This window comes from Heterodontus francisci, chromosome 36 (assembly GCF_036365525.1).
Source record: "Heterodontus francisci isolate sHetFra1 chromosome 36, sHetFra1.hap1, whole genome shotgun sequence".
Classification (NCBI taxonomy): domain Eukaryota; kingdom Metazoa; phylum Chordata; class Chondrichthyes; order Heterodontiformes; family Heterodontidae; genus Heterodontus; species Heterodontus francisci.
This window is the reverse complement of record NC_090406.1, coordinates 47,631,619-47,759,815: the sequence shown is the minus strand read 5'-3', so window position 1 is coordinate 47,759,815 and position 128,197 is coordinate 47,631,619. Positions and strand designations below refer to the sequence as shown.

Below are 128,197 nucleotides of genomic sequence, written 5' to 3'. Positions count from 1 at the left end.
GTGAAGAAGTTTCTCCTCATCTTAGTCCTAAACGATCAACCCCTTATCTTGAGCTGTGTCCCCGTGTTCTAGTTTCCCCAACAGAGAAACAACCTTTGTGTCTACCCTGTCAAGCCCCTTCAGAATCTTGTTTCAATGAGATCACATTTCATTCTTCTAAACTCCAGAGAGTATAGGCCCAAATTACTCAGCGTCTCATCATAAGACAGCTCTCTCATCCCAGGAACCTATCTAGTGAACCTTTGCTGTATCGCTTCCAATGCATGGATATCTTTCCTTAGATATGGAGGCCAAAACTGCACATATTTGGCAATGTCATGTCCGTATTAGCTCTCTGCAAGAGCAACTCAGCTAATCCCATGCCCAAGCCCTTCCCTGTAGCCCTGCAAATTTTCTCTCTTGAATTCCCTTTTGAAAGCCACAATTGAATCTGCCTCCACCACACAGTCAGGTAGTGCATTCCAGATACTGACCACTTGCTGCGTTAAAATGTTTTCTCTCATGTCACTGTTGGGTCTTTTGCCAATCACCTTAAATCAGTGTACTCTGGTTCTTGACCCTTTCACCAATGGGAACAGTTTCTCTCTAACTACTCTGTCTACAGATCTCATGATTTTGAACACTTCTATCAAATCTCCTCTCATAAGATCATAAGAACTAGGAGCAGGAGTAGGCCGTCCGGCCCCTCGAGCCTGCTCCGCCATTCAATAAGATCATGGCTGATCTTTTCGTGGACTCAGATCCACTTACCCACGCTCTCACCGTATCCCTTAATTCCTTTATTGTTCAAAAAGATATCTACCTTAGCTTTAAAAACGTTTACTGAAGAAGCGTCAACGACTTCACAGGGCAAGGAATTCCACAGATTAACAACCTTCTGCGTGAAGAAGTTCCTTCTTAATTCAGTCCTAAATCTGCTCCCTCTAATCTTGAGGCTATGCCCTCTTGTCCTAGCTTCACCTGCCAGTGGAAACATCCTCTCTACTTGTATCTTATCTATTCCCTTCATCATTTTATATGTTTCTATAAGATCCCCCCTCATTCTTCTGAATTCCAATGAATATAATCCCAATCTACTCAGTCTCTCCTCATAAGCCAACCCCCTCAACTCCGGAATCAACCTAGTGAAACTCCTCTGCACCCTCTCCAGTGCCAGTACATCCTTTCTCAAGTAAGGAGACCAAAACTGCACACAGTACCCCAGGTGCGGCCTCACCAGTACCTTATACAGCTGCAACATAACCTCTCTGCTTTTAAACTCAATCCCTTTAGTAATGAAGGACAAAATTCCATTTGCCTTCCTAATTACTTGCTGTACCTGCAGACCAACCTTCTGCGATTCATGCACAAGGACACCCAGGTCCCTCTGCATAGCAGCATGCTGCAACTTTTTACCATTCAAGTAATAATCCTTTTTACTGTTACTCCTACCGAAATGAATGACTTCACATTTATTAACATTGTATTCCATCTGCCAGATCTTTGCCCACTCAATGTATCTATGTTCCTCTGCAAAGTTTCACAGTCATCTGCACACTTTGCTCTGCCACTCATCTTAGTGTCATCTGCAAACTTTGACACCCTACACGTGGTCCCCAACTCCAAATCATCTATATAAATTGTAAATAATTGCGGTCCCAACACTGAACCCTGAGGCACACCACTAGTGACTGATTGCCAACCAGAATAGCACTCATTTATCCCCACTCTCTGCTTCCTGTTAGTCAACCAATCCTCTATCCATGCTAATACTTTACCCCTAACGCCATGCATCCTTATCTTATGCAGCAGCCTCTTGTGCGGCACCTTGTCAAAGGCCTTTTGGAAATCTAGGTACACCACATCCACTGGGTCCCCAGTGTCCACCTTGCTCGTAATGTCATCATAGAATTCCAAAAGATTTGTCAAGCATGACCTACCCTTCATGAACCCATGCTGCGTCTGCCCAACGGGACAATTTCTATCGAGATGCCCTGCTATTTCTTCCTTGATAATAGACTCAAGCATCTTCCCCACTACAGAGGTTAAGCTAACCGGTCTATAATTCCCCATCTTTTGTCTACCTCCCTTTTTAAACAGTGGCGTCACATCTGCTGTTTTCCAATCTGCTGGGACTACCCCAGAGTCCAGCGGATTTTGGAAAATTACCGTCAGTGCACCTGCTATTTCTCCCGCCATCTCTTTTAGTACCCTGGGATGCATTCCATCAGGGCCAGGAGACTTATCAATCCTTAGCTCCATTAGCTTGCCCAACACTACCTCTTCCGTAATAATGATTGTTTCCAGGTCCTCACCTACGTTCGTCTCTTTGTCAATTACTGGCATGTTATTAATGTCCTCCACTGTGAAGACCGATACAAAATACCTGTTCAATGCCTCGGCCATTTCATCATATCCCATAACTAAATTCCCCTTCCCATCCTCTAAAGGACCAACGTTTACTTTAGCCACTCTTTTCCGTTTTATATATTTATAGAAACTTTTGCTATCAGTCTTTATATTCTGTGCTAGTTTTTTCTCATGTTCTATCTTACTTTTCTTTATAGCTCTTTTTGTGGCTTTCTGTTGACCTTTAAAGTTTTCCCAATCTTCTAGTTTCATGCTGTTTTTGGCCACTTTGTATGCCTTCTCTTTCAATTTGTAGCCTCCCTTATTTCCTTAGACACCCATGGCAGATTACCCCTTTTCTTCCAGTCCTTCCTTTTCACTGGAATATACTTTTGCTGAGCACTTTGAAAAATTGCTTTGAAAGTCCTCCACTGCTCGTCAACTGTCCCACCATAAAATCTTTGTTTCCAGTCTGCTTTAGCCAAGTCTTCCCTCATTCTATTGTAGTCCCCCTTGTTCTAGCGCAGGACCCTGGTATTGGATTTTATCTTCACACTTTCCATCTGTATTTTAAATTCAACCATACTGTGATCACTCCTTCCAAGAGGATCCCTAACTATGAAGTCATTAATTATTCCTGTCTCATTACACAGGACTAGATCTAGGATAGCTTGCTCCCTCGTCGGTTCCATTACATACTGTTCAAGAAAACTATCACGGATACACTCAACGAACTCCTCCTCAAGGCTACCCTGACTGAGCTGGTTCGACCAATCTACATGTGGATTAAAATCCCCCATGATAATTGCAGTACCATTTTTACAGGCATTAGTTATTTCTTTGTTTATTGCCCGCCCCAATGTGATGTTATTATTTGGTGGCCTATAGACTACGCCTATCAATGACTTTTTCTTCTTAGAGTTTCTAATTTCCACGCAAATGGATTCAACCTCATTCTCCATCGAACCTATATCATCTCTCAGCACCGCCCTGATGTCGTCCTTGAATATCAGAGCTACACCACCTCCCTTACCTTCCTGTCTGTCCTTCCGAATAGTCTGGTACCCCTGGATATTTAACTCCCAGTTGTGACCAACCTGTAACCATGTCTCCGTAATGGCTACCAAATCATATTAATTCGCGATGATTTGTGCCGTTAACTCATCAACCTTGTTACGAATGCTACGAGCATTCAGGTAAAGTGCCTTTATGCTAGCTTTCTTACCCTCATGATTTCCAACATCTCTAATAATAACTCCTGAGTTATCCTTCCTTTCTGCTTCTTTCATAGTCTGCCTTGAACTTAAACCCTCCTGCACACATGTTAACCTGCTGCTTGCCTTTTTATTTACCATCATACTCCCTGTCGTTTTCCCTTTCCCTTCCCCCCCGAGTCACTAGTTTAAAGTCCTAGAGACCACCCTATTTATCCGTTTCGCTAGAACACTGGTTCCAGATCGGTTCAGGTGGAGACCGTCCCATCGGTACAGATCCCCCCGGTTCCAAAACTGATGCCAATGCCCCATGAAATGGAACCCCTCTTTCCCACTCCACTCCCTTAGCCACGTGTTTACTTCCCTAATATTCTTATCCCTAAGCCAATTTGCACGTGGCTCGGGCAGTAATCCGGAGATTATGACCCTCGAGGACCTGTTCCTTAATTTCGTTCCTAGTGCCTTATAATCCCCAAACAGGTCCTCCATCCTAGCCTTGCCTATGTTGTTAGTCTCAACGTGGACCACAACAACTGGATCCTCCCCCTCCCGCTCCAATATCCTTTCAAGCCGGTCAGAGATGTCCTGCACCCTGGCACCGGGCAGGCAACACACCATGCGGGACTCCCGATCCGGCTTGCAAAGGATACTATCTATCCCCCTAATTATAGAATCCCCTATAACTACCACTTGTCTTTTTGCTCCCCCGTCTTGAATGGCCTTCTGCACCATGGTGCCATGGTCAGTTGGCTCATCCACACAGGGAGCAAGTATCTCGTACCTGTTGGAGAAGGTCAAAGGCTGAGGCTCCTCCACTCCTGAACTCAGGATCCCCCTACCTGCCTCACTTGCAATCACACCCTGTTGTCCCAAATATATAGGTTTTTACTTGCCCAGCAGTCCCCTGGTCCGCCGAAACAAAAGGTAATTCACGGGTTTTGGCGCGTTTTTTTTTCAACCTCCGGTCCTGCTGCTCCTCGGGCTGCTCTGGCTCCTCTCTCTCTCTCTCTCTCTCACGGGTTTTGGTGCGCTTTTTATTTATTTATTTTTAATTTAGAGATACAGCACTGAAACAGGCCCTTCGGCCCACCGAGTCTGTGCCGACCAACAACCACCCATTTATACTAACCCTACAGTAATCCCATATTCCCTATCACCTACCTACACTAGGGGCAATTTACAATGGCCAATTTACCTACCACCTGCAAGTCTTTGGCTGTGGGAGGAAACCGGAGCACCCGGCGAAAACCCACGCAGACACAGGAAGAACTTGCAAACTCCGCACAGAATCGAACCTGGGTCCCTGGAGCTGTGAGGCTGCTTTGCTAACCACTGCGCCACTCATTTCTCTTTATGAAACCTCCGGTCCTGTTGCTCCTCGGGCTGCTCTGGCTCCTCTCTCTCTCTCTCACGGGTTTTGGCGCTTCTCGAAGGAGGACAATCCCAGCTTCTCCAGTCTATCCACGTAACAGAAGTCCCTCATCTCTGCAACCATTCTCGTAAATCTTTTTTGCACCCTTTCTAAAACCTTCACATCTTTCCTAAAGTGTGGTGCCCAGAATTGGGTACAATACTCCAGTTGAAGCTGAACCAGTGTTTTATAAAGGTTCATCATAGCTTCCTTGCTATTGAACTCTATGCCTTTATGTATAAAGCCCAGGATCCCATATGACTTTTTAACCACTTTCTCAGCCTGCCCTGCCACCTTCAACAATTTGTGCACCTGTACCACATGTCTCTGTTCCTGCACCCCATTTATAACTGTACCCTTTATTTTATATTGCCTCTCCTTGTTCTTCCTACCAAAATGACTCACTTCACATTTCTCTGCATTAAATTTCAACTACCGCATATGCGCCCATTCTACCAGCCTCTTGAAGGCTATCACTATCCCCCTTACAGTTCACAATACTTCCAAGTTTTGTGTCATCTGCAAATTTTGAAATTGTGGCCTGTACACCCAAGTCTAGGTCATCAAGAAATGCAGTGGTCCTAGTACATCTCCTGGAGAACCCCACTGTATAACTTTCTCCAGTCCAAAGAACAATTGTTCACCATTACTCCCTGTTTCCTGTCCCCCAGCTAGCTTCCTATACATGCTGCCACTGTCCCTTTTATTCCATGAGCTTTAACTTTGCTAGCAAGTCTATTATGTGACATTTTATCAAATGCCTTTTGAAAGTCCATATGCACCACATTACCCTCATCAACTCTCACTATTACCTCACCCTAAAACACGATCAAGTTAGTTAAACATAATTTTCCCTTAACAAATCCATGCTGGCTTCCTTAATTAATCTGACTGACCTATAGTTACTGGGTTTATTCTTACACCCTTGTTTAAAACAAGGGTGCAACATTTAAGAATCAATTGGATGCTGCAATGAGCACACTGTAGGATCTTTTTAGATGCACGAATTAAAAATGGTCTAATGGCCCCCTGACCATTGTGAGAATGCTACTAGCTCCCTAGCTAGATACCAATGGGCAGAGGAGATCCTGGGGAAACCAGCTGCTTGGGCGCAATGACGTTCGACGACCTCATGGTCAGATTACGTCATCTGTGCGGGTGACGTCACGCCAGGCGCCTCGGTTAAGCCGGCGGTGAACATACAGAGAGAAAAAAGGCTGTGTGTTTGTGTGTGTGGAGTTCGGTTTAGGTCTATTGCCTGTGACGGAAGGTGGTGCCGGTGCTGATTCCCTCAACTCCTTGAGCGACAGTTTAAAAACTCCACTTTTAATTCACGCGCTCGCCGAGCCACAAACATTCTCCGTCGGCAGCGTGGCGGTCACGTGCTTCATCCAGGCTGCGGAGAGGCGGCTCAGTCGGTTGAAGCTGCGCCGCCAAAGGGGCGGAGACTCCCGCACCAAACAGTTCAGCGTGACAGCTGCTTTCGCGTCCGCGCCGTGAGAAACGGCGTGCGTGCCCCACCCCCCCCCCCCCCTGAGCTCAGTCTTCATCTTGGCCAGGTGGTGACGCAACGGCGTTGGGCGGATGGCTCCCGGCGTGATGACGCAGTATTTTCGGCGCGAGGACGTGTGGACGCTGCGGGGGCGCGCACGCTGACATTCTGAGTGACTGGAAGGGGTTAGACCGATCGAGAGCGGGAGACGATGCAGATCACGCTGAAGACCCTCCAGCAGCAAACCTTCCGCATAGACATTGACTCTGAGCAGACGGTGAGTCTGTGCGGTCTGCACTCGGCCCAAGCCGTCCGGACCCGAGATACTATGGAGTAGTGGGGTCGCGGAGGCTAGGCGAAAAGAGACCGCGGCGCATTCAGAGCAGGCCGCGGGAGCAGACAGGAGAGCGGCGCTGTAGGCCCAGGCCCTAGAACAGGAGGTGAACCTAGTCTCTTCATGCAGGAGTGAAGGGGAAGCCTGGTCGCACTGGGCTGAAAGTGGGCCTTCCCTTTTCTACGGACTCCGGTTGGCATCGGTTGTACTGTGGCCCTAGGAAAGCCCGGGGATCCTGGCGGCATTAGGCCGCTGATAGGCAGTCAGTTAGGGCCGTCTTTGCCCTCTCTTTCCCACCCCCCCTCCTCCCCCCCCCCCCCCCCAAAAAAACCCTCTGAGGTTAGTGGCTTCGCGGGATCTTCCCACTCGGCCCTCGACGCCTTTGGAACGGATTGTTTACGCGCCGCCCTTACAACAAAATACCCGTTTGGCTCACCGCCTGGGCCACCCAGCTCCCGCCGGTGATAGTTACACCGGGCTTTAATCGGGGGAGAGAACTTTCTATGTTTGGCCGGTTTAGTAAACCCGTTTCTGTGTGGCGAGTCCTCGGCAGGGAAGGCAGAAGGACTAGGCATGATGTATCAAATTAGAAAGAGTAACGTTAAACCTACACTGGGAGCAGACCCAAAACAACCATGACACAGCAACTCAGTACAGTTGTCAGTGCGAAGTGTGCAGGGGAGTTAAGTCTGTAACCTGCTTGGAGCTGCGATACTAAAATGTGTGAGAAGTACTCTCCATTAAGTAACAGTTGTTACACCAGCAACCCCAACCCTACAGCAACCCAGTTTTCAGAAAAATAACGTTAGCTTATGCTTAAATCATCACTTTAAAAAGTCATGCACGCTTACTCTTGTGAAAACCTTCACGGCTGGCATTTCCCCCTATCGACAACATTTAAGTCCGTTGTCCCTTTATAAAATACTGTGTTTAGTGTTTTTTTTTTGCTTGGGTCGGGAGGGCGGGGGGATGTCTGAACGTAAAATGTTGCCCTTCAGGGAAAGTACTCCTGAGAGGCTGCTTTTTGTAATTTACTATGAAACTAATTGTAGTAATAAAGCTACTCAAATGTTTTACAACTGTAGTGGAGTAAGATTGTGATATTAAAGTGAGAAGCATTTGATAAGTAGAAAGAAATTAAGTAGAGGAAGTGTGATTCTGGGTGAGTAAATCAGTTTGTGGCATACCAAAGGTTCAGACTAGTCAGATGTCTCCCTGGGGCGAAGTCAGGTTGGTATTAGCTTTAAAACTTCTGGATTATTTTCATTGAAGTCTTTTTTTGGGGAAAAAAAAGGTAAAAGACTTGAAATACTGAAGATATGAATCAGTCAGAAAATAGTGGAAGCACTCAGGTTTTTCAGCATCTGTAAAGAGCAAACATTTGAGCCTGAAAGAGTGAGAATGGACTAGGGGAGTACAGGGGTTAAACTAATTTAAAAGAAGTTTGTATTTGAAGCCTGGCGAAACAAACCAAGTTTTAAAGCACCGAATCCTTATTTTCTGATAGTTGATCTATACTCAATGGGTTAGCAACAGCTTCCATTTATATAGCACCTTTAATGTAGTAACACATACTAAGATGCTTCACAGGTGTGTTATCAAACAAAGTTTGGCACAAGCCAAATAAGATATTAGTTCAGATGACCAAAAAAGCTTGGTCAGAGATAGGTTTTAAGGAGTATCTTAAAGGACGAAAGAGGAGAGAACTTCTTGCTTGTAGCAAACACTATGTTAATACTGAATTTTCTGAATGTTGTGAAAATGGGCTATTGCATTACGCAATCATGGTTGTGCATTGTCTGTAAATGGATCAATGGTGGAAGGTAATGGCTACTGATCTCCTATGTTTAATGGAAAAGTGGCAGTTACCAGTTGTTTGAAAAGTGCTGTTTGTAGCTTTCCCAAAGCTTAGTTCATAAGCAGACCATGGACCATTTTGAACTGTTCAGAGCAAACGGCCTTCTGTGGTTTACTCCTTGGCCGGTACTTTAGCTAATTTGACGCAGGGTTCTACAATTGATCTCAGCCGCTGGGCTGGGGAGAGGAAAACTTGAACCAGGGTTCCTCTTTATTGCTGTCCAGTAACCCCTGCTAGAAAGTGTGCATTGGCGAACAGGATTGAGCTCGGCTTTAATGTAGGCTTGACTCACTGTTGGCTTGTAAACTGAAGAATGACCATTTCAGTAAGGTACTTGTGCCCGTGGATTCATATCTTAACAAGGATTGCTGCCTGGCACCTGTGAAACGGAGTCCTGACAAACACTTGGAGAAAAAATGGGACCCGTTTTAATTTCTAATGCTGCCTCACTCTGTAGTGCTCTCTGTTCATTGACCCTGTGCATCTTTTTTCTAGATAGCATTTAAATGGTGAATGCACACATGATGAAAGTCAAAGATGGAGAATTTTAAAATTCTCCATCTTTGACCTGCTTGTGCACTGCAGACTGCAGTCTGGGCTGGAGGCTTCTCCAGCAAAATAAATTTTCCAGACATTTAAAAGTTTAAAAAAATTTATTTTTGCTGTGACTTGAATTTTTCCTCTTTTAATATCTGGCAGTCATCCTGAATTTCTTTATTCTTGAGTGAGCAGGGTAGAGAGGTGTGTTTTTTTTCCTAATTTAGTATTTGCTTTGTACTTCACACTTTCCCCTAAGAGGATACACAGGTAACTTATTCCCAGGTTAACAATGACTTAATACGGGCTAGTATATGAGGGGGATGCCTGAATGACTTAATCCTGTCCTTCCCTTGGAAAGCGTCTCGCTAATATGTGCACAGAGTAACTAGGTTTTTGTTAAAATGCACTGTTTAACTTCTAGGTAGCTAGCAAGTTTGCATAGAGGAATCAAAAAAAAACAGAACAGAACAGGACAGGAACAGGCCATTCGGCCCTCCAAGCCTGCGCCAGTCTTGATGCCTGTCTATGCTAAAACCTTATGCACTTCCGGGGACTGTATCCCTCTATTCCCATCCTATTCATGTATTTGTCAAGATGCCTCTTAAACGTCGCTATCGTACCTGCTTCCACCACCTCCCCTGGCAGCAAATTCCAGGCACTCATCACCCTCTGTGTAAAGAACTTGCTTCGCACATCCCCTCTAAACATGTTTCCTTTCTTCACTGTCCAGAGCAGTTGAAGTAGTGTATCTTCATTCAGACTTAAAGCTGGCTTCCAGCTGCTTGTGCAATCGGCTTGTCAGCATGTATATACTCTTTCAGGTTACCCCAGAGGAGCGCTAATTTCTGGTGCAATCTAATGAATGCAGAGGCCAGATGTGCTCCAGCCTTCAGAAAGGGAGCATCCTATTGGGGACTTGCCTCGCTTGTGTGAGAAGTAGTCCACCGTTTATTTTAGAAAGCTAGTGGAGACAACCTGCTTTTCTTTCTGAAAAAGATGAAAATGTTCACCTTCAGCTTTGGTCATTTACTGGAGCAAATGCCTTTGAAATTGAAAGAGTTTTTCAGATTGATTGTGCAGATGTAGCAGCAATAGTATTGGATAGTTCGGGATGAGTTACAGGTAGTAACTAATCTGAGGGGGGTCAAATGGTGTATATATAGAAAGAAAGACTTTCACTTATATAGTGCCTTACACAACTTCAAGGTGTTCCAAAGTGCTTTACAGCCAATGAAGTACATCTCCCCCTCCTTCAAATCTGCCATCACCACCCCCCTCCTTAAAAAGCCAACTCGTTTTGACACCTCCATCCTTGCAAACCACAGCTCCACCTCCAAACTCACTTTTTCCTCTTCAAAATCATCTGCCAAGTTTGTGCCCCTCTTTCCTGGTATTCCTTGTTGAATCCCAACAATCAGGTTTCTGCTTCTGTCACAGTACCAAAGTGGCTCTTATCAAAGTCACAAATGTGATTGCAACAAAGGTAAACTCTCCTCCTCCTCGACCAGTCTGCAGTCTTTGACGTTGTTGATCACACCATTCTCCAACACCTCTGTCATTCAGCGGGGTTGGGACTGCACTCACCATGTTCCATCATCTCAAATGACTTCCCTTCCTGCTCCCGTTACCTCTGGTGTCCCCCAAGGATCTATCCTTGGTCCCCTCAGTGACATCATCTAACAACATTGTCAGTTTCCACTTGTATGCTGACAATACCCAGCTCTACCTCACCACCACTTTTCCTGCCCCTCCACTATCTCTGAATTGTCAGACTGCTTGACCATCATCCTGAATGAGCAGAATCTTCCTCTAATTAAGTATTGGGAAGATCAAAGCCATTGACTTCGGTCCCCGCCACAAACTCTGTTCCTTAGTCACCAACTCCATCTGTCTCCCTGGAAAATGTCAGAGGCTCAGCTAGACTCTTCCATCCTTGGTATCACGTTGGACCCCTGTGATGAGTTTCCAAGCAAAATCTGTACCATCGCTAAGACTGCCTATTTCCACCTCTGACATCACCTGAATCTACCCGTGCATCAGCTCAACTGCTGCTAAACTTGATTATTGTCACATTCTACCCTCCATAAACTTAAGGTCGTCCAAAACTCTGCTTACCATGTCCTTACTCGCACCAAGTCCCTTTCACCCATTACCCCTGTGCTCGCTGACCAAAATTGTCTCCACGTTAAGCAATGCCTTTATTTTAATTCTCATCCTTATTTTCAAATCGCTCCATGGCCTAGCCCTTCCCTATCTCTGTAATCTCCTCCAGTCTACAATCCTCTGAGATATCTGCGCTCCTCTCTCTAATTCTGGCTTTCTGAGCATCCAGTTTTAATTGTTCCACCATTGGTATCCACCTTCAGTTGCTTAGGCCCTAAGCTCTGGAGTTCCCTTCCTAAACCTCTCCACCTCACTCTCCTCCTTTAAGACACTCCCTTAAAACCTTCCTCTTGATGCAAATTTTTGGTCACCTGCCCTAATATCTCCTGGTGTGATTTGGTGTCATTTTTTATTTTATGTTGCTCCTGTGAAGTGCTTTGAGACGTTGTTACATTATAGGTGCTTTATGAATGCAAGTTGTTGTCGTCACTGTTGTAATGTAGGAAATGTGGCAGTCAGTTTGCGCACAGCAAAGTCCCACTAACTGCTATGAGATAATGGCTAGATAATGTGTTCTTTGTATTTATCCCTCAACCAACATTAATGACAATAATGGACAGCCAAGAGTGTGTTACAGGCTGGAGCCTAGTCAAGGGATTTCGATATTGTATAAATAGAATAATGGACACCAGGTATGAGTTGCAAGCAGAAATATGGGTTTCCAATGTTGTAAATGCATTCTGTAGTTTTCAACTGAGGGCTAAACCTTCAGTTGGGTATACAGTCTTGTGGTTACTCCTTGACTTTTTAACATGCTATTTGTGTTAATAGAGGCTACTGTAACTGCTGCCACTCTGCTTAATTTTGCACAAAAGGATCTACAGTTCCTACATTATTGTAGATTTGTCAGTAAATTAGAGTATTGATGGAAAGTATAAATATAGCCTGTGTTGCAAATTTCTGCACTACATAGTTTCGCAGGTTTATCAGCACGTTATTACAGCTAAGGGATTTTTCACTTTAATAGATGTTGTTCCAGTCAACTGTAAAAGTGTTGCCCAAAAGTTCCATAATCAGTTGGAATGCCGCAGGACATTTGTCATGTTCATAAAATCAAACGTGTTTTGATTCACAGCCATTTTGTTAGTGATATTGAGCTATTAGAATAATTACATTTAAGTACTTCAGTGGTACCATGTGGTGGTTTGATGCTATGGAATGGTTAGTGCTGTCAGTTCCTAATCCCAGCTGTGGACAGACTCCAGTTGTATGGAAGGCACCTTTTTACTTTTTGAGTGTTTGGAGGAGATTCGGGAGCAGGTTGCTCAAGATCTCTGATGAAAATGGTGCATGGAGTGGAGAAACAGTGAAGCGAGAGTCCTGCAACGTCCAGTCGTGAATGGTGGTGGACAATTAAACAACTAACCAGAGGAGGAGGTTCCACAAATATCCCCATCCTCAATGATGGCAGAGCCCAGCATCTCAGTGCAAAAGACAAGGCTGAAGCATTTGCAACTATCTTCAGTCAGAAGTGCTGAGTGGATAATCCTATGCGGCCTCCACCTCAGGTCCCCAACATCACAGATGCCAGTCTTCATTCAATTCAATCCATGTGAAATCAAGAAATGGCTGAAGGCACTGGATACAGCAAAGGCTATGGACCCTGACAACATTCCAGCTGTAGTACTGAACACGTGCTCCAGAGCTAGACATGCCCTTAGCCAAGCTGTTGTAGTACAGCTGTAATACTGACATCTACCCAACAATGTGGAACATTGCCCAGGTCTTGTCCACAAAACGCAGACCAATTACTGCCCCATCAGTCTACTCTTAATCCTCAGCAAAGCGATGGAAGGTGTTGTCGACAGTGCTATCTAGCTGCACTTGCACAGCAATAACTTGCTCACTAGTGCTCAGTTTGGCTTCCGTCAGGGCTACTCTGCTCCAGACCTTATCACAATTTTTGTCTAAGCATGGAGAAAAAAAGCTGAATTCCAGAGGTGAAGTGAGAGTGACTGCCCTTGACATGAAGGCAGCATTTGACCAACTGTGACATCAAGCAGCCCTAACAAATTGAAAGTCAATGGGATCAAGGTGAAAAATGGTTGGAATCATACTTAGCACAAAGAAAGATGGTTGTAGTTGTTGGAGGCCAATCATCTCAGCACCTGGACATCACTGCAGGAGTTCTTCAGGGTAGTGTCCTCGGCCCAACCATCTTCAGCTACTTCATCAATATCCTTCCCTCCACCATAAGGTCAGAAGTGAGGATGTTTGATTATACCATGTTCAGTACTGTTTGTGACTCCTCAGATACTGAAGCAGTCTGTACCCCCGGGCATCAAGACCTGGACAACATTCAGGCTTGGGCTGATCAGTGGTAAGTAACATTCATGCCACTCAATTGGCAGGCAATGCCCATCTCCGACGAGAGAATCTAACCACCTCTCCATGACATTCAAGGGCATTACCATAGCTGAATCCTCACCACCAACATTCTGGGGGTTGCCATTGATCAACCATATAAATAATGTGGCTACAAGAGCAGGTCAGAGGCTGGAAATTGTGTGGCGAGTAACTCGCCACCTGACTCCCCAAAGTCTGTCCACCTGCAAGGCACAAGTCAGGAGTGTGATGGAATAATCTCTCCTTGCCTGGAGGGTGCAGCTCCAGCAACACTCAAGAAGCTTGACACCATCCAGGGCAAAGCAGCCCAATTGATCGGCATTCCCTCTATCACCGATGCACAGTGGCAGCAGTGTGTCCCATCTACAAGATGCACTGCAGCAACTTGCCAAGGCTCCTTCAACAGCACCTTCCAAACCTGCAACCTCTACCACCTAGAAGGATAAGGGCAACATGCGTAGGAACACCACCATCTGCAAGTTCCCCTCCAAGCCACACAACATCCTGACCTAGAACTATATCACCATTCCTTCACTGGATTTAAAAAGCTGGAACTCCCTTTCTAACAGCACTGTGGGTGTACCTACACCACATGGACTGCAGTGATTGAAGAAAGTGGCTCACCACCACCATTCAAGGGCAATTTGGGATGGGTAACAAATGCTAGCCTTGCCAGAGATGCTCTCAACCAATGAAAGAAAAAAAAATGACTCTTGGGAGCAGTCCCTGCTCTTTTTAGAGATTTAAAATTCATTTTGTTACCATAGCGGAGGGGACAGTTGGCAGCTGGGTGGGAAAATGTAGAGTAGTGGCACTAGGTCTATGCATGTTGTTTTGTTCCCTCCTTTTCCATGGAGCTGCCAGCCCTGTACTGTAAGCAAGATAATTGCTGAGGCTCATGTGGAGAGTAATTTTGACATGGACCTGTTCAAATGGCCTGTTTCTGAGCTGTAAATACTATATAATACTGTGATGTAGTTCAATGAGTGAAATTACCCAAGAACAGAAAAAGGAAGAAAATAGGGGGGTGGGAGCGTGGTGGGAAAGGAAAGATCTTTTAAATGGAGCAGCTTCACAGGAAACAGTCTATTTAACCAGCACATGCCTTAGATTTATGTATAATAAAAACAAAGTGCTGGAAATACTCAACTGGTTTGGGAGCATCTGTGAAGAGAGAAGCAGAGTTGACGTTTCAGGTCTGTGACCTTTCATCAGAGCTCTGATGAAAGGTCTCAGACCTGAAACATTAATACTACTGAAAGCCAAGAGGAGTATTGAAAGTGGAGGGGTGAAATCAAAAAGGAAATTAGGAAAGCAAAGAGAGGGCATGAAAAAAATATTGGCAAGCAAAATCAAGGTAAACCCAAAGATGTTTTATCAGTACATGAAGAGTAAGAGGGTAAATAAGGAGAGAGGAAGTATGAACATTGATAAATCACGGCCAGATGAAATGTACCCTAGGCTGTTAAAAGAAGCAAGGGAGGAAATAGCAGAAGGTTTGACAATCATTTTCCAGTCCTCACTGGATACAGGTGTGGTGCTGGAGGATTGGAGAACTGCTAATGTACCTCCTTTTAAAAAGGGATCGAGGGATAGACTGAATAATTACAGACCAGTCAGTCTAACCTCAGTAGTGGGCAAATTATTGTAATCTATTCTGAGACAGGATAAACTGTCACTTAGAAAGACACAAGGATAGTCAGCATGGATTTAAAGAAAATTTTTTTTTAATTTCAGAGACACGGCACTGCAACAGGCCCTTCGGCCCACCGAGTCTGTGCCGACCATCAACCACCCATTTATACTAATCCTCCATTAATCCCATATTCCCTACCACATCCCCACAATTCTTCCACCACCTACCTACACTAGGGGCAATTTACAATGGCCAATTTACCTATCAACCTGCAAGTCTTTGGCTGTGGGAGGAAACTGGAGCACCCGGCGGAAACCCACACGGTCACAGGGAGAACTTGCAAACTCCAGACAGGCAGTACCCAGAATCGAACCCGGGTCGCTGGAGCTGTGAGGCTGCAGTGCTAGCCACTGTGCCGCCCCTAAGGAATTTGTTAAGGAAAGATCTTGTTTGACCAACTTTATCGAATTTTTTGAAGTAACAAGGAAGATAGATGAGTGTAGTGCAGTTGAGGTGGTCTACATGGATTTTAGCAGGGCTTTTGGCAAGGTCCCACATGACAGACTGGTTTAAAAAAAAAAAAAATCCCATGGGAATACAGAAATGCAGCAAGGTGGATACAAAATTGGCTCAGTGGAAGGGACAAAGGGTTTTGACTGTTTTTGCAACTGGAGGACTGTTTCCAGTGGCATTCTGCAGGGCTCACTACTGGGTCCCGTGCTATTTGTGGTATATATTAACGATATGGAGATAAATATAGGGGGCATGATCAAGAAGTTTGCAGACGACACAAAGATTAGCCGTGTGGTAATAGTGAGGAGGATAGCTGTAGGCTGCAAGAAGATATTGATGGTCTGGGCAGAAAAGTGGCAAATGGAATTCAACCTGGAGAAGTGTGAGGTGGTGCATTTGTGGAGGTCAAACAAGGCAAAGGAATACTCGATAATTGGGAAAATACTGAAGTGTAGAGGAAATGAGGGAACATCCACAGATCCCTGAAGTTGGCAGGACAGGTGGATAAGGTGGTTAAGAAGGCATGTGGAATCCTTTCCTTTATTAGCCGGGAGGTTATGCTGGAACTGTATACTCAAGTTGTGGCCTAACCAATGAGTTACTGTGTGCAGTTCTGGTCACCTCATTACAGAAAGGATGCAGTTGCACTAGAGAGAGTACAGAGGAGATTTATGAGGATGTTGCCAGGACTGGAAAAATGCAGCTATGAGTAAAGGTTGGATAGGCTGGAGTTGTTCTCCTTGGGACAGAGAAGGCTGAGGGGAGATCTGATTGAAATGTACCAAAGGTTGAGGGGTCTGGATCGAGTGGAGGTGAAAGGCCTATTCTCAGCAGAGAGGTCAGTACGAAGGGGCATTGATTTAAAGTGATTGGTAGAAAAATTAGAGGGAAGATGAGGAAAAACCTTTTCACCCAGAGGGTGATGGGGTTCTGGAACTCACTGCCTGAAAGGGTAGTTGAGGCAGAAACCTTCAACTCATTCATAAAGTGTCTGGATATGCACCTCAAGTGCCTTAATCTGCAGGGCTATGGACCAAATGCTGGAAGGTGGGATAGTTTTTCGGCTGGCACAGACATACATGGTGGGCCAAGTAGCCTCTTCGCTTTAATGCGCTTCCATGTTAACTCTGCTTCCCTCTCACCAGACCTGCAGAGTATTTCCAGCATTTTGTTTTTATTTCAGATTTCCAGCATCCGCAGTATTTTGCTTTTATTATACTGGATAATGCATTTATGGCACATGATGCAGTGATGGTTTAATTTTCTGAGGGCATCTTCCTGCTGAGGAGGAAAAAGGGTTTTTACCTTTTAAAAATAATGGGAATGTTGTAGAGCACCACGTCACTTTTTGTAAACAGTAAATATGCTGTTAGTTCAAATCATTGGCTTCGTTCTGTGCTGTAAAATTCCATTCAGCCCATTGTACCCTGTGCAGCTGTTTGAAAAAGCTATCCCCTGTATTTACTCAAACTCAGGATAATTATTTCAAGAAGTAAAATTTCTTTTTAAAGCTTTATGGAATCTGTTTCTATTACTGTTTCTGGTGGGGAATTCCATCTTCTAACTACTGTCTGTTTAATAAAAATTCTCCTAACCCCTTCCTTAGTTAATATTTTAATTAAGGAGTATATTTTATGCATTTGTCCTTCTGCAGAGATCTTTTCAATTTTAGAAATTTTGAAGAGATGCTTCAACATACCTCCATTTCTTCTCCCAAGATCAACCAGAGTATAAAAAGGACTGAGACCGTTTTATCTATTGCTGTCTTAATGAACAGAGCCGGTCTGCAAGTGGATGGTTGTGCACATTTGCAACATGCCCATGTTAATACAGGATTCAGGGTAACAAACACTTAAGGTTAGCTGATTTTGGTTGGGGCAGTAGCTGTGTGGTACATTTGACCTCAGCCTGCTTGGGTTATGAGTGGAGAAAATTGGATACTGTTCTGTTTCTGCTCATGATAGTTGTCCAGTTACTCCTGCTAAAAGTGCATGTGTGGAAATCATGTGAGGGCAAGCTCCAGCTGATCTGATTCTTCTGCGTTCAGTTGGTCTGCCAACGTCGGCTGGGTGCTCAAAATGTGTGGCTTTGGTGAAATTGCTGCAGAGAAGAGTCAGTAACTTCAGGGGAGCTGAGAGAAATAATTTTGGGGTTTGTTAGCTTACAAACTCTTGCTGAGTGTAAGGAATCTGTTGATGGGAATTTTAATAGTATTGTGAAGTCTGGGAGTGTTTTTTTGATAAGGTAATATCCATTCATCATCATTGCAGTAAATTTGCGATCTGATGTTTTTCAGGGAGCAGACGCTGAAGTGGGCATGATTCCAAGAGCTCTTCTATTTGACCTGAGCTTTAAGTTCATTCTGTATAGTCCAGTTTTAGTCCTACCCCAACATTGTCACCAACAATGTCCTCTGACTCTGATAGTGATGCACTGTCTCTTTGTCCTCATCAACATCTCTAGCATTCAGCATGGACAATCTCAGCATCATAGAACAATTACGGCACAGAAGGAGGCCATTCAGCCCATCGTGTCCGTGCCGGCCGGAAAAACTAGCCACCCAATCTAATCCCACCTTTCAGCACCTGGTCCATAGCCTTGCAGGCTACAGCACTTCAGGTACATGTTCAGGCACCTTTTTAAAAGAATTGAGGGTTTCTGCCTCCATCACCGTTCCTGGCAGTGAATTCCAGACACCCACCACCCTCTGGGTGAAAAAGTTTTTCCTCATGTCCCGTCTAATTCTTCTACCAATCACCCCAAATCCGTGTCCCCTGGCAACCGACCTCCCCACCAAGGGAAACTGGCCCCCCCCTGTCCACTGTATCCAGGCCCCCCATAATCTTGCACACCCCAATCAAGTTACCCCTCAGCCTCCTGAGCTCCATGGAAAACAACCCTAGCCTATCCAATCTTTCCTCATAGCTGCAACTTTCAAGCCCTGGCAACATTCCTGCAAATCTCCTCCATGCTTTCTCCAGCGCAACCATGTCCTTTCTGTAATGTGATGACCAGAACTGTACGCAACACTTTAGTTGTGGCCTGACCAGTGTTGTATATGGTTCCAGCATCACATCCATGCCCCTGCACTCTATACCTCAGCCAACAAAGGAAAGCAATCCATTTGCCTCTTAGCCACTCTATCCACCTGTCCCACCACCCCCGGGGACCTGTGGACATGCGCTCCAAGGCCTCCCACCTTTACCACCCCTCTCAATATCCTCCCGCCCATTGTGTATTCCCTCACTTCATCCGCCCTCCCCAAATGCATCACACCCCCCCATCTCTCTGGATTGAATTCCTCCTGCCACCTTCCCGCCCACTCAACCAAACCACCGACACCATTTCTGGAGTCCACAGCCACCCTCCCCTCCCTTGCCACCAACCACACGGCCAACTCCTGTGTCGTCAGCAAATTTCCCATCATGCCTCCCACATTCAAGTCCAAACCATCAATATACACCACAAACAACAAGGGACCCAACACTGAGCCCTGTGGAACGCCACTGAAAACAGCCCTCCGCTAACAAAAACATCTGTCGACTACTGCCTCCCACACCCGAGCCAATTCTGGACCCAACCTGTCACGTTTCCCTGCATCCCATGGGCTCCCACTCCACTGACCAGTCTGCCATGCGGGACCCTGCCAAGTGCCCCACCAAAATCCATGCAGACCACATCCACCTCATCACCCCCTACCAATCTCTCTTTCCACCCCCCCCCCCCCCCCCCCCCCCAAAAACTCAATCACGTTAGTAAGACATGACCTTCCCCCAACAATTCCATCCTGTCCCACAGAATTGACCAACAATTTACCCACCACAGAGGTCAGACTGACCGGTCCATCCCTCGCACCTTTCCCAAACAGTGGAGGTCTGCAAACATGGTACCAATCATCTGGCGGCTCGCCTGCATCCAGTGAGGATTCGCAGATGATCCTTAGCGCATCTGCCACTTCCTCCGTCCCTCCCTTTACCACTTCAATGGGCTGGTTCCGCTCCTAATGAAGCCTGTGTATCTGTTATCAACCGCCTCTCCTCAAACATTGGCATTGGTTACCTCAGGACTATTTCATGTATCCATCCATGGCCCTCTTATCTTCCTTATCAAATGTGGTCATGTCATCCACAGACATTGGATTAGTTTCCACGTACATACTCGTCACAGCCAGCTCTACCTCCATATCTCTTGGCCCCATACCTACTCTGCTGTTAAAGGAGGGAGAGAGAGGTGGCTGCCTGTCTGACCTTGTCTTGGATAAGCCAGAATTTCCTTCAGCTGAACAATAGAAAGGCTGAAACCATTGTTTTTGGACCCTGCCAAACCCAAAAACGTTGCACGTTTACCATCGATTGCATTCATCTCCCTTACTATTCATTCAAGGCAAAAACAGACAGTATGTCACCCTCCCATTCTGTTTGACCTATCCACTCCCAAGCTTGCTTCCAGTATCACCCATCATCACTGCCTCAACATCTCTCAAGCTCATCTTATTGTCCTTCTGTGTTCAACCTGCATAAACGTCAAACTCTGCCACTCATACCTTACCCATTGTAAGCCCTGCTTACACATCACCCTCACCCTCGCTGGTCTTCGTTGGTTCTTCCTGTGTCCGAGTGCTTTTGCTGTAGTTTGGTTTATTCTGCTCCTCTTGCGCCCCCCCCACCCCCGCATCCATCTCGTCTTTATTGTCAGACCCTTCACTCACCCACCTTTGTTCAACTCTTGCGAATTCTGTCTCCCGATCCCTTCACCTTTTTATCTTCGTTCCCTCTTTTTAAAAGCCATGTCACAGCTTTCAAACCAAGCGTTTAAGCACCTCGCCTAATACTGCTGCAAAAATTTGTTGTTTGTGGCATTTCTCCTCTGTGAAGCTCTTTGCGGTGTTTTTCTATGTTAAAGGTGCTCTGTAAATGCAAGTTGTTGATTTCTCATTAGTTTGGTTATTGGTTCAGCCATTGTACTTGCTGCATGTTGAATGGTAAAGTCTTGTGCATTATTGGTGAGCATTGGATGTCACTCCATTGACACACAGTTCTCAAATGTGGGGGCTCAGCTAGGAATAAATGAGCTTCCCCATAGGTATGTACCTTTGTGTGCCTTGTTGAAGTGCAAGACAGCCTGAACCAAGTAACTCTTCTCCCCTGCCTTCTTGGGCAAGGAATGCTGTGTAATAATAGAATTTTTGATCAGCTGTTGACATGGTGATCTCACTGCAGCTGTTTCCCTACTGCACCACAAGTGACAACCTTTTTTTGTGTGTGTCAAATTACCTATAATCTCTCTCAGTGGTCATGCTTTCAGCTGCCTTGGCCCTAAGCTGTGGAATTACTGCCCTAAACCCCTCCGCCTAGCCGCCTCTCTCTCTCTCTCTCCCTCCTTTTAAGATGCTCCTTAAAACCTACCTGTTTGACTAAGCTTTTGATCATCTGTCCTGATATCTCCTCCTGTGACTTGGTAATGCTTTTAAGTGCCCTGGGATACTTTGCTTGGTTAAAAATGCTATTAAAATGTAAGTTTGTGCCAGGACTTCTGCAATAGGAGTTGTGGGAAAGAAAAGGAACACAGCAAATGTAGTGTTTCTTGTTGCTTTTCTGGTGAAAGAAGCTAACACAATACTAATGCCCAGCAGATCTTTTTGGCTTTGTCACGAGTTATCATGACCATTTCCCATCAATCAGTCCAAACCTAGAGGTGAAAGTGAGGTGATGTACTTCACTACTATCCAGAAGAAAAATCTTTTTGAAAAAGAAATCTCCAACTCTCAGACTAGCAACTTCCTTATTTCAGATGTCATCTAAAGCCCTGTGTTTATGATTAGTGAATTTTTTTTCGTCGCAAAAGTAGATTGCATGCACTCTTGGGATGGACACACATGGGTGTCTATTCATTTGAAAACTAAGATCTATCGTATAAGTCTTTAGTGAGTATACGGTTAAAGATTGAACGTGCTTTTATCTTTGTGGGTACCTGATTTCTTGGAAGCGGGGCAAATCTAATGCAAGGCACCAATGCAGCCAAATATACAGCAATGTGATGTTGCTCAGAGTTGATAAGTTTTGGATAATCTCATGAAACAACTAATTATAAGGCCTGATTTGGGTTTGAACCTGGGCTGGAAGAAACATTGAAAGATCATCACTGGGTGAGATAGCTTTTGGTGAGTGAAAAATCTAACAAGAAAGGGAAAATGACAAGAAGTTAAATACACTGACATGGGCAAGGATGTGTTCAACAGATCAGCTGGAGCAGGCCATGTAAGATCAGCAACAACAAAGCAGGGAAACTGTATGAAAGGTTAGGTTCAGTGAAGAAAGAATAAATTATTGGTTCATACGATATTTGTGTGGTAGCCTATTGGTTATGGTACAGGATGAGCAACCCGGGGAGGTTGAGAGTTCAAATCCCACCATAGCAAGTAAAATTGAATCCAATAACTCTGGCGATTAGTGAACCAGCACCAGAAAAATGACCATGAAAGCTGCAGGGTTGTTGTAAAAAGCCAACTGGTTCAATGATGCCTTCTGGAAAGGGCATCTGGTCTTGTCTGCACGTGACACCAGTCCCACCCTGTGTGGCTGATGTTTGAAACCCTTAGGCAGTGTTGCCACATCCTGAAAATAAATTTTGAAATAAAAAGATATTTGTAATTATAGACCAGTTTATAGTGCACCACATGTTGCTGTAATGATCTGACCTCTCCCTAAATTGCTTTGCTTTTTCCGCTTATGTTTATGTTGGAGAATCATTAATGAATTAAAAAAAGATTGATGACCGGATAGATGTTGCTGGTACTTTGACGAGTTGCTTTGTGTGTTTAATATTTAAAAAAAAAAAAATCAAAATACTACAGGCAGTGGAAACTTAAAAAGCTGGAAACACATAGCAGGTCTGTCTGCATTTGTGGAGAAAACATGCATTTGATACTTTGGGTGGGTAACATTTACCAGCAATGACCTGAGTTCTGATGAAGCGAATGCACCTGAAATACTGACTGTTCTGTCTACAGCTGTTGATTGACATCTATAAATTCCTTTGCTCTTCAGAATCAGAAAGTAAGTTGTGCCAGGCTAGTTGACAAGTGTGATTTTTAGGCCTGTCTATAAAATGCTGTTAAATACATTGCAGGAAAGGCTTATTTTGTATTGCTCATGGTTCATTTTGAAGACTATTGTGGGACATGGAATTAAAGGCACCGTACTTTCGTGACTGGAAAATTGCTGTGTTTAGATCTATGGTGTATGGCATAATGGTTTTGAAATAGTGGGGGAAAAGCTCTTTGTGAATAAAATAAACAGATTCAAGGTTCTAAACCTAGTTTTAAAGTGGTGAGCAGCATTTAGAAAAAACTTGAAATAAAAATGCTGTTGTCAAAGACTTCTGAATGAGACAATGCTGAGCTGCACACTGTATAGTTGTGGTATTGGGGTATTGTGAGGGGTACATCTGTTCCTACAAAGAAACATGGGAGCTACTGTAGCTTTTTCTACTGTTCCTGGTCCAATTGTCATACCACCCCAAGCAGCCTAAATGTTGTATAGTTGTTGGTAGATCAATTAAGTCTACAGTGGTGAGTAGACTGGCTGGACTTGATAGTCACTGTGGGTCAGATTTCCCAATTGATTCTGAGGCTGTTCTGAATGTGTAGCTATTGAGTACTGGGTTGAAATACCAGTAGGACTGGCAGAGATGTATCACATACCATAGTGCTGTCTGATGAAAACCTGTGATTGTCTCATGGGAGAGTGGGAAGAGAGGTTAATCTGCAAATGATTTAAGATGGTATTTGCACCATTAACGTATTAATTCAGATCACCTTTCTGAAAAGTATCAAACAATAAGTACCTGAATCTTGACAAAGTAACATTTTGCAGCGAATCTTATCATTGAATCTATTGTTAGTTTTGGTTTATTGCAGTAGTCATAGTTTCTGGCCTTGTCATGCCTTTGGCATTGGTTTGCATAGTACTACTGGTTGAGCATACTGGGTCTGATTTTTCCCCTTGTTCACAGAAAGGCATTTTTATGGGTAATGTGATTATATTGTTAAAAAGGTATTTCTGTATAATACAATAGCCACAGTGTCTTCTCTCTCTTATCCAGTGAACACCAGTAATGAGATTAGCTTCCGTACAAAGGACACAAATATGATATAAAAGAATGTATCACTTGTGGCGTTGGGTACTTGACAAAAGGCTGAGAGCAGTATGTACAGTGACTGAATCTCCTCCCTGGCTTTTAACACATGGGCCTTTATTATTGGTTTAATATATCAAAACCATATTTCTGAGATTGCTGAAATTAAAATGAACAAATCCATTATTGGACTGTACAGTTATCGTAGAAGTTAGGAGCAGCAAAGAAACTCACATGCTGACCTCTTCCTGTTTATCCTTTAGGTAAAGGCACTGAAGGAAAAGATTGAAGCAGAGAAAGGAAGTGATGCTTTTCCAGCTGCTGGGCAAAAGCTAATATATGCAGGTAAGGTGCAACTTGTCTAGTTCGTCAACACATAGTGTGCATTGATCTTTGAAGGTGGCAGGACATATTGAGAGAGTGGTTAGTAAAGCATATGGGATCTTGGGCTTCATAAATAGAGGCATTGACTACAAAAGCAGGGAAGTTATTCTGAAATAATACCAAAAAATGCTGGAACTACTCAGCAGGTCTGGCAGCATCTGCAGAGAGAGCAGCAAAGTTAACTCGGGTCAGTGACCTTTCATCAGAACTGGCAAAGGTTAGAAATGTAATAGATTTTTAGCAAATAAAGTGGGGGTGGGGCAAAAGAGAACTAATGGGAAGGTGTTGATAGGACAGAGGGTCACAGAGAATAACTGACGAGGTCATGGGGCAAAGACAAAGTGTGTTAATAGTGTGGTGAAAGACAGTGTTAGTGCAAAGAGGATGTTAAATGATAGAATAATGAAAGCTCTAGCCAAAAGCATAACATGAAAAAAAAAGTGGGCAGGCACATGGTTTTTAAAAAAAAGTGTAATGATGAAACAAACTAAAATAAAATGAAATAAAAATAAAAAATACAAAGTAAAACAAAAAAGAAAGGGGTGGGGGCGGTGTGGGGCCGTCATGCTCTGAAATGATTGAACTCGATGTTCAGTCCGACAGGCTGTAGCGTGCCTAATTGGTAAATGAGATGCTGTTCCTCGAGCTTGCATTGATGTTCACTGGAACACGGCAGATATCCCAGGACAGAGATGTGGGCATGAGAGCAGGGGGGTGTGTTGAAATGGCAAGCGACAGGAAGCTCGGGGTTATGTTTTCGGACTGAGCGGAGGCGTTTCTCAAAGCGGTCACCCAATCTGCGTTTGTGGTCTCCTCTACATTGGGGAGACCATTGTGAGCAGCGAATACAGTATACTAAATTGAAAGAAGTACAAGTAAATCGCTGCTTCACCTAAAAGGAGTGTTTGGGGCCTTGGATAGTGAGGAGAGAGGAGGTAAAAGGGCAGGTATTACACCTCCTGCGATTGCATGGGAAGGGGACGAGGTGTTGGGGGTAGTGGAGTAGTGGACCAGGGTGTCGTGGAGGGAACAATCCCTGTGGAAGGGGAAGGGAAGATGCATTTGGTAGTGGTATCACGCTGGAAATGGCAGAGGATGATCCTCTGGATGTGGAGGCTGGTGGGTTGGAAAGTGAGGACAAGGGGGAACTCTGTCATGGTTCTGGGAGGGAGGGGAAGGGGTGAGAGCAGAGGTGCGCGAAATGGGCCAGACGCGGTTGAGGGCCCTGTCAACCACAGTGGGTGGGAATCCTTGGTTAAGGAAAAGAAGTTATTCTGAACCTTTTGTAAGGCTATGGTTGGGCCCAAAATGGGGTTTTGCATCCAGTTTTGGTCACCAGACTTTAGGAAGGACGTGAGGGTCCTTGAGAACGTGCAGAGAAGATTTCCCCTGATGGTTCCAGGCATGGACGATTTTAGTTATAAGGTTAAGTTGGGAAAGCTGGATTTGTTCTCCTTTGAGCAAAGGAGATTGAGGGGAGATTTAATAGAAGTGTCAAGATTAGTCTCGCAGGGAGATTTGCTAGTGCTGTTGGGGAGGATTTAAACTAGCTTGTTGGGGGATGGGAACCTGAGGGGTAGCTCAAATTGGAAATAAAGCTGGTAACGGGAGGTAGAAAAGTAGCAAGCGACATTAGAAGGCAGGCGAAACAAAAGCGAACATCAACTAGGCTTAGAATGCAGAATAATGTCAAGAAAACAAGGTTAAGGGCACTCTACCTGAATGCACGCAACATTCACAACAAGGTAGATGATTTAAAGGCACAAACAAAGGTAAATGGGTATGATCCAATTGCCATAACAGAAACGTGGCTACAGGGTGACCAAGACTGGGAACTGTATATTCAAGGATATTCAACATTTAGGAAGGACAGACGAAAAGGAGGTGGTGTTGCACTGATAAGGGATGGGATCAGTACATTAGTAAAGGAGGATCTCCGATCGGAAAAACAAAATGTGGAATCATTTTGTTTGGGTGGAGCTAAGAAACAGCAAGGGGCAGCAATCATTTGGTAGGATTTGTTTATAGGTCACCAAATAGTAGTGGTAGTGTAGGGCATGGTATTGGTCAGGAGATTGGAGAAGTATGTAGCATGGATAATACAGTAATCACGAGTGACTTAAATCTGCATATAGACTGGGTGAACCTAATGAGCACTAATGCTGTGGAGGAAAAGTTTCTGGAGTGCGTTAGGGATGGTTGTTGTATGTTGAGGAACTGATTACAAAGTGAGGTAGATCAATCTGAAGCCAGGGTGTTAAATTTGAACAAAGGAAATGATGAAGGTATAAGGGGCAAATTGGCTGAGGTGGATTGGGGAAATACATTAAGAATATGACAGTACATGGGCAATGGATAGTCTTCACAGAATTATTACATAGTTTACAGCAACTATACATTCCTTCAAGGCACAAAAAAATCAAAAGAAAAGGCAGTCAACCATGGACGACAAAGGAAGTTAACGATTGTATAAGATTAAAAGAAAAGGCCTATAAAATTGCCAGAAATAGTAGTAAACCCAAGGCTTGGGAGGATTTTAGAATACAGCAAAGGAGGACGAAGAAACTGATAAAGAAGTGGAGAATAGAATATGAATGTAAACTAGAAAAAACATAAAAACAGACTGTAAAAACGTTTTATAGCAACATAAAAAGGAAACCGGTGAGGATGTGGTAGGGAATATGGGATTAATGTAGGATTAGTATAAATGGGTGGTTGTTGGTTGACAGACTCTGTGGGCCGAAGGGCCTGTTTCAGTGCTGTATCTCTCTATGACATTGTGTGAATAATGGCTCAAGCTATTTAGGTGTTCACAGGATACATTCGCACTGAGGAACTGACATGCAGGTGGAGTTAGGAACATGGGGATGGGAGGCCATTTGAAACTGTTTTTCCTCCCCCCCCCCCCCCCCCCCCCACCACCCATTCAAGGCGATCATAGCTTTTCTGCGGCTTAACTCCGTTTGCCCATATTTTCCCCATGTCTTTTGATACCTTTGGTTAAGAAAAATCTGTCAATCTCACTTTTAAAATTGACAACTGATGTGGCATCAATTGTTGCTTGTGGAAGAGTATTCAAACTTCTACCAACCTTTATGTCTAGAAGTGTTCCCAAATTTCACTCCTGAAAATCTGTTTCTAATTTTTAGACTGCCTCGACTCCCCAACCAGTGGAAATAGTTTTGCTTTCTCGTGCTACTCTATCTGCTCCCCTTCATATGTTGACAACTTCGATCAAATCACCTCTTAACTTTCTAAATTGCAGGGAATCCAACCCTAGTTTTTATAGTCCGAAAGCATGACCCCGAGCTTCCTGTTGCTGGCCATTTCAACACACCCCCCTGCTCTCACGCCCACATATCTGTCCTGGGCTTGCTGCAGTGTTTCAGTGAACATCAACGCAAGCTTGAGGAACAGCATCTCATTTACCGATTAGGCAAGCTACAGCCTGCTAGACTGGACATTGAGTTCAATAATTTCAGAGCATGACTGGCCCCTTTTTAATTTTTTAAATTTAGTTTGGTTCATTTTTTTTTTAACCATGTGCCTGCCCACTTTTTTTTTCATGTTTTGCTTTGGGGCAGGGCTGTTCATTTTTCTGTCAGTTAACACCCTCTCTGCACTAATGCTTTGTCTTTCAGCACACTATTAACATACCGTTTGGCTTTGCTACATGACTTTCTGGTCAGTTATTGTCTGTGGCCTGGTCCTATCAACATCTTACCTTCGTCATCTCTTGCCCTACCCCTGCTTTATTTGCTTAAAACCTATTACATTTCTAACCTTTGCCAGTTCTGATGAAAGGTCACTGACCTGAAATGTTAACTCTGCTTCTCTCTCCACAGATGCTGCCAGGCCTGCTGAGTAGTTCCAGCATTTCTTGTTTTTATTCCTAGTTTTTATAAACCCGCCTTATAATTTAACCTGTGGAGTCCTGGTGTAATTCTGGTAAATCTGCACTGTGCTGCCTCCCAGATCAATATATCCTTCCTAAGGTCTGGTGCCCAGGACTGATTGCAATACTCCAGGAGTGGTCTAACCAGAGCTTTGCATAGATGAAGCATGACTTCTACCCCTTTGCATTACATTCCTGTAGATATGAAGGCCAGCATTCTATTAACCTTTTTCATTATTTTCTGTACCTGTTCATGCCTTTTAATTGTGTGTACCAGACCCCCAAGTCTCCTTGGGTCTGCACTGTATCTAGCTTTTCACCATGTTCTTTCTAAATTCAAAGTGAATGACCTCATGTTTGCCTATATTGCAATCCATTTGCCACAGATTTGCCTATTCACTTAACCTATCAATATCTTTGTAATGTTATGAATCCATCTGGACAGTTTACAATGTCACTTATCTTGGTGTCATAGGTTACACAGCCACATATCCAAATTACCAATCATCTAAATCATTAAACACAGTGAATAGTTGAGGCCCCAACACTGATTTTTGTGGGACACCACTAGTCACATTCTGCCAATTGGCTTACCTATCATTATCCTTACCTTGTCTCTGGCCACTCAACTGACTTCCTATCCAGGTTAATAATTTGTCCTCCCTTCCATGGGCTTCAACTTTAGTGAACAGTCTCTTAGGGCCTTTAGAAAATGCCTTCTGGAAGTCTTGATAAATAAAGGGCATAGATATTCCACTGTCGACTACTTTAGCCACCTTTTCAAAAAAAAATTCAATCGGGTTCATCAGGTATGACCTACCCTTTACAAATCTCTGCTGGCTCTTTCTGAGAAGTTGAAAAACTTCAAGATGTTCAGTCACCTTATCTTTAATGATAGACTCTGGTAATTTTCCTGACAACAGATGTTAGGCTAACTGGTCTATAATTCCCTAGTATCGTTCCTCCTTTTTTTAAAACCTTGAGTTGTCCTAGATCTAGGAATCATGTAGATGTTTACACATCTATACCCTACTGTTATTTGTGTGCATGTCACCACAAAGACCTTATGCTATAAACCACAAGAATTCCTCTTACTGTTAGTTTCTTTTGCTTCCCTTCTCCCCCGCCCCTTCCACCCCAAATAGGGTTCCCTATTGTAATTGTATTGGAACAAAAGCGTCTTGCCTCAGTGTCAAATGTTTGAATTACAGGTTGTCAATTGGAAACAAGTGTTCGCATCACCATTAATATGCAGTTCATTAAACTTCATGCATTTCATACCTTGTAGAAATCACCTGTTGATGTGAAATGCATGTAGGTTATGTAACTTCATTGATAGCTGCATAGTTACTTGGTTTTGTAGAAATTCAAGTTCAGTTTTGCAAATATGTAAGGTGTGAAACATATGAGTATTAATGAGCTGCAACTCAACAGGGATTCAAAGATTGAGGTCAGTTGTCGGACTGTAAGCCAGTTGTTTTCACTTGTGAAAAGTCAGGTGAGACCATTTGGTACAAGTGACAATATCAGTCAACCATGTTAATTTGTTTTTAAAGAATTTAAAATATACAAATAAAGCCATCACTTTCAAGCAGTTTTTTAAACAAAAATTTAAAAGCTGATTATAGAGATGTCCCCAAGCACTTCAGGCTTGTCTGAGAATCTATCTCGTCTTGCCACGTAATTATTCATGAGGTGTCCACGTATTCTAGGGGCCCCAGCCATAATTACTTCTGATTGTAGCTTGGCCGTAGTTTACCTCTTGAGGCCTCCTGAAGTCTGACGCAGACCTCAAATAATGAACTGAGGCTATGATTTATGATTGTGTATAATGCATGTGATATTTGGAACTTTGTTTCTGCTTTCTAGACTGAGGGCAGGTTGTTTGTTCTCTCAGTTTATCATGATGTGACTACTTTACTCTCCTGAGGAAATATCTAGTTTCCTTTGTGCCTTTCCCCTGTCTGGATGACAAAACAGACATTATGAGCTCAGTGTACAGGAATAATTATCACAGACCTATGTCCTATCACTCCTGTATTTTGAAAAGGTTTGTTTAATTGTAAGATAATCGAGGCGAGAATGTTTTCTGCTCCTCTGGGTATGTTCTGGGTCCTATCACTCCCTGGAGGAGTTGCATGCCATTGATTCTGTTGTCCATCTGCTGAATGAAATGATTGCTACGGCAAAGCACATTATTTCAAGGAGAGATCATTTCAGCCTTTGCGCTTCGCAACATTTTTGTGCCTATTTATGTGGAGATGGTTCTAATATACAAATAGATTCCCAATATTGATGCAAGAAGAAGGAGCAGTAAAGCCTGGCCACCCGACCCGAACCTGACTAGACCCAACTGCATGGGTCAGGTCGGTGCTATGTTCTGAGTCCAGCATGCGGGGTCGGGTCGGGCTGGACAGTGCTGCCTCCAGGAACTCACGGGATCAGGCTCACCCATGATTCCCCACAACTCAATCTGCAAGAATAGCCTGCTGCCGGAACAGATGAACCGGATCACAAGTATTACCATTTGGGCAAGGTAGAGCATGATGACATGTTTGATATCATTAAATTTATTGCAATATTCGTGTCGGGTTGGACGCAGAAAAAAATTAAAGGACTCTGGCCTGGGTCGGGATCAGGTTGGCTGTGGTCGGGTTGGGCCCGGCTTGTGTTTCAATTTTACACCCGAGCAGGCCTTTAAAGAGCAGATAACATGAACCTGACTGACACTGGCCGAGTGAAGAAAATAAAGCATAACCCTTGCCCTGTGTTGGTGTCTTGGGATTTAGCCTTCTCTCAGCAATTTCTGCTTGAACTGTGTAGTTTGTCTTACCATTAATAGCTGAGAGAAGTTGTGTTTCCACCACTTCCCTGGCTAACTCCACACATAGCTTACTCTTTGGAGCCTTTCTGATCTCTACATTAAAAAAAAATCTGTATATGCCCTCCATGAAGGCCATCACTGAATCAGCTTTCGTGATCACTTTCTGGTGGCATCCCACAAGTTACCGGATTAATTTGTTTCAGTTTAATTTGCTGTGGCAAGATTTGAATTCTGCCCTCTGCATTGCATATCCACTACTGCAATCACTAGGCTACTGTAGTCTATATATGTTCCCCAGTATAATTATGCACTTATGGCTCCCCTTTATAACTTGAACAGGTCTGCACTGTGATAAGTTTGTTTTGAGTGTAACCCTTTGTAGGTGGTCATTTGAAAACTGTTTGTATCCTGCAGATACACTTCAGAAAAGGAGAATTTGTAAGCCTTGGTTCTAAAATGTGTATCCATTAAGGTCCAAGTTAACTGCTGACCGTTTGTTACAGGTAAAATCCTCAACGATGACACACAACTTAAAGATTACAAAATTGACGAGAAGAACTTCGTAGTGGTTATGGTAACAAAGGTAAGAGATTTGACTTGAATAGGATCTGAGTGGTGAAGTACATCACATAAAAGGTCTTCCTTCACCACCTTACAGCATGACTCAGATTAGTAACTTGGATGTATGATGGACCACAAGTGAAAACCCAATTTGCAACAATCAGAGGTATTGCAATATGCTGGTTCAATGTTCATGTAAATTACTTTCTATTTAAGGAAAGTGAATACCGAGGTAGACTAACACCTTTATTTCTATAGATTTCCTCATATATAGAGAGCTATATCAATATTCAGTTGGGTGGTGATACAAGCAAGAAAAGCTGATGAGGCTCTTAGCGGTCTTTTGAAAGGAGGGATTGAGGTGATGAGGCAGAGGAGAGAGTTCGAGTTAATGGGAGAAAAGTGGGTGAAGGAATTCTTTTCACTAGAGAGAAAGCAGCAAGGAATGATGTCAGAAAAAGAGGGTGCATGTAGGAGCTTCAAAATACGCTAGAAGTAGGGGGAGGCATAGCCATGGATGGGTTTTTAAATTGATCCTCTGGGGCACATGGAACCAGATAGGAATGAGTGTGGATGAGAATGTGGGCCATGGAATTCCAAATGAATTGTTTAAGGATGATGGAAGCAGTAAAGTTTGCAAGTATTGCAATGGAGGTTTCAAGCCTCAAGGTGATGAGGCATGGACTAGAGTTTTGGCAGCTGAGTTGGAGAGATGCGACGGAGGTGAACCATGGTTTGAAGGATCAAGAAAAGCATTCTGGTAAGGGAAACTGGCTCTGGGTTGGGCATTATGCCATGGTTCTGCCTCACAAGGTTTGGCTTGAGGTGACAGCCAAGGAGGTTATTAGAGTTTAGATTGGAGTTGTGCATGCATTGACAATGACTGACCAGACTTAACTTTTTTTCCTACTTTTAGCAGTAGGAAGTTTTGGCTAATCCAGGTTTTAATCCATAGTTAAGTATCATAATTTAGTAAGGATTTAATAAGCATTTATTTATTTTAAATTAATTTATTAATTAGTGATAGAAATGTCAGTCAGAGGGGTGAAGTGCTTCACCTGAGAGATGTGGGAGGTCCGTGACGCTTCCAGAGTTCCGGACGACTACATCTGCAGGAAGTGTACCCAGTTGCAGCTCCTCGCAGACTGCATGGATCGGTTGGAGTGGCAAGTGGATGTACTTAGGAGCATGCAGGTGGCAGAGAGTGTGATAGATAGGAGTTTTAGAGAAGTGGTTACACCCAAGGTGCAGGCAGATAGATGGGTGACCGCTAGAAGGGGCAGGCAGTCAGTGCAGGAATCCCCTGTGGCTGTCCCCCTCTCTAACAAGTATACCGTTTTGGATACTGTTGGGGGGGATGGCCTATCGGGAAAACAGCAGCAGCCAGAGCAGTGGCACCACGGCTGGCACTGTTCAGGGAGGGACAAAGCGCAGAAGAGCAATAGTTATAGGGACTCTATAGTCAGGGGCACAGATAGGAGCTTCTGTGGACGTGAAAGAGACTCCAGGATGGTATGTTACTTCCCTGGTGCCAGGGTCAAGGATGTCTCTGAACGGATAGGGGGCATTCTGAAGGAGGAGGGTGAACAGCCAGAGGTTGTGGTACACATCGGTACCAATGACATAGGCAGGAAGAGTGATGAGGTCCTGCAGGGGGTGTTTAGGGAGTTAGGTAGTAAGTTAAATAAACAGGACCTCTAGGGTTGTAATCTCTGGATTGCTCCCTGTGCCACGTGCCAGTGAGGCTAGAAATAGGAAGATCGTGCAGCTAAACACGTGGCTGAGCAGCTCGTGTAGAAGGGAGGGTTTCAGATATCTGGACCATTGGGCTCTCTTCAGGGACAGATGGGACCTGTACAAGAAGGACGGGTTGCATCTAAACTGGAGGGGCACTAATATCCTGGCTGCAAGGTTTGCTAGCGTCACTCGGGAGGGTTTAAACTAGTGTGGCAGTGGGGTGGGAACCAGAGCAGTAGGACAGCTAATGAAGTAAATGAGGAGGACATAGTAAATAAGGCCAGTAGGACTAAGAGGAAGAGCAGGCAGGGCGATGTTGCGGAGCACAGTGGGACTGGTGGTCTGAAGTGCATTTGTTTCAATGTGAGAAGTATAACAGGTAAGGCAGATGAACTTCGAGCTTGGATTAGTACTTGGAAATATGATGTTGCTATTACAGAGACTTGGTTGAGGGAAGGGCAGGATTGGCAGCTAAATGTTCCAGGCTTTAGAAGCTTCAGGCGGGATAGAGGGGGATGTAAAAGGGGTGGGGGAGTTGAATTACTGGTTAAGGAGGATATCACAGCTGTACTGCGGGAGGACACCTCAGAGGGGTCATGCAGCGAGACAATATGGGTGGAACTCAGGAATAGGAAGGGTGCAGTCACGATATTGGGGGTTTACTACAGTCCTCCCAACAGCCAGTGGGAGGTAGAGGAGCAGATATGTAGACAGATTTTGGAAAGATGTAAAGGTAACAGGGTTGTGGTGGTGGGTGATTTTAACTTCCCCTCTATTGACTGGGACTCACTTAGTGCTAGGGGCTTGGATGGGGCAGAATTTGTGAGGAGCATCCAGGAAGGCTTCTTGAAACAGTATGTAGATAGTCCAACTAGGGATGGGGCCATTCTGGACCTGGTATTGGGGAATGAGCCCGGCCAAGTGGTCGAAGTCTCAGTGGGGGTGCATTTTGGGAGCAGTGACCATAATTCCATAAATTTTAAGGTACTTGTGGATAAGGATAAGAGTAGTCCTTGGGTGAAGGTGCTAAATTGGGGGAAGGCTAATTATAACAATATTGGGCAGGAACTGAAGAATTTAGATTGGGGGCAGCTGTTTGAGGGTAAATCAATATCTGACATGTGAGAGTCTTTCAAACGTCAGCTGATTAGAATCCAGGGCCAGCATGTTCCTGTGAGGAAGAAAGACAAGTTTGGCAAGTTTCGGGAAGCTTGGATAACGTGGGATATTGTGAGCCTAGTCAAAAAGAAAAAGGAAGCATTTGTAAGGGCTGGAAGGCTAGGAACAGAGGAATACACTTGAGGAATATAAAGACAGTAGGAAGGAACTTAAGCAAGGAGTTAGGAGGGCTAAAAGGGGTCATGAAAAGTCATTGGCAAACAGGATTAAGGAAAATCCCAAGGCTTTTTATACGTATATAAAGAGCAAGAGGGTAACCAGGGAAAGGGTTGGCCCACTCAAGGACAGAGATGGGGATCTATGTGTGGAGCCAGAGGAAATGGGCAAGGTGCTAAATGAGTACTTTGCATCAGTATTCACCAAGGAGAAGGACTTGGTGGATGATGAGCCTAGGGAAGGGAGTGCAGATAGTCTCCATCATCTCATTATCAAAAAGGAGGAGGTGTTGGGTGTCTTGCAAAGCATTAAGGTAGGTAAGTCCCCAGGGCCTGATGGGATCTACCCTAGAATACTGAGGGAGGCAAGGGAGGAAATTGCTGGGGCCTTGACAGAAATCTTTGCATCCTCATTGGCTACAGGTGAGGTCCTAGAGGACTGGAGAATAGCCAATGTTCCTTTGTTTAAGAAGGGTGGCAAGGATAATCCAGGAAATTATAGGCCGGTGAGCCTTACGTCAGTGGTAGGGAAATTATTAGAGAGGATTATTTGGGACAGGATTTACTCCCATTTGGAAACAAGCAAACTTATTAGCGAGAGACAGCATGGTTTTGTGAAGGGGAGGTCGTGTCTTACTAATTTGATTGAGTTTTTTGAGGAAGTGACGAAGGTGATTGATGAAGGAAGGGCAGTGGCTGTTATCTATATGGACTTTAGTAAAGCCTTTGACAAGGTCCCTCATGGCAGACTGGTACAAAAGGTGAAGTCACACGGGATCAGAGGTGAACTGGCAAGATGGATACAGAAGTGGCTCTGTCATAGAAGACAGAGGGTATCAGTGGATGGGTGTTTTTCTGAATGGAGGGATGTGACTAGTGGTGTTGTGCTGGGACCTTTGCTGTTTGTAGTATATATAAATGATTTGGAGGAAAATGTAGCTGGTCTGATTCGTAAGTTTGCGGACGACACAAAGGTTGGTGGAGTTGCGGATAATGATGAGGATTGTCAAAGGATACAGCAGGATATAGATCAGTTGGAGACTTGGGCGGAGAAATGGCAGATGGAGTTTAATCCGGACAAATGTGAGGTAATGCATTTTGGAAGGTCTAATGCAGGTGGGAGGTAAATGGCAGAACCTTTAGGAGTATTGACGAGCAGAGAGATCTGGGCGTACAGGTCCACAGGTCACTGAAAGTGGCAACGCAGGTGGATAAGGTAGTCAAGAAGGCATACAGCATGCTTGCCTTCATCGGTCGGGGCATAGAGTATAAAAATTGGCAAGTCATGTTGCAGCTGTACAGAACCTTAGTTAGGCCGCACTTAGAATATTGCTTGCAATTCTGGTCGCCACACTACCAGAAGGACGTGGAGGCTTTGGAGAGGGTACAGAGGAGGTACCAGGATGTTGCCTGGTCTGGAGGGCATTAGCTATGAGGAGAGGTTGGATAAACTCGGATTGTTTTCACTGGAACTACTGAGGTGGAGGGGCGACATGATAGAGGCTTGCAAAGTTATGAGCGGCATGGACAGAGTGGATAGTCAGAAGCTTTTTCCCGGGGTGGAAGAGTCAGTTACTAGGGGACATAGATTTAAGGTGCGAGGGGCAAAGTTTAGAGGGGATGTGCGACGCAAGTTTTTTTACACAGAGGGTGGTGAGTGCCAGGGGAGGTGGTGGAAGCAGATACGATAGCGACGTTTAAGAGACATCTTGACAAATACATGAATAGGAAGGGAATAGAGGGATATGGGCCCTGGCAGTGCAGAAGGTGTTAATTTAGGCAGGCATCAAGATCGGCGCAGGCTTGGAGGGTCGAATGGCCTGTTCCTGTGCTGTACTATTCTTTGTTCTTAATGTCAAATAGGTAGTTGGAGAAAGTGGCATATTCCTTGTGTTAGTTGGTCATTGGAAGTATTACATAAATGAAGAAATGGGGCCAGGGATGGTGCCCTGGGATTACCAGAAGTGACCATATGGGCAAGCTATGGAGGCGAAGTGTCTTCGGATGCACCAGGTAGAGAGTATTGTGACAAAAGTGCGTAGCCAAGGAAAGAGACTCAAGGAAGCTGGGAGTGGTTCATTGTGTTGAAGCCTACTAAGTGGTTGAGGAGGGACTGCAAGCCATAGTCAGCCATACAGGATGATCCCAGGGAAGATCCCAGGCGCAGTGGTTAGCACCGCAGCCTCACAGCTCCAGCGACCCGGGTTCAATTCTGGGTACTGCCTGTGTGGAGTTTGCAAGTTCTCCCTGTGTCTGCTTGGGTTTCCTCCGGCTGCTCCGGTTTCCTCCCACATGCCAAAGACTTGCAGGTTGATAGGTAAATTGGCCATTAGCAATTGCTCCTAGTATAGGTAGGTGGTAGGGAAATATAGGGACAACTGGGGATGTGGTAGGAATATGGAATTAGTGTAGGAGTAGTATAAATGGGTGGTTGATGGTCAGCACAGACTCGGCGGGCCGAAGGGCCTGTTTCAGTGCTGTATCTCTAAACTAAACTAAATTAGGCCGAAGCCTGGATGGAGGGCTTTCAAAGGGGAGCATCGCAATTGTCATGTGTTATAGGGCTTTAGGAAGAAAAGGTGGAAAGGGTTGGCCGTCTGAGTGAATAGTGTGGCTAGAAGTAGGTTTTCTGAGGAGTGTTGTGATTTTGAAGGATGTAGCTATGGGGACCGATGTATGTCTAAGCATGGAGCTAAATTTGGGAGTTGAGGGAGCAGATGCTAGACTTTATGGACAAAAGTTTAGTGATGGTTAAGTATAGAATAAACTATGGAATAAGGAGTGGGGATTTGGATGCGAGAAGGCCAAGGCTGGGGAGGGAATCAGAAGAGGCACAGATAGGAGGAAAGCTGACTGCTTTTGGATCCTCAAGTCCATGAGCTCATATTTGATGTCATTAACTGAGGATGGAGTGCAGTTGGATGTAGAAGAGTTGGTAGCAAAGAGCTGAAGTTTGAAAGTTCCTGCTCTCTCCAGGGTGATCATGGGGTAGTGGGAGGACGAGTTCTGGGGTTTCTTTGTAGCTGCACACTGACTTCTGTTCTGCAGACGAGCTTGCATGTCATGGGCATGCAAATGGAGAATGCAGGTATTGCTGATATTTCCTCTGAAACATATGTTTGAGAAGTGCTCCACAGCTGTCATTTGACATTCCTGATTGCTTCCAGTGTACTGAAGTATGGGATGTTCACTGTTTCGCTTTATGTTCATGAAGTCTGACTTTTAAATGTCTGAAATGTTATTTCTTCATCAGTCTTGGATTTTTTTTTGTTGGGGAAGGAGACAAATCAGAACCATCCACATGTCAGCAAGAAGTGGTTATTTCAATAAATTTTTAAAAAATGGTTCTTAATTATGCACATATTTAAAATTTATCAAAGGATGTTATTCTGGTGTTGTGGGTCTGGTTGGTGGGGCAAAAGTAAATTGAATATATTGGGAAAGCTGTCAGATGTTGAAAAGGAGCCTGCACAAAAGTGCACCACAAAGAAACTCCGCGCAATGTGTTTAAGTCATGACTTCCATTCAGTGGGGAAGGAAATTGGGCACAACGTCACCTAGTGCACTCTTCCTGTCACCCAGCTAAAGAACAGTATTAGCCTTAACTTGACAGCAGGTCTTCAGTCTTCCCAAAGTTGACGCTTGATGTGATGAGACTAAGGGAAGAAGTAAAGTACGTGGAAGAGTGGTTAGCTGTATTTGGATAATCAACAAACACGAGTGGGCAAGTTCATGGGAAGGAGATGAGACAGGCTGCATTAACCATGGGTGATTCCAATCTACATATAGATTGGATGAATCAGATTGGCAAAGATAGCCTGGAAGATGACTTTGTAGAGAGTATTTGGGACAGCTTTTTAGAGCAGTATGTTCTAGTACCAACCAGGGAGCAGGCCATTCTAGACTTGGTAATGTGCAATGAGACAGGATTAAATAATGACCTCCGTAAAGGAGCCTCGAGGTAACAGTAATGATAACGTGATAGAATTTTGCAATCAATTTGAGGGTGAGAAGTGTGGGCTTAAGACTAGTGTTTTAAACTTTAAAGGCAATTGCAAGGGTATGAAGACAGAGTTGGCTAAAGTGAACTGGGAAATGAGGTTAAAAGATAGGACAGTAGAGAAGCAGTGGCAGACATTTCGGGAGCTATTTCATAACTCTCAGCCAAGATATTACAGTGGGAAAGAAAGACTCTAGTAGAAGGATGCAGCATAGAGTCATGGAGTTATACAGCACAGAATCAGGCCCTTCGGCCCATGTCTGTGCCGGCCATCCAGCCCAACTATTCTAATCCCATATTCTTGCACTTGGTCCGTAGCCTTGTATGCTATGGCGTTTCAAGTGCTCATCTAAATACTACTTAAATGTTGAGGGTTCCTGCCTCCACCACCTCTTCAGGCAGTGCGTTCCAGATTCCAACCACCCGCTGGGTGAAAATTGTTTTCCTCCAATCCGCCCTAAACCTCCTGCACCTTACCTTAAATCTATGCCCCCTGGTTCTTGACCCCTCCACTAAGGGAAAAAGTTTCTTCCTATCTAACCTATCAATGCCCCTCATAATCTTGTACACCTCAATCATGTCCCCGCTCAGCCTTCTCCGCTGTAAGGAAAACAACCCTAGCCTTTTCAGTCTCTCTTCATAGCTGAAATGCTCCAGCCCAGGCAACATCCTGGTGAATCTCCTCTGCACCCTCTCCAGTGCAATCACATCCTTCCTATAGTGTGGTGCCCAGAACTGTACACAGTACTCCAGCTGTGGCCTAACTAGTGTTTTATACAGCTCCACCACAACCTCCCTGCTCTTATATTCTATGCCTCGGCTAATCAAGGCAAGTATCCCGTATGCCTTCCTAACCACCTTATCTACCTGTGCTGCTGCCTTCAGTAATCTATGGACAAGTACACCAAGTCCTTCTGACCTTCTGTACTTCCTAGGGTCCTACCATCCATTGTATATTCCCTTACCTTGTTAGTCCTCCCAAAATGCATTATCTCTCATTTTTCAGGATTAAATTCCATTTGCCACTGCTCCGCCCATCTTACCAGCCCATCTATATCTCCCTGTAATGTAAGGATTTCCTCCTCACTATTTACAGCACCACCAATTTTTGTGTCATCAGCAAACTTACTGATCATACCTCCTATGCTCACGTCTAAATCATTAACGTACTCTACAAACAGCAAGGGTCCCAGCACCGATCCCTGTGGGACACCAGTGGTCACAGGCTTCCAATTGCAAAAATAGCCCTCAACCATTACCCTCTGCCTCTTGCCACTAAGCCAATTTTGGATCCAATTTGCCAAATTACCCTGGATCCCATGTGCTCTTACCTTCTTAACCAACCTCCCACGCAGGACCTTATCAAAAGCCTTACTGAAATCCATGTATACTACATCTACTGCTTTACCCTGATTGACACATCTTGTCACCTCCTTGAAAAATTCAATCAAGTTAGTTGGACACAATCTCCCGCTGACAAAGCCATGCTGACTATCTCTGCCTCATCAAGTGGGGATTAATCCTGTCTCTCAGAATTTTTTCCAATATTTTCCCAACCACTGATGTTAGACTCACCGGCCTGTAATTACCTGGTTTATCCCTGCTACCTTTCTTGAATAATGGTACCACATTTGCTGTCCTCCAGTCGTCCGGCCACAGGAGAGGATTTGAAAATTTGTGTCAAAGCCCCTGCTATCTCCTCCTTTGCCTCACATAAACAGCCTGGGATACATCTCATCTGGGCCTGAGGATTTATCCACTTTTAAACCCGCTAAAACAGTTAGGCATTTCTGTAACTCTTACTGTGAGTTAAAGGCCTGCCACCCGACGGGACCCGACGACGTGTCGGATTTGGGTCTGGTCGCTCTTCTGGGTCCGGCTGTCAGGCTCCGCTCCGGGTCGGGGACACACAGTATTAATTGGACTTGAAAGGTTGTTTAAAAAGATGAAGATTGGAGCCTCGAAGTCAGTGACTGGTCACTAGTTAAACAAAAACCCATGGAGTTGTGCACAGACAGGTTGTCCCACACTGTACCAGTATCTGTATTGCTTAAAATAAACACAGCAATTGCCCAAAGGCTCAGAAAATATCATTATACATTACCTAGACTCTTGCTTTACAAGTTGAAATACTTGCTGCAAGTTTATCCAGTGAGCAGCTGAGATGCAGAGACCAGGAAGGTCCTGAGTGATTAATTATTATAAAATATATAGCATTTACATAAATATAAAATGATCAGTGTCAGGATTCTAGTCTACACACAGTACTGTATGTGTGTAGACTCGTGTCCTGACAATTTTATATTTTTTATATAAATATTGTATGTTTTATAATAATCACTCAGGACCTTCCTGGTCTCTGCATCTCGGCTGCTCACTGGCTAAACTTGCAGCAAGTATTTCAAGCAGAAAAAAATATTGGTAATCGGAAGGTACGTAAAGTGAATATTTCGGTGGTTGGGTTGGGCGTGGAGAAAAATTGGAAGGGCTCGGGTCCGATGTGGTTCTGTCGGGTTTTTTTCCAGACCCAAGCAGGCCTTTACCATGAGTCCTGCATGGTGTGTTGCCTCCCTGGTGCCAGGTAAAGAACATCACTGAGAGGATGCAGGATAATCTGCAGGGGAAAGTGAGTGAGCCAGAAGTTGTGGTACATGCTGGTACCAACGACGTAGCAAGGGCAGATATTGAGGTCCTACAGTCAGATTTTCAGGAGCTAGGGAGGGTGTTAAAGACCATGAAGGTAGTAATCTCTGGATTACTCCCTGTGCCACACGCTAGTGAGAGTTGAAGTAGGAAGATAGGGTGGATTAATGCGTGGCTTGAAACATGGTGCAGGAGGGAGGGCTTCAGATTCTTGGGGCATTGTGATCTGTTCTGGGGCAGGAGGCACCTATTCAATAGATGGGTTGCACCTCAACAGGGCTGGGACCATTGTTCTCACGGAGACATTCACGAATGTGGTTGAGGAGGGTTAAAACTAAATTGTCAGGGAGATGGGCGCCAGCATGTACAAGTAGAAAAGAGGAATAAGGTGCATAATGTGAGAGTGTTAGACAGCACTAGAGAAGGGAGTAGTTCCTTATTGGATGGGAGTGGACTGAGAAGGACTATGAGGAATGCAAAGACAAGATTACAATGCATCTATGTAAATGCACAAGTGTGGTGACTAAGGTTGGTGAGCTACAAGCACAGTTAGCAGTCTGGGAATATGATGTAGTGGCAATAATAGAAATGTGGCTTAAATGTGGTGAGGACTGGGTGCTTAATAAACACTGATATGAAGTGTTCAGGAAAGAAGGAAAAAAGGGAAGTAGAGTGGCAATACTGATTAGGAAAGACGTTGCAGTGTTGGAAAGGGAGGGTGTCCTTGAAGGAGTAGGACAGAATTCATTCGGTTAGAGTTGAGGAGCACTAAAGGTATGATCATGTTATTAGGGATATTCTCCAAACCTCCAAATAGTGAGGGAGCGATAGAGGAGCAAATTTGTAGGGAAATCAGATGTGCAAGAATTATAGAGTGGTGATATTAGGGGACTTTATCCAAATATCGATTGGGGTAATTTGAGTAAAGAGTAATGAGGGGGAAGAATTTCTGAAATGTGTTCAGGAGAACTTCTTTGATCAGTAAGTTCTCAGCCCAATTAGAAAGGAGCCATTGCTGGATCTGGTGCTGGGAAATGAGGTGGGTCAAGTGGATCAAGTCTCTGTTGGGGAGCACTTGGGTAAGAGTGATCATGTATCATAAGAGTTAGATGAGTAATGCAGAAAAGCGAGGAACCAAATAAGATAGAATGTCTAGATTGGAAGAGGGCTAATTTCAACGAGATGAGAAGGGATCTAGCTGGGGTAGAATGGAACCAAAGACTGAGAAGAGCAGTTGTATTGGAACAATGGGTTATCTTTAAGGAAGAGATGCTTCAGGTGCAGGCTAGGAACATTGCAACAAGGGTGAACAGTAGGGGAACCAAGAACAGGGCTCCTTGGATGACCGAGGGAGGTGGAGACCAGGATGAAAGAAAAAGAGGGTGTCTGATGGTTAGGTGAACTCAAGTGATGTGATGTGACCAGTGGTGTACTGTAGGGATCGGTGCTGGGACGCTTGCTGTTTGTAGTGTACATTAATGATTTAGACGTGAATATAGGAGGTCTAATCAGTAAGTTCGCAGATGACATGAAAATTGGTGGTGTTGTAAATAGTGAGGAGGAAAGCCTTAGATTACAAGACGATATAGATGGGCAGAGCAGTTGCAAATGGAATTTAATCCTGACAAGGTTGAAGTGATGCATTTTGGGAGGACTAACAAGGCAAGGGAATATACAATGGATGGTCGGACCTTAGGAAGTACAGAGGGTCAAAGGGATCTTGATGTACTTGTCCATAGATCACTGAAGGCAGCCGCATAGGTAGATAAGGTGGTTAGGAAGGCATATGGGATACTTGCCTTTATTATCTGAGGCATAGAATATAAGAGCAGGGAGGTTATGATGGAGCTGTATAAAATGCTAGTTAGGCCACATCTGGAGTAGTGTGTACAGTTCTGGTCGCCACACTGTAGGAAGGATGTGATTGTACTGGAGAGGGTGCAGAGGAGATTCACTAGGGTATTGCCTGGGCTGGAGCATTCAGCTACGAAGAGAGACTGGATAGGTTAGGGTTGTTTTCCTTACAGCAGAGGAGGCTGAGGGGGGACCTGTATAGAGATATACAGAATTATGAGGGGTGTAGATAGGAAGAAACTTTTTCCCTTAGCGGAGGTGTCGATAACCAGGGGGCATGGATTTAAGGGAAGGGGCAGGAGGTTTAGAGGGGATTTCAGGAAAAATTTGTTCACCCAGAGGGTGGTTGGAATCTGGAACACACTGCCTGAATGCTTGGTGGAGGCAGAAACCCTCACATTTAAGAAGTATTTAGATGAGCACTTGAAACGCCATAGCATACAAGGCTACAGGCCAAGTGCTGGTAAATGGGATTAGAATAGATAGGTGCTTGATGGCCGGTAGGGACACCATGGGTGGAAGGGCCTGTTGATGTGTTGTATAACTCTATAACTCTAAGTGAGAACCTGGACATATACAATAAGTTGAGGGGAGGTGAAAAGGAAAATATGAGAATAGAATGGCAGTCAACATGAAAAGGAACCCAAAGATCTTCCACCGGCATGTAATAGTGAGTAGTAAGAGTTGGAGTGGAACCTAGTAGGGACAAAGAGGGTAATATATGCTTGGAAGCGCAGAGCAAGGCTAATGTACTTCATGAGTACTTTGTATCAGTGTTCACTAAGAAAATGGAATCAGACAAAATATCAGTCTAAGTGGAGAGAGTGGAGGAAATGGATAGGATAAAAATTGAGGGGTGAGGGCATTACTAAAAAGGCTGGCTGTGCTTAGGGTAGATACGTCATTTGGTCTGAATGACTTGCATCCCAACGTCAGTGTGTCTGAAGATGGCCCTGGATGAGGCCCGCCATGGACCTCGATGCTGGCAGGGCCCAGCCCGATATTACCAGCAGCGATGAGGCCTCGTGGTGACCTCCGCTGTCCCACCCCCCAACCCCACCACGTGGTTAAATTAAAATGCCTGAATTAATTCATTTCCCGTCGCCGCCTGATGTCCCGCAGCGATCTTCACCCCGGTGGCCAGCACTGCCGCACCTTCGACCCCGTCTGGCGAAACAAGATGGAACACTGCCGGGGTTGGGGGAAGGGTGGTGGTGGGGGAATGTAGTCAATTTGGTGTCATGGGTGTAGGGGATGGTGTGAAAGGTTGTAGGTGAATGTTTGTGCAGTTTGGGGGTGGGGGGGAAGTCAGATGTTAGAGATAAGTGTTGTGGTGGGGGAGCAAATTAATTTAATCTTCCCTGGATATGGGCGGGAGGTGGTGGGAAAGGGGCAAAAGAGATGTATTTTTTTCGCCTGTGCCCAGGTAGCTGACGCCATTGCTGGGGATGGACAGCCTGCCCCCTCCGTGTGATTGGGGAGAGGTGGGGGCTCAGCCCTCCCCAGCTAGTTAAGTGAGCTGCGGCACTTTGACGTGCAGCCTGTATGGGCGGGCTGCCATTTTTTCCACCCGCCACCGATTTCGGTGGCGGGCTTATAAAATTCAGCCCCAGGTTGCTAAAGAAAGTGGGGATGGAGATGGTGATTGGGTTTGCCATAATCTTCCAATCTTCCCTGGCTGTGGGGGAGGTGCCAGAGTATTGGAGAGTGATGAATGTGATATTCTTCACCTAGCAACTACAGGTCGGTTAGTTTAACATCAGTGGTGGGCAAGGTTTTGGAAACAATCGGGGGGGAAAAAATCAATGGACACTTAGAGGTTAGACTTAATTAAGGATAGCCAGCATGGATTTGTAAAAGGTGGATCATGCTTGACTAATTTGAGTTTTTTGATGAAGTAATGGAGAAGATGGTTGAAAAGAATGCAGTGGATGTTGTTTATCTGGATTTTAAAACACATAAGGTACCGCATAAAAGACTGGTTAAGAAAATTGAGGCTCGTGGAATAGGAGGGTCAGCGTCCAATTGAATTTTAAAAATTGGCTTAAGGACAGAAAACAGCGAGGCATAGGAAATGGTTGTTTTCATACTGGAGGATGGTAGACAGTGGTGTTCTCCAAGGGTCAGTGCTGGGGCTATTGCTTTTTTTTTTTGCTATATATAAATGACTTGGATCTTGGAGTACAGAGAAGAATCTCAAATTTCGCTGATGACACCAAGTTTGGAGGTGCAGCAAACAATGAGATGAACCGCCTGCAACGGAACATAGGCTCGCAAATGTGGGCAGACTGGTGGCAGATGGAATTTAATACTGACAAGCGTGATGTCCTGCATTTTGGCAGAAGGAATAGGGAGAGGCAATATAGACTTAACATCACAGTTCTCTAAAGAGTGTGCAGGCACAGAGGGACCTCGGGGTGCATGTGCATAGATCTTTGAAGGTGGCAGGACATATCGAGAGATTAATAAAGCATGTGGGATCTTGAGCTTCATAAATAGAGGCATTGGGTACAAAAGTAGGGAAGTTATGCTGAACATTTATAAAGCTCTGGTAAGGCCCCAAATGGAGTATTGCATCCAGTTCTAGTCACTGCATTTTAGGAAGAATGTGAGGGTGCGGAGGAGATTTACCAGAATGATTCCAGGGTTGGAGGATTTTAGTTAACAAAGTTTGGTTGGAAAAGCTATGTTTGTTCTCCTTGGAACAAAGGCAATTGCGAGGAGATTTAATAGAAGTGCACAAGGTTATGACCGGCTTAAATATGTTAGGCAAGGAGAAACTGTTCCAATTAACTAATTGAAAGTTTTGGTCGAAAAATGCGGGGGGAATATGAGGTTGCACTTTTTTTATGCAGTGGGTGGCAATGACCTGGAACTCGCTGCCCACAAGGGTGGTGGAAGCAGAGACAATCAATGACTTCAGGAGGAAGTTGGATGCCACTTGAGAGAAATAGAGCTACAGGGATTGAGCGGGGGTGTGCGACTGACAGGATAGCTCCGTGGAGAGCCAGCATGGACCCGATGGGCCGAATGGCATCCTTCAGTGCCAGAAATGACTCTCTTACTGTATCAACTGCATTCACGCCTCAATAAGGATTTAGTACAAATTAAATTGATAACCCAACGTAAAAGCATCTGGATTCAGTTGTAACATGAATTAAGTGTCATGCTAATGTCACTAGTTGCCAATGTGTGGGTCCAGGATCACTTTTTAGCCACCTCTTTATGCGAGCTGCATGTTGGGAGCCTTCATTAGCACAGATCTCTCATAATGTGCACACATCTTTCAAAGAAACAGCACGTATGTGGGCGGCGCAGTGGTTAGCACCGCAGCCTCACAGCTCCAGGGACCCAGGTTCGATGCCGGGTACTGCCTGTGTGGAGTTTGCAAGTTCTCCCTGTGTCTGCGTGGTTGACTTGCAGGTTGATAGGTAAATTGGCCATTATAAATTGTCACTAGTATAGGTAGGTGGTAGGGAAATATAGGGACAGGTGGGGATGTTTGGTAGGAATATGGGATTAGTCTCGGGAGAGACCAAGGCTAAGGGAGTAAACCCTAACAGAAAATCCGGAGCGGAACCCCGTAGGCGGTCATGTGTCACCTTTGGCATGTTTCCGGCAGTTCCTGCAGCCATACTGGTGCCAAACGTCGCCGAGAGGGGGGTTTTGACGACTGGGCAACTCTCAACCTCCATAAATTTGCCCAGGCATGCGCCATGGAGAGGTCACTCCACTGACCACCTCCAGGCGCGTATCCATTGTCTCTCGAGATAAGGAGGCCCAAAAGAAGAAAAAGAAAGAAGTATAAATGGGTGGTTGATGTTCGGCACAGACTCGGTGGGCTGAAGGGCCTGTTTCAGTGCTGTATCTCTAATCTAATGTGTGCACGCACATGCAAGTTGGGATCTCCAGTTTATATCTGATAATGATTGCCAAATGTAGATTTGTTCTGATCTTTTTTTTAATAAAAATGCTTTTGAATCCAGGGCTAAAATAAGACAAACTTCATGGCCCCACAAGGTAGCAATGTACATTTTGTCCTGATGCTGAACTTGTAAAAACGTTTTATTTGTTTGTGTATTGGGGCATTGACTTTGTATTATGCTCAATCTTGGGTTTAGACAATACTTCTAATTGACGTTGCAGTTTTTTTTCCTGAGTGCCCTGTTTGTATCTGGTTTTGATTATGAAGCGGCACCTTTCAATAATTTCTACCATCTCAACCAGCACAATTGTAAAAATGCGACTGGTTACTTGTTGCCTCAGTTGAGCTTTTGTAAGTTTTCAAAATACCTGCTTGTTTTTCCGTTACCTCAACAATGATTTCTGAGGAAAAAGTAACTACAACACTACAGAGCATTCCTTGATCCATATTCTTGTCATCTTAACTATTTCTGAAATATAGCAATCAATCCTAAAAGCTGCATTGTGTGTTTTTTTTTCCCTTCCTCACCATTTTTGTTTTTTAGGACTATGTTGCCCTTGATTTTTGGTTGTTTTTCTTGTCAGCTTGGGCTCTTTCCTTTTATTACCAAGAAGGTAGATGTGATGCTGCCAACCCCCTCTGATGCTACTTTGGAGTCCATATTTCAATTTTTGGACAGACTACTCTGTCTAAACATTAAAAATCAAACTGCTGCAAGAGCAGCTAATCATGTAGCTGTCATCATGTATGCAAGGATGTTCACTCTGGCAGCAGAATAGAAGTTTTAGTCAGGCAATTATGAACCAAGTGCTATTTGACTGAAACCAACCCTAGTCCTGTAGCCCTGCTGGATAGACAGTCCCATCCTTTCACACTCTGTAGGAATGAAGCAATCAATTTTGCCTTTTCCCCCATCCTCCCCCATGTAGGCACCCTGCTGATTGGGATGGACTAGGCCATAATCTTCTGTAGGATCTACTGGAAGGTATCTTTGAACAGTACAAGAAAAGAAACTGTCAAAATATGGACATTCGAGGAAGCCTATGATTATCATTTGAGGCTGGCATTAAATTGGTGTCTCGATTGGCTGTGTTGTGGTGCTCAAGTACTCTTTTTGTTTCAGTATTATTCATAAATTAACTTTTTCTTCTTTAAAAACAGCCTAAGGCAGCTCCTGCGCCTGCACAACCAACAACACAGCCTGCTCCAGTGCCTGCTTCAGCGAGTACCACAGCAGCTGCGTCCACCTCAACTGCAACTTCAACTTCAACTGCGACTCCAGCTTCAACTGCAGTTCCAACCTTAATTTCAGATTCAGTTTCACCTTTAAGTCAAACTTCCACCTCTAACCCTACTCCAACCTCAGGTGCCACTTCTCTTGCCCCTGCCTCACCACCGGCTACAGTTCCGACATCAGATTCTTCTAGCACAGTCACAGAAGAAAAGCCAAAGGAGGAAGAAACAAAAGAAGAAACCAGTGCCGTTTCTGAAGCACTTAATCCAAGGTACAATAAAGTTGGGTAGGGAAGGTGCAGGACGTTAATACCTACGCTATGTGCTGAAGTTAGGGAGGAAAGCAGCAGTACTCTTGGGAAAAGACCTTTTGGGACATTTCACTGAATTTTCAGGAGGTTTTTTTTAAATTAAGTTTGAAGAGCTTCAATTTTTTCCCTCTGGAACTTAGTGTCTAGCTGTACGCACTAAGTGAATGGAAGAAAGAAGAACAAATCACTTCAATTTCTCCCCTGATGCGCCTGATTTTTTTCAAAAGATCCAATTAGGCTTATGAAGAACTTTGGTCTGGAGCTGCTGTGAATTTTTGACTCCTGGAAACTGGAACTGCATGTGGTTTGCATTAAAATTTCAAGATATACACATGCAGTGCAGTTTTATTATTTGAATTGATTATTTGTGTTCCAAAATGTGAATTTTCCAGGTTTTGTTTGCAGATTTGTTGATTCAGGTTTTCCTTTTTGTTGAGCATGTAGCACCTCAGAACAGTCTCATTTTATTAGTGGGACTTGTCATTTTGCTCTTCCTCCTGTTTTGTTTCTTTCCCCTTGTCTTAAGCCATCCCCGGGTAATAGCTAGCCCACTCTGCCTCTGCTTACCGTAGGCTGAAATTGGGATTTAGTATGCACAGTGTTATGAGCATGAGTCCATATCTCTGCCTTCCATGGCAGAGTACATTGGGATTCCCAACACATCGTCCCATCCTCATCGTAAAGTTTTAAGCACTGACATCATTAATTTCCAGGTGACGTTATATTGTTTATCATGGAGCTAACAATGCAGTTCTATTGTGTGTGCTGCTGTCAAGAGATTTGGGTGTGTTTAGATTGCTTGTGGTTAATCAAACTGAGTTTTGCAGCAATTGTTTTTTTTTTTAAAATTGGTAAAGCAGCACAGCTCTGCAGTCCCCATTTAATATGCCCACAATCCCAGCCCTGCTGTCAGAAGTATTTAACTGAAGTTGCAAGCTTATTTGTAGGGATGGAAAATTCAGGCAGCTTGCTCCTATGCACCTCCTGGATGTCAGATCCAAGAACAAGACTTGACAGAAGATGAGAATAAGCCTGTCCTGCCATGATTGGTGCATGATATAAGGAGAAAGTAAAATCAGTCCTAAGTGTTTGTGAAAATAATGTGATTGTTTCAAGTAGATTTGCATTTTATTGCTCTCAGGTTGTGCTGTACTTGATGGCAATGACTGTTTAAGAAGTAATTTCCAGTGCTATGTACATTGTATGGAAATTTGGTGCCGCCTCTTAACTCGCAAACAATCAATAATAAACTTTCATTGTTTGATACCAAGAATATAACTTGCTGCTGTGTTACGTTGAGTGAGTCCTTGGTCAGGGTTAAGTTGCAAGTTTTGTGTTCTTAAAAAAAAAAATACAGGCCTGCAGCCCAATACATTCTGTATAGTTCATTGAACTGATGCAGCATGTTCATAGAAAATCACTACATTGTGGGTACTTGCATTGTAAATATTGGAACCAGCCTCTGAATTGCTTTCTATGTTGAGGTATATGATGAGTTAAACGTCACTGTTGAATTGTGATCTTTTGTTTTAGATCTGTGGCTGAAGAAATAGACTTGAATCTGGTGGAAACAGCCTCCTCTACATTAGGTACGTTTGATCGAGTTTAATAGGAAGGATTTGTATTACTGCTCAAATATTAGGCACTGGCACACAGTAAGGATTAATTTCACACTTTTGCTGTATTAATATGTATGTTAGCCACTAGATGATAGTGTACGTGATACTAGAAAGAAAAGATGATGCTTACACACGTTGGCATTATGTTGGCTAAAGCAAGTAAGTGTGGTCGGAGTTGTTTATAGGCCACCAAACAGCAATGGTAATGTAATTCACGTTATAAGTCAGGAAATTAGAGGTGTATATAACAAGGGTAATACAGTAATCATGGGGGATTTCAATCTACATATAGGCTGGGTAAACTTTATTAGTACTAATGTGGGGAAGGAATTCTTGGAATGTATGCAAGATGGTTTTCTAGAGTCGTATGTTGAGGAAGCAACTAGGGAATGGGCTATTTTCGATCTAGTATTATGTAACGCAAAAGGACCAATTAATCTTGTTGTAAAGGAGTCTTTAGGAAAGAGTGACCATAATATGATAGAATTTGACATTCAGTTTGAAAGTAATGTAGTTCAATTAGAAACTAGGGTCTTTAATCTAAACAGAGAAGCTGTGAAGGTATGAGGGGCAAATTGGCTATGGGATTGGGAAACTATGTTAAAAGGTGTGAGGTAGACGGGCAATGGCTAGCATTTAAAGAACTAATACATAGTTTACAACAAAAATACATTCCTTTAACGTGCAAAAACCCAGCAAGGAAAGTGTTCCAACCATGGCTAACAAAAGAAATCAAGGATGTATTAGAGCAAAGGGAGAGGTGTATAAAGTTGTCAAAAAAATGGTAAACCTGAGGGTTGGGAGCATTTCAAAATTCTGCAAAGGAGGGCCAAGAAAAAGATTAAGAAATGGAAAATAGAATGAGAGTAAACTAGCGAGAAACATAGAAACAGGCTGTAAAAGCATCTATAGGTATGTAAAAAGTAAAAGATTAGCAAACATAAATATGGGTCCATTACAAGTGGAGTCAGGAGAATTTATAATGGGGAATAAGGAAATGGCAGAGAAACTAAACAAATACTTTGTGTCTGTCTTTATGGAGGAAAATACTAAAAACCTCCCAGAAATAATGGAGAATCAAGGGACTAGTGTAAATGAGGAACTGCAAGATATTAATATTAGTAAATAGAAAAAGTATTAGAGAAATGAATGGGACTTGAAAGTAGGTAAATCCCCTGGACCTGATGATCTACATCCCAGAATGTTGAAAGTGGTGGCTGTAGAGATAGAAGATGTATTGGTGGTCATCTTTCAAAATTGGAGGTAGCACTGAGGGTGGCAAGGGCGCAGAATGTACTCTGGGTGGGGGACTTCAATGTCCATCACCAAGAGTGGCTCGGTAGCACCACTACTGACCGAACTGGAGTTCTAAAGGACATAGCAGGTGGTGAAGGCACCAACAAGAGGGAAAAGCCTACTTGACCTCTTCCTCCCCAATCTGCCTGCTGCAGATGCATCTGTCCATGACCGTATTGATAGGAGTGACCACCGCACAGTGCTTGAGACCAAGTCTCGTCTTCACATTGAGGATACCCTCCATCGTGTTGTGTGACACTACCACTGTGCTAAATGGGATAGATTTTGAACAGATCTAGCAATGCAAAACTGGGCATGCATGAGGCCCTGTGGGCCATCAGCAGCATCAGAATTGTACTCGAGCACAATCAGTAACCTCATGGCCTGGCATATCCCCCACTCTACCATTACCATCAAGCCAGGAGACCAACCCTGGTTCAATGAAGAGTACAGGAGGGCATGCCAGGAGCAGCACCAGGCATACCTCAAAATGAGGTGTCAGCCTGATAAAGCTACAACCCAGGACTACCTGTGTGCCAAACTGCGTAAGCAGTGTGCGATAGACAGCTAAGCGATCCCATAACCACTGGATCAGATCTAAGCTCTGCAGTCCTGCCACATGCAGCTGTGAATGGTGGTGGACAACTAAATAACTAACTGGAGGAGGTGGCTCCACAAATATCCCCATCCTCAATGATGGGGGAGCCCAGCACATCAGCGCAAAAAATAAGACTGAAGCATTGGGCGGCGCATTGGTTAGCACCGCAGCCTCACAGCTCCAGCGACCCGGGTTCAATTCTGGGTACTGCCTGTGTGGAGTTTGCAAGTTCTCCCTGTGTCTGCGTGGGTTTCCTCCGGGTGCCCCGGTTTCCTCCCACATGCCAAAGACTTGCAGGTTGATAGGTAAATTGGCCATTATAAATTGCCCCTAGTGTAGGTAGGTGGTAGGGACAGGTGGGGATGTGGTAGGGAATATGGGATTAATGTAGGATTAGTATAAATGGGTGGTTGATGGTCGGCACAGACTCGGTGGGCCGAAGGGCCTGTTTCAGTGCTGTATCTCTAAATAAATAAAAAATAACATCTTCAGCCAGAAGTGTCGAGTGGATGATCCCCCTCGGCCTCCTCCTGGAGTCCCCAGCATCACAGATGCCAGTCTTCAGCCAATTCGATTCACTCTAAGCGATATCAAGGAACGCCTGAAGGCAATGGGCCTTGACAACATTCCGGCGATAGTACTGAAGACCTGTGCTCCAGAGCTTGCCGCACCCCTAGCCAAGCTGTTCCAGTACAGCTACAACACTGGTGTCTATCCGGCAATGTGGAAAATTGCCCAGGTACATCCTGTGCACAAAAAGCAGGACAAACCCAACCCGACCAGTTACCGTCCCATCAGTCTACTCTCAATCATGAGTAAAGTGATGGAAGGTGTCGTCGACAGTGCTATCAAGCGGCAGTTGCTTAGCAATAACCTGCTCAGTGACGCTCAGTTTGTGTTCTGCCATGGCCACACGGCTGCTGACCTCATTACAGCCTTGGTTCGACATGGACAAAAGAGATGAGGACTACTCAAGATGAGGTGAGAGTGACTGCCCTGGACGTCAAGGCAGCATTTGACCTAGTATGGCATCATGGAGCCCTAGCAAAACTGAAGTCAATGGTAATTGGGAAAAACTCTCTGCTGGTTGGAGTCATGCCTAGCGCAAAGGAAGATTGTTGTGGTTGTTGGTCAATCATCTGAGCTCCAGGACATCACTGCAGGGGTTCCTCAGGGTAGTGTCCTAGGCCCAACCATCTTCAGCTGCTTAATCGATGACCTTCCTTCAATCATAAGGTCAGAAGTGGGGATGTTCACTGATTGCACAATGTTCACCATTCGCGACTCCTCATACTGAAGCAGTCCGTGTAGAAATGCTGCAAGACCTGGACAATATCCAGACTTGAGCTGATAAGTGGCAAGTAACATTCGCACCACACAAGTGCCAGGCAATTACCATCTCCAATAAGAGAGAATCTAACCATCTCCCCTTGACCTTCAGTGGCATTACCATCATTGAATTCCTCCACTATCAACATCCTGGGGGTTCCCATTGAGCAGAAACTGAACTGGAGTAGTCATATAAATAGTGTGGCTACAAGAGCAGGTCAGAGGCTCTGAGTCCTGTGGCGAGTAACTCACCACCTGTCTCCCCAAAGCCTGTCCACCATCTACAGGGCACAAGTCAGTAGTGTGTTGGATGCAGTTCCAACAACTCTCAAGAAGCTCGACACCATCCAGGACAAAGCAGGCTGCTTGATTGGCACCCCATCCACAAACACTCACTCCCTCCACCACCGACACACAGTAGCAGCAGTCTGTACCATCTACAAGATGCACTGCAGCAACGCACCAAGGCTCATTCGACAGCACCTTCCAAACCCACGACCTCTACCACCTAGAAGGACAAGGGCACCAAATGGTTGGAAACACCACAATCTGCAAGTTCACACACCATCCTGACTTGAAACTATATTGCTGTTCCTTCACTGTTGCTGGGTCAAAATCCCAGAACTGTCTGCCTAACAGCACTATGGGTGTCCCTACCCCACATGGACTGCAGTGGTTCAAAAATGCAGCTCACCACCACCTTCTCAAGGGCAATTAGGATGGGCAATAAAGTGACACCCACATCCCATTAACGAATTTAAAAAAAACAAACCTGTTTATTGAGGATGTAACTAGCAGCACAGTGGCGCGGTGGTTCGCACCACAGCCTCACAGCTCCAGCGACCCGGGTTCAGTTCTGGGTACTGCCTGTGCGGAGTTTGCAAGTTCTCCCTGTGTCTGCGTGGGTTTTCACCGGGTGCTCCGGTTTCCTCCCACAGCCGAAGACTTGCAGGTTGATCGGTAAATTGGCCATTATAAATTGCCCCTAGTATAGGTAGGTGGTAGGGGAATATAGGGAAGGTGGGGATGTGGTAGGAATATGGGATTAGTGTAGGATTAGTATAAATGGGTGGTTGATGGTCGGCACAGACTCGGTGGGCTGAAGGGCCTGTTTCAGTGCTGTATCTAAATAAAAATAAAATAAATTAAATAAAATAAAAATAAATAGATGAGGGGGAACCAATGAATTGGTCTATTTAGATTTTCAAAAAGCTTTTGATAAGGTCCCACACAAGAGGCTGGTAAACAAAGTTGGAGCACATGGGATTGGGGGGGGGGGGGGGGGAAATATGCTGGCATGGATTGAGAAACTGGTTAACGGACAGAAAACAGCGTAGGAATAAATGGGTCATTTTTAGATGGGCAGGCTGTTACTAGTGGGATACCGCAAGGATCAGTGTTTGGGCCACAGCTATTCACGATCTAAATCAATGATTTGGATGTGGGGATTAAATGTAATATTTCCAAGTTTGCAGATGTCACAAAACTAGGTGGAAGTGTGAGTAGTGAGGAAGATGCAAAGACACTTCAAGGGGATTTGGAGAGGCTAAGCGAGTGGGCAAAAATTTGGCAAGTGGAATACAATGTGAAGAAATGAGGTTATCCACTTTGGTAGGAAAAACAGAAATACTTTGTATTTCCTAAATGCTGAGAGGCTGGGAAGTGTTGAATTTCAAAGAGACTTGGGTGTGCATGTCCATGAGCCACTTGAAAGCTGACCTGCAGGTACAGCAAGCAATTAAGGCAAATGGTATGTTGACCTTCATTACAAGAAGATTTGTGTATAGGAGTAAATATGTATTCCTGCAATTATATAGAGCCTCGGTGAGACCACACCTGGAGTATTGAGTACAGTTTTGGTCTCGTTACCTAAGGAAAGATATATTTGCCATAGTGGGAGTGCAATGAAGGTTCACCCAACTAACTCCTGGGATGGAGGAATTGTCCTATGAGGAAAGTTTAAATAGACTGGGCCTTTATTCTCTGGAGTTTAGAAGAATGAGAGGTGATCTCACTCAAACATACAAAGTTCTTACAGGGCATGACAGGGTAGATGCAGGAAGGATATTTTCCCTGGCTGGGGAGTCTAGAACCAGGAGACACAGTCTCAAAATAAAGGGCAGGCCATTTAGGACTGAAATGAGGATGAATTTCTTCACTCAGGGTGGTGAATGTTTGGAATTCTTTGACCCAGAGGGCTGTGGCAGTTCAGTCGTTGAGTATGTTCAAGACTGAGGTAGATTTCTACATATTAAAAACATCAAAGGTTATGGGGATAGTGCAGGAAAATGGCGTTGAAGTAGAAGATCAACCATGATCTCATTGAATGGCAGAGTGGGCTCGAAGGGCTGAATGGCTTTCTCCTGTTCCTATTTCATATGTTCTTACCTTCTATAGTTAAGTAGCAGTTTCTGATCTCTTCCTTGTACACCTTTCCTTTTCAGGCTTTTCCACATTAATCTGTTCCGCAGCCAATGAATCAGCAGCTGACCTATTCTTAGGCTGCTGCCAGTGCCTATGACTGGTCAAAAAGCAGTGTATTCAATTGGATTGTAATTTAAATAAGATCATCATCTCCTTGCTATAAGTTAGGGTTTTGGTGGAACCCAGCAGTTTGCACTGCTGATTAATTGTCTTGTTGGGTGTTTGGGATAATCTAAGGGTTCTGAATGTTGTGCCAGTTGCTCCATTGACGCAATCCTGTCAAACTATATTGGATTTTCTAATTGGCATCTTTGGAGTCAATATTTAGGGAAAACCAAGAATGCCAAACAGCTAACAAGTTATTTCATCCAAATTTTCACATTGAAACTTAAATTCATGTGGTAGTGTAAAGTAAAACTGGTTAATACATTTCACGAGCTAACACAGGCAGTCACTTGCACCTCCTATTAACCAGTCATAGAGGCAGTGGCGGCAGCTGAGGAGAAGGTCAGCTACAAAACAATATTGAGATACCATGAAAATGCAAATAGTGAGCACAGGAGATTCTCAGACTGCTGAAATAATGTATGTCTCTGAACTCGACTTGATGCTAGGTTACATATTGGGCTGGCATTAAATCACCTTTCCTTTCTAGTATCACATCTGCAATATTTGCAACCCTGTGATTGATGTACAGCAAAACAGTAAATATAAAAGAACAAGGGGTGAGGTAAAGATTGGCAGAGTAAATGTAAAAAAAATATATATTTAAGGTTAATAATTGAATCAAGTTGGCTGTTAAAATCTTAAAAAAAAAAAAAAGACCTGGCTGTCACATTTGTAACTCAGCTGGTGACTGTCAGTTTTCATTTATCTATGTTTTGATATCAATTAGTATTCCATAGGAAAATTGCTCATTTTTAGATACAGGAATAAAATAAAGCAGATAAACTGTAGGAAAGTTGCATTGAGACAGCTAGTGTCATCAGTAACCAGCAGTGAACCAAATAAACTCCCTATGGAGCATGTAATGAATTAAGCAGGAAATATGCATCATGTGTGGGGCTGTTATCAGGCATTGTGTAAGTAGCAGTTCTGTCCATTTTTCCAGTTTACTCCCCTCAAATTCTTGACCTGCTGGGATATATATAGTTCCATGTCCTGTAGGCGCCATAGTTGGTATTACTATCACAGAAGGAAATCCTAGCTCTGTGGAACAGATATAATTGAAGGGCCACCCTGCTCTGGTTTTACTTTATTCCATCGCATGTACTCTGCACAGACTGCATGACGTGGAGATTTACTGTAAATGGAAATATTAAAAAGAAACAAATATGTTTGCTAAGGTGGAATTCTGATATTTGCCCAGAGAGTTGTTATCTCTCAATAACAGACTGACTGACTGGTACCCAGGTTGCAAAATCCATTTGTCAAAGACCTCCTGGAATTGGCAATATGTTCGGTTTAAAAAGGTTCAGGAAATATCCCAGTTTAGTCTGTTAGCCTTCATCTGTCAGTGGATTGGTTTCCTGTTTGGAGCAGAATAGGTTCAGTTATGAGCATTTACTCTAGTTACAGGACAGGCTTATGAAAATCTGGTGGCAGAGATCATGTCAATGGGCTATGAACGGGAGCAGGTTCTTGCAGCGCTACGGGCAAGCTTCAACAACCCAGACAGAGCTGTGGAGTATCTTCTGACGGTGAGTCGTAACTGGACTCTGGGATGTTTAAAGTATTGAAGTATTCATTCTTGCCATTAGAGGGAGGCACTGGTTTAGTGCGAATCCAAGAGAGAGTTGAAAATGACCTGAAAGATTATATGTATGATTGGGATGAGCAAAATGCGCTGAATGGCCTTTCCTCCTTCCACTTACATACAAACATACGGGAGTAGGCCACTTGAGTTTGCTCTGCCATTCAACAAGATCATGGCTGATCTGCTTGTAACCTCGACTCCACATTCCTGCCTACCCCTGATAACCTTTCACCCCCTTGCTTATCAAGAATTTATCTACCCCAGCCTTAAAAATATTTAAAGACTCTGCTTCTGTTGCGTTTTGAGGATGAGAGTTCCAAAGGCTCATGACCCTCAGAAAAAACTTCTCCTCTGTCTTAAATGGGCGACCCCTCATTTTTAAATAGTTCTAGATTCTTCCACATCCTTTCCACATCCACCCTGTCAAGACCCCTCAGGATCTTGCATGTTTCAATCAAGTCGCCTCTTACTGTTTTAAACTCCAGCGGATACAAACCTAGCCTGTCCAACTTCTCATAAGACAACCCGCCCATTTCAAGTATTAGTCTAGTAAACCTTCTCTGAACTGCTTCCAACACATTTGCATCCTTCCTTAAATAAGGGGACCAATACTGTACACAGTACTTCAGATGTGGTTTCACCAATACCCTGTATAACTGAAGCATAACCTCCCTACTTTGGTATTCAATTCCCTGGCGATGAACGATAACATTCTCTTAGCTTTCCTAATTACTTGTTGAACCTCCATACTAACCTTTTGCGATTCATGCACTAGGATACCCAGATCCCTCTGCATCTTAGAGTTCTGTAATCTCTCACCATTTAGATAATATGCTTTTTTATTCTTCCTGCCAAAATGGACAATTTCACATTTTCCCACATTATACTTCATTTGCCAGATCTTTGTCCACTCACGTAGCCTATCTATATTCCTTTGTAGCCTCCTTATGTCCTCCTTCACAACTTACTTCCTTAGCAATCTTTGTGTCATCAGCAAATTTAGCAAGTATACCTTCGGTCCTTTCATCCAAGTCATTTATATAAATTGTAAAAGGTTGAGGCTCCGGCACAGATCCCTGTGGCACACCACTCATTACATCTTGCCAACCATGAACTGACCCATTTATGCATACACTCAGTTGTCAGTGACAATAGTTACATAATGGGCAATTATGCTTTTAATACCCATTTTTGCCCCACCCTTTTTTCATTCCTCTTCTAAAGATGCTAACCTTTGTTGGAGTGCAATTTATATGTATGAAATACTTTGCCTACATGGACATTTTTTTATAAGTACGCCTGAACAGGTTATTTGTTCTTGGAGTGCATTACAGCCATCTTGATCCTATACCTATTTTCTTCCTTGCCTTGATGGCAACTTTAGTGCCTTATTTGCTGAGCTCAGCTAGAACCTGGGATCTTCTGATCTTCATGGTAGCATTATGCCAGACAATGCCTTTGTTCATTCTACCATGAGAGAGATGAAGTGCACAGCCTAACGGAAGGCACTTAATTTCCACAACATTTTTTTATCAAATGAGGTAGTCCTTAGTGCAGCAGTGAATTGGTGGTAACCAGTGGTAATAACTCGCCCTCAATCTAATGTGTGTGTGCTCAAGTAAGAGCAGAGTGGCATAATTTTCTGATAAAGTAATGCTCCCTAAATGGGACTGTTGCAGAATACATGAATTATTGGACTCAAAAGTAGAGCACCAGAGCTACAGCACCTAGTAGTAAGCTACAGGTCCACTCTATGATCCCATGCTGTTTTGGTAGTCATCACTCAAGGGTTTAATCAGTATTTGAGCAGTGAGATCATCTGACAGATTAGCGTAGGATATTGAGTTTTTAATGTGCTACATCTGGAGTAGCGGGATCGAAGTTTTTATATTTGTGGTGCCTCAATGGCAAGTCCTACACTGGGCAAATGCAGTCATTGGAGTTTGTCCCAACTGTACAAGGATACTGAATTAGCATACACTGTTAATAGCACCGTACACTTATCGTCTTAGACTCACTCAAATTGCTGGACTCGACTCTTTAAGGCAGTTCTTCTGGTCTCCATGCTTTGCTTTGTACCTCCCTTGTTGAAACAAAAATGCCAGAATTGATATAGTTTTCAAACAGTACTGATGGCAAAGTTCCTTCTTTTAAAACATGGTGTTAATTGAGATTGAGGCAGTAGCTTGCTAACTTGGCCTAATGATTCCATTTATTGTAAGCAAAACTAGGGTGACTCTGTTACCATTTTCACTTCAGAGGTTACACAGCTGTGGCTAGGGAACTGTACTCGTTTCTCCTTGGCTAAGCCAGGGAGTAACCAACCCAAGATTGAAAAATTGTGACTCTTGTCACTTGTTCAAGAATGAAGCATGCTTGGCACTGACCTATTCCAGCCTCTGGTTATGTTGCTCTGGTTTTGTAATTCCGATTATGTTAATGCTTAATTTTGGGGGCGCTCTATTCTTTTTGCTTTACTCCTCACCTTGAAGTACTTGTTTCATAGGTGATGGCGAGTTGAGGGTGGGGTTTGCAAAAATTGTTTCATAATTGGTTTGATTTATAGTGCTGCCTTTAGTTTGTGTGGTTGAATATAAAGAAAGGTGTGTAATCGGTGTTTTGCTCTTCATTTAGGGAATCCCAGCAGAGCCGGAAGTCCCAGAGGAACCACAACCTCGAGTCACAACACAACCACCATCACAGCCAGCATCACAGTCTACTCCAAGCAGTGAGTACAATCGATTAGTTTGCGCAAAGTGATGAACTTCACTGCTAATGTGGGTAACATGGCAAGTAATCACAAAAAATTGTTAGTGCAGGGAAATGTAGTGAGCTGTCATACTGGTAGTGAGTAGCATGGTGAGCAGTTAGTCTATGAACTGCTGTTAATACAAGAATACACAGTGATTGTAAACTACTGTGAAAGAATATGGAACTAGAGACTTGTGTATATATAATGCATGAAATTATGCAGGTTAAATTCACTTAAATGTAGGTCCTAGTTTTGGTCTGTGCAGGTTGCTAACTATTGGTTATCTCTTCCAGGCAACCCCCTGGAATTTCTGCGAACTCAACCCCAGTTTCAGCAGATGCGTCAGATAATACAGCAGAACCCAGCACTACTGCCGGCCCTCCTCCAGCAGCTCGGTAGAGACAACCCAACGCTGTTACAGGTGTGGTAGCCCTTTGTTGCTTGTCTAATATCACTCATCAGTGTCACTGTCTGCAAAACTGACTCCTTGCAGTTCTATCTCCTCTTTTTGTTTTGTTACTTTCCCTGGGGTACTGTTCCATGTCTGCCAACAGTGCCTTAGTGCCTTGCCCCAAATGGCTGTTCTCCACATATAAACCCAAACTGGGAGCCCCGGCAGGGCATTTGGTTTGTGAGGGACATCACAGCAGTCCTGATACTTTATTTGCTTGCACAGCTGTACTTTTCCAGTTGGTGGCACTGTATAGCAATCGAGATCGGAAGCTGTGATTTATTCCCTCTCCCCAGCATAAACAATTGAAAAGACTATAAAAGGTGATTTAAAAAAAAAGACATGCCATGGCTTTCAAATTACCCATCATCCTATCTTCATGCTACAGCTCAACGAAATTGATGGATTGCAAGTTTACTGTTGGCTGTATGAGTTTGGGCAGCCTAAACCTATTTCTTAAATATTATAAAATGGGAAGTAGAAATCTTACACTAATGCAACTTCAAGTTTTTTCTCCTCTTGCACTGGAGTTGATTGATCCAGAGTGCAGGCAGCTTTTTCTGCTATTTGATCGTAACTGCTGTCTGTGCTATCCAAAGTGTCCACATATTGTGTTCCAGTATTAAACTACTGACTTATTTTCATCCTTTAATTCCATACAATGAGCCATCTTCCCTGTTGTTCATGGGCCAGAGAGTTATGCAAAATGTTTTTGGCAGCCTGCCCAAAGGGAGGTCAAGAGATCTGTGGCAGAAAGCCCAAAATATAGGTTTAGCAATCTTTTGGCAAGGACTCTCCAGAAATCCTTTTGGTTCTCTTAATTGAACAATGTAGTGTATCTCTCTGTTTCTGCCAGTAACCTTTCTGCTCCGACCCCCATTCTCTTTGTATACAGTACTTGTGCAACCTTGGTTAAGGATTTGTACGGTAAGAATTTGTTCTGTAAGGCTCCTCATGATTATGGTACCTTTTTCAATTGGCAATGCCAGTGAACAATTTGTTCAGAGTGTAATCATGGACTGTTCTACTTTTTTCTGACACTGGTCAATACTTGCTCCAATGTAAACAATCCTGGGTTGGTTGCTGGATGAGTCGATGTTATCCAAGGGCAACCCCATGTCTTGCAGGACCACTGCACCTTTCTTTGTCAAAACCCACATTACTTGTAAATATTAACACATGGTTTTCATAAAATCATATAGAACAGAAGAAAGTCATTTGGCCCATTGTGCCTGTGCTGGCTTTTTGAAAAAGCTATCCAATTAGGTCCACTGCCCTGCTCTTTTCCCATTTCAGCTGTGCCAGCTCTGATATCCAATTAGTCCCTTTCTTCATACCCTTGAGAATTTTCTTTTCCAAGTATTTACCTACTGCCCTTTTAAGAGCTATTATGGATTATGGTTGCATCACTGGTCCTGTTCAGGCAATTCAGGTCCCAACAACTCTGAGTTAAAATAAATATTCTAACCTCTCCCTTTGTTCTTGTGATAAATTTTTACCTCTAGTTATCAATTCAGTGAGCAATGCAAATAGTTTCCTCTTTTACCATATCAAAACCCCTGTTAAAAGATTAGCAGATTTGTTCAAAATTCCGTTTCTTTGTTTGAATGGAAAAACGGCCAGTTTTACTAGTCTCTCATCGGGAAAGGTGAATCAACCATGGCTAACAAAGGAAGTTCAAGATTGTATTCAGTCAAAGGAAGTGGCCTATAAGGTTGCCAGAAAAAGTGGTAAGCCCGAGGATTGGGAGCAATTTAGAATCTAACAAAGGAGGACCAAGAAACCAATTAGAAAGATTATGAATGCAAGCTAGCTAGAAACATAAAGGCAGACTGTAAAAGCTGCTTTAGGTAGGAGCTGAAGGTAATTAGTATCAAAAAAGAGGTAGTAGTGAAAATTAATTGGATTGAAAGTTGATAAATCCCTTGGACTACATGAGCTGCATCTCCGAGTATTGAAGGAGGTGGCGATAGAGATAGTGGATGCATTGGTGGTTATCTTTCAAAATTCTATAGATTTTGGAAGTGTTACTGCAGACAAAGTAGCAAATGTAACCCCACTATTTAAGAAAGGAGCGAGAGAGAAAACCGAGAACTGCAGACCTGTTAGTTTGAGGTCAGTAGTAGGGAAGATATTAGAATCTATTATAAAGGATGAGATAACTGGACACTTGGAAAATAATATGATTGGGCAGAGTCAACATGGATTTGTGAAAGGGAAATAATGTTTGACAAACCTGTTGGAGATTTTTGAGGATGTTACTTGTAGCATAGATAAAGGAGAACCAGTGGATGTGGTGTATTTGGATTTTCAGAAGGCTTTTGATAAGATCCCATACAGGAGGTTAATAACCAAAATTAGAGCACATGGGATTGGGGGTAATATACTGCAATAGATTGAGAATAGGTCAACAGACAGAAAGCAGAGTAGGAATAAATGGGTCATTCTCAGGTTGGCAGGCTGTTAATAGTGGGATACCGCAAGAATCAGTGCTTGGGCCACAGCTGTTCACAATCTATATAAATGATTTGGATATGGGGACGAATTGTAATATTTCCAAATTTATTGACACAAAACTAGGTGGGAATGTAAGTTGTGAGGAAGATGCAAGGAGGCTTCAAAGGGATTTGGACAGGCTAAGTGAATGGGCAAGAACATGGCAGATGGAATATAATGTGATAAGTGTGAAGTGATCCACTTTGGTAGAGAAAAACAGAAAGGCAGAGTATTTTTTTTAAATGGTGAGAGGTTGTGAAGTGTTGATGTCCAAAGAGACCTGGGTGTCCTTGTTCATGAGTCACTAAAAGCTAGTATGCAGGTGCAGCAAACAATTAGGAAGGCAAATAGTATGTTGGTCTTTATTGCAGGGGGATTTGAGTACAGGAGCAAAGATGTCTTGCTTAAATCATATAAAGCATTGGTGAGACTGCACCTGGAGTATTGTGTACAGTTTTGGTCTCCTTATCTGAGGAAGGGTAAACATGCCATTAAGGGAGTGTAATGGAGGTTCACCAGCCTAATCCCTGGGATGGCAGAGTAGTCTTATGAGGAAAGATTGCAGAAACTGTGCTGTATTCTCTAGAGTTACGAAGAATGAGAGGTGATCTCATTGAAACTTACAAAATTCTTACAGGGTAGATGTGGATAGGATGTTTCCTCTGGCTGGTGAGTCTAGAACCAGGGGACACAGTATCAGAATAAGGGACAGGCCATTTAAAACTGAGATGAGGAGGAATTTCTTTACTTTCTGTGGAATTCTTTACCCCAGAGGGCTGTGGAAGCTCAATCATTGAGCATGTTCAAGACAGAAATCGATAGATGTCTGGATACTAATGAGATATGGGGATAGTGGGGAAAATGGCAGAGGTAGATGATTAACCATGATCCTTTTGAATGGCAGAGCAGGCTTGACTAGCTTTACTTTGCATCTAGCTGTGCTACATTTGATTTGGGCCTGCTTAAATTTAGTGCTTCGAATGGAAAGTGTCCATTCCCCAGTAGCAACACTCATCACCTTGATGCACACAAAAAGAAGTACTAAATAATGATGTGCTCTCAGATTTAATAACTTCTCTCCAATTATTGAATTGTGTATTTTAAGTGCTGCACCTCATGTATAAGGCTTCCGAGGTCAAGGAGTTACTTGTTGATTGGAGCTGTGTCCCTATGCAGCAATTCCACTGATGCCCACTCATTATGTTTTTGATGGTCTTCCAGCAAATAACTCAGCACCAGGAGCAGTTTGTTCAGATGTTGAATGATCCTTTGGGAGAGGCTGGAAGTGAAGGGGCAGAAGGTCACGGGTCACCACACACTAACTACATCCAGGTTACACCCCAGGAAAAGGAAGCAATAGAAAGGGTGAGTGAATTTTGAACACATGTTTATTATTGTGCATGCAAAGATTTCTAAACTAAAATGTAATAAAGGGAGTCATGTGAAATAGGAAAAATATCACTAAGTAATACAGGCATCAAACTTCCAATCTACATTTCCATGTGTGGTAATTGAGGATAATCGTTTGAGGCCAAAATAGATGTTCTAAAGCTGAAACAAAATAGGACTGACAACTTTTAAAAATATCTATTTACATTGTTGATTCTGTTTCCCATATGTTTCTAAGTGAGGCAAGCTACCCAGCAGTAGGGAAATGCTATGTTTCCACACACTATCTAATGCATTATAGTGGGGCGATTTCAAATATGAAATAAGTGCGGTGCAGCTCAGTTAAGTTTTCAAAGCCCAGATCTGCATGGATTGATTCTTGTAGCCCTAGGGGAGCCCTTCCTTTGATGCTTGGCTTCTTCCATGCTGTCACCAGAGATACATGGCTAGGCTGTGGGTATATACAGGATCAAAACTAGAGTAGCACAACAAAGTTGCTATTGCTTAAGGCAGCCTTCCACATTTATGACAAGAATACAGCTGTTAAGATTTAACTTATATGAATCCAAACTATATGCACAGCCTTCTAGTGATGAAGTTTCACATACTCCTACCAATGCCTGTAGAACCTTCTCCCAGCCTATGTTGTTACCTAGAACTTGTGTAGAAGTTCGAAGTAATCAGGCTTGCTAGAGTATGCATTTGGCTCTTGCCCCTTGATACCCAGCACAGTTTCTCCAGGCCTTTTTCTGCTTCCATCAGGATTCATTTGGTGAGGTGTTTGTCTTCAGTGGGATATTATGCATCTAATGTATGAAAATGAAGTGAAGTCAGCACACAGTTAGGAATAGGGAGCTTAGTTCCATTTATTCTAAAGATAGCTTTTATAATGGTTAAAGAGTGATCGTGTTGTGTAGCATGAACAATAGAAGAGCTACAAAACGTTAGGACTTGGGTACCAATCTGCAGCTATCAATTTCAGCTGTGTTGCTTGCCTATGGGTGATGGTGAGGAGAGACCAAATTTTTCATATAGCAATGAAGGTGTAGCACACCTGAGTGACCAGCTGCACAACACTATTGCTGGAGGTCCACTCTCTCTCTGGCAGAAGTGATGTAGGAAAATTCTAAAGAGGGAAGGACACAATAGTTGCTAAACAGAAAATTAATTGGAAAGCTAGTACTGTCAGAAAGGGTGGATGTTGGTGATGCAGAAACAGAACTTGTAACTTCTCTCCTAAATTATGCAAGTTTGGAAAAAGTTTTCCAAAATGAATAAGGGTGGAGTTAAAGTACCCGGCTAAAGAAAAAGATAGATAAGGATATAGCCAGTCTCCTACTGGTGTATGAACACTACAGTGGAATTTCCCCCTCCACTGACCAAATGCTTGTTCCCTACCTCCCAGAACTAAGATGAGCTGAAGACTGTATTGATCAGTTTAATTTACTGGAATAGGGCTGGGGTTATTTTGAAAATGTAAATGTTGAATAATCTTCCTATCAATGACAGCAACATACCTATACACTTAGATTAAAGATTCTGTCTCAGTTACGTGTGGAACAAGTGTAGCTAGCAGCTGTTAGCTCTTCAAACACTCATGTGAAATGTGTCCTGTAGTACCTAGAACAGGTCAGTTTTGCATTGTTTTATCATTTGTTTAAAATGTGAAATTCATTCCCTCTTCTAACTCTCTATTTAATCTCCCTCCTCCTCCCCCCTCCCCCACACAGTTGTCCATCATACTCTACCAAGTATCCAGTGTGTATCCTCGTAAGGTATTGGGAAAGGAGGGGCGAGTTGAAAACTTGGTGATGGATTGTTAAGAATGTTGGAATTTCCAAATTTACAGACAAAAAAAAAGCGATGGCCCATCTAGTTTACCTTCTACCATCCTGGTAGTGGCATCATGCAACAATGAATAGAGTTGTTGACTAATCATGACTATCAGTCTCTCAATTAATCTATACCAAATCCAGAAATGATGCCAGGAAAACCGCACTGGTTGAGAATTTGGGAATCATAGGTCCAAAGTCATCTGTTCCTATTTGACCCTGAGCTGAGCTTTCGACCACATAATCCTCTCCATCACTCTAAGTGCCAACTTCCACCTGCATAACATTGACTGTCTCCACCTCTGTCTCAACCCATCTGCTGCTGAAATCCTCCTCTAAACTTGAATATTCCAGTGCTTTCCTGTCCGGCTGCCATCTTCCACCCTTGACTAAACTTGAACTCGTTCAAAACACTGCTCCAAATCCAGTTCACCAATCACTCCTATGCTCACTGACCTACATTAGCTGCTGGTCCAACACTTTTTAATATTCTCATGTTCAAAATGCTCCATGGCCTCATTTCTTCTCAAGTCCCACAACCCTCCCAGAACTCTGTATTCCTCCAACTCTAGCATCTTATGCATGCCCAACTTCATTCTCCCGACCGTTAGCAGCTGTGCCTTCAGCTGTCTAGACTTGAAGCTCTGGAATTCCTTGCCTAAAGCTGTCCCTCTTCAGACATTCTTTAAAACCTACTTCTTTTACCAATCTTTTGATCACATGCCCTAATATCTTTTCCTTTCTTGTGTAAATTTGTCTGATTATGCTCCTGTGAAGGACCTAGGGACATTTCACCGAGCCAGTAAGTACTAGATAAATGCAAGATGTTTGCAATTGAATTAGTCAATACTAACTGTTTCCACTACCTCCCTAGGGAGCTTTTTCCATATGTTGACCACTTGCTTACTGAAATATTGTCTCCACAGATTAGTTTTGCATTTACCCACTTCAAGCGCAGGCCATGTCATCTTCTTGTACTAGTCTGGACAAGGTGCAATAGCTGTCGTGGTCAGCATTATCTAGACTCTTTATAATCCTAAAAACCGCAATCACATCACCTCTCATCTGTCTATTTCAGTGAGAACATGCTCAATTTACATGATTGCTTGGGGTAATCATACCCTCAATTTAGTTTCCCTCCCTGTAGGGAGGATTTTAGTCTTAAGCTTATTGCTTGTTTTTTTGGTCAGAGTTAAGATTGGGAGATCTCTGTAAAATCACAGGTACAAACCAGCACCTCATCACTTGTTGACATTCTGTTGGGCATCCAGTACTATGGTGTCTCTTGTTGATGGTTGTGAAAAGAATACTCAGTTACTACCTTCACTTCTAACTGCTTTTGTGTCTCTTGATGGTGATCTGCAAAGAGCTTTTCCCCTCTCTTCGAGCATGACTTCTGTTCAATCCCACCCTCTAAGATCAGAGAGTTGATGGAAATGTGGAGATGTAGCATCTGTGATGCTGCACGTGTATTGTCATTCCAATGCATTGCCCTCCTATGCTCTTATTACTAGCAGGGGTTTGACTACTTACTGTTATTTTTTTTACATATGTCTCTAGTGAAGAGGAAGGAAAAAAATCAAATTGCTACAATTAATATTTTGTTCTCCTCTTTCAGTTAAAGGCGCTTGGTTTCCCTGAGGGACTTGTCATTCAGGCCTACTTTGCCTGTGAGAAGAATGAAAACCTTGCTGCAAACTTCCTTCTCCAGCAGAACTTTGATGATGAATGATTTTTTTTCTCCCTCCCTCCCCTTCCTCCCCCTCCTTCCTCCCTTCCTCCCTCACCCATGCTTCTTTCCAGAAGCCAGCTCACTTTCTGTATCTGCAGTGGGTGGTTTTTGGTGAGGCCAGGCCTAGTGTGTATTACCTGGCCCTATCAGCATTGTGAAGTGCAGCACTGGAAAGCACATATTTAAACAAATCAGACACAGTATCCCTTTGGTCAGTCTATACTAGGTGACATTTGACAGCTCATAACGACTAGCCAGTGGGGGGGGGTTCGGGGCTAGTAGGGGCCTGTATTCACAAAAGTTTATACAGTATATGCACCAAAATTTCCCCAGCCCCTGAATTTTAGATATAACACTTTATGCATTTGTGCCTTTTGTGAATATGGGCCTGGATTTGGTTGGAAGAGGCCGGAGGCCAAAGTGCTTCTGCAGAGTAATGTTTCAAACTTGCCTACAATCAGAATTTTCAGTAATTTTTTTTCTTTGTATGTTTGTGTCAGGGGCGGGAGAAGTGGGGGAGGAGGGGCTGGTGGACAGAAATGTACAATCATTAAGTAGTAGACCTGAGATTGCCATTCTGGAATGAAGCTGGCAGCTGTTGTGATGCCCGATAAGATATTGCCTGGTTTGTGTCTGCCAACTATTGGAAATTCAACCGTACTGGTAGTAAGGCAACAAAATGTTTTTTTAAAATAAAAACACAAAATTTCCCACGTTTGAAAACTGCTGTATTTAAAAAGCAACCTGTCTTGCATTGCTGTTTAGAAAGTGTGTGTTGCGGTCTGTATCTTTATTAAAAAAAAAAGCACGGTATTAAACAGCAGCTTGCAATCACTGCAGGAATCTTTAGCTTGTCTGAATAAGTAGCAGCAGTTTAAGTTTGTTAGAGCTCACTCTCGAGTACTGCACGTAGCTTGTTTCTTAATGTTAAACTACTTTGTGGAATCAATATTATTAATAGCACTAACTGGCCCCAGTTTAGAGTGTCAAATAGATAATATCCAGGCTTTGACCAAGGGCAGCACATGAAAATGATTCCATAGCAATAGGCATGGAAAGGCAGTCAGAAACAGCCTACACGACACTGATGCATCCCACAGACTACTGAATGCAGCAAATTCATGTTCAGTTAAATTTAGTGGGGGTTGGGGTGTTGGGTGGTGAGGAAGAAATAGCATAGCTGTCCCCAAGACAGGTTATAGAAAATGATTATGTACCTGTCCTAGATGCAGGAGTTAAGTAACATTGAGGTGCACAGATTGGATGAATAGTTATTTTCAAGACTTGCTAAAGCACCTTTGTAAATCACAATGATGTGTCATTTCTGAGTGGATAAGGAGGGGTTTGGTCATACTTTGGTCGAGGGGTGAATATTTTAGTGTATTTTTTCCAGGGTCCCAGTGGTGCTTGTCATGATGTATGCTTTGCTTATCCTGACTCCGGTGAGAGGTGACTATTTACCGTTAAAGGGCTGGAATAAATGTTCCATCACTGGTCCAGCGGAGCCTAAAGGTATTATCATTAGGAAAATGGCTTTGGTCATTGAGGCACGCAACAGAACTGGACATTGGTCTCTTGTAATAGTTTCCAGTTTGCATCAGTTGATAACTCAAAAAAATTAGCTTTGACATGCTTCAAAAAGAAATGGATTTGCGTTACTGCTTCTCTCTCTGCTGGGCCATTGCTCTGCCATGGGCTGTCCTGAGCAGTTACCACTGTTGTTCTTTTTCTTCTACTTGTAATCCAGTTACTTCCATCTTTTCCTTCTGAACTCGGTAGCTATGTGTTAGCATTCACAATTGGAATCTTGCACACCATTACTTTCTGCAGAATTTAATGAGGCACAGTTGAGCTGATTCAATTATGTTTGAATAATATTGGCCAGGTGTCTGAGGCACAGGTGAAATAATAACCTTTGTGTCTCACCTGGTAGGCAGATAGCTGAAAATTTGCTGTTTCACTGCAGTTACCTGACTGATGCCTTGGGAATCATAAATGGAACCCAGACTTTTTTGACCACTGAAGTTGGTTTTATTTTGTATATGTAATCTGTGTCAAACTTTATATAAAAAAAAAAGTGAGTTGCATAAATTTCATCGACACCTCGAATTGTTCCCTGAATAGTCTGACGAGAAGCGATACTGTCTCATTTTTTTTTTTAAAAGGAGCAAAAAAAATTACCGCTTATGGATTGTTGAGAAATATTTTCAAATGCAAGCTTTTTGACAGTAGCCTCCCATCATTGGCAGTTTAAAATAGCAAAAAAGCTTTTATTCACCAAGTGGATGTTATTTGAGCTTTTTTTAATTTAAGTCTTCTGCTATTTTGTGGTTAGTTTACTGAAGGAACTTGAAGTCACTAATCAAAAAAAAATCTTTTTATTTACAAACTTTCCAACAACGTGTAACTGTTCAGAATGTATACAGGATGCACTTTACCTTTCAAGGATATAAGCTAACAATAAGATCCCAACAACCCCTCAGTATTCTGTCCTTTTAAGTCCACATTTAGCACCCAAGCTCACTATTTTCATCCCCTTCATTTTCTCAGTGCCAAGCTCTTATTCCTCTGTATCATGTGGAATCTGTGCATACTTCAGCCGAGCTTGATAGTCTGTACCATAACTTACCTACTGAAGTGACCCTTACTGAAACCACCTGGCCTGAGAATGAATTAGTTTGAAGTCCATTCAGTTGCGTACCTTCTAATTGTTTCGGTTATCAAACAATTAATCCTGGGGAGGTTTGCTTGGGGGCTAGTCAGCCGAATTGTTAACTTTTTGTGACCAAAGAGTGGGTCCAACCTCCAGTGTTGGAACAGCATGAGGAGTTCGGGGGTGGGGTGGGGGGGGGGGGGTGGGGGGAGAGAGTGTTGTGGTTGAGGAGGGAGTAGATACCAGTGGGAATTCTTGATTGGGCTCAGTGCTTAATTTAATTGGACATCAGAAACTCCTCTGTTCTGCAGTTTTGCTATTTATGCCATAATGTAGAAGGGTTTGGAAAGGGTCAACACTAAGTTGATTTTCTTTGGTTATTCTTCTGATGGGATTATATTGTGCTTGTTGATGATTTGGAGTGGGGGGAATTGAAATGATGGATTGTTCATGGTTCAGCTTCATTGTCAACGCAGCCAGTCTGGGAACAGCAACTAATGATGGTTGTTGATTACAACCTTCCCTACCCCGCCTTCCCCAAAATAGATCGAGGAACACTAGAATTGAATAAAACAAAGCCCGGTACAATACAGCTCAGTTCTGCTCACTTTAAAAGGCTTGAAAATTCCTCTGATTGTGTATCAATTGAAAACCAGATGCTAGTCTCTGAAAGGTAATTGGAAATGCAGCTTATAGGGGAAGGGGACATTACCTATTTAGTACTGGTGCTGTTTCACCCTCTCTTTCCCACCTGCACTTCCACCGTTCTGCTACCTACCCACTGGTTCGGTGGTACAGGCCTTGTACTGGTCCACTGCTGAGGCACAGGGCATGTTGCTCTGCTGACTGCTGTCTCATTCTTCAACTCCAGAGTTATTTTGTTTTTTTAAAAAAAGTTAACCTACAGTCTGTTGGAGAGCAATACTGTCTAAGACTTGAAAGGGGTGCATTTGGTGCAAGTCTATTGCTCACAATCCTTCTGATCAGTTTCATTTATACTGTTGCTCTCATTCTGATATTGCATTAATTCACTGGACCAGTACACGATCATAATTCACATTTTTACACCGGTGATCCTTCCAGTTGACCTCTCAACTATAGCCTATGACTCAATTTGCCCTTTTAATACTTTCTTGAGTCGGAATGAATTGTAAGCCCCAGTCATGCATCAGGTACCTTTGACATTAGAGCTGATTTGCTGAATGTTCCTGGGATTCACAATGTTTCAGTGTTAACTACAATAAAGGCTTTTTACAAAGCTTTATTATAGTCGTTTGTTTCCTTCTGTGTTCAGAATGTATTTTCTTTTTGATTTTTACTTAACGTAATGAAGCTAAATTACTTTGTTTATAAAAGCATAGTTGGTCAGACATTAACCTGTTAGCCTATTTTATTTTAATAACCCATCACCTCTGGATTTCACACCTGGATTTAAATGTGGCCCAGGCTGGTGAATGGAAACCTCCTCTTGCTTTAAGGATCCTACATGAAATGAGTTGGTTTGGCTCAATCCACTTCAGAACGCACGTCAATAGGATGAAAGGTCATCGACCTGAGACATTAACTCACTCTCTCTCTCTCTCTCTCTCTCTCTCTCTCTCTCTCTCTCTCCCCCCCCACCATGGATACTATTTGCCCTATTGGGTGTTTCCAGAATTTTCTGTTTTTATCTCCAATTAGCAATTTCAGTCAGACAGTTGGTTTGGAAAATGGAAAGATGACACTGGTAGGGCTGCTCTTCTGAGTTTGTAGAGTAGATCATTAAAGCCAAGGAAGTTTTATAGTGAAATAAAAACGAGAAATGCTGGAACCACTCAGCAGGTCTGGCAGCATCTGTGGAAAGAGAAGCAGAGTTAACGTTTTGGGTCAGTGACCCTTCTTCGGAACTAGCAAATATTAGAAATGTCAAAGGTTATAAGCAAGTGAGGAGGGGGTGGGGCAAGAGATAACAAAGGAGAAGGTGTAGATTGGACAAGGCCACATAGCTGACCAAAAGGTCATGGAGCAAAGGCAAACAATATGTTAATGGTGTGTTGAAAGACAAAGTATTAGTACAAATAGGGTGCTAACTGACTAAAGGTTGAACAGCAACATGTACAAACATGAAAAAAAAACTGGGTAAGCAAACTGAACAAACTAAGATGAAATAAAATAAGCAAACTGAACAAACTAAGATGAAATGAAATAAGCATGAAAAAAAAAAGTTGTAAAAAATATAAAAAAGAAAAAATAACTAAAAATCTAAGCAAAATGGGGGGCCCGTCATGCTCTGAAATGATTGAACTCAATGTTCAGTCCGGCAGGCTGTAGCGTGCCTAAACGGTAAATGAGATGCTGTTCCTCGAGCTTGAGTTGATGTTCACTGGAACATTGCAGCAATCCCAGGACAGAGATGAGAGCAGAGGAGAGGAGGGGGGGGGCGGTGGGGGAGTGTTGAAATGGCAAGTAACTGGAAGGTCAGGATCCTGCTTGTGGACTGAGCAGAGGTGTTCTGCAAAGCGGTCACCCAGTCTGCGTTTTGTCTCCCCAATGTAGAGGAGACCACATTGCGAGCAGCGAATACAGTATACTACATTGAAAGAAGTACAAGTAAATCGCTGCTTCACCTGAAAGCAGTGTTTGGGGCCTGGGATAGTGAGGAGAGAGGAGGTAAATGGGTAGCTATCACACCTCCTGCGATTGCAGGGGAAGGTGCCATGGGATGGGGACGAGGTGGTGGGGGTAATGGAGGAGTGGACCTGGGTGTCACGGAGGGAACGATCCCTTCGGAACGCTGACGGGAAGGGAGGGAAAGATGCGTTTGGTAGTGGCATCTCACTGGAGGTGGCGGAAATGGCAGAGGATCTTCCCCTGTCAGCATTCCACCTCCTCTCTCCTCACTATCCCAGGCCCCAAACACTCCTTTCAGGTGAAGCAGCGATTTACTTGTACTTCTTTCAATGTAGTATATTGTATTCGCTGCTCGCAATGTGGTCTCCTCTACATTGGGGAGACAAAACGCAGACTGGGTGACCGCTTTGCAGAGCACCTCTGCTCAGTCCGCAAGCAGGACCCTGACCTTCCGGTTGCTTGCCATTTCAACACACCCCCCTGCTCTCATCTCTATCCTGGGATTGCTGCAATGTTCCAGTGAACATCAACGCAAGCTCGAGGAACAGCATCTCATTTACCGATTAGGCACGCTACAGCCTGCCGGACTGAACATTGAGTTCAATCATTTCAGAGCATGACGGCCCCCTCATTTTACTTAGATTTTTAGTTATTTTTTTCATTTTTTACAACTTTTTTCATGTTTATTTCATTTCAACTTAGTTTGTTCAGTTTGCTTACCCACTTTTTTTTCTTGTTTGTACCTGTTTATTCAACCTTCAGTCTGTTAACACCCTATTTGTACTAATGCTTTGTCTTTCAACACACCATTAACATATTGTTTGCCTTTGCTCCATGACCTTTTGGTCAGCTATGTGGCCTTGTCCAATCTACACCTTCTCCTTTGTCATCTCTATCCATCCCATCCTCACCCGCTTATAACCTTTTGACATTTCTAATATTTGCCAGTTCCGAAGAAGGGTCACTGACCCGAAACGTTAACTCTGCTCTTTCCACAGATGCTGCCAGACCTGCTGAGTGGTTCCAGCATTTCTCGTTTTTATTTCAGATTTCCAGCATCCGCAGTGTTTTGCTTTTATTGAAGTGTTATAGTGCATCTGTTTGCTGGATGCCTAGTGCATCATTCTCAAACTAGGACATCTGTCACCTTTTATACAAAATTTACCCCCCCCCCCCCCAAAAAACCAGCCATTTAAAACCCCACATGTACCAGTTGCACTCCTACAATGAGGCGTATTGTTTAAATTCTGCTGGTGTAGACTTGCATGCCTAAAATGGTGTGATAGGCCACACCAACCTGATCTGTGCTGTTGGTTCTTAACTAGGTTGACAATAAGGAGCAGTACAACTGATCTCAGCATGTCTAGGTTAGGGGTGGAATTCCTCCTTGTGATCACTATGCAACCATTCTTGTTGGAAAGTGTGTGTGCGTGTGTCAGACTCAACTTGGTTTCCACAACCACTGATGCTTACTATCCTCCAATTGGATGAGATAATAGTATAGATAGAAATAAATGGGTTTGATCTAATAGCTGTTGCAGAGTGACCAAGGTTGGGAACTTCTCGTTTAGAAGAGATAGGCAAAATGGAACATTGGGGGTGGGGCAGAGTAAGCCCTGATAAAGGATGGGGTGCAAACAGTAGAGTCATAATTATATAGCACAGAAACAGGCCTTCGGCCCATCAGGTCTAACTATTCTAATCCAATTTTCCAGCACTTGGCCCGTAGCCTTGTATGCTATGACGTTTTAAGTGCTCATCTAAATACTTAAAACCTTGAGGGTTCCTGCCTCCACCACCCTTTCAGGCAGTACGTTCCAGATTCCAACCACCCTCTGAGTGAAAACATTTTTCCTCCGATCCCCTCTAAACCGCCTTCCCCTTACCTTAAATCTGTGCCCCCTGGTTATTGACACCTCTGCCAAGGGAAAAAGCCTCTTCCTATCTAACCTATCAATGCCCCTCATAATTTTGTATACCTCAATCATGTCCCCGCTCAGCCTTCTCTGCTCTAAGGAAAACAACCCTAGCCTTTTCAGTGTCTCTTCATAGCTGAAATGCTCCAGCCCAGGCAACATCCTGGTGAATCTCCTGTGCAATCACATCCTTCCTATAGTGTGGCGACTAGAAGTGTACACAGTACTCCAGCTGTGGCCTAACTAGTGTTTTTGCAGCTCCACCATAACCGCCCTGCTCTTATATTCTATACCTCGGCTAATCAAGGCAAGTATCCCATATGCCTTCCTAACCACCTTATCTGCCTGTGCTGCTGCCTTTAGTGATCTATGGACAAGTACACCAAGGTCCCTCTGACCACCTGTACTTCCTGGGGTCCTACCATCCATTGTATATTCCCTTGCCTTGTTAGTCCTCCCAAAATGCATCACCTCACATTTCTCAGGATTAAATTCCATTTGCCACTGCTCTGCCCATCTATATTGTCCTGTAAGGCTTTCCTCACTATTTACGACACCGATTTTCATGTCACCTGCGAGCTTACTGATCATACCTCCTATATTCGCGTCTAATCATTAATGTACACTACAAATAGCAAGGGTCCCAGCACCGATCCCTGTGGTACACCACTAGTCACAGGCTTCCACTCGCAAAAATGACCCTCAACCATTACCCTCTGTTTCCTGCCACTAAGCCAATTTTGGATTCAATTTGCCAAATTACCCTAGATCCCATGGGTTCTTACCTTAAGGTCCCGCATGGGAGGTTGGTTATCTAAAGCCTTACTGAAGTCTATATAGACTACATCAACTGCTTTACCTTCATCTACACACCTAGTTACCTCCTTTAAAATTCAATCAAGTTGGACAGACACGATCTCCCCCTGACAGCCATGCTGACTATCCCTGCCTCTCCAAGTGGCGATTAATCCTGTCCCTCAGAATTTTTTCCAATAATTTTCCAACCACTGATGTTAGACTCCCTGGCCTGTAATTACCTGGTTTATCCCTGCTACCCTTCTTGAATAATGGTACCACATTTGCTGTCCTCCAGTCTTTTGGTACCTCTCCTGTGACCAGAGAGGATCTGAAAAAGGCTATCTTCTCCCTTGCCTCACATAACAGCCTGGGGTAAATCTTGGGATTTATCCACTTTTAAGCCCGCTAAAACATCCAATACTTCCTTTCGATGCTAATATGTTCAAATATATCGCTATTCCCCTCCCTGATGTCTACACCTACATCGTCCTCCTCCATAATGAACACAGATGAAAAGTAATAAATTAAAACCTCACCTTTGTCCTACGGCTCCACACACACGTTGCCACTTTGGTCCCTAATGGGCTCTACTCTTACCCTGGTTATCCTCTTGCCCTTAATATACTTATGAAACGCCGTAGCATTTTCCTTTATCTTGCACGCCAATGTTTTTTCATGTAGAGGGAAAGAACCATAGCTTGGGAAAATCAAGATATAGAATCAGTTTGGCTGGAGATGAGAAACCAGAGGCAGAAAACAGTATTTTATAGGCCTCCTAAAAGTATCTGTAGTGTCAGGTATGTAACAAGGGTAATAGAAAAGTCATGGGGGGGGACTTAATCTTCATATAGACTTGGTAAACCAAATTTGTTATAGTTGCATGAGGGTGAGATAATGCAATGTATTCAAGATGGTTTTCTAGATACTATTTTTGAGGAGACAGCTAGGGAAGAGGCTATTTTAGTTCAAATATTGTGGAATGAAAAGGGTTAATTAATAACTTTATAGTAGAGGAGTCTGAGGAAGAGTGATCACAATACAAATTTTATATTGAGCTTGAATATGATATAGCTAAGACTGAAACTAGGGTCTTAAATCTGAACTAAGCAAACTATGCAGATATGAGGGATGAGTTGGCTAAGGTAGATTGGGAAACTAGATTAAAAGAATGATAGATGAGCAACGCGAACACAAAGAATTCATAATTCGCAACAAATATATTTTCCCTTAAAGAAAAAACCCATGGGAAAGTGTTCCAACCATTGCTAATGAGAAGTTCAGATAGTATTAGATTAAAGGAAGAGGCTTCATAATGTTAACAGAGAGCAGTAAGCTTGAGCATTTTTTAGAATTCAGCAAAGAATGACTGCGAATTTGATAGAGAAAATAGAATGAGCGTAAACTAGCAAGAGATGTGAAAAGATTGTAAAATCTATATGTAAAAATAAAAAGATTAGCAAAAGCAAACATTGGGTCCCTTAGAGGCAGAGATGAGAAATTATAATGGGGATTAAGAAAATAGCAGAGACATTAACCAAGTGCTGTGTCTTCACAGGAGAAGACACTAGAAACATTCTAGAAATAGTGGAGAACCAAAGATCTAGTGAATAAATTAGTATTAAAGAAATAGTACTGGAGAAATTAATGGGACTAAAAGCTGACACATTCCCTGGACCTGATAGCCTACAGTGGATGTATTGGTTTTGATCTTCCAGAATTCTCGAGATTCTCATGGATTGGAAGTAGCAAATGTAACCCTGCTATTTTGAGAATGGAGTGAGAGAGAAAACTGAACTATAGGCCAGTAGCTTGACAGCATAGAAATTGCTAGAATCCATGAGATAGGAACATGATAACAGGGCACATTGAAAATCATATTATTGGGCAAAGTCAACACCAATTTATGAAAGGGAATTCATGTTTACCCAAATGTGTTGGGTTTTGAGGTTGTAATTATCAGGGTGAGAAAACAAAGTAGGAAATAAAAGGAATAAAAGCAAAATACTTGGATGCTGGAAATCTGAAATAAAAACAAAGTGCTGGAACGACAGACCTGTAACGTTAACTCTTGTTTCTCTCTCCACAAATGCTGCCAGACCTGCTAAGGAAATAAAGGGATAATTTTCATGTTGGCAGGTTCTACCTAGCAGTGTTCCCTAAGGATTAGCGCTTGGGCCTCTGCTATATACAATCCATGTCAATGATTTGGGGACTGAGTGTACTGTTTGCTGATGATGCAAAGTTAGGTGGGAAAGTAAGCTGTGAGGAGGGCACAAAGAGGCTATAAAGGGATAAAGACAAGTGAGTGGGCAAGAATATGGCATATGCAGTATAATGTGGGTGCGCGAGAAGCTATCCACTTTGGTAAGCAAAATAGAAAAGCCGTATGTTTTTTAAATGGTATGTTACGGTCAAGTGAGATGGGGTCGAAGGGCTTCCCTCTTTCCTCTCTTGGTTTGATCACAACAAGTTTCGTTCTTAAATTGGATGTACTGGCCAATTTAGTAGGTGTTTGATTACTTACTTGCTATGATCATAAGAACCAATTAGGCAAGTTTTCTTGAGTTAAAGGCTAACTTTTTGTACCTAAACCAAATTAATAAAATAAACAACGCGCCAACTTTCACTTGCGTGCACACACACATATGCACACTCTGGAGGTTTACACACACACAAATAGGTTACAGTGAGGCAAGGAGTTAGTCCATTTTTAAAAAAAATGGTATACAGTCTGTGAGGTTTAGTGATTTGACTGGCTTCTAGCAGAATTCGGTGGTCCTGAGGCTTTTAGTTTGAAGAGGTGGATGACTGGTTCGGTTCGTCTCTTTGGAGACAGCGATGCGGATGATTTCCTACAACAGAGTTTCTGATTGTAGCAGGAGTATGCAAAGCTGGCCAGTCAACAAACAGGATTTGAAAGCTTTTAAGCTGGAATGGAGAGAGAGAAGGACCCCCACTTAGGGTCTGCTCATGTCAGAGCCCAGTTGCTTCTCCTCTGCTGCCGAGAAAGCACCAGTTCAGAACAACAGATGGTGTGGGGGTTGTCATCTGACAGTCACTCAATGATTCGAACATAGTAGTAGTATTTCTTGCTGAGAGAACTTTAGTTCCTTTAAACTTCCTGGGTCTTGGTTCTTGCTGGGAAATTAGCAGGCATTTCGTGTCTCCTCACCATCCTTTGTAATATAGGATACAGTGTTGCAAACTAGGTGAACAGCTGAAGCTGAAAGGATGACTTTGCTGGCAGCTTGTCTTTGTTTAATGTCTTTTAAAAAATGTCTTAAAAATAAATTCAGATCTCCAACCAGTGGACCAAAGAAAATCATTCAACAGAACACCTTGGTGTAACACCTCCCCACCACGTGCAATGAAATATTTCATGATGGGGTCGTAAATCAAAAAGAAACTATATGTGCACACTCATCAGTCTCACTGTCATAGCCATACTCTACTTTTTTTATCATTTGGGATTGGGCACGAGCACAACTTGGGAACTCATAGAACATAGAACAGTACAGCACAGTACAGGCCCTTCGGCCCACCATGTTGAGCCGAACCTTTAACCTACTCTAAGATCAAACTAACTACCTACCCTTCATTCTACTATCATCCATGTACCTATCCGAGAGTCGCTTAAATGTCCCTAATGTATCTGCTTCTACTGCCACCGCTGGCAGCGCATTCCACGCAGCCACCACTCTCTGTGTAAAGAACCTACCTCTGACATCTCCCTGAAACCTTCCTCCAATCACCTTAAAATTATGCCCCCTGGTGATAGCCCTTTCCACCCTGGGGAAAAAGTCTCTGGCTAGCCACTCTATCTATGTCTCTCATCATCTTGTACTCCTCTATCAAGTTACCTCTCATCGTTCTTCGCTCCAATGAGAAAAGCCCCAGCTCCCTCAATCTTTCTTCGTAGGACATGCCCTCCAGTCCAGGCAGCATCCTGGTAAATCTCCTCTGCACCCTCTCTAAAGCTTCCACATCCTTCCTATAATGAGGCGACCAGAACTGAACACAATATTCCAAGTGTGGTCGAACCAGGGCCTTATAGAGCTGCAGCATAACCTCGCGGCTCTTAAACTCAATCCCCCTGTTAATGAAAGCCAACACACCATACGCCTTCTTAACAACCCTATCAACTTGGGTGGCAACTTTGAGCGATCTATGGACATGGACCCCAAGATCCCTCTGTTCCTCCACACTACCAAGAATCCTGTCTTTAAGCCTGTATTCCGCATTCAAATTCGACCATCCAAAATGAATCACTTCACAGCTTTTCCAGGTTGAACTCCATCTGCCACTTCTCAGCCCAGCTCTGCATCCTGTCAATGTCCCGTTGCAACCTACAACAGCCTTCCACGCTATCCACAACTCCAGCAACCTTCGTGTCATCGGCAAACTTGCTAACCCAGCCTTCCACTTCCTCATCCAAGTCATTTATAAAAATCACAAAGAGCAGAGGTCCCAGAACAGATCCTTGTGGAACACCATTGGTCACGAAGCTCCATGCTGAATACTTTCCATCTACTACCACCCTCTGACTTCTATGGGCCAGCCAATTTTGTATCCAGACAGCCAACTTTCCCTGAATCCCATGCCTCCTTACTTTCTGAATGAGCCTACCATGGGGAACCTTATCAAACGCCTTGCTAAAATCCATATACACCACATCCACTGCTCTTCCTTCATCAATGTATTTTGTCACATCTTCAAAGAATTCAATAAGGCTTGTGAGGCATGACCTGCCCCTTACAAAGCCATGCTGACTGTTTCTAATCAAACTATGCTTTTCCAAATAATCATAAATCATGTCTCTCAGAATCCTCTCCAATAATTTGCCCACTACTGACGTAAGACTGACTGGTCTATAATTCCCAGGGTTATCCCTATTCCCTTTCTTGAACAAGGGAACAACATTTGCCACCCTCCAATCATCCGGCACTACTCCAGTGGACAGTGAAGACGCAACGATCATCGCCAAAGGCACAGCAATCTCTTCCCTCACTTCCCGTAATATCCTTGGGTATATCCCGTCTAGCCCCGGAGCCTTATCTGTCCTCATATCATTCAAAATTTCCAGCACATCCTCCCTCTTCACCTCAACCTGTTCGAGCATATCCGCCTGTTCCACGCTGTCCTCACAAACGACCAGGTCCCTCTCACTAGTGAATACTGAAGCAAAGTATTCATTTAGGACCTCCCCTACCTCCTCCGACTCCAGGCACAAGTTCCCTCCACTATCCCTGATCGGCCCTACCCTCACTCTGGCCATCCTCTTGTTCTTCACATAAGTGTAGAACGCCTTGGGATTTTCCTTAATCCTACCCCCCAACACTTTTTCATGTCCCCTTCTAGCTCTCCTAAATCCATTCTTCAGTTCCTTCCTGGCTACCTTGTAACCCTCTAGAGCCCTGTCTAAAACTCCAACTGCTTTGACTGGGCTCAATCAGCTTGTGCTCCCGCATGCACTGAGTTTCCTCGTGTATTTCTGCAATATCTTCCTTTTCAAGTTTTTCTGCATCAGTGAACTCAACCCTGGATTCAAAGTTGTTCATAACTTTGAAGATCATCCAGTGTTTTTTTATATATAGTTTTTCCTGTGCTCATCCAGCCTGGCCCACAATTCCTGCTCAGTTCGGATACTTGACTTGCAGTCACCACCACCATCACCACCCTCCAAATCTGTGCCTCTCTTCAGAATTTAAATCTTTAATTTCTAGGTCTTCATCTGAATTTCCTCCTGAACCTGGGTCAGTTTCCAGGGACATAGGCAATAGGGGTTTTGTTTTATGGGAGGGGTCTCCTACATCCACATCATGTAGGGTTAGGGTTATGTACATTGGTTTGTCCCTGCTGATCCTTTAAAAGCAGTGAGCAGCCTTGTTAGTTCTCTTTGTTCTGTGCTTAAATAGGAGGCTTTGGTATCTAATTTCCCTAACGTTTCAGTGTTAGCTAACCGGATGGTAGGGGGTCCAATTTGGGAATCCTCCAGGCTTCCCTCTAACTCGTTCTCACTGTCTCTTTCGCCCTCCTCTTTCCTGACTGACTGATAGACCTGTGCTTGTTTGTCTCCTTTCTGGCTGTGATACCGTTTTAACATATTGATGTGGCACAGCCTTTGCTTTTTCCTACGATCTGGCATGTCAGTTATATAATTCAACTGGCTAAATCTCTTTACTACTCTGTACGTGCCACTGAACTGGGCTTTCAATGGTTCACCCTTTATTGGTAATAGCATTAACACATGGTCTCCGGCTGAAATGTTCTGGCCTTGGCATGTTTATCTGCCTGCCTTTTCACAGCTGTCTGGGAGGTTTTTGGGTGTTCCTAAGCCACTGCACAGGCTCTCTTGAGCCATTCTGGGAACATGGTGATGTAGTCTAACAGGGAAGATTCATTCCTGTGCTTCAAAAAGCTCTGCTTGATTAGTTTGAGGACCTCTCACTTCATGTCCATAAACTAATTCAAAGGGACTAAAGCCAGTGGACTCATTGGGTGAGTCCCTGGTAGCAAACAGAAGAAATCCCAGCCCTTTGTCCCAGTCATGGGGATAGGCATAGCAGTATGCCCTGGTCATTGTCTTTAGGGTCTGGTGATACAGCTCCAAAGTCCCTTGTGATTGTAGGTGGTAGGCTGAAGAATTTAGTTGGGTTATGCCCAGATTCCCCATGACCTTTTGAAAAATACTGGACATGAAATTTGTGCCCGGATCCAACTGGATCTCAGCAGACAGCCCATATCGGGTGAAGAATTGGGTTAGCCCCTCCACCACTACCTTGGCAGAGATAGTTCTTAGAGGGATAGCTTCTGGAAATTGAGTAGCCACATCCATAATGGTGAGAAGATACTGGTGGCTTCCTTTTGTTTTCGGCAGGGTCCCACACAATTTACCAGCACTCTGCTGAATGGTTCCACCAAAACCGGTATGGGAATTAGGGGTGCAGGTTTTATTGCAGATTGAGGTTTCCTGACAAACTGGCACATGTGACAAGTCTTACAGAACTCCACCACATCCTTGTGGAGTTGTGGCCAGTGAAAAAGTTGTCTTATACAGGCTTGGGTTTTTCTGATACTGACATGTCCACCCATTGGAATCTCGTGGGCTATTCTCAATATTTCTTTATGGTACCTTGGTGGCACCACGACCTGGTGAACCATTGTCCGCTTTTGGTCTGCAGGTCTGTGAGGAGGTCTCCACTTCCTCATCAGCACCTCATTCTTTAAATAGTAGCACTTTGGAACTCCCTCTGCTTCGGCTTCAGTTTGGACAGTCTGTGCTAACTTTTTTAACCCTGGGTTGGCTTGTGAGCCTCGATCAAGGAAGATCTGTTTAACCCATCCTCTGAGTCCTCTAACTTCCCAAAGAAGGTTTCAGATAACCAGGCAGTAGGATCATCTGCCTGCAGAGCCAGTTCGGCCTCCTCTGACGGAGCTTGTTTGGCCATGGACCAGGTCACCACACAGTCAGGAAAATTGCCAAGGACCTTTTCCCGTAACTGCTCTGTCTCCCCGACCTCTTTCAGTCTCTCTAAAACCACGGGGGAAGCTACCACCTTCGCCCCTGTCAAATAATTACCCAGGAGCAGGTCGACCCCATCCACAGGTAAACTGGGAACAATCCCCACGGTTACCAGTCCTGAAACAAGGTCGCATTCCAGGTGTACCCTGTATAAAGGTATGGGCATATACTTTACTCCGATACCGTTTACTAGCACTCTAGTATTCAATGCACTCTCTGGTGGAAAGGTCCAGCCTTTTCCCAGCAGAAGGGAATAGGGTGGCCCCTGTATCCCTAAGTATGACGATAGACTTACTTACCTCACTCGAGGGGTATGGGGTTACTTTTCCTCTGGACACAAAATCCTGGTAACTGAGATTTTGTTCAGTTTTCTTACACTCTCAGCAGTAGGTTTACAGGGTTTTACTGCCACAATTAAAGCCACAGCCTGGTCTGCTGTGCTTTCCATCAGGGCCCCTTTTCTTGCATTGGTCTAGTGTACCCTGACTAAACCTATGGGTTTTCACCATTGTCTGTAACCTAACTGGGCCAGCCATATAAATAACTCACCTCCTGTCTCCCAAAAACCTGTGCACCATCTACAAGGCACAAGACAGGAGTGTGATGGAATGTTCTCCACTTGCCTGGATAAATGCAGCTCTAACAACACTCAGGAAACTCGACCCATACGCTACCTAAAACATTCACTCCCTCCACCATACGAACCAGCAGCAGGAATAGTCTATTCAGCCCCTTGAGCCTGCCCCACCATTCTATAAGATCATGGCTGATCTGTTTGTGAACACAACTCCACTTTCTTGCCTACCCCCAATATGCTTTGACTCTCTTGTTTGTCAAGGATCTGTCTATCTCTGCCTTAAAAACATTCAATGACCCTGCCTCCACTGCTTTCTGGGGAAGAGGTCTACACACTCACAACCCTCTGAAAAATTTCTCCTCATCTCTGTCTTAAATGTGAGATCCCTTACTGTTAAATTGTGCCCGCCAGCTTTAGTCTCTCCCACAAGGGGAAATATCCTTTCAAAATCAAGGCCCCTCAGGATCTTATATGTTGAAAAGATTCATGAAAATGGTTCTAGGGATGAGGAACTTCACTTATGTGGATAGGCTGGAGAAGCTGGGTCTGTTCTCTTTGGAGAAGAGGAGATTTGATATGTGTTCAAAATCATCAGGGGTCTGAACAGAGTAGATAGGGAGAAACTGTTCAGATTGGATGAAGGATCCAGAACCATAGGAAACCCGATTTAAGAAAAAAGTATCAGCGACATAAGGAGCAACTCTTTTATGCAGTGGGTTGTTAGAATCAGGAATGCACTGCCTGAGAGTGGGGTGAAGGCAGATTCATTCGATGCCTTCAAAAGAGATTGGATAATTATCTGAACAGAAAAATTTGCAGGGCTATGGGGAAAAGGGGTAGTGGGACTAGGTAAGTTGTTCTTGCAGAAAGGTGGCACAGACACGATGGGCTGAATGGCCTCCTTCTGTGCTGTAACCATTCTATGATTCTATATTTCAACAAGATCACTTCTCTTCCTTCTAAACTCCAAAAAATACAGACCCAACCTGTCCAACCTTTCCTCATAAGATAACCCCTTCATCCCAGGAATCAGTTGAGTGAACCTTCTCTGAATTTCTTCCAATGCAATTATATCCTTTAAGTAAGGAGACCAAAACTGTACACAATACTCCAGATGTGGTCTCATCAATTGCTGTACAACTATAACAAATCATCTCCACTTTTATATTCAATTCCCTCTGCAATGAATGACAACATTGCATTTACCTTCTTAATCACATGCTGTACCTGCACTCTAACTTTTTGTGTTTCATGTACTGGGACATTCAGATCCCTCTGCATCTGAGTTCTACAATCTTTCTCCATTTAAATACTTTGTTGTTTTTCTATTTTTCTGGCCAAAGTGGATAAGTTCACACTTTCTCACATTATCCTCCATCTGCCAAATCTTTGCCCACTCACTTAACCTATAGAAATCCCTTTGCAGACTCCTTATGTCCTCTTCACAACTTACTCTCCTACCTAGCTTTGTCATCAGCAAATTTAGCAACCATACATTCTGTCCCTTCATCCAAGTTATTGATATAGATTGTAAATAGTTGAGGCCCCAGCACTGATCCCTGTAGCACACCACCAGTTACAGCTTACCAACCTGAAAATGACCCCTTTATGCTTACATTCTGTTTCCTGTTAGAAAAATTAGAGGATTGGTTAACTAATATGTTACTCCGTATACCATTTGCTCTTATTTTGTTCAGTAACCTTTGATGTGGCACCTTGTCAAATGCCTTCTGGAAATCTAAGTACAGTACATCCACAGGTTCCCCTTTATTCACATTGCTTGTTACTTCCTCAAAGAACGCTAATAAATTTGTCAAACGCAATTTCCCTTTCACAAAACCATGTTGACTCTGCCTGATTGCATTGAGATTTTCTAAATGACCTGCTATAACCTCCTTTAATAGTAGATACCAGCATTTTCCCTATGACAGATTTGAAGCTAATTGGCCTGTAGTTTCCTGTTTTCCGTCTTCCTCCTTTCTTGAATAGCGGAGTTACATTTACTATTTTCCAATCTGAAGGGACCTTTCCAGAATCTAGGGAATTTTGGAAAATTAAAACCAATGCATCCACTATCTCAGCAGCCATTTCTTTTAAGATCCTAGGATATGGGGACTTGTCAGCTTTTAGTTCTAATAATTTTCTCTTTCCCTGGTGATGGTAATTGTTTTATGTTCCTCCCTCCCTTTCAACTCTTGATTCACCATGATTTCTGGGATCTTATTTATATACTCTACAGTGAAGACAGAGGGAAAAATCTGTTCCTTTTTTTATTCGTGGGATGTGGGTGTCATTGGCCAGGCCAGCATTTATTGCCCATCCCTAATTGCCCTTGAGAAGGTGGTGGTGAGCTGCCTCCTTGAACTGCTGCAGTCTTTGGGGTGTAGGCACACCAACAGTGCTATTTGGAAGGGAGCTCCAGGATTTTGACACAGTGACAGTGAAGGAATGACAATATAGTTCCAAGTCAGGATGGTGTGTGTCTTGGAGGGGAAGTTGCAGGTGGTGGTGTTCTCATATATCTGCTACCCTTGTCCTTCTAGGTGGTAGAGGCCGCGGGTTTGGAAGGTGCTGTCTAAGGAGCCGTGGTGAGTTGCTGCAATGCATCTTGTAGATGGTACACACTGCTGCCACTGTGCATCGTTGTGGAGGGAGTGAATGTTTGTGGCTGGTGTGCCAATCAAGCTGCTTTATCCAGGATGGTGTCAAGCTTCTTGAGTATTGTTGGAGCTGCACCCATCCAAGCAAGTGGAGAGTATTCCATCACACTCCTGACTTGTGCCTTGTAGATGGTGGACAGGCTTTGGGGAGTCAGGAGGTGAGTTACTCGCCGCATAATTCCCAGCCTCTGACCTGCTCTTGTTGCCATAGTATTTATGTGGCTGGTCCAGGTAAGTTTCTGATCAATGGTGATCCCCAGGATGTTGATAGTGGAGGATTCAGCGATGGTAATGCCATTGAACATCAAGGGGAGATGGGTAGATTCTCTCTTGTTGGAGATGGTCATTGTCTGGCACTTGTGTGGTGCAAAGTTACTTGCCACTTATCAGCCCAAACCTGGATGTTGTCCAGCTCTTGCTGCATATGGACACAGACTGCTTCGGTATCTGAGGAGTTGCGAATGATGCTGAACATTGTGCAATCATCAGCAAACATCTCCACTTCTGACGTTATGATTGAAGGAAGGTCAATGATGAAGCAGCTGAAGATGGTTGGGCCTAGGACACGACCCTGGGGAACTCGTGCAGTGATGTCGTGGGACTGAGATGGTTGACTTCCAACAACCACAACCATCTTTCTTTGTGCTAGGTATGTCTCCAATTAGTGGAGAGTTTTCCCCCTGATTCCAATTGACACCAGTTTTGCTCAGGTTCCTTGATGTCATACTCTGTCAAATGCTGCCTTGATGTCAAGGGCAGTCACTCTCACCTGACCTCTGGGGTTCAGCTCTTTTGTCTGTGTTTGGGCCAAGGCTGTAATGAGGTCAGGAGCTGAGTGGCCCTGGTGGAACCCAAACTGAGTGTCAATGAGAAGTTATTGCTGAGCAATTCCTCCGCTATTTCCTTATTTTCCATTAGTAACTCCCCAGGCTCACTCTCTAGAGAACCAAGCACTGACACACAGTGGCATCTACAAGATGCACTGCAGCAACACACCAAGGGTCCTCCGACAGCACTTTCCGAACCCATGACCTCTACCACCTAGAAGGACAAGGGCAGCAGGTGCATGCAAGCTCCCCTCCAAGCCACACACCATCCTGACTTGAAAATATGTTGCCACTGCTTGACGTGCTTAGACAAAATCCTGGAACTCCCTTCCTAATAGCACTGTGGGAGTATCTACACCACACGGACTGCAGCATTTCCAGAAGGCAACTCACCACCACATTCTCAAGGGCAATTAGGGATGGGCAATAAATTATGAAGGGTGCAGCCATGATCTTATTGAAGGGCTAAATGACCTACTCCTGCTTCTATTTCTTATGTTGTGTGTATATGAACTGAAGGGCTGCTAGAACCGGTAGAACAACTGATTCAATGCCTTTGGGAGAGAATTCAGTTGGGGCAGGGAAGTGTAGTAAAAAACTTAACCAGTTTATCGTCATTCCAGTTGTTTTAGGTGTAATAAGCTCCGAGGAGTACAAAAGCAAGGAAGTTGTGCCAAGTCTTTATAAGTCATTGTTTAGGCCTCAGCTGGAGTATTATGACCAATTCTGGGCACCACATTAGGAAGAAAGTCAAAGTTTGTAGAGGGTGTAGAAGAGATTTATGGTAATGGTACCAGGGAGGAGTCACTTCAGTTATCTGGAGGAACTGGGATTGTTCTCCTTAGAGCATGAATGTTAACAGGATATTTGATGGAGATGTTCAAAATTATGAATGGTTTTGATACAGTAGATAGAGAGAAACTTTCCACTTGCAGGAGAGTCAATTACCAAAGGACACCGATTGAAGAAAATCAGCAAAAGAACCAGAAGAGAAGAAAAGGTATTTACACAGTGAGTTATGATCTGGAATGCACTGCCTGAAAGACTGATGGAAGCAGATTCAATAGCAACTTACAAAAGGAAAATGGATATATACTTGAAATGAAAAGAAAATTGTAGGGCTATGGGGCAGGAGAGTGGAACTAATTGAATAGCTCTTTCAAAGAGCCAGCACAGGCACTATGGATTGAATGGCTCTTTTTGCTCTATATGATTCTATACAATGTGGGAAAGAGCAGTCCTATACATAACAGTACCATTATAATGAGACTTGATTCTAGTGATTTGCCCTTGTAGATAACTTGGCCTGTTCTTTTCTGGAGACGTTCCTCTAAGGTAAAACTGCTGAGATGAGTAACATTTTTGAAATACGTACCAATTGGAAAGTATGAAATAGTATGATTTACATTCACATTAATCCAGGCACCACATGAGCATGTTGCAGACTGATGGTTTAGGAAATGTAATTTCTATATTATATTGGGGGAAGGGAAGGCAAAAATTCACTTTGTGTACTTGGAAAAAATTGCATGTAGCTCTTAAGCCTATACTTGTTCATTCTGAAGCTGCTCAACATGAGACTAGATATCTAGTAGTATGAATACAATAGGTGGGTCCCTTAACAGGTCATAGGTTTCCCAGAGCTGTTTGTGTATTAGTACATGCTATTGGTCAGGATATGGACAGACAGTTTAAAACTATAGATACTTCTTACAAATGGTGACTCTTCCCTGCCTCTCCCTCTTTCCCAAGCCCACTGCGTACAGTTCTGAGGGCATGGTATATTTTAGGTAATTTTAAATCCTTTTTAAAAGCCTTCAGAATTGATGGACTTTTAAGCTTAAAAAAACCCTAGAAAAATAGGTGACATTTCAATGTATCCAACTTGGAGAGGCTATCACTTCCCTGAAGGCTTCAATAGTTAACTTCCTCTGTTCCTCTTCACAGAGATACCCCCCACTAGCCAGTCTCTCCAAGTTCAAGTTCTGAAATACTCCCTTTCTCATTTTTTCCCTCCCACCATCCCATTTCATGTGGACACTTTCTTCCTCTTTAGTTCATATTGGCCCTTTACATCTAGTTACACCAGCCTTGGTCTTCCCCTCTCCTCTCGGTTGACCCTACCAGCTTTCATTCGTCACCCTCCCTCCAGCTCATACTGCCACCATTCTCTTTCTTCCTCCACCCCTCCAGTTCATACTTCACCATTTGACACTTCTCCCCAGTTGTACTGCTACCTTCTCCCCTTTCCTCTCCCAATTATAAATCGCCCCTAGTGTAGGTAGGGGATTACTGTAAGGTTATTATAAATGGGTGGTTCTTGGTCGGCACAGACTCGGTGGGCCGAAGGGCCTGTTTCAGTGCTGTATCTCTAAATAAATAAATAAAATAAATTTAGTATTGTCCACTGGTGTGGCTATGACAACATCGTTTTATCCACATGCACTCATTTTTAGAAAGTGCAGTAACACACAATATAGGTAAATGTACTTCGCTTGGAAATATTTACTTAATAAACATCTACCACCATTCAGTAACCAAGGATGTAAAGCATACATCAGTTGCCAGCATTCGCCAGAGCTGGCGGGCAGCCATAAAGACAGGGCTAAATTGTGGCGAGTCGAAGAGACTTAGTAGTTGGCAGGAAAAAAGACAGAGGCGCAAGGGGAGAGCCAACTGTGCAACAGCCCCAACAAACAAATTTCTCTGCAGCACCTGTGGAAGAGCCTGTCACTCCAGAATTGGCCTTTATAGCCACTCCAGGCGCTGCTTCACAAACCACTGACCACCTCCAGGCGCGTATCCATTGTCTCTCGAGATAAGGAGGCCCAAAAGAAAGCATATAAAAGTACACATGTATGCGCTATGCCTAATAATGGTGATTCGCTTTCTATTTATTAATCAGAATGCAATTAGCCACATCTGGATTCCTAATTAATCATGAATTGTTAATATATTGGACAATGTTGCCCCATCAGTTAACCTATTGATCAATTCTGCCCTAGTTCATGGTGCTGCCATTCATCCTGTCTTCCCCATTTTGTACTACTCCATTCACACCTGTCTCCACCACATCCGCCCACCCCGCAATTCATTCTGAATGCTCAACCATTGTTTGCATGATATCCTGTTATGGTGATAATTCAAACTAACTCCTATTTCCAAAACAACCACTATATATTGGACTCTCAAACAGGAAATTATGATATGCTGTGTAATTGAAAGATTTCTACTGTTAAAGCCCACTCCTCAATTTTCTGATTTGCAAAACAATTCCTGTGGTTTGGGAAAATGTTGAAGTATTCAGTATTCTTCAGTGAACAGATAGATTGAAACCCAATTGTATGATTGAGATTGCCACAAATTCTACATCCAAGCTGAGAACAGGGAAGGGGCACAGGCAATTTAGACTTTCCTACTTACAAAGTGGATGGTGAATGTGTGCAAATGGACTTCTCAGGGAGGCAGAGAATGTGGGGAAATTTAAGTAAGAAATAACTTGATATTCAAGGGAGCAATTGACGGGCTTTAGTTTTTGGCAGTAGCCAGATGTATCCTGTTAATTTCCTATTGTACTTAAAATATGAAAAGGTATAGAGGAGTAAAAAGACCTTAATGAGCAGGCACACAGATTACTAATGTGTAAGTAGACAAGGCCATACAAAAGGCAAACAATTCATGGTTTGTACCCAGTACCACACAGTACCAAATAAGGAAATATGTTAAACCTGTCTGAGAGCAATGCCATGGGACATAACCATGGTCAAATAAATCAAAAGAATAATATAACAGGAAAGGGTAAATATTTTGTTTGTAAGAATTTTTTATTTTGTCCTCTGATTCTTTTATTCATTGTCAAAAGCAGGTGACTTTTTAAAAATGTTGTTTCACACCCAGTAAATGTTAGTCTGTCACTCCCAGATCAGGTTAGACACCTTGCCCCACCAATGTGCCTGAGAGACAATGCCCCTCCCTGCTGCAGTGTTATACTGGGCTGGATTTTACCAGCCTCCTGATGTTGGGGGTCATGGTGGGAGGGGGCCCGGAAATACCTCCAGGAGAGGCCCACCATGGGTCTGGACGCCGGGAAGTCCCCACTCCATTTCACCGGAGACTTAATTTAAATATTGAAATAAATGGTAATGAATAATGATGTGCCTTGTAGCGACGGCTGTCCTGCTCCGATATTACGTCTGGTTGCCGGAACTCCCGTGCCTTCAGATCTCTGTTTGGAGATCCGAGGTGGAACATTGGTTGGGAGGGGGGAGGAGTGAAATTTTCAGGGTGGGGAAAACCTGATTGGTGGAGGGGATGGTGGGAAGGGGTTGAGGGTTAAAGTTAATAAAGTTGTGGGGGGAAAGATCAGGATCGGAATAAAAGTTTTTTCAGGGGAAAGGGCAATTAATGAATTGATTAATCATTGGGGGTGTGGGAAAGGGGATTGAAAGTGTGAAGAAATGTCTAACTTTATTTTTCACCATTCTGTGACTTTAAAAATTTTAATGAGTCTGAAGGGCCTGAAGCCTTTTAAAAATGGTGCTGGCGTCGGACACCCTTGCCTGGGAACAGCCGCCCCCTCTAAGTCAGTGGAACGGGCGTCCCGGCCCTTCCATTTAAATGAGCCGCGCTAAATATTGCGGTGGCTGCGCGGCGACATGTCACGCGTGCGCCCTGCCGTTCTTGAAGCTCACCGCCGATCTGTCACAGAACCACAATCCTGTTTGAATTCAGTTGGGAAGTTTGTAAATAGAGCTAACTGAGCTCACACGGGGAGTTGGGCACTGTCTACATATCTGATCTTCAATACCTAGCATAAGGGAAGATGGTTACAGTTGTTGGAGGCCAATCAGCTCAGCACCAGGATATCACTGCAGGAGTTCCTCATGCTAATGTCCCAGCCCCAATCATCTTCAGCAACTTCATCAATGACCTTCCCTCCATTATAAGGTCAGAAGTGAGGATGTTCGCTGATGATTGCACAATGTTCAGTGCCATTTGAGAATCCTCAGATACCGAAGCAGCCTGTGCCCACGTACAGCAAGACCTGGACAACATTCAGGCTTGTGCTGACAAGTGGCAAGTAACATTCATGCCACACAAGTGCCAGGCAATGACCACTTCTAACAAAAGAGAATCTAACCATCTGCCCTTGACATTCAAGGCATTACCATAGCAGAATCCCTCACCATCGGTATTCTCAGGGCTACTATTGACCAGAAACCTAACTGGAGTAGCCATATAAATACTGTGGCTACAAGAGCAGGTCAGAATCTGGGAATTCTGCTGCAAATAACCTACCTTCTGACTCACCTTAGTCTGTCCACCATCTACAAGGCACAAATCAGAAGTGTGATGAAATACTCTCCACTTGCCTGGATGGGTGCAGCTCCAACAACACTCAAGAAGCTTGACACCATGCAGGACAAAGTAGCCCACTTGATCAGTACCCAATCCAGCACCTTAACTGTTTACTCCCTCCACCACCAACGCACAGTCCCAGCAGTGTGTACCATTTATGAGATGCACTGCAGCAACTCGCCAAGCCTCCTTTGGTAGCACTTTCCAAACCCACGACCTCTCCCACCTGGAAGGACACGGGCAGCAGACACATGGGAACACCACCACCTGCAAGTTCCCCTCTCAGCCACACATCATCCTGACTTGGAACTATATCGTCATTCCTTTACTGTTGCTAGGTCAAAATCCTGGAACTCCCTTCCTAACAGCATTGTACCTCCACCACATGGACTGCAGCAGTTCAAGAAGACAGCTCACCATCACCTTCTCAAGGGCAATAAGGGATGGGCAATAGATATTGGCTTTGCCAGCAATGCTCACATCCCATGAATGAATTAAAAAATTAATTAATTAATTGAACTGGCAGCTGAAGTTCAGAAGAGCATTCAGCAGTGATACGAGGCTAGTTTGAAAGAAAGAGCTTGCATTTTTATAGCATCTTTCACAACCTTAGCACATCTCAAAACATTTTACAGTCATTGAAATGCTGTTAAAGTGTAGTCATTGTTGTAATGTAGGAAACATTGCAAAGTCCCACAAACAGCAATACGATAATAACCAGATCATCTAGTTTAGTGGTATTGGTTGAGGGATAAATATTGTTCAGGACCCGGGGAGAACTCCCTTGCTCTTCTCTTAAGTAGTGCTATCAAACCTTTTATGTCAAACTGAGAGGGCAGATGTGATCTTAAATTGACATCTCGTCTGGAAGGTGGCACTTTGACAGTGCAGCACTTCCCTGAGTACTGCACTGGGAGTATTGCCCTAGATTATGTGCTCAGGTTTCTGGAGTTTGACATGAACCCATTCTACCATGGAGCCACGGGTGACATCAGCTACCTGGTAAATGCACAATGCAAACGGGAACAAACAAATAGCAGGGCTCCAGCTTTGATCCCCAGGCTGTGCTATGGGGGCCAGTTCCAGTCGACTAAGCAGTTGGGATACAACAATTATCTCAGTCCTTCCTGCACTAGGTGGGGCACATCAGCCACTGACTCCAGCTTCTGGTTACTATCCAATGATTCCAGGCAGAGTTGCCTGTTTTTGGACATTGAGTGAGAACAGGATCAGACAGGGCTGTGCTGCAGCCATGCTTCAATTGCCTGACAACAACCACCTTTTAGCCTCACCATAAAGAGCAGTCATTTCGGCAGGGCCTCTGACTTCTGGGCTTCTGTCAGCCACGGAACTGCCACCAACTAGAGACAGAGGAACGGGAGTAGTCCATTCAGTCCTTCAAACTGGTTCCACCATTCAATGGGATCATGGCTGATCTGTATCTTAACTACAGCCACCAGCTTTGGCTCCAAATCATTTTATACCCTTGTCTAGCAAAAAACAATTGATCTCAGCTTTAAAAATTATTAAATGAGCTAGCATCTACTGCTTTTTGTGGGAGATAGTTCTACATTTCTACCTCTCTTTGCATGAAGAAGTGTTTCCTAACTTTGCTGAATGGCCTGGCTCTGATTTTAAGAGTATGACTCCTTGCCTTATTCCACCAGTGGAAAAGGTTTCTCTCTATCCACTCTATCAGTTCTTTTCAAAATCCTAAAAACCTCAATTAAACACTTCCTTAACCTCAATCTAGCATCAATTGCCATTTGCAGAAGACAGCTCCAAACTTCTAGCACTCTTTGCATAGAAGTGTTTCCTGATTTCACTCCTGAAAGGCCTGGCTCTAATTTTTAGTATATGCCTCCTAATCCTAGACTTCCCAACCAGCCGAATTAGTTGCTCTCTATCTATCCTATTTGTTTTCCTAATCAGCTCAATAATGTGACCACAGTTCCATGGGCTTCAACTTTAGCTAACAGTCTCTCATGATGAACTTTATCAAATGTCTTTTAGAAGTCCATGCAAATAACATCCATAGATATTCACCTGACTTTAGTCACCTCTTCAAAAAATTCAATCTAAACAGAGATACTGTTCCCATTGGAACATTGGAAGTGTTGAGAACCAGAGGACACAGATTTTAAAGTATTGAAAAGGAGACATGAGGAAAACATTTACATAATGAGTGGTTATGATCTGGAATGCCCGACTTGAAAGGGTGGTTGAGGCAGATACATTAAAAAAAAACGTAAAAAGTCCAGAAGGAATTAGATAAGGGGAATGGGACAATAGACATTTGATAAAGTGGCTAACTGGTTTATAATTCCCTCGTTGCCCTCTCTCACCTTTCTGTGTTCTTATGTTCTTAAATAGCAGAGTGATATGCTCAACTTTTCAATCAAAAGGGACGGTTCCCAAATCAAAGAAACTTTGGAAGATTTATAGTTAGGGCATTTGCAATGTTCTCACCGACTTCCTTTAAACCCTGGGATGGAAACCATTTGGTCCTGGGGATTTGCCACTCTTTAGTGCCATTATTTTCTTCATTACTGTTATTTTGCTTACGTTAATTTTGGTGAGTCCCTGTCCCTGATTCAATATTAGTTTCTTTTTTCCTTGCAGCCTACAAACCTAGGAACGCTTGTTGAATTTATCCAGAATCAAAAGTCAATAGTTGTTTTCCTTTTTTCTGGCCATTGTAAACTTTGTTTCAACGTGTTAGCAACTGCAATGCAAATTTTCATTTTTAGAGTTCCTGGCACCCTGTTTACAATCTGAGAGTTTAGGAGAGTGAAACTCATTGGCCTTCTGGTGTTATAACCTTGCACTCTGCTTTCAAAAGGGTCTTTGATCTGGGTTTCTTGTGTTGTGGGTAACTAAGACCCCGGCTTGTCTCTGAGCAGACTTGGTGTGAGGTCACATGTCTCCTCCAAATCCTTTTATGCTGCATTAAAATCACAGTTTTTGAAACATAGTCATACTACAAAGTCCAGCATTCATAACACCTCCCTCCCAAAATAGAAAGTTCATTACTGTAGTAATGATTTTTCTACATCATCAACATATAACACTGTAAACATTGCAATTGTTAATATTTTACATTTTATACAGGAAACAATATGTTTATACCTCTGAGTTTCTCTATTACACACTTTCTTTAAATTCTGGATAGAGCATCAGCAATTACATTGCTCTTTCCTGTACCAGGCACAATTTTTAGGGTAAATGGTTGTAACAGTAAACTCCATCGGAATAATCTGGCGTTCTTTGTCCTGAATTTCTCTAAAAACCTTAATGGGTTATGGTCGGTCAAAGGGACTTGCCAAAATCCTTTCAATAAATCAATCTTGCTAACAAAGACTGAATTCCCCACTCTGTCAATACAATCCTTAAATCAATGGATTGGATAAGAGTCTGGTTTAGTTGCTGCATTGACATTCCAATAATCAATACAGAATCTTTTGGAACTGTTTGGCTTCGGTACCAGCACAACCGGAGAATTCTAGCTAAATTGACTGGGGTCATTTATATCATTCTTTAGCATATATTGAACCTCTTCTCTGACCTAAGCCTATTTATCAGGATTGAGTCAATAAGAGTTCTGTTTAATGGGTGTAGTTGTCCCTACATCAGCCCCATGAATAGCTAGAGGAGTCTGACCTTGCTTATATGCACATTCTACTTTAAACTCTTTTAACACCTCAGCTGTGTCCCCCTTTCATGTTTACAGAAAGATAGTGTATAACTGTATCTAAACTTACTAACACTTCTGTGTTTGCCACTTTCACTGCAGGGGTTTCAATCTGAGAGTTCTCAGTCTCTGCCCCTTCATCCAGCCCATTAAAATTAACACTATCCTTATCCTCGTCTTCTGTCATTTGGCATACATTTACTGGCTGACAATGTTCATGGTCATAGTATCTTTTCAACATATTTATATGACACACCCTTTGACTTTTCTGTCTGTCTGGGGTACTAACCAAATAGTTCACTTCACTGAGTTTCCTCTTAATGAAGTAAGGCCCACTGAACCTAGCTTTCGATGGTTCCCCAGGCAAAGGCAACAAAACTAGCACCTTGTCTCCAGGTTGAAAACTATGTGCGTTTGCTGTTCTATCCGCTTGGGTTTTCATCACTTCCTGAGAAACCTTGAGATGTTCTCTGGCCATCTCATGAGCCCTTGAGAGTCTCTCTCGAAACTCTGACACATAATCTAAGAGAGTAGTTTCTTCTTCCTGTGCTAAAAATCTCTCCTTCATGAGTTTAAGGGGATCCCTAACCTCATTCCCATAGACCAATTCGAATAGACTGAAACCAATGGACTCATTTGGTGTGTCCCTGGTGGCAAATCAAATGATATCCCCTTATCCAATCATGGAGATATTCAAGACAATGGTTTGGTGATATCCTTGTGAGTGCGGATGATAAGCAGATGATTTGAGTTGTCTCACTCCCAAATTACTCATGACCTCTTGAAATACCCCGACATGAAATTTGACCCCTGGTCTGACTGCATTTCTTTTGCCAATGCAGATCAAGTGAAAAACTGAATCAACTCCTCAATCACAACTTTCGCTGTGATCTTTTTCAAGGGTATTGCCTCTGGAAACCTAGTGGACAAATCCATGATGGTTAGGAGAAACTTGTCACCTGACTTAGTTGTGGGTCTGACACAATCCACAACAACCCAACCGGTTTGTCAAAAGCAGCTATCGTTATTAATGGGGTTGGTTTAAACGAAGGCTGTGGCTTCCAAATTATCTGACATATGACATGTTTTACAGAAGTCGACCACATCCCTGTGCAGCTTTAGCCAGTAAAAATGCATCATTACCCTAGCCTGTGTCTTCCGAATACCCAAATGACTTGCAATCAGAATCTCATGGGAAATCCTTTAAATTTCTCGGCGTTATCCTGGGGGAACAACCACCTGATGAACTACAGCCCAATCCTCAGCGAGTCTCTGGGGAGGTCTTCACTTTCTCATTAGAATGTTATTCTTAATATAATAGCACTCAGGGATTTTCTCAGTCTCCGTCTCAGAACACATTGTCTGAGATATTTTCTTTAAATTGGGATCTGCCTGTTGTACTTCAATCACAAAGGATCTGATAAATAATTCAGCTTCACTACTCAAATTCCTGAAAAGGTTTCAGCTGCCAGATATGTCCTGAGTCCTTTACATCTTGTGTAATCTTGTTACAACACAATCTGGGAATATTCTGGGAATTTCTTCCTGCAAAACTTCAGTATAGCAACCTCCACTGGCTTTTCCGAAACCACTGGAGACACCAATACCTTATCCCCAACTAAGTCATTTCTGAGCAACAAATCCATCCCCTCAATATGCAAATCAGTGACGACACCCACTGTTACAGGACCGGTGATTAAATCACATTGTAAATTAACCTTACACAATGGAAGAGATAAATAACTTCCCTCAGTGCCCAACACTAGGACTTTTGCATTCACTGAACTACTTGGAGGAAAATTCACATCCCTTGCTACCATTAACGGGTAAGTTGCCCCTGTATTTCTAAGCAGAGCAATTTTTTCCTGCCAACCAGATGGATATGGGGACACCTTATTCTTGAACAAAAAACTTCTATAACCTTCAAGGACTTGATTTAATTCATCAGCATATAGGGGAGAACACCTCTGCTCCTTATTCAAAATCACCAAAGCCACAGACTTGTCAGCAGCACCTTTTTTTCTTTATTTATGGATGTAGGCGTCACTGGCCAGGCCAACATTTATTGCCCATTCCTAATTGTACTTGAAAAGGTGGTGGTGAGCTGCCTTCTTGAACTGCTGCAGTCCATGTGGGGTAGGTACACCCAAAGTGCTGTTAGGAAGGGAGTTCCAGGATTTTGACCCAGCGACAGTGAAGGAACGGCGATATAGTTCCAAGTCAGGATGGTGTGTGGTTTGGAGGGGAACTTTCAGGTGGTGATGTTCCCATGCATTTGCTGCCCTTGTCCTTCTAGTTGGTAGAGGTCGCGGGTTTGGAACGTTCTGTCTAAGGAGCCTTGGTGCGTAGCTGCAGTGCATATTGTAGATGGTACACACTGCTGCCACTGTGCGAGGGTGGTGGAGGGAGTGAATGTTTGTGGATGGGGTGCCAATCAAGCGGGCTGCCTTGTCCTGGATGGTGTTGAGCTTCTTGAGTGTTGCTGGAGCTGCACCCTTCCAGGCAAGTGGAGAGTATTCCATCATACTCCTGACTTGTGCCTTGTAGATGGTGGACAGGCTTTGGGGAGTCAGGAGGTGAGTTACTCACTGCAGGATTCCTAGCCTCTGACCTGCTCTTGTAGCCACAGCATTTATATGGCTACTCCAGTTCAGTTTCTGGTCAATGGTAACCCCCAGGATGTTGATAGTAGGGGATTCAGCGACCGTAATGCCAATGAATGTCAAGGGGAGATGGTTAGATTCTCTCTTGTTGGAGATGGTCATTGCCTGGCACTTGTGTGGCGCAAATGTTACTTGTCACTCACCAGCCCAAGCCTAGAAATTGTCCAGGTCTTGCTGCATTTCTACACAGACTGCTTCAGTATCTGGGGAGTCGCGAATGGTGCTGAACATTGTGCAATCATCAACGAACATCCCCACTTCTGACCTTATGATTGAAGGAAGGTCATTGACGAAGCAGCTGAAGATGGTTGGGCCTAGGACACTACCCTGAGGAACTCCTGCAGTGATGTCCTGGAGCTCAGATGATTGACCTCCAACAACCACAACCATCTTTCTTTGTGCTAGGTATGAATCCAACCAGCGGAGAGTTTTCCCACGATTCCCATTGACACCAGTTTTGCTGGGGCTCCTTGATGCCATACTCGGTCAAATGCTGCCTTGTTTTCAAGGGCAATCACACTCACCTCACCTCTTGAGTTCAGCTCTTTTGTCCATGTTTGAACCAAGGCTGTAATGAGATCAGGAGCTGAGTGGCCCTGGCGGAACCCTAACTAAGCGTCACTGAGCAGCTTATTGCTGAGCAAGTGCTGCTTGATAGCCCTGTCAATGACACCTTCCATCACTTTACTGATGATTGAGAGTAGACTGATGTGGCAGTAATTGGCTGGGTTGGACATGTCCTGCTTTGTGTGTACAGGACATACCTGGGCAATTTTCCACATTGCCGGGTAGATGCCAGTGTTGTAGCTGTACTGGAACAGCTTGGCTCGGGGCGTGACAAGTTCTGGAGCACAGGTCTTCAGTACTATTGCTGGAATATTGTCAGGGCCCATAGCCTTTGCTATCCAGTGCCTTTAGTCGTTTCTTGATATGACGCGGAGTGAATCGAAGTCTGGCATCTGTGATGCTGGGGACTTCAGGAGGAGGCCGAGATGGATCATCAACTCGGCATTTCTGGCTGAAGATTATTGCAAATGCTTCAGCCTTATCTTTTGTACTGATGTGCTGGGCTCCCCCATCATTGAGGATGGGGATATTTGTGGAACCACTTCCTCCAGTTAGTTGTTTAATTGTCCACCACCATTCACAGCTGGACGTGGCAGGACTGCAGAACTTAGATCTGATCCGTTGGTTATGAGACCGCTTAGCTCTGTCTAAGGCGTGCTGCTTACTCAGTTTGGCATGCAAGCACTCTTGTGTTGTAGCTTCACCAGGTTGACACCTCATTTTGAGGTATGCCTGGTGCTGCTCCTGGCATACCCTCCTGCACACTTCATTGAACCAGGGTTGGTCTCCTGGCTTAAATAAAAACAAGAAATGCTGGAAAAACTCAGCAGGTCTGGCAGCATCTGTGGAGAGAGAAGCAGAGTTAATGTTTCAGGTCAGTGGCCCTTCTTCAGAACTAGCAGATATTAGAAATGTGAAAGGTTTTAAGCAAGTAAAGCGGGGGTGGGGCAAGAGATAACAAAAGAGAAGGTGTGGGTAGGACAAGGTCACAGAATAGCTGACCAGAAGGTCGTGGAGCAAAGGCAAACAATATGTTAATGGTGTGTTGAAAGACAAAGCATTAGTGCAGATAGGATGTTAATGGACTGAAAACTGAACAGCCACAAGCACAAACATGTAAAAAAACAGTGGGTAGACAAAATGAACAAAGTAAGATAAAATAAGATAAAATAAACACAAAAAAAATTTAAAAAGAAAAAAGAAAAAATAACTAAAAAGTAAAATGGGGGGTCCATCATGCTCTGAAATTATTGAACTCAATGTTCAGTCCGGCAGGCTGTAGTGTGCCTAATCGGTAAATGAGATGCTGTTCCTCGAGCCTGGTTTGATGTTCACTGGAACACTGCAGCAATTCCAGGACAGAGATGGGAGCATGAGAGCAGGGGGAAGTGTTAAAATGGCAAGCAACCGGAAGCTTGGGGTCATGCTTTCAGACTGAGTAGAGGTGTTTCACAAAGTGGTCACCCAGTCTGCGTTTGGTCTCCCCATTGTAGAGGAGACCACATTGTGAGCAGCGAATACAGTATACTAAATTGAAAGAAGTACAAATAAATTGCTGCTTCACCTGAAAGGAGTGTTTTGGTCCTGGGATAGTGAGGAGAGAGGAGGTAAATGGGCAGGTATTACACCTCCTTTGATTGCAGGGGAAAGTACGGTGGGAAGAGGACGAGGTGGTGGGGATAATGGAGGAGTGGACCAGGGTGTCGCGGAGGGAACGATCCCTTCGGAATGCTGACAGGGGAAGATGCATTTGGTGGTGGCATCACGCTGGAGGTGGCGGAAATGGCGGAGGATAATCCTTTGGATCTGGAGGCTGAAGGGGTGGAAAGTGAGGACAAGGGAATCCTGTCGCGGTTCTGGGAGGGAGGGCAAGGGGTGAGGGTAGAGGTGCGGGAAATGGACCGGACACGGTTGAGGGCCCTGTCAACAACAGTGGGGGTGAATCCTTGGTCGAGGAAAAAGGAAAACATATCAGAAGCGCTGTCATGGCAGGTAGCATCATCAGAGCAGATGCGTCGGAGACGGAAAAACTGGGAGAATGGAATAGAGTCCTTACAGGAGGCAGGGTGTGAAGAAATGTAGTCGAGGTAGCTGTGGGAGTCGGTGGGCTTATAATGGATATGATGGAGACAGAGAAGTCGAGGAAGGGAAGGGAAGTGTCAGAGATGGAGCATGTCAAGGTAGGAGAAGGGTGGAAATTAGAAACAAAGTTGATAAAGTTTTCCAGTTCGGGGCAGGAGTGGGAAACAACACCGATACCGTCATCAATGTACCGGAAAAAGAGTTGGGGCAGGGGTTCTGAGTAGGACTGGAACAAGGAATGTTCGACATATCCCACAAAAAGACAGGCATAACTAGGATCCATATGGGTACCCATTGAAGGAAGTGAGTGGAGTTGAAGGAGAAGTTTTTCAGACCTGCTGATTATTTCCAGAATTTCTTGTTTTTATTTCAGGTTTCCAGCATCTGCAGTAGATTGCTTTTATGTTGGTCTCCTGGCTTGATGGTAATGGTAGAGTGAGGAATATTTCGGGCCATGAGGTTACAGATTGTGGTTGAGTACAATTCTGCTGCTGATGGCCCACAGTGCCTCATGGATGCCCAGTTTTGCAATGCTAGATTTGTCTGAAATCTATCCCATTTAACACGGTGGTAGTGCCACACAACAAGATGGAGGGTATCCTCAATGTGAAGGCGGGATTTCATCTCCACAAAGACTGTGCGTTGTTCACTCCTACCAATACTGTGATGGACAGATGCTTCTGCGACAGCAGTTTGGTGAGGATGAGGTCGAGTATATTTTTCCCTTGTGTTGGTTCCCTCACCACCTGCCACATACCCAGTCTAGCAGCTATGTCCTTTAGGACTCGGCCAGCTCAGTCAGTAGTGGTGCTACCGAGCCACTCTTGGTGATGGACATTGAAGTCCCCCACCCAGAGTACATTCTGCACCCTTGCCACCCTCAGTGCTTCCTCCAAATGGTGTTCAACATGGAGGAATACTGATTCATCAGCTGAGGGAGGGCAGTAGGTGGTAATCAGCAGGAGGTTTCCTTGCCCATGTTTGACCTGATGCCATGAGACTTCATGGGGTCCGTAGTCGATGTTGAGGGGCAACTCTCTCCTGACTGTATACCACTGTGCTGCCCCCTCTGCTAGGTGGGAAATCAGGCACGTTTCCAGTGTCCATGACGACCATGTGTGCAGGATGTGTATCCATCTGCAGCTACTGGCTACAAGCATTATGGAGCTGCAGGTGGATTCACTATGGAGCATCCGCGATGCTGAGGACGTTGTGGATAGCATGTTTAGCGAGGTGGCCACACCGCAGGTAATGGCTGCACAGACAGAAAAGGGATGGATGACCACCAGGTGGAGTAGTAGGTGCAGGCAGGTAGTGTAGGAGTCCCCTATGGCCATCCGCCTCTCAAACAGATATACCACTTTGGATACTGTTGGGGGGTGATGGCCTCCCAGGGTAAAGCAGCAACAGCCAATTTCGTGGCACCACAGAAGGCTCTGCTGCACAGCAGGGAAGGAAAAAGACTGGGAGAGCCATAGTGATAGGAGATTCAATTGTAAGGGGGACAGACAGGCATTTCTGTGGCCGCAAATGAGATTTCATGATGGTATGTTGCCTCCTGGCACTAGGGTCAAGGATGTCTCGACCAGCTGCAGGACATTCTGAAGGGGGAGGGTGAACAGCCAGTGGTCGTGGTACATGTCGGTACCAACGACATAGGTAGATAAAGGGATGAGGTCCTGCAAAATGAATTTAAGGAATTAGGTGCTAAATTAAAAAGCAGGACCTCAAAGGTAGTATTCTCAGTATTACTTCCTGTGCCACAGGTTAGTAAGTATAGGAACAGGAGAATAGACCAGATGAATGAGTGGCTGGAGAAATGGTGCAGGAGGGAGGGATTTAGATTCCTGGGACATTGGGACTGGTTCTGGGGAAGGTGGGACCTATACAAGCGGGACGGGTTACACCCAGGCAGGACCAGAACCGATGTTCTCGCAGGGGCATTTGCTACTGCTGTTGGGGAGGATTTAAACTAGAATGGCAGGGCGATGGGAACCTGAGTGGGGAGACTGAGGAGGAGGAAACAAGGATAGAAACGAAAGACAGGAGGCAAAAAGACAAAAGTGGAAGGCATAGAAATCAAGGGCAAGAAAGAAATAGGGCCCTAGTGCAAAATAATGCTAAGATGACTAACAATGTTAAAAAGACAAGCCTAAAGGCATGTGCCTCAATGCGTGGAGTATTCACAATAAGGTAGGCGTTTTAACCACGCAAGTAGATATAAATGGATACAATATAATTGCGATTACGGAGACATGGCTGCAGGTTGACCAAGACTGGGAACTGAACATCCAAGGGTATTCATTATTTAGGAAGGACAGGCAAAAAAGGGAAAGGAGGTGGAGTAGTGTTGTTAGTAAAAGAGGAAATCAATACAATAGCGAGGAAGGCTATTAGCTCAGAGAATCTTGATGTGGAATATGTATGGGTAGAAGAAACACCAACGGGCAGTAAATGTTGGTGGGGGTTGTATATAGACCCCCAAGCAACAGTGTGATGTAGAGGATGGCATTAAACAGGAAATTAGAGACTCATGCAATAACGGTGCAACTGTAATTATGGGAGACTTTAATCTACATATAGATTGGACAAACCAAATTAGCAATAATACTGTGGAGGAGGAATTCCTGGAGTGCGTATGTAATGGACTTTTGGACCAATACATTGAGGAACGAACTACAGAACAGGCCATGCTAGACTGGGTATTGTGTAATGAGAAAGAATTACAACACAATCTTGTTGTGCGGGATCCCTTGGGGAAGAGTGACCATAACATCATAGAATTCTTCATTAAGATGGAGAGTGAGAGAGTTGATTCCGAGACTAGGGTCCTGAATCTATCTAAAGGAAACTATGAAGGTATGAGGCCCGAGTTGACTATGATAGATTGGGGAACATTACTTAAAGGGTTGACAGTGGGAAGGCAATGGCGAGCACTTAAAGAGCGCATGGATGAATTACAACAATTGTTCATTCCAGTCTGGTGCAAAATTAAAACAGGAGGGATGGCTCAACCGTGGCTTACAAAAGAAATTAGGGATAGTATTAGATCCAATGAGGAGAAATATAAAATGGCCAGAACAAGCAGCAAACCTGAGGATTGGGGGAAGTTTAGAATTCAGCAAAGGAGGACAAAGGGATTGATTAAGAAGGGGAAAATAGAATATGAGAGTAAGCTTGCAGAGAACATAAAAACTGACTGTAAAAGCTTCGAAAGATATGTATAGGGGCGGCACAGTGGTTAGCACCGCAGCCTTACAGCTCCTGCGATCCGGGTTCAGTTCTGGGTACTGTCTGTCTGGACTTTGCAAGTTCTCCCTGTGACCGCGTGGGTTTCCACCGGGTGCTCCCGTTTCCTCCCACAGCCAAAGACTTGTGGGTTGATAGGTAAATTGGCCATTGTAAATTGCCCCTAGTGTAGGTAGGTGGTAGGAGAATTGAGGGAAGGTGGGGATGTGGTAGGGAATATGGCGTTAATGTAGGATTAGTATAAATGGGTGGTTGTTGGTCAGCACTGACACAGTGGGCCGAAGGGCCTGTTTCAGTGCTGTATCTCTCTCTGTGTGTGAAGAGAAAAAGATTAATGAAGACAAATGTGGGTCCCTTACAGTCAGAAATGGGGGAGTTTATAATGGGGAACAAGGAAATGGCAGACCAATGAAATACATACTTTGGTTCTGTCTTCACAAAGGAGGACACAAATTACCTCCCAGAATTGTTGGGGAACAGAGGGTCTAGTGAGAAGGAGGAACTATATGAAATCAGTATTAGTAGGGAAATGGTGTTCGGGAAATTGATGGGATTGAAGGCCGATAAATCCCCAGGGCCTGATAATCTACCTCCCGGAGTACTTAAGGAAGTGGCCCTAGAAATAGCAGATGCATTGCTGGTCATTTTTCAAAATTCTATAGACTCTGGAACAGTTCCAACGGATTGGAAGGTACCTAATGTAATCCCACTATTTAAAAAAGGAGGTAGAGAGAAAACAGGGAATTATAGACCAGTTAGCCTGACATCAGTCGTGGGGAAAATGCTAAAGTCCATCATAAAAGGTGTAATAGCAGAGCACTTGGAAAACAATGACAGGATCGAACAAAGTCAGCATGGATTTACGAAAGGGAAATCATGCTTGACAAATCTACTGGAATTTTTTGAGGATGTAATTAGTAGAATAGATAAGGGAGAACCAGTGGGTGTGGTGTATTTGGACTTTCAGAAGGCTTTCAATAAGGTCCCACATAAGAGATTAGCGTGCAGTATAATGTGGATAAATGTGAGGTTATCCACTTTGGTGGCAAAAACAGAAAGGCAGATTATTATCTGAACGGTGATAGATTGGGAAAGGGGGAGGTGCAGCAAGACCTGGGTGTCCTTGTGCATCAGTCGCTGAAAGTAAGCATGCAGGTGCAGCAGGCAGTTAAGAAGGCAAATGGTATGTTGGCCTTCATAGCGTGAGGATTCGAGTACAGGAGCAAGGATGTCTTGCTGCAATTATACAAGGCCTTGGTGAGACCACATCTGGAGTACTGGTCTCCTTATCTGAGGAAGGATGTTCTTGCTATAGAGGGAGTGCAGCAAAGGTTCACCAGACTGATTCCTGGGATGGTAGGACTGACATATGAAGAGAGATTGGGTCGTTTACATAGAACATAGAACATAGAACATACAGCACAGAACAGGCCCTTCGGCCCACAATGTTGTGCCGATCCTTTGTCCTCTGTCAAGGACAATTTAATCTATACCCCATCATTCTCCTTTATCCATATACCTATCCAAAAGCCTTTTGAAAGTCCCTAAAGTTTCTGACTCAACAACTTCCCCAGGCAAGGCATTCCATGCCTCGACCACTCTCTGGGTAAAGAACCTTCCCCTGACATCCCCCTTATATCTCCCACCCTTCACCTTAAATTTATGACCCCTTGTAACGCTTTGCTCCACCCGGGGAAAAAGTTTCTGACTGTCTACCCTATCTATTCCCCTGATCATCTTATAAACCTCTATCATGTCACCCCTCATCCTTCTCCTTTCTAATGAGAAGAGGCCTAGAATGTTCAGCCTTTCCTCGTAAGACTTATTCTCCATTCCAGGCAACATCCTGGTAAATCTCCTCTGCACCCTCTCCAAGGCTTCCACATCCTTCCTAAAATGAGGCGACCAGAACTGCACACAGTACTCCAAATGAGGCCTTACCAAGGTCCTGTACAGCTGCATCATCACCTCACGGCTCTTAAATTCAATCCCTCTGCTAATGAACGCTAACACCCCATATGCCTTCTTCACAGCCCTATCCACTTGAGTTGCAACTTTCAATGATCTATGCACATAGACCCCAAGGTCTCTCTGCTCCTCCACATGCCCAAGAACCCTACCGTTAACCCAGTATTTTGCATTCATGTTTGTCCTTCCAAAATGGACGACCTCACACTTTTCAGGGTTAAACTCCATCTGCCACTTTTCAGCCCAGCACTGCAACCTATCCAAGTCCCTTTGCAGACGACAATAGCCCTCCTCGGTATCCACAACTCCACCAACCTTTGTATCATCTGCAAATTTACTGACCCACCCTTCGACTTCCTCATCCAAGTCGTTAATAAAAATCACAAACAGGAGAGGACCCAGAACTGATCCCTGCGGCACGCCACTGGTAACTGGGCTCCAGGCTGAGTATTTACCATCTAAGACCACTCTCTGCCTTCTATCAGTTAGCCAATTCTTAATCCAACTGGCCACATTCCCCACTATCCCATGCCTCCTGACTTTCTCCATAAGTCTACCATGGGGGACCTTATCAAATGCCTTACTAAAATCCATGTACACCACATCCACTGGTTTACCCTCATCCACTTGCTTGGTCACCTGCTCAAAGAATTCAATCAGGCTTGTGAGGCAAGACCTACCCCTCACAAAACCGTGCTGACTGTCCCGAATCAAGCAGTGTCTTTCCAGATGCTCAGAAATCCTATCCCTCAGCACCTTTTCCATCAACTTGCCTACCACCGAAGTAAGACTAACTGGCCTGTAATTCCCAGGGTTGTTCCTATTCCCTTTCTTGAACAGGGGCACAACATTTGCCACCCTCCAATCACCTGGTACCACCCCCGTCAGCAGAGAAGATGAAAAGATCATTGCCAGCGGCTCTGCAATTTCATCCCTTGCTTCCCATAACATCCTTGGATATACCCCGTCAGGCCCGGGAGACTTGTCTATCTTCAAGTTATTCAAAAACCCCAACACATCTTCCCTCCTAACGAGCACTTCCTCGAGCTTACCAGTCTGTTTCACACCGTCCTCTTCAGTAATACACCCCTTCTCATTCGTAAATACCGAAGAGAGGTACTCATTCAAAACCTCACTTATCTCTTCCGGCTCAACACACAGTCTCCCGCTATTGTCCTTGACCGGACCTATGGTCCCCCTAGTCATCCTCATATTTCTGACATACGCGTAAAAGGCCTTGGGGTTTTCTTTTATCCTACCCGCCAAGCATTTTTCATGCCCTCTCTTAGCTCTCCTAATCCCTTTCTTCAGATCCTTCCTGGCCATCTTGTATCCCTCCAGAGCAATGCCTGTGCCCTTTTTCCTCAACTTTATATACGCATCCTTCTTCTTCCTAACAAGACTCTCAACCTCTCTTGTCAACCACGGTTCCCTCACATGACCATCCCTTCCCTGTCTGACAGGGACATGCTTATCAATGGCCCCTACTATCTGCTCCTTGAAAAAGTTCCACATTTCGACCGTGCCCTTCCCTGCCAGCATATGCTCCCAACTTATGCTCCTCAGTTCCTGCCTGACAGCATCATATCTACCCTTCCCCCAATTGTAAACCTTGCCCTGTTGCACATACCTATCCCTCTCCATTACCACAGTGAATGCTACAGAATTGTGATCACTATCTCCAAAGTGCTCGCCCACCAACAGCTCTATCACTTGCCCTGGTTCATTACCTAGTACCAAATCCAATATTGCCTCCCCTCTGGTCGGGCAGTCTACATACTGAGTCAGAAAAGCTTCCTGGACATACTGCACAAACACTACCCCATCCAAACTATTCGATCTAAAGAGTTGCCAATCAATATTTGGGAAGTTGAAATCCCCCATAATTACTACCCTGTGACTTCTGCTCCTTTCCAAAATCTGTTTCCCAATCTGCTCTTCCACCTCCCTGCTGCTATTGGGGGGCCTATAGAAAACTCCCATCAAGGTGACTGCTCCTTTCCTGTTCCTGACCTCAACCCACAGTGCCTCAGTCGGCAGATCCTCCTCGAAAATTCTTTCAGCAGTTGTTACACTATTTCTAACTAACAATGCCACCCCCCCACCTCTTTTACCACCATTCCTAATCTTATGAAAACATCTATAACCAGGTACCTCCAAAAACCATTCCTCCCCCTCACCTATCCACGTTTCAGTGATGGCCACAACATCGTAGTCCCAAGTGCCCATCCACGCCTTCAATTCACTCACCTTATTCCTGATGCTTCTTGCGTTGAAGTATACGCACTTTAACCCTTCTCCGTGCCCATCTGTCCTCTGTGACAGTGCTACCTTCCCCAATACCTCACTACACTCTTTGTCTTTCTGAGTGGACCCACTGGTCCCTGGATTACAAGTCCGGTTCCCATCCCCCTCCCAAACTAGTTTAAACCCTCCCGAACAGTACTAGCAAACCTCCCTCCCAGGATATTGGTGCCCCTCTGGTTCAGATGCAGCCCGTCCTGTTTGAACAGGTCCCATCTTCCCCAGAATGCAGTCCAATTATCCAAGAACTGGAAGCCCTCCCTCCTACACCATTCCTGCAGCCACGTGTTCAGCTGTGCTCTCTCCCTATTCCTAGCCTCACTATCACGTGGCGCCGGCAACAAACCAGAGATAACAACTCTGTCCGTCCGAGCTTTCAGCTTCCAGCCTAACTCCCTAAACTCACTTCTAACATCTGTGCCACCCTTCCTTCCTACGTCGTTGGTGCCAATGTGCACCACGACCTCTGGCTGCTCCCCCTCCCCTTTAAGGATCCTGAAGACGCGATCACAAACATCACGGACCCTGGCACCAGGGAGGCAACAAACCATCCGTGCGTCTCGCCTGCGCCCACAGAACCGCCTGTCCGTACTCCTCACCATCGAGTCCCCGATGACTAGTGCTCTCCCATTCTCCCTCCTTCCCTTCTGAGCCACAGTGCAGGACCCCGTGCCAGAGGCCCGGTCACTGCAGCCTGCCCCCGATAGGCCGTCCCCCCCAACAGTATCTAAAACTGTATACTTGTTGTTGAGGGGAACGACCACAGGAGATCCCTGCACTGACCTCTTCCCACCTCTAACTGTTACCCAGCTGCCTTTGATTTGTGGAGTAACGACCTCCGTGTAGCTTCTATCTATCAACCCCTCAGCTTCCCGAATGATCCTCAGTTCATCCAGCTCCAGCTCCAATTCCCTAACACGGTCTGATAGGAGCTGGAGACGGATGCACTTCCAGCAGGTGAAGTCGGCAGGGCCACCGGAGGTTTCCCTCACCTCGAACATTCTGCAGGAGGAGCAATACACTACACTGGCTGCCATTTCTTTTATTCAATTACCCCTTAGTTAAGTACAACTATAGTTTAGGCTTGTATTCGCTAGCGTTTTGAAGAATGAAAAGGGATCTCATAGAAACCGATAAAATTCTAACAGGACTGGACAGACTAGATGTAGGAAGGATGTTCCCGATGGTGGGGGAGTCCAGGACCAGGGGTCACAGTCTAAGGATAAAGGGTCAGCCATTTAGGACTGAGATGAGGAGAGAGATTTCTTCACCCAGAGAGTGGTGAACCTGTGGAATTCTCTACCACAGAAAGCAGTTGAGGCCAAATCATTAAATATATACTTGAAAGAGTTAGATATAGTTCTTAGGGCTAATGGGATCATGGGATATGGGGAGAAAGCGGGAACAGGTTACTGAGTTTGGATGATCAGCCATGATCGTATTGAATGGCAGAGCAGGCTCGACGGGCTGAATGGCCTACTCCTGCTCCTATTTTTCTATGTCTGTCCTGCCGGTGGGACAGGACATACCCGGGGATGGTGATGGCGGCGTCTGGGACATTGTCTGTAAGGTATGATTCTGTGAGTATGAGTATGTCAGACTGTCGCTTGACTAGTCTGTGGGACAGCTCTCTCAACATTGGCACAAGCCCCCGGATCTTAGTAAGGAGGACTTTGCAGGGTCCACAGGGCTGAGTTTGCTGTTGTCGTTTCCAATGCCTAGGTCGATGCCGGGTGATCTGCCTGGTTTCATTCTTTTTTATTGACTTTGTAGCAGTTTGATACAAGTGAGTGACATGCTAAGCCATTTCAGAGGGCATTTAAGAGTCAACCACATTGTTGTGGGTCTGGAGTCACATGTAGGCCAAACCAGGTAAGGACAGCAGATTTTCTTCCCTAAAGGACAGTAGAGAACCAGCTGGGTTTTTACAACAACTGACAATGGGTTCATGGCCATCATTAGACTAGCTTTTAATTCCAGATTTATTAATTGAATTCAAATTCCACCTTCTGCTGTGGCGGGATTCAAACCCATGTCCCCAGAGCAATTCCCTGGTACTCTGGGTTACTAGTCCAGTGACAATAGCACTGTGCCACCACCTCCCCTGAATACCACTATGCCCCACCTCCTATTGGGGCATCATTTTCAGGACAGGCTTTTGTAAACCTATCACAGCTACCGGTTTGCCTTTTAACTTCCAACATTCTGATTCTATGTGCGCTTTTTTATTATAAAAATAACATGTTGGTCCTTTTGACTCAAGCCGAGTCTCCTGATTATCTTTCTTCCTACTCTGAGGATTGCCTGTATCTTCTCCTTTACCCTTTCTCTCACTAAAACCAGATCTCTTTTCATTATCAACCTTTCCATCTAATTCCTCTGAAAACTTCCAAAATGGAGTCTGTAACTACTGCTTTTGTGGGTCAATTTGTAATCATCTGCCATTACTGCAGCATCCTTTACTTTACCAACTTTTAGGTAGGATCTTATTCCAGGAGGGACACTATTTTAAAATTCTTCCATTAGGATTACTTCCTTAAGGCTCACAAAGTCTTACTCATTCTTCATTGACTTATACCACCAATCAAACACCATTTCCTTCTATCTAGCAAATTCCATAAATGTCTGGCCCTGTTTCTTTTTTAAATTCCTGAATTTTGGTTGGTAAGCCTCTGGTACCAACTCATAGGCATTGAAAACGGCCGTCTTAACCATTTCATAGTCACTTGACTGTTCCTCCGAAAGTGTTGAATATACCTTTAATGTTTTTCTCACCAACACACTTTGCAATAAAATTGCTCAACTTTCTTTCGGCCATTGCAATTTCATGGCAATTCTTTCAAAGGACACAAAGTACATTTCAATTCCTTCCTCACTAAATTTAGACACTAAGTGAATATTCCTTGCCAAATCAAAACCAGGAGTTACATTGCATTCATCCTCTAACCTTCCTGCCATCCCCTGTTCGTGCTATCTAAGCTTTTCTTTATCCAGTGCAAATTCCCTGGCTTCCCTTTCTTTCTCTTTATTTTTCGTCCCTTTCGAGTTCAAGTTTTCTCATTTCAAGTTGTAATTGTCTGCCTTTTACCCTTTCTTCTTTTTCATGTTCCAGTTGCCTCCTTTGTAAGTGAATTCTAGCTAACTCAATCTGAGAACTACCAAGATCATTCTTTTCTTCCTCAAGGTTAAAATGCTGAGCCAACACTACAACAATTTCTGCCTTTTAAGCTTTTGATCTTAAACTAACCCCCACTTGCTCTGCTGCAGCCATTAACGCATCCACTGTTAACTGTGTCAAATCATTGGGAGTCAAATCTCCTCTCTCCGCAAAGGCTTGAGAGTTAAAAGTAGACATGCTGACTTTTCTTTATGAGTACAGGAAATCTTGTTCATTTAAATTTCAGCAAATTCCAGTTTATCCATTTTACAGCTGCTGAATTCATATCCCAGACGATCCTCCAATTTGTTACAACACCAGTTGAGACCGTTAACTTTAAAACAAGAGACATAAATTCCCCACACCAATTAAAGTATTACATGACAAGATTTCACATTTTAGGACTTTTACTATAACAACTAAACTAAAAAATCAACATTAATTAAACAGTACTTATTAGTTAGCTAATACACTAAATTACAGAGAAAGGTATTTCCCATTAATTTATTAACACACTCCAAAACCCCACACATCTGTACGTTTCAGTGTCCTCAGCAAAAAGGTATCTTTGCAGTTAAAAGTCCTAAACTCCTCCCAGTTGCAATGGGTTGGATCTCCTAGTTTCCTTAACAAAGCCAATGTCCTCTTCGATCACTTCTTCCGAGCACACTCGACTGGGCTTCAAGGCAATCACTGGTGACCCTGTTCATCTTTTCCTCCTCCTCAAACCCCGAGCCTTCGAACCAGATTCAAATCTTAGCCTTTCGCTGTATGAGTGCTCTGCGAGCAGTTGTTTTCTCTTTCTCTCTCTTCTGAGGCTGCCCATGCTGGTCTTCATGTCTTCCTGACAGCCTACAGACATGGCAACGCCTGTTGAATTTATCCAAAATCAAAAGTCAATAGCCGTTTTCCTTTTACAATATTCAGAGTCCATTGGTCTGGCCTTAGCAAAACTATCTAGGCCTTCCTTTGTTTCGAGATGTTAGCAATTTTTAGAGCCCCTGGCTCCCTGTTTACGATCTGAGAATCTAGGAGAGTGAAACCTATTCACAGAGTCACAGAATTGTTACAGTGCAGAAGGAGGCCATTTGGCCCATCATGTCCGAATTGGGTCTCTGAAAGAGCAACTCCCTCAGTTCCATTCCCCTGCCTTCTTCCTTTTCAAATAACTGTCTAATTCCCTTTGAATGCTTCAATTGAACCTGCCTCCACCACGTTCTCAAGCAGTGCATTCCAGACCTTAACCACTCGCTGCGTGAAAAAGTTTTTCCTCAGGTCATTTTTGTTTCTCTTACCAAATACTTTAAATCTGTGCCCTCTTGTTCTCGATCCTTTCATGAGTGGGAACAGTTTCTCTCTATCTACTCTGTCCAAACCCCTCATGATTTTGAATACCTCTATCAAATCACCTCTTAGCCTTCTCTTCTCCAAGGAAAACAGTCCTAACTTCTCCAATCTATCTTCATAACTGAAATTCCTCATCCCTGGAACCATTCTTGTGAATTTTTTCTGTACTCTCTCCAATGCCCTCACATCTTTCCTCAAGTGCGGTGCCCAGAATTGGACACAATACTCCAGCTGAGGTCGAACTAGTGTCTTATACAAGTTCAACATAACTTCCTTGTTCTTGTACTCTATGCCCCTATTAATAAAGCCCAGGATACTGTATGCTTTATTAACCGCACTCTCAACCTGTTCTGCCACCTTCAATGACTTATACACATACACACCGAGGTCCCTCTGCTCCTGCACCCACTTTAGAACTGTACCCTTTATTCTATATTGTCTCTCCATGTTCTTCCTACCAAAATGAATCACTTCACATTTCTCTGCATTGAACGTCTTCCGCCACCTGATGTCCCACAGCGCCTCATGGATGCCCAGTTTTGCATTGCTAGACCTGTTCAAAATCTATCCCATTTAGCATGGTGGTATTGCCACACAACACGATGGAGGGTATACTCATGTGAAGGCGGGACTTTGTCTCCACAAGGACTGTGCGGTGGTCACTCCTACCAATACTGTCATGGACGGATGCATCTGCGGCAGGCAGATCGGTGAGAACGAGGTCAAATATGTTTTCCCCTCTTGTTGGTTCCCTCACCAGCTCCAATTCCCTCGGTTCCATTCCCTTGCCTTCTCCCCGTACCCTGCACATTCTTCCTTTTTATATAACTGTCTAACTCCCTTTTGAATGCTTCAATTGAACCTGCCTCCACCACATTCTCAGGCAGCGCATTCCAGACCTTAACCACTTGCTGCGTGAAAAAAGTTTTCCTTATGTCACTTTTGCTTCTCTTACTAATACTTTAAATCTGTGCCCTCTCATTCTCGATCCTTTCACGAGTGGGAACAGTTTCCCTCTATCTACTCAGTCCAGACCCCTCATGATTTTGAATACCTGTTTCAAATCACCTCTTAGCCTTCTCTTCTCCAAGGAAAACAGTACAAACTTATCCAAACTATCTTCATAACTGAAATTCTTCATCCCTGGAACCATACTTGTGAATCTTTTCTGTACTGTCTCCTATGCCCTCACATCTTTCCTAAAGTGCTGCGCCCAGAATTGGACGCAATACTCCAGCTGAGGCCGAACTCGTGTCTTATACAAGCTCAACATAACTTCCTTGCTCTTGTACTCTATGCTTCTATTAATAAAACCAAGGATACTGTATGCTTTATTAACAGCACTCTCAACCTGTCCTGCCACCTTCAATGACTTATGCACATATACACCTAGGTCCCTCAGCTCCTGCACCCCTTTTAGAATTGTACCCTTTATTCTATATCGTCTCTCCGTGTTCTTCCTACCAAAATGAATCACTTCACATTTCTCTGCATTGAACTTCATCTGCCACCTGTCTGCCCATTCCACCAACTTGTCTGTGTCCTTTTGAAGTTCCACACTATCCTCCTCACAGTTCACAATGCTTCTCAGTTTCGTATCATCTGCAAACTTTGAAATTGTGCCCTGTACACCAAGGACTAGATCATTAATATATATCAGGAAAAGCAAGGGTCCCAACACTGATCCCTGGGGAACTCCACTACAACCCTTCCTCCAGCCCGAAAACATCTATTAACCACAACTGTTTGTTTCCTGCCACTCAGCCAATTTTGTATCCATGTTGCTACTGTCCCTTTTATTCCATGAGCTACAAGTTTGCTCACAAGTCTGTGTCAAATGCCTTTTGAAAGTCCATGTACACCACATCAATAGCATTGCCCTCATCAACCCTCTCTGCTACCTCCCGAAAAAACTCCAGCAAGTTAAACATGATTTTCCCTTAAGAAATCCATGCTGGCTTTTCTTAATTAACTCGTATTTGTCCATGCGACTATTGAATTTGTCCTGAATTATTTTTTCTAGAAGTTTTCCCACTACCTAAGTTAAACTGACTGGTCTGTAGTTGCTGGGCTTATCTTTACACGCTTTTTTGAACAAGGGCGCAATGTTTGCAATTCTCCAGTCCTCTGGCACTACCCCCAAGTCTAAGGAAGACTGAAAAATTATGGCCAGTGCCTCTGCAATTTCCATCCTCACTTCCCTCAGTATCCTTGGATGCATCTCAACTGGTCCTGGTGTTTTATCCACTTTAAGTACAGACAGTCTATCTAATACTTCCTCTTTATCAATTTTAAACCCCTCTAGTGTCTAACTTCCCTCCTCTTTCAACATTGCCTGGGTTGCATCTTCTTCCTTGGTAAAGACAGATGCAAAGTATTCATTTACTAACTCAGTTATGCCCTCTGCCTTCATGTGTAAATCCCCTTTATGGTCCCTAATTGGCCCCACTCCTCCTTTTACCACCCTTTTATTATTTAGGTCTATAGAAAACTCTATGACTCGATAACATTTGGACAGGTTGATCCCCAATGTTGTTTGATGTAATTGACGCCAGCCTTTGCCAACATGTGGAAAAATAAGACTACAGATAGGCACCAACATGTTGCACCACAGACATTTGACAAAATTATTGACTGAGCCATGGACATGGGGGCAATTACTTTGTAAAAGTGTAGAGCCAACCTCATGCCATCAAAACACAGTCTGATTTAAAACACATTTCTCCCTATTTAATGAGTACGCGGCATTGTTTATGCTTGCACCAGTAGGCAATGTCTGCCTGTACACTTGATGTAGCGATGCAGAGAATCTAAATAGATGTCCAACTGTCAGGTGTGATCTTGATCTCTTTCTCTCCCCTCTAGCTCTCTCTCTCCCTCCCTCTCTGTGTCAATCCCCATGCCCTCCCTCTGCATCCATCCATCATCTCCACTTCCCTCCCTCTTCTCCTTCCCGCCCTTCTCCCTCCCTCTCCTCCCCCCACCCCTTCCCTCTCTCACCTCTCCTGCCCCCTCTCTCTCTTCTCCCCCCGCCCCTTTCCTCCTCTCCTCCCCCTACACTCTCACAACCCCCCTTCCCTCTCTCTCAACTCTTCCCCCCCCCCCGCCCCCGCCCTGACACTCTCACAACCCCCAACCCCCTCCCTCTCATTTCCTCTCTAACCTCCCCCGCCCTGCCCTCTCTCTCACCTGCCCCCATTCTTCCCCCACCGGCCCACTCTCTCCCCACCCCACCGCCCCTCATGCCCTCCTCCCTTAACCCCCCTCTGCTCCCCCTCTCTCCCACACCCCCCCCTCCCCGCGCCCCCTCCTCCACACCCCCCTCCCTCCTCTCTCACCCCCCCCTCCCTCCCCTCCTCGCCCACAACCCCCCCCTCCCCTCCTCGCCCACAACCCCCCCCTCCCCTCCTCGCCCACACCCCCCCCCTCCCCTCCTCGCCCACACCCCCCTCCCCGCCCACACCCACACCCCACCCCCTCCCCGCCCACACCCCCCCCTCCTCGCCCACACCCCTCCCCCCCACCCCTCCCCTCCTCGCCCACACCCCTCCCCCCTCCCCTCCTCGCCCTCGCCCCCCTCCCCTCCCCGCCCACACCCCTCCCCTCCTCGCCCACACCCCCCCCTCCTCGCCCCGCCCACACCCCCCCTCCCCGCCCACACCCCCCCCCCTCGCCCACACCCCCCCCTCCTCGCCCCGCCCACACCCCCCCTCCCCTCCCACACCCCCCCTCCCCTCCCCTCCCCTCCCCACCCACACCCCCCCTCCCCTCCTCGCCCACACCCCCCCTCCCCTCCTCGCCCACACCCCCCCCTCCTCGCCCACACCCCCCCCTCCTCGCCCACACCACACACCCCCCCTCCCCCTCGCCCACACCACACACCCCCCCCCCTCGCCCACACCACACACCCCCCCCTCCCCCTCGCCCACACCACACACCCCCCCCTCCCCCTCGCCCACACCACACCCCCCCCCTCCCCCTCGCCCACACCACACACCCCCCCCCCTCCTCGCCCACACCCCCCCCCCCTCCTCGCCCACACCCCCCCCCCCTCCTCGCCCACACGCCCCCCCCCTCCTCGCCCACACGCCCCCCCCCCCTCCTCGCCCACACCCCCCCCCTCCTCGCCCACACCCCCCCCCCCTCCTCGCCCACACCCCCCCCCCTCCTCGCCCACACCCCCCCCCCTCCTCGCCCACACCCCCCCCCCTCCTCGCCCACACCCCCCCCCCCTCCTCGCCCACACCCCCCCCCCCTCCTCGCCCACACCCCCCCCCCCTCCTCGCCCACACCCCCCCCCCCTCCTCGCCCACACCCCCCCCCTCCCCGCCCACACAAAGCCGCTTTGTGATTGAGTAAAAAAAAAACTGACCAGAGCCCTCAGTTTCACAGCTGACTGGTGCTGAGAGCGAGACCAGCGGCTTTTGAACTCAGAACAAGTTCGGGGTTTTGAGCGGGCTTTTTTAATGAAGTCGGAACCCGCCGGAAAAAACCGAACTTATCTGGAGTTCGGAAGCCGCTGTTCCCGCTCTCAGCACCAGTCAACTGTGAAACTGACAACTGTGATTTTTTTCTTTAAAGTCGGACTTGTCTGGCAAGAAGAAGTCAATGGAAACTTTCTCATTTCCTAAAATTGCCAGTCATGGACCCCAATTTTTTTTTTTACCACAGACACGTTGCCGAGCCCTGGAGCAGGCACTTCGCTTCCTGATACATGCGCGTCCCCGCAGGTATTAAACGTCATGGCGCTTCATTCTCCCACCTCCGAAAACTATGCTGGACGTCACGCGCGCGCCCCCGCACGGGTGGGCGTGTTGACGGGGCCGTGCGTGCGCGGGCCCTGGCGGTCAGTGCGCGGCTGCTGCTCCGTCGGGAAGATGGCGGCGCTTGTTTCCTTCACTCAGGTACTGACAGCGATCCCGGAACGGGGAGCAGGCGGAGGGAGAACCGGGGAGCGGCGCCCGCCCGCCCGCCCTCTGCCGAGACCCAGCGCCTGAAGCGGGTTGCGAATGTGAGCACTTTGCTGTCAGCAAGCATGTAAAGCGGGTGATTGAGAGGCGGCTAGGCCGCGGCTGTGGAGAGCCGGAGGTGGGCGAGTGACTCCCAGAGCGGGAGGCTGAGCGGCACCCGCCCCATCTGCCTGGCAACAGCCTCTGCAGCTCTCAGGCCGGTCCCATGAGCAGAGAGCTTCAGCTCTGAATACTGAGTACATTCTCCCTTGCCCCCGGTTACTGTCACCTTTTTGATTGGGGTCTCCATCTGTAGCCAGCTTGTTTACAACCAGCCCGGTCTGTCTAGGCTGGGCTGGCGCCTAGGATCTGCACTCACTGAATCCACGGTGTGTACATCAGTACTCTGTATATTTCCGGCGGAAGCCTGGCATCCCCTCCCTCTCATGTTCATGCTTCCTCAGATACTCGAAAGGCCGATGTGCTCAGAAAATGCCTATTGCTAAGTGTTTTACCGCTTTCCCCTCAGATTGGGACGTTGATCTGGAGTTTTCCTGCAGTTCTGGTACCTTTTTTTCATGCCAGAGAGTGTTGTAATGAATCTGAAGTTGTGTATGGCCAGAAAGCACAATATAGGGTCTCATAAGGTTTTATTCTTCACTTACTCTCTTGTGGTCTTCTCCTGAATGTGATCACTTGCTGAAGTATAGCTTCACAAGCACTGGTGGCAAGTGGGCAAAATGGCAATCCTTGGTGATTGCTGTGCTATTTGACAGTGATGGGGTTCACAACTGAACTTGACATCCATATTTTAAAAAAAATCCATATGCAGATGACATGAAAATTGGTGGTGTTGTAAATTGTGAGGAGGAAATCCTTAGATTACAGGGAGATATAGATGAGCTGGTAAGATGGGCGGAACATAGAACAGTACAGCACAGTACAGGCCCTTCAGCCCACGATGTTGTGCCGACCCTTTAACCTACTCTAAGATCAAACTACCTACATACCCTTCATTCTACTATCATCCATGTACCTATCCGAGAGTCGCTTAAATGTCCCTTATGCATCTGCGACTACCACCGCTGGCAGTGCATTCCACGCACCCACCACTGTGTAAAGAACCTACCTCTGACATCTCCCCTAAACCTTCCTCCAATCACCTTAAAATTATGCCCCCTGGTGATAGCCCTTTCTGCCCTGGGAAAAAGTCTCTGGCTATCCACTCTATCTATGCCTCTCATCATCTTGTACACCTCGATCAAGTCACCTCTCATCCTTCTTCGCTCCAATGAGAAAAGCCCTAGCTCCCTCAACCTTTCTTCATAATACATGCCCTCCAGTCCAGGCAGCATCCTGGTAAATCTCCTCTGTACCCTCTCTAAAGCTTCCACATCCTTCCTATAATGAGGCGACCAGAACTGAACACAATATTCCAAGTGTGGCCTAACCAGGGCTTTATTGAGCTGCAGCATAACCTCGCGGCTCTTAAACTCAATCCCCCTGTTAATGAAAGCCAACCCCCCATATGCCTTCCTAACAACCCTATCAACTTGGGTGGCAACTTTGAGGGATCTATGGACGTGGACCCCAGATCCCTCTGTTCCTCCACACTGCCAAGAATCCTGTCTTTAAGCCTGTATTCTGCATTCAAATTCGACCTTCCAAAATGAATCACTTCACAGCTTTTCCAGATTGAACTCCATCTGCCACTTCTCAGCCCAGCTCTGCATCCTGTCAATGTCCCGTTGCAACCTACAACAGCCCTCCACACTATCCACAACTCCAGCAACCTTTGTGTCATCGGCAAACTTACTAACCCAGTCTTCCACTTCCTCATCCAAGTCATTTATAAAAATCACAAAGAGCAGAGGTCCCAGAACAGATCCCTGCGGAACACCACTGGTCACCGAGCTCCATGCTGAATACTTTCCATCTACTACCACCCTCTGTCTTCTATGGGCCAGCCAATTCTGTATCCAGACAGCCAAATTTCCCTGTATCCCATGCCTCCTTACTTTCTCAATGAGCCTACCATTGGCAACCTTATCAAACGCCTTGCTAAAATCCATATACACCACATCCACTGCTCTTCCTTCATCAATGTATTTTGTCACATCTTCAAAGAATTCAATAAGGCTTGTGAGGCATGACCTGCCCCTCACAAAGCCATGCTGACTATCTCTAATCAAACTATGCTTTTCCAAATAATCATAAATCCTGTCTCTCAGAATCCTCTCCAATAATTTGCCCACTACCGACGTAAGACTGACTGGTCTGTAATTCCCAGGGTTATCCCTATTCCCTTTCTTGAACAAGGGAAATTAAATATTTTCCCATCCTGTCTGCTCCTATCCCTCTCCATGACTATAGTAAAGGTCAGGGAGTTGTGATCACTATCACCGAAATGCTCTCCACCGAGAGATCTGCCATCTGGCCTGGTTCGTTGCCAAGCACCAAGTCCAACATAGCCTCCCCTCTAGTCGGCCTATCTACATATTGAGTCAAGAAACCTTCCTGGACACACCTGACAAAATCTGCCCCATCCAAACTATTTGCACTAAGGAGGTTCCAATCAATATTGGGGAAGTTGAAGTCACCCATGACAACAACCCTGTTACTTCTGCACCTTTCCAAAATCTGCCTCCCAATCTGTTCCTCTGTATCTCTGTTGCTATTGGGGGGGGGTCTATAGAAAACTCCCAATAAAGCGACTGCTCCTTTCCTGTTTCTGACTTCCACCCATACTGACTCAGTAGACAAACCCTCCTCGACAACCTCCCTTTCTGCTGCTGTGATACTATCCCTGATTAGCAATGCCACTCCCCCACCTCTTTTACCTCCCTCCCTATTCCCTTTGAAACATCTAAACCTCGGAACATCCAACATCCATTCCTGCCCCTGTGATAGCCAAGTCTCCGTAATGGCCACAACATCGTAGCTCCAAGTACTGATCCATGCTCTAAGTTCATCACCCTTATTCCTGACACTTCTTGCGTTAAAATAGACACACTTCAACCCATCATACTGGCTGCAACCTTGCCCTGTCAACAGTCTAACCTTCCCCACAGACTCTCTGCACTCTGTATCTGCCTGTTCAACAGCTACCCCATCCACTGATCCGTAGCTCCGGTTCCCATCCCCCTACCAAACTAGTTTAAACCCTCCCAAAGAGCTCTAGCAAACCTCCCGCCCAGGATATTGGTGCCCCTCCAGTTCAGATGCAACCCATCCTTCTTGTACAGGTCCCACCTTCCCCAGAAGGTATCCCAATGATCCACATATCTGAAGCCCTCCCTCCTACACCAGCTCTGTAGCCACGTGTTCAGCTGCACTCGCTCTCTGTTTCTAGCCTCACTAGCACGTGGCACCGGTAACAATCCTGAGATTACTACTCTGCTCGTCCTGTCTTTTAGCTTCCAACCTAACTCCCTATATTCGCTTTTCAGGTCCTCATCCCTTTTCTTAGCTATGTCATTGGTACCGATGTGTACCACGACTTCTGGCTGCTCCCCCTCCCCCTTAAGAATCCTATAGACTCGATCCGAGACATCCCTGACCCTGGCACCCGGGAGGCAACGTACCATCCGGGAGTCTCGTTCGTGACCACAGAATCTCCTGTCTGTTCCTCTAACCATTGAATCTCCTATCACTATTGCTCTCCTATTCTCCCCCCTTCCCTTCTGAGCCACAGAGCCAGGCTCAGTGCCAGAGACCTGGCCGCTGTGGCTTTCCCCTGGTAGGTTCCCCCCCCACCCCCAACAGTATCCAAAACGGTATACTTATTATTGAGAGGAACGGCCACAGGGGATCCCTGCACTGTACGCCTATTCCCTTTCCCTCCCCTGACGGTCACCCAGCTACCTTTATTCTGTAACTTAGGTGTCACTACTTCCCTATAACTGCTCTCTATCACCCCCTCAGCCTCCTGAATGATCCGAAGTTCATCCAGCTCCAGTTCCCTAACGCGGTCTGTGAGGAGCTGGAGTTGGGTGCACTTCTCACAGGTGAAGTCAGGGACCCAAGTGGTGACCCTTACCTCCCACTTCCTGCAAGAGGAGCATGCAACTGCCCTAGCTTCCATCCCCTCTGCTCTAAATTGACAAAAGAGATAAAAAAAATAAATAAAGGAAAACCTTACCTTACCAAACCCTCCACACAAGAGTCCTTTTCTTTTGGTTAGAGGAGGAGAAGGATGGGTGGGAGACAGTACACGTGTAGTGCTTCGGGTTTAGCCACTGCCCGAATATATAAGCTCACTTACCCAGCAGTCCCCGTGTCCGCGTCCACCGAATCACGCGGTAAGTACTTCCCGGCTGCTCCCTGCCTCGCGCTCTCACCGCTCCCGCTGCTCAAATGGAAGAAAGAAATACCCACCAATCACTTACCAGCTCTCCTGTGACGTCACACTTCAATTTTTGCTGGTCAAGCAGGTCCACAGAACAGAACAGAGCGCTCTCGCTGCTGCTTCTGGTCTCTGGCTTCGGCTCCTTTTATCTCCTGGCTCCCCTCGCCTGTTCCCGCTCTCGCTGCCGCTTCTGGTCTCTGGTTTCGGCTCCTTTTATCTCCCGGGTCCTCTCGCCTGTTCCCGCTCTTGTTGCCGCCGCTCTTGCGGAGCAGTGGCAAATGGAATTTAATCCTAAAAAGTGTGAGATAATGCATTTTGGGAGGACTAACAAGGCAAGGGATTATACAATGAATGGTAGAACCCTAGGAAGTACAGAAGGTCAGAAGGACGTGTACTTGTCCATAGATCATTGAAGGCAGCAGCAGGCATATGGGATACTTGCCTTTATTAGCCGAGGCATAGAATATCATAGCAGGGAGATTATGATGGAGCTGTATAAAACGCTAGTTAGGCCACAGCAGCAGTACTGTGTACAGTTCTGGGAACCACACTATAGGAAGGATGTGATTGCAGTGGAGAGGAGATTCACCAGGATGTTGCCTGGGCTGGAGCATTTCAGCTATGAAGAGAGCCTGAAAAGGCTAGGGTTATTTTCTTTGGAGATGAGAAGGCTGATGGGGGACATGATTGAGGTGTACAAGATTATGAGGGGCATTGATAAGTTAGATAGGAAGAAACTTTTTCCCTTAGTGGAGGGGTCAAGAACCAGGGGGCATAGATTTAGGGTAGGGCAGGAGGTTTAGAGGAGATTTGAGGAAGCATTTTATCGCCCAGAGGGTGGTTGGAACACACTGCCTGAAGAGATGGTGGAGGCAGGAACCCTCACAACATTTAAGAAGTATGCATAGCATACAAGGCTACGGGTCAAGTGCAGGAATATGGGATTGGAATAGTTGGGTGCTGTATGGCCGACACAGACACGATGGGCCGAAGGGCCTGTTTCTGTGCTGTATAACTCTAAAGTACAAACAACCAACAGGGGTCACTGGATAATTGTGAGGAACAGAAATCTTGGCTAATAATGTCCCCCTTTCTTGCCTGAATCAATTCTAGTCGCTCCATCAGTTTAACTCAGTTTGGGAACTCTGGCAAGAAATCGGGTACACAGGCAGTTTACTCCAAGCGTGACGATGTAGGCATTAGAGCCAAAGTACTGCTTACAAGAAATGTTAGAGCATCTGGCGTCTGGCTCAAACTAGCAGTATGATGTGGTCTCAGGGGTGCACTGTTGCACATTGACGGAGAGCTTAAAGATGTTTAGCATTACTGCAAACAGGGCCTTTGTAAAGGGATATCATTTGTATTGTGGCAGTGCTATAAGTGCATTGTGCTCTAAATCTACACAGAGATTCCTTCTGGTCTTGTAGGTTTGTGAGATTGGAGCATCTTATGCACAGGAATGTATTGTGCCACATTTTGATTTTCAGGATCCACTGTGCACTTAGACTGCAATTATGTGTAAGGGTTTGAGTTAGTACATGATGTGAGATGTTATAGAGGTAATAAAGTGAAGCTTTTAGATCTTTGGCTGAATATCAATGTAGGATAAAAAGAGAAAATTCTGGCAACAGTCGGCAGGTCAGGCAGCATCCGTGAAGAAAGAAACAGAGTTAACATTTTAGGTCAATGTCCTTTTGAGTGTTTACAGCCTTTTCTGTTTTTCAGATATCTAGCATCCACGGTATTTTGGTTTCCTATCAATGTAGGAGACTGATTTCCTAGGTGCTGGACCTGGTACATGAAAGATTTTTGAGCTTGTCATTCTCTGGTGGAAAAGAATTAGCAGACTTAACGACCTTGTAAGGCTCTCAGTTCTAAGATCTTTATAAGGCTGTTGGGACTAGGCCCCTAATTTATGTTGTGTTCAAGGTTATTCAAAATTCAATGTGCTTGCTTCTAAGGACTGTTACGGTGAGAGTGCAAAGTCCAATGACTTTATCAGTGCCTTGAACTAACTGAAATTCTGGTTGTTTTTTTCGCTTCACCTGTGAAGTAGACCCTCAATAATATTTTGTTTTTAAGATGAAAGTATTGTGAATTGAATATTTATGTGAAATGTAGGCTTCTGAGTCAGACCTGCTTCACTTAGATGCCAGTTGGGTCAAAAAGATATAACTATCAATGATGACTTACTTCTATTGCATACGTGTTTTCATTGAAATCATCATACCTGTTTTGTGACAGCAATTATTACTTCATGTCTGGTGTACTCTTTGTCATTCTGTGGTGGAAAAGAAATTAGCAGATTTAACCACCTTGTAAGGCTCTCCGTTCTAAGACTTTATAAGACTGTTGGGCTTGGCTCCTAATTTATGTTGTGTTCAAGGTTATGGGACATTCAGAATTCAATATGCTTGCTGTTAAGGACTGTATAATGGTGGAATGGACTAAATGTGTGCCTTGTGCACACATATGAGAGGTAGAAGTTTGAGACTATAATGCTTGCATTGCCATAAAAGGAATGTACTGAATGTAGGCAGCACTTCATAGTGATGCATACATGCATCCTATGTTCTTTCTCTCTGAATCTGTTTGATGTCAGATATGAAATTTGAGAAGTAATCAGTTTTGTTAAAGCTTAAGTAACAGGTCAGAAAGTTTCAGAATTAAAACCTGATTAAGCTGCAGCTAGCAATCCCAGCGCAAAGGCAAATTGTGGCGGGAGGAGCATTTTATTCCAGAATGATTTCACAGTTGTACCTCTTGCAATGTGTAACATTCCCTTGGCACAGAAATTTGTATTAATACAGAAACTGGTCTAACCAGCACTGTTGTGGCTAAAACAGTTACTGTCTTAACACATCAGCATTAGGAGTACTCATTGGAAGTTAATTGGATTCATTTTGTAAGAGCAAATCAGTGTGACCTTTGGCTACCGCCTGCAGCTATCCATGAAATCTGACTTTTTGTTTTTTTTTTTGACATTTAGAAGTGCCAGATATGATTTCACCCTTTACAAATCTGCTTACAAAGTGGCTCCTTTTACTATAATTTGTTTTGGGAATGGTAATTTCATTAAGGAATTCATGTGAGATTTGAATCCCCTTGATATATTGAAAATTCTGTGGTGAATGAAGTATAAATGTTTGATTCTCAGTGGCTGAAAAAACCTTCTAGTAACATGGCACTAGGACATTGATTCTGTATATCTTCAGGTCCCACATCACTGGCTTTATAATCCTTTGTGTCCAGCTGCTTGGTATTTTCTCTATCCAAATACTACTGAATTATAGTGGAGCCATACTGGTGTCATTGGGCATTGTGTAAGAGGCTGAGTGCCCCTTTACAGGGAACGGGTGACGTGCATGTGCAGCTCTTAGCATAGAGGTGAGCAACAGAGATAATGTGAGATATACACATCATTTTTGTGGCTGAAATGAGGCTCATTGGTGGCTTTGTTTAGCTGCCTGATTCATGTACTCAGTCCTGATGTGGGAGGTGCAGAAAATCAAAGAAAGCAATCTGCGTCTTTAGGGACTGCGTGCACAAGCTGGGCAGTTAAAGCATTTAAAAAAAGCCTGTAGTGAGAGCACAGCAACTTCTAATTCAGTTTGTGCTGAACTTGAAAAGATTGTAAATTCAGTTAAATAAATGTTGAAAATGGTTCCATTTTGTTATTGCAGAATAGACGAGGAAATGCTACAAACCCCAAAAATTATTTTTATTGAGCATTTGCGAGCTGCTAATTTGCTGTAACCTACATGGCACAAGTGTGTTGAGAAATCTTCCTGCTTCGTGTTCAATTCAGATTTAAATAACATCAATACGATCAAGCAGGAATGGGAGGGAAACTGCACCTTGATATGACTAGTTACTCAGCAATGGAGGGGAAGAAAAGTTATTTTTATTTCCAAAATATACTTTATTTGTAAAAAATCTGTAAAAATTACATTACCAGTTTCAAACAGCACCAAGTCAAAAAATACAAACTGTGCAATTGAGGTCCGTTTGCTTCATTACAATCATGAGTTCCTCATCACCCTTCCATTTCACATTTGTCATGCCAATTACATTTTTGCATTTCACAGCAAATGAAAATTTTCCCAATACAGTTCGAGGGGTTTCCCATGGATCCAGCCCCTCAGTTCAGCTTGGTGGGGGGACCTTACATTGTGGTCTTTCCCCATTGAGCCTTTGATGCGGCTGCCCCAAGCTTTAGTGCGTCCCTCAGCACTAGTCCTGGACCTTGGAATGTGCCAGTCTGCAACATTCGGTCGTGGACAACTCTTTGCACTGGAAGACCAGCAAGTTTCGGGCAGACCAAAGGGCGTCTTTCACCGAATTGATAGTCCTCCAGCAGCAGTTGATGTTTGTCTCGGTGTGTGTCCCTGGGAACAGCCCGTAGAGCACATACTCCTGTGTTACAGAGCTGCTTGGGATGAACCTTGACAAAAACCACTGCATCTCTTTCTACACTTGCTTTGCAAAGACACATTCCAGGAGGAGGTGGGCAGCCGTCTCTTCCCCACCACAGCCACCGCGGGGGCATTGTGCAGAGGGGGCGAGACTTTGGGCGTGCAGGAAGGATCTGACAGGGAGGGCTCT

The 128,197-nt window shown here is 44.4% G+C and overlaps 2 protein-coding genes and 1 long non-coding RNA gene across 13 annotated transcripts in view; 2 read left to right on the top strand and 1 right to left on the bottom strand.

Annotated features, from left to right (window-relative positions):
* Positions 1-6,585: 6,585 nt before the first annotated feature.
* rad23ab (RAD23 homolog A, nucleotide excision repair protein b) lies at positions 6,586-70,504 on the top strand. Of its 3 annotated transcripts, XM_068016636.1 has the most exons (11): positions 6,634-6,722; positions 18,299-18,454; positions 24,235-24,316; positions 31,578-31,657; positions 48,290-48,633; positions 50,206-50,261; positions 57,511-57,638; positions 60,329-60,422; positions 60,740-60,867; positions 64,615-64,758; positions 68,233-70,504. In XM_068016636.1, exons 4-11 carry the CDS (start codon positions 31,646-31,648, stop codon positions 68,344-68,346), a joined length of 1,020 nt encoding a protein of 339 aa, XP_067872737.1. In that variant the 5' UTR covers positions 6,634-6,722; positions 18,299-18,454; positions 24,235-24,316; positions 31,578-31,645; the 3' UTR covers positions 68,347-70,504. The 3 variants fall into 3 exon arrangements, with proteins under 3 accessions (XP_067872736.1, XP_067872735.1, XP_067872737.1); XM_068016635.1 differs by lacking the exon at positions 18,299-18,454 and having other exon boundaries at positions 6,586-6,722; positions 57,517-57,638; XM_068016634.1 differs by lacking the exon at positions 18,299-18,454 and having other exon boundaries at positions 6,586-6,722.
* A 42,833-nt stretch (positions 70,505-113,337) lies between these two features.
* Positions 113,338-119,049, bottom strand: LOC137351793 (uncharacterized). The gene is made up of 2 exons (XR_010969571.1): positions 118,962-119,049; positions 113,338-113,818 (listed from the first exon to the last, which is right to left on the bottom strand). It is a non-coding gene; the product is annotated as an uncharacterized lncRNA (long non-coding RNA).
* eps15l1a (epidermal growth factor receptor pathway substrate 15-like 1a) overlaps positions 119,027-128,197 on the top strand; it is a 419,830-nt gene continuing 410,659 nt past the window's right edge. For 7 of the 9 annotated variants that reach the window (XM_068016623.1, XM_068016624.1, XM_068016633.1 and 4 more), the window contains exon 1: positions 119,027-119,199. In XM_068016623.1, the coding sequence (XP_067872724.1) occupies positions 119,038-119,199 (162 nt within the window). In that variant the 5' untranslated portion in view covers positions 119,027-119,037. The other 2 variants (XM_068016626.1, XM_068016625.1) reach the window with 2 other exon arrangements.

Bases quoted from the DNA above. Each gene is read 5' to 3' on its own strand.
- rad23ab (XM_068016634.1), top strand. From the start codon at position 6,657: ATGCAGATCACGCTGAAGACCCTCCAGCAGCAAACCTTCCGCATAGAC. The intron at 50,262-57,510 runs GTACGTTTGATC...CATTTACTCTAG, and splicing joins AACAGCCTCCTCTACATTAG to TTACAGGACAGGCTTATGAA. The intron at 57,639-60,328 runs GTGAGTCGTAAC...CTCTTCATTTAG, and splicing joins CTGTGGAGTATCTTCTGACG to GGAATCCCAGCAGAGCCGGA.